This window comes from Chroicocephalus ridibundus, chromosome 4, assembly GCF_963924245.1.
Source record: "Chroicocephalus ridibundus chromosome 4, bChrRid1.1, whole genome shotgun sequence".
In the NCBI taxonomy this organism is placed as follows: domain Eukaryota; kingdom Metazoa; phylum Chordata; class Aves; order Charadriiformes; family Laridae; genus Chroicocephalus; species Chroicocephalus ridibundus.
Window position 1 is genome coordinate 44305298 of NC_086287.1, and position 124103 is coordinate 44429400.

Consider the following 124103-nt stretch of genomic DNA (forward strand, 5'->3'; position numbering starts at 1 on the left):
TAACTAATTATTTTTTTTACCTTTTTTTCCAGTCTATATCAAGTCAAAATGAAAGGGATCTGAATGAGTCCGTGACTCTAGCTCTGAACTCGCTTCCTATAGAGGAGAAAATAACAATAGCAGAGGTGAGAACAAGTCTTTCTTAATAAAAACCAGCCCAACACACATTCAGTTTGGGGGGTGATGATTCAGTTCCTGTTAGACAGGACATGTGCTACACTGTAAGGTGTGAATGAGAGTCACTCTGCAACTATGCAATATGTAATGTTTCTTTTAATTCTGCATGTGGTTCCAGGCATGTCATTCAATCCTGTTCTGAGCTTAAACTAATTTCCTCAGGACATATCTAATATGTTCATCAACATAGTATGCGAGCTAACAGTAATGGATATCACAATTAAGACTTATATTTGTAAAGACTATATATTTGCCTGAAGCAGAAGATAAAGCAGAGAACATCCATATGCCTGTGTTTCAGATGCCCAGCTTTCAATGACCTTCCCAGAAAATGAAGGTCAAACTAGGTGTTCAGCTATGAAAAGCTGAGGGGCCCTAAGCCCCTAGGGACCACCTAAGCTTGGGTGAACGGCCCACTTCTATTTAACCCAGGCTGTACTGGAGCTCGTTATACCTCTCACAACCCAGACCATTGCTGGCCAGATTCTGCAGCTGCGTTGCTGACTGCAAAGATAGTGGAACTCAGCCCGTAGATGGAGTGGGGGAGGAAGGCGCAGCATTAATGACCTGAGCATGCTTACACTGTTTGTATTGCGATTTTCAGGACAGGACAATTGACTTGTACACAAGGGCAAATGAATGGTAAGTGAGTCTCCAGCAAGACCTGATCCTGTAACTGGGAGACATTTGCACCTACACAAAGCTCATTTGAAATCAGCAGGGGTCCATGCAGGCCCAGTTGTAAGCAGAGGTGTGGTCATCTTTGGGTTGCAGGCTTTAGTTTGCCAGGTTTTCCTTTTTCAGCGATGGAGAATTAAATGATGGGACCCTTTTCCTCCAAGTTTCCAAGCTGTTAGTGCTGCTCGGTAAGGAGATCTCGATTTGTGGGCACTGTTATGCCCACAGATGGAGAGAGCAGCTTCACAAAGAAATCATATTCCTGTATTACACAAACAAAATAACACCAAGGCATGGTAGCTGTTTCCCTAATCAACTGCAGTGCGTGCTGACAGCGGTTATCTAGTTACAGGCACATATGGCAGGCACTACTGAAACATGAAAAATAAATTATATAAGCAAATAAAACACAAAGTGTATTGGAGGAACCTTGTTACCATACCAGGACAGTATGTCATGTTCTGCTCTGAATTCCCATTTACATTCTTGTTAGCAGCTACAGCAATTAGCAGAGGCCTGTCTGTGGTGTTGCTCTTTCTCATGTATTACATTATACTGTCCACAAACTGGTCTGTAAACACACACAAGCATAGCTGGAGTTGACCACGGTGAATGATATTATAATAACTTTTGTGCCCTGGTCTCAGGACTCAGGGTCTGTGTTTCAGGCCAAGAAACCTAGACGCCCGCCTGGGGTTCGACCTGTGCACCGATGAACAGAATTTCCTGCAAAACCGGAGGAAGGTGGTTGCTGCTGCACTGAAGGATGTTCTTCATCTGGAGGAAGATCTGCAAGATCATGAGGTAACCAGGAAAGGCGTTGCTGGGGAATTTTTCTCTCTCTTTTCCCTCAAGCCTGGAGATGAGGAGTGATTTCTCACCTCCATCCAGGTGAGGAGTGAGGACCTCTGTCGGCAGATCCTTCTCCAGGGCACTGTTTGCAGCCAGGTTCATCTCAGATGGAGAGCTCAAAAGTCTGTCTGGATGAGCAATGTCTCTATTTCCGCTTGTCTTTCAAGTGAATCGTTTGAAGGTGCTTTAAACCAATGAGTTTGGTCCGTGCTTCTTAAAAATCCTTCCTGAAGTGCCAAGATCTTCTAGTATACCCCACAGTGATGTCCAGCAAATTGTACTATTTATAACTCAGAGCAATGTTGCTTTATCTCTTATCTACATATTTTACTAGTGTTTGGATGTGGCTTTTACATGTTTGTCATCTTTTGACACAAATGTGCCTTAATGTCATTTCTCCACCTATGTTTTCTGCCCTTTTTTGTGTTGAACAGGTGCCTATAGTGGCTGTGACCACAGCGGGATGTGGGATAAGAGCACTCACTGCCATGTATGGCAGTATTCTGGGTCTTCAAAAGTTGCGTGTTCTGGATTGCATTTCATATATCAGTGGCTCTTCTGGCACAACATGGTGAGAAGGCATTTTGATACTGTTGTTTGGATCTTGTTGTGTTAAGCAAAACCCACGCTCTGTCTAGGGTTTTAGATCTTGGCGAGTGTAAAAGGGGTCTATTGAGTTATTACTTCCATCTTTGGTCTATGAATGCCAGGGTCACCCATGAAAGGCCTATTGTGCATCATACATTTGGTGTTACTGAAGTAACTTGCCCCTAACCAAAAGGGGAGACTTTATTGGAAGCGCAAACATCCTTAATCCTATGCAAAATGATCCTTTATGGTTATTTACTGTTGGACAGAAGCAGCATAGACAACTGGTATAGCTGCTTGTGTTGGATCCCAGATTTTGGAGTGATTGCCTTTAGACTTGCATTTCTGCTCCAACTAACCTCAAAGAGGAGAGTGACCTAAAGATAAAACAATAAGCGTGCAAAGCTCTGCAAAGTATATCCTCTGAGTTTCAAAAGCATCTTGAAAAGCAAAAGCATCTTCTTCGTGATCATCCACGAAGACGATCAGAGGGCTGGAGCACCTCTGCTATGAGGACAGGCTGAGAGAGTTGGGGTTGTTCAGCCTGGAGAAGAGAAGGCTCCGCGGAGACCTTATAGCAGCCTTCCAGTACCTAAAGGGGGCCTACAGGAAAGATGGCTCCACTCTTTATCAGGGAGTGGAGCAATAGGACGAGGGGTAATGGTTTTAAACTGAAAGAGGGGAGATTTTGATTAGATATTAGGAAGAAATTCTTTACTGTGAGGGTGGTGAGGCACTGGCACAGGTTGCCCAGAGAAGCTGTGGATGCCCCATCCCTGGAGGTGTTCAGTGCCAGGCTGGATGGGGCTTTGAGCAGCCTGTTCTAGTGGGAGGTGTCCCTGCCCATGGCAGGGGGATGGAACTAGTGGATCTTTAAGTTCCCTTCTAACCCGAACCATTCTATGATTCTGTGATTTCTTTCCACTTGCCATCATGCTTCCTGCCTGCAGGACCATGACAAAACTGTATGAAGATGCTGATTGGTCACGTAAGGATCTTGGAGAAATAATTATCGAAGCTCGGAAGCAAGCAGCCAAGTGCAAGATGGGGGCTTTTTGCATGAGAAGCCTGAGGAATTATTACAGAGAGCTGAGCCAAAGGACCCAAGCAGGACATAAAACATCTTTTATTGATCTGTGGGGGCTCATGATTGAATCCATGTTAAATGATGGGGTAACATCTATGTATCTTTCTACTCATAAAGTTGGTGACTTGGTCCTTATGACAATTATGAGAAAGTAAAACCCTAGGAAGAGACACCTGGCCAATAACATTGTACTTGGTATGTAGGCAGAACACCACTTATTTACATTAATAACTTGGAGACATAGCATATGTCTACACTGGAGCCTAAAGTGTGATTGAATGTAACACAGAAATGCTCAGACTAGCTCTAAAGTAACCAGTGTGCTGATTAACTTTGTAGCTGTCCAAGAAATTTTTGAGGTTCTTAGGTGTTTTTTTATGCTTCTGTGCTCTTATGTCTCCACTGCTGCAATATTTATGCAAGCTGCAGTCATACCTTGATTGTACTGCAGATGTACCTCGTGTGTACTTACTGCACTTCGTGATTTACTGATGAGACAGTATATAGATCCTGAGACATCTTAGCTACAGAAACTGTGATTTTGGAGGTGCTTTTTGGCTACTTTGGATTTGATGTCTCAGAACCTCCCATTCCTAATTTTGTTGTAATGACACAAGCAAAACCTTCTATGTAAACTAGCGGACTGATGATCGTCGATGGGAAAAATAGCTGGGAAAAACTTATTTTATTTTAAAATCCTGTAAACATGGTTTATATTTTGCCTAGGTGAATCAGATAAAATGAAATACTCTCATTCCATATCATATTTCACGTTGTACTTCTGCCTCAGTGCTACTTTGCAAAATTTGCTAGAATTTAATGTGGCTGAAGTACACTCAAAATCGCTATTTCATGTGTAAGATAAGTTGTTAGTATTGGACAGCTCAAGGATTTTTCCTCTGTGGATGTTAACTTTCAATACGGTTTTTAAAAAAAATCTTGACTGGAAGGGCCATTAACATGCTGCCTTGAAGAACTCATATGTTTAATAGGCGAAGTATGTGGTAATAGCTGAATTACCCAGATCTGCCCTACTTTTTCGCTTATATTTAGCAATGCAAAGTTAGAATACCACGTGAAGCAATTAATTACTGTCATTGTATATTGAATGTAGAACATGGCTGGTTATCTTAACAACAATTATTCCTGTTCCCATGGTTTTCTTGACCTCTTTTATTCAAGTGCATGGAAGTAAATTTAGGAGGAAGTTCAGGAAAATTATATCCTATATTCAGATGTTATAAGCTGATGTCTTTAGCGAACTGATTATCAGCTAACTGTTGGGCTGTTTTTTTTCCAAATCCAGAAATGCCACCACAGACTTTCTGATCAACGACGGGCAGTGAATCAGGGTCAGAACCCGCTGCCCATCTACCTTGCCCTCAATGTCAAGGATAAAGTTGCCACAAAAGATTTTAGAGGTAATATTTCAAGTCTGGAAAAGAGCTATGTTTTAACCTGGGGAGATACAGCATGGGGATACTGTAAATAATGATGATTTGTTTTAAATTCTCACTCCAAGAGAAGTCCTGTTCAGACAGATAAAAAGTGTATACCCACAGGATAGACAGCAATAGTTCAGTATCTTGTCAGATCTCCTGGAATGTAAGTGTGCATATTCAGTCATTATCTTCAGAGTAACAACACAACATAGATCTGTGACACTATCTCAGAAACACTATGAATTCTTAAAGAAAGAAGCTTCAAGTTTGATTAATGTATGTTTTTCACAGGTGGCTAAAAGGCAATAGAAGTCAACCCATGTTCTAGTCCACTTTCCATGAGAAAACTTCCCACTTGCCAGATGAAAGAAGAATTTAAATTTTCCCTTAACCCTGACATTGTTCTTTCACAAACCTTTAGACAGTGTGATAGCTGGTTCAGTGGTGGCTGTCAGCAGGGTTTGCTCAGGGCACATGCTAAGCCACCTTGCCTGCAAGGGCTGGTGCCTGAAAGGTTTATTCCACGTCTGGTGACTTGACTGTTGTTAGTAGTGGGGCTAACATTGTTGGGGTGTGTGTTGGCAGAGTGGGTGGAGTTCACGCCCTACGAGGTGGGCTTCCTGAAGTATGGTGCCTTCATTCGTGCGGAGGATTTTGGCAGCGAGTTCTTCATGGGTCGCCTGATGAAGAAGCTCCCCGAGTCCCGGATCTGCTTCATGCAAGGTGACTCACCAGCCTGCAGGAGTGACAAGATTTTAATACAAACACTAATGATTCTGGAAATTAGCCCCCAGAAACCTGTTGTTCTGCATGTGGCAGCAGAGGTACTGTGTCAGTCAGCTGAAATTCAGCATGTCTCCGGAGGCTCTCTCAACTTCCCTTGCTAGAAAAGGTGGTTTTATCATTTGGACTAAGTTAAAATGAAAGTAAAAGGACAAATAAGTTGTTATGTACCTTCATGAGTTCTTTTGAAGCATCACCATTTCCCATAGCTTGCAAACACTTTGAAATTTGGAAATCTATGAGACTTTGTGGAAGCTGAAGGAAATGTTAAGAAGAAATAAACAGGGCAAGAAAGAGGGGAATTGAGGAATGAGCTGTCTGAAAATATTTCTTTGTCAAGGAAAAAGGAAATGGAAGTAGGAAAATGACAATGTAAAATTTCTCAAAACAAAAAAAATCCAGGTAAAATATGACGGAAGAGAAAGTACTTTGAAATTTCTTCTGAAATAAGTTTGCCTTCTGAGTCAGCTCTACCACTGAAATAGATGTCTGGACTTATGCAAAAATTGGATAGAAATATGAAAAAGTTAGAGAAGAGTTGTGGAAGGAGCCAGAAGGCAGTTTTTAAAATAACTTCCTCATGTTTACCTCAGCACTACTTATTATACCTCTCCCACTTCCTAGGAATGTGGAGTAGTATCTTTTCCAAAAACCTTTTGGATGCCTGGCATGCAGCTGACAATTCAGAGGACTTCTGGCACAGGTGGACCCAAGACAAAGTGACCGAAATAGGTAAATCTCAAGTACCCTTTGACTGATGGCCTCTTTCCTCCAGGCCCCGTCTGACAGGGTAACTGTGCTCAAGTTTCTCATTTTTTGAGTTTTTCTGTCATTCTGATGCTCTCAGCCCTGGGGTATGGGAGGCACCAGGAAAATCAAGTGAATTGATTTGACTGACTAGCCAGTGCTTTGCTTAAATAGTGAGATGATTATTAGAAGGAAAGGCACCATAAGACAGATATTGATGGAAAGAAGATCGGGATGGATACATAAGATAAATGTCAACTATATGTTAGCCAGAGAGAAGCTTGAGTGTTTCCTTTCCAATATCTATTCAGGCTGCACAGAGCATTCCTCCCTCAAAAACTGACTGAACTTCAAGATTTAGTAGAGGTCAAAGGAAGTCAATGTAGTGGAGCTCTGGTACACCAGCTGAGAGAGGCAGCTCCGTACTAAAAGACCGTTCCTTGAAAATACTCATGGGCACCTTCCTGTTAAAACTCAAGCAAAGCCGGTGATTTTGTAGTGAACAGACTTGGATTATGTTTTTGAAAAAAAAAATAATCAAACTCTTATGTCTGTGTTTATATAAATAATTTGCAAGTTTGTGTTGAATTCAGCTGGCCACACCCAAACAAAACTGAACAAATTGTTTTTTTAAAAGTAAAAATATTTGCTTTAAAAAGAAAATGTTCAGATTTTTCTGGTCTTTTCAAAATAAGCTTTGAATTTCATATTTAACCTACAAGGAATATAAAAGCAGTAATCACCTCAAATATATAGGTAAAATAATTTTCCCCAGTTTTTGTTTGCTTGGAAAAATGAATTACTTTAATTTGTACCAAAATCATGTTGTTTTATGAGAAAAATGCTTCTTTAGTCAAACATAGCCAACTGGGGTTTAGAAAACAAAAGTAATTTTATATTTTTGTCAATAAATTAACCGGAACTCAAATCAGATCACAGGGAAAAATAACGCAATGCTGAGAGTTGTGAACACATGATTACTATTTGTACAGAAGAGTCGCTGACCCTTTCTCCTCTTTATGCCTAGCTTCTTCTTAACTGTGGTTATAATTCAATTGCACGTCATTTATGCCATGTGTCTCTAGAGGAACAACCAGACTTGCCTGAGAAACCATATGAGATGGCTACATGCATGTTCACTCCTACAAGTGGCCTCTCCACGACTCTCCGGGACATCCTGACGGACCGCCCTGCTGTCTCCAAGTACCACAACTTCCTGAGGGGCTTCCAGATGCACAACGAGTACATCCAGCAGGAGCATTTCACAAAATGGAAAGGTGTGGACAGCACTCCAGCCTACATGCCTCAGTGGTCATCGGGGAGGACGCAGGGGCTGGGATTTAGCGAGGGGTGTTTGCATGTCCTGAAGAGAAGTGAGTGGGCTTTGTGGTTAGCTGTTAGTACTTGCTAAAAGGAGAGGATGGAGAACAAAGTAACCCCTCACGTCTTTCACTTTCAGTAATACAACTGTTCAGTTTTTGGTAATGAAAGTCCTCACTGGGATGAAAATCACTGGGGTAGGGCTCTGCACATATGGAACACCTGCCTAGGTTTTGGTGCAGTTCATGGGTTTGGAAACACCAACAAAACATGAGTGGAGAGGCTGAGAGGAGCTTTAGGGTTGCTGCATGCTATTCTAAAGCAAAGGGAAAATCCTGGATGGGAGGAAAGCTCGCTTTCCTTTTGCTTTCTAACTTGACAGATATCTTTCTGCAGTTTTCTAATAGCTCTGTATCTTTTACTCTTTAGACACTTTGCTAGACACCTCTCCTAATGACCTGCGAGGCAACTCAGAGCACCTGGAATTGGTGGATGCAGCTTTCTTCTTTGAAACCAGCTGCCCACCCCTTATGAGACCAGAGCGGAAAGTGGACGTCATCATACACTTAAATTACACTGGTGGATCACAGACCTCGGTGAGAAGTCTCAAAACTGTCTTTGTTTAGTAATGGCTTTTCCTTTGTGTTCCACAATTTACAGACAGCTGTCTCTAAAATGTAGAACTTAGTGGAATTTAGTAACGTGGTGTTTCCAAACCTTATAAGAAGAATGGAAATTCCCAGAGGGGAAAATATCTAAGTGCTTCATCAATGAACTACAGAGTGGCACAGTGAAGTTATGATGGTTGAGCTGCAACTTCAATTACAATAATATGTAAGATTTATTAGCCCATATTTTAATACGTGGCTTTCTAGCTGTCCAAGAACAATCTAAGGTGAAGGATTTCTTCATCTTTATTTTTATCTCTTTTAATAAATACAAAGTTCTCCTTAAATAGTGGCCTTGAAGCAAGATAACAAATGCATTTACAATGTTTGCAGAAATCTGGTTTGGTTAAAATGGTTATATAGGTTTTGAAAGTGGTATTCACCATGTAAAAAGACAGACTTAGACTTCCAAATATAGACGTGTAATTGTAGACCTGTCCCTGAAGGGCACTACAGAAAACACAAAGTTCACTGGTTAAGGTTCTGTCATTTTTCAAATGAAAGATACTTTAATGCCGCTCTTACACTGTGATGCCACATGAAAAATATTTGTCTCCACTGCAGCTGAAACAAGGCATATGTAATAACTTGCACTACATTTCTTTCTTGTACTCTGAAGTGTTTTGGAAATATTTAATTCAAACAAACTGAGGTGGTTCTCCAGAGTTTTGTAGATAATTAAACAAATTTTGTCATCACAAATGAGCTTTCTGATAAATGCTTTTAGTGCTATATTTTGAGGTCTAAAATATCTTAGCTTGAAATCTCATATTATTTCTAGAATTCCAAGTTATAGAAATGTGTAATTTGGTCTCAAAACCCTGCTAAAGTCTACTAAGGTCAACTCACAAGTTATACTGCTATATAAACAATGTGACTGTGAATCTTACTGTCTTGGACCACAAATTTAGTTTTGTTTAGATCTCTTTTTCTGACTTAGTTCTCCTTTAATTAATGATGCTCTATAACATGCTTTGAATTAATCCGCTCTGTTCCTAAATCATATTCCCATTTCAGAGAAGTGCATTGATACATATTTAGACTCTCTTTGCCGTCTTGACATTAGGTGTTTTCCTGTAAGACTGTTTCCAAATAGCTTCTTGGGCAAGAGAAAAACAGTCCCGGGGGCTGCAGGTGCTCACATTATTGCCGGCTGTCCAGTGCTGTCAGTCTATTTTGTGCAACTTGGCATGAATTACTGGGCTTTGGCAGCAGCCTGATCTTGGGTATCTTTTCCATTCCTTACACTGCTGCTGTTGGGCCATGTCCAGCCCCTGGAGCAGGCTTGCAGATACTTCTCGGAGCAAGGAATTCCGTTTCCCAGCATTGGGCTGAAGGACGATGAGAAGAACCTGAAGGAGTGCTACATGTTCGATGGTGCAGACACCCCGGGAGCTCCTCTGCTGCTTTATTTTCCATTAGTGAATGACACCTTCCAAAGATATGTAGCACCTGGTAAGTTAACAGTACCCAGCTTATTTTATTGACCCAATGAACTTTCTCACTCCCTGGGTGTTTTTTCCTCATCCCAAGACAAAAATTGTTTGTTTGCCTGCTCCTACTAGTGAATACATTGCAAAATGGAATGACACAAACTCTTTGCAAAACCAGGTGAAATCTTGTGCATAATTTTAGTTTTGAGTCTTGGCGCAATTCGGTGAAAGAAGAAACTTGTTCCTCAAGTAAAGGAACGGGAACTAGTTTCTTCTTGTGATCTTTAGCATGTAGAACAAAGCATATTTTTCAGATTATGTATTTTTATGACAGTCAGATCTAGGGGAGAAATACCTATGCAGTGTAGAATGGTTCTGTGGAGGGCCACTATGCCTTCTGTTTGGCCTGTTTAGTATGTTGGTTGTATATGCTGGAAAATCAAAGCAATAGTACATAAACTAGTACAGTCACTTTGTCCTTTTGTGCTAGTATTTGAGATGCAGGCTTCGTTTTTGTGATGATTTCCAAGGCTACTAATATTCTGCTTCCTTCTGTTCTTTATATCTCATTATTCCTTTTACCTCTATTACGCATTCTACTCAAGAACCTGCAGGGTAAGTAAGACTTGAGCATCTGTGACCACATAAAATGACGTGCCATGAGTTGGCCAGTAGAAGGTGCTGGTTGCAATGGAATGATGTTTAGTGACACTATTTTTTTTTAAGTCCAATAGACTTTGTTCAGAAGTAGATTTTTCAGAGATCATAGCACTGCACTTGCCTTCATAGCAATTGCCTCTGTGATGTGTCTAAATTATTCTTGACATAGTCTATCAGAGTACTGTAATTCCCTGGGACTATAAAAACACCCTCCTTTTTTCCCTTGACAGGCATGTCACGTAGTGCTGCTGAAATGGAACAGGGCAAGGTTGATATCTCCAGTTTCTGCTCCCCGTACTCAACAAGGGAGGTCTCGCTGAAAGCAGAAGATTTCAACAAGCTCTTGAAGCTGACTAATTACAACATCATGAACAATGAGAACATGATTCTTCAGGCCTTGCGCATGGCTGTGGCACGGAAGAAACAAGCTGTGAGCCAGCCAGTACCACAAGCACAGTCCTCCTCTTGAACAGCATTTTCCTCTCCCTTACTAAATATTTTCCGTTACAGCACATACGCGATAGCTACTTCACTGTTCTTGGCAAGTGCCATCTCTAAGTAACATTCTCAAAAAAGAAAACCTGAATTATTTGTTTCACACCACATGGTTCAGTTTACTAAGCAGTAGTTGCTTTTTGATCCGGAGTTGTGATATCACACACAGCCGTCTATGTTGTTAACACCATGTCACAGTGATGCTCAAGAGGCGAAGATTTAGCTGTGTGTGATGGGGAAATAGTTTTAGCGCTCTGTCTCTGCAGTTTCTTATTGTCTTCATGGCTGGTTGCTAGTATTTTTTTCATCTGCAAAATATTCCGGCATTTCTTTGGGACCATTGGTAGCAAATCCGTAAAACCCTCTTCAGACACAGAAGGTGGTATCTATGCAGTATCAATTTAAGCCATTTTACTTAGTTTTAATAACTTGAATAAAATGGTGTTCTACCTTTTAAAAGTTTTGTTTCCCAAGTGCTTTTTTGTCATGATCTGTCATGAAATATATATATCTTACGAAGGATATTTGATTTTTCAAACTTGTGGTGGATAACAGATGTATAGATGGGTGGCCTTTTAGTTCTTTGATGACATCTATTCTTACCAATTAAATCAAGCTTATGAATTTGTTTTTTGAAGGACCATTCCACATCTCCTCTCACAATCAACTGTGTACTGTCTCAGATCACGTGTGTGTGCTGCAGTTGTCTCCCTGAAATGCAATTTTGCTTCAATGTTTTCTGGAGCTTGTTCAATGCAGTGAATCGAAATATTACTGAAACAGATAGCATGTGGGGGGGATTGTAGGATGTATGGTAATTGAACACATAGAATCACACCGGAGAAATGGAGTAAGATACCAATATTCTGTTCACTGCGTCACAGTTGTTAAGCAACCATAAAATGTAAAATACAGCTGCTAGGTATGCTAGTAGTAATTAAGATTATATGATTGCCACAGTCTAACTAGTTATTTGACAAGCACATAGAAGTGCAATCGCTGTGGGGAAAAAGCTGATTTATCCACGCACAGCTCAAAAGCATGACAGCTCTCAAACACCAGTGCAGTTGCGAAAGAACAGAAGAAATACCCTTCCTGGCAATGCACTAAATGATGCGTGCACACGTCTGATAAAGGACCTGATAAGCAATCTATTAACTAAAAGCAGCACTCCTCTTCAAGCTCTACTGGAGAATGGTATATAATGCAGGAAAAAATTGTATGTCATTTCCAAGGAGCAAGAGTCTTGTCCACCAAAGCATGGATGTTGATCAACCATCATTGAATACCTGAATCTAGATATATAGGAGAATAAATATTTTGCATTTCTTCCTCTTCAGCTAATGAGATATTTCGTAATCCTCTGCCCCTTTGGACAGGTTTTCAGATGCTATGAAAAAATACGAACTGTTTGGATTAAAAAAAAAAGAAAAAGAAAAAGCCTAGGTGTTTTGAGGAGGAGGAAATCTGTTCAAACACCCTACAGGCCAAGAAATGTCCAACAGAGAGAGACATGTAGCTTCTGTTTCTAGTGTGAATTCCTCCTCAGAGGCAAGCTACTTAAGAAAGATGTGGTCTTTTCTAGAGCCTGAGCTGGTTAAGAAGTTGTTTTTTGCTGTCTTTTTGGTCACAGTTCCACAGAAGCATTGTGAATGAAAGGCAGGTGCTGGCAGCTGGGAGTTTGTAAAAGGCCAGCCAGGATGAGACTTAGAGGAGTCCCTCACCTCCTTCAGTAGCCTGGCCTAAAAGAAGTAGGCAAGAGTTATAGAAGAGACTTTTCTCTCCACAAATTTCCCAATAAGTTACATAGAAAATTTCAAACTTACCTTCTAAAATCCTGTCCACAGTTTTATCTGAGAACCCACTGATATACTCAAAATAAGGTACTCAAACTGTCAAAACGGGCATCATGACTGAATCCTTAATGCCCACCAGGGAGGGTGTCATCAACATCAACATATTTGTCACAGTCCTCCTGTTATTGCAAAGAGATCTGGGTATTGCCTCAGCTTCACAAAGTCTGTGGGCTCCCTGAGGTACTCTGTTTCAGTTTCACTTTTCAGCTGTTGGCCTTCATTGGGGATTTTTTTTTTGTCGGGATTAGACACTCTGCTTGACTTTGCCTGTGGACTTTTTGATAGCAAATGGTGAGCACCTCCTCCTTCCTGATTTTAGCAGCTTCAGACTGGTCAGAAAACACATATTCTTGAGAAAAAACACATTCTTGAGAAAAGGGAAGCAGTTCTCTGAGGACTACAGCCTGCTCCATCTTCTGTATGCCCCTTGTCAGAATTTGCGATGCACCCTAAAATCTCAGATAACCTGAACAAAACCAGAAATAGTAGTTCCTCGGACACTGGCACGGTGTTTTGGTTTACTGCGTTCTCCATTTACTACACGTTCACATTAGATGCTTGTCCCACATGCCCGTGCTGGGACTACTACTAGGTCCTCTTCTAGCAGAGGCACTTGACAGCCAGTGTCTGGGATGGACTCCCTCTAGCTCAATGCTTGGGTAGGAGAGGTCATAGACGGGTAGAGATTGGTCCTCCGTTTTTCTTTCCTTGAGTTATTCAAGAAGTAGTTATTTCTCAGCTGTTTTGGGGTGAGATAGTCACTCCCTACATCCTTCTCTACCCCAGCTGGACATTCCACAGTGTTGGTTAGAGTTGTTGTGTTTTTTGAGGGTTGGGGGTTTTTTGTGTGTGTGGTTTTTGGGTTTTTTTGTTTGTTTGTTTGTTTTGTTTTGTTTTGTTTTGTTTTTTTTAATCAGTGGGAAGACATCAACTTCCATAGTCTTCATCCCCGGGTCAGAATTTCTCAGGGGAATGGCTCAGGCAACATCAGTTCAGACACTGCAGGAGCTAACAAAACAGTTCAGGTTTAGCCAATTTCAGATCAATTTTCTCAGTTTTGGGATAAATAGCTAAGGCTGCTTGTCTGATTGAAGGTCTTTTTTTGCCAGATGTAATGTTAATGGAATGTTATCTTATGTAATTTCACGTCTTTTTAATTGGAAAGGTATGAAGGGTAGATTTCTAATCCTAAAGTCGTTGATGACTGAAGTAATTTTCATGCAGTGAAAAGCTGTAAGGCCTGAACTGGCTCTCTTTATTGTGTGTTTTCATGATGTGTGTGTAGAAGGGGACAGGTTGTGAGTACTGTGAGAGTATAGTATTACTTCCTGTAGTTTTCAAGTTGTCATTTTATATCAGGCATCTGGGCATATTAGCTGGACCTGGGCAAGGGCTATTCACCTGTGTATCTGCTGCTGCACAATTTTCTGCCAAAAAATGGATAAGTTTGCTCTCATTTTTTTTATCATAATTTGAAGACACTGTCTTGGTTTATTCAGAAGTTTTGCGTTTGTTCTGAAAAGCAGGAAAACGCATATCCACCTGACAAATATATAAATGAAACTGGGGAAACATATACTAGCAAGCAATTCCACACCCTCTACTTCCAAGAAAAGGAAAACAAATAACGTTTTGTTGAAATAGAAGATCTTTTAAAGTTATTTCATCCACAATACTTTTGGTTGTGGATTGGGGTGCTGTAGAGCTCTGTTTTCCTCCAGCCTACATGTAGCTGCTATTATCTTCTCTGATTTGTGCATTGCTTAGGCTGCCAGGTCATACGGATCCATGAATAAGTGCTGTGCGTTATCACTCCCTTATCTTGAATTGCTAATAACTCGTAGCACCTTGGTGTGTACAGCCTTCCCAGAAACACACCTCTGGTGTTTAACTAACAAATAAGCTCAGCAAATTCCCTCCCCTTCTCCCTTCATACTTTCCCTTTCAGGCATTGAGGAAGGTGGGGCATGGATTAACCACTTGCTCCTCAGCAGGTGCCTCCTTAAAGTTTGCAGAGGTACTTTGTGAGCCACTGCCAGCTGTTGCCTATAACAGTGAAGTGACATTCCTATCTGACTTGTATGCAGCTGGGAGCACGATGGGATCATACTGGAGTGCTCGTGAGGTAAGAGTGTGAAAATTCAGGCCTTAATTCATTAGAAGCTGAGACCGGTTGATGAACCTGAGGCGGGTTTGTGATTGGGATCGTGGTGCCTAGAAGAGGACTTGGGAGCTGTTAGTCCAAATTCATTTATGTGTGTGTTTATGTCAGAGTGACTGATAGTTTTGCTGATACTGTCTGCCCTGTGGAGGCACTTCTGGTAGTGGAGGGAAGTTCAGCCACTCCATGAGGGTGTGAGTTATTCACATGGAGGCTGAGAAGCAGTCTGAGGTGCTTCACGGGAGCTTGCTGTGGATTTGGGCTGAATCTGTGATTTGATGCAAACATTATGCAAGTTGGGCTCTTCCACAGTGCAGCATCTGCCAGCTACGAGTATAGACACACGCTGTGCACAGGGAGCTGTGCTAGCAGCCACCTGGTAGTGGTGTACACAGGAAGGTCACTGACTAAAACGAGTGGTAAATCATGGACACAAAGAAAATGGTCCTAGTTTGATATTTGTGCATGACTGACACACAAAAATTCTTGATCTGCCTTTGTCCACAATCGCTACGAATATTTTTTTTATTATTACTTCTTTTTGTGGAATATAACCAGGAAGGAAAGCCCTAAAACTGCCTGTTTTAGGGAAGTCAACAGGGAGTTGACTGCAGGGAGTCAACATACTCTGTCCTCAGCTCTGAAATTGACCTGCTATTTGACTGTAAGCAAGTTATTTAATCAATCTGTGCCCTGCTTCCCTGGTTGTAAAACAGAGGTTACAGAGCTTCTCTCTGTAACGTGGATGTGTGTTAACATAAGTGTGCATTGATGCTTGGAGACCTCAAATGTGGGGTCCTCATGGCTTAACAAATAAAAAGCATGAATGTCTAACCAAACTAGTTAAAGAAACACTAAGGATTTACAGGTTCATCCTTTTGAAAGGTGAGGAGAAAAATGAACAGAGTCTGGCAATGGTCTTTGTGTGGAAAATATGTGTACAAAACAAGGATCAGGACTGTCATCTCTGCTCTTCTTGCCCTTAATCACTGAAACAGCCTCATGAGAAAGAGTAAAAGTAGAGGCTTCTTGGTGACGGGGTCGGGGTGGGGGGCAGGAGAATTATTCCATCCAGAACGTGAATCCAGACAGAAGACAATAAAACATGCCCTTCTGTTTCAGAGCGAGACATAAAATACAGACCAAGATTGGTTTACCATAATTCAAGAGTGATAGGGGGGTCTGTATCCAACTCCTCAGCAGGGTCAACACCTAACTGGAAAAGAAGTGACATAATCTCCCTAAAGGAATTGAATGGAGTAATTTTGCTAGCAGATAGTGGGAAAGGGATTAGGTAACGATTTACAGCGAAGCAATATCCAGAGTTTCAGATACTAAAATCTGCAAGAATTAATAATTTGTTTGGGCTGTGTCTAGTTATTTGTCTTTCCTTCTGTGCTTGACATTTCGGCTAATGACCCTTTTTTCAGATGTCTATCATCTGGTTTGAGTTGGGAAGTTTCGTTAACATCTCTTCCTAAACTGTTTTCTTTCATGTAGGTTCTGCTGCCTCAGAACCTGAGTGGTGCCTCACTTACTGAACATTTTCATTTTTCTCTGGGGTCACGATGCTTTTGAACATAGCTAAGATGTTGAAGTCTACAGTATCATGATTACACGTTTTATCATGGATTGTTTCTGTTTCCTAGCAGTTCTTTGTACTTCATTCATTCTCCTCTTCCTGACCACAATAGCTGAACACCTCACAACCTTTCGTGTCTTCGCACTTCGCTGATTCTGGGAAAAGTTCCTGATAAAAATTTTAAATGGAAAGTTGGAATTTTTACCGAATAAAATTATCTGAAGAAAATATCTGCTTTCCATGTGAAATTTCAGCTATTCAAGAGAGTTAAACTTATTATATATTTGTCCACAAATGTTTGATGGAGGTGCTTCTCATGCACACTCACTCTTTGCTAGCTTATATTTCCAGCTTAATTGTTGATAAAGATTTCTTTTAAATTAAAATGTCCTGTCATGTAATGCAAGCATTAATTTTATTTAAAACCATTTTACTATGTTATCCATTTTACTGTTATTTCTTCCATAAATGATGTATATACACAGAGGAATATTTCCTCTTTTTCTGACTCTTTTTCTAACTCTACATAAACATGGTTTTAACTTCCAAAGCAGTGCAAGTAAATAATCTTCCAGTTTTGCTGCACCGCTCTGAAAATTGCAACACACGCTTATGGGAGGGCATGTTTTATGAAGCATAAACAACTTGATATTCATGCAGGTAATAACTGACATTTTTCTGCAGAGTGAAGAATGCCCGTGCTACTCACTTTCTGTGAAAATTGTAAGAATGAGAAATCTGAGAAAGGCAGATCTGTGTGAGTATCACAGTCTTTCCTTGCAGTTCCCAGTAGTTTGGTTCTGAAAGCAGAGAATATAAGCAAGTGCTGTAACTTGTATCTGTGTATGAAGTGTCACCATGGTTTCAAATATTGATGCATATTTGAATTTGGGCTATTCTTAGAATACAGTTTTATATAAACAATATCTTTCCGTTTATAGGATGTTACTATTAACGGAAATACCAAAGGTCTGCTGTGATGTACTGTAAAGCATCTTAACAGCTAACCAGCTTCAGAGCCAGTTTTGCTGAACAAATTCGGCTGTTAATTCTCAGCTGCAGTTTTTGATGCACTGAGATGCAGGCTGCCCCTCTGCTTCCTGACAAAAATGCCAGCACTGATGTTGAGTGGCTGCCAGAGCCTGTGGGGTAACATGGGAGCTTTGGTATCATTGTGCGTACCTGTCTGATTTTGCAGGCAGCAGAAATACATACAGGCACCTCTGAATTTCTTTTTGCTTAAAAAAAAAAATAAAAAAAAAAATAGAGGAGCATTATGTATTTTATTGCCAAACAACTTTTTTTTTTTTTTTCTCTTAAATGTTTACTGAAATGTATTTGAAATACCAGATTTTCAAGGCAAAACCAGTATCATTGAAAAGTTTCTGGGGACTTGGTGGAATGGGTGGAAGTGAAGAGAGAAAAATCTCATCAGATACTCAAGTAGGAGAAAGCACGCTGAAGGTGGACTCAAATATCTGCCTCAGAGAGGAAGAAAAAGGCAGGAATGCAATGGAAAGGAAGTAAATAAGAACCTTTGCATATTAAGTAGGACCAAGTAAACTCAGCAAAAGTATTTGCCTCCATCTGTAGAGATTACTATTCAGTTCATGCTTTTCTGCTGTTAAGCCTAGCACAGAAATGTTGCCTTTTCTTGACAACAGCACATCTTCAGGGAAGAATGAAAGGATGGTTGAGTTCCCTCTCTGTCTTTTTAATCTCGGCTGAGCTGTTTTCTGGCATGAATGATACTACTCCAAGGGAATGCCTAAGTTGCCCTGACAGCCAATAGCATCAAGATAACCACCTACAGAGTTGGTAACCAAATATCTGTCTCTGGCCTTAAAATCAGAGATGTTTATTTCTTTTTCAGCATTTTAGAATGATTTTACATTTTCAAGGACCAAGAACTTCCAGAAATCCATAGCTACCTGTCTTAGCTCTTTATCTTTTATTAGTCTTTAGCCTGTATCTTCATTTTGAGCAGATGTTTGACTGCCTGATTGCAGGTACGAAGCTATATCACTGGAGATTTACTTCCAAAGCCAGATGTGGAGGAAGGTCTTTGCTGGTGAGAGCCAGAAGAAACAATCCTAGGTGCCAGGGTCTGAGAAGAGCATCCTTGTTCATTTCCCACCCCAGTTGCCTTTCTCTATAATGCAACAGAGCACCAAATATAATTTTCTGTTTGAGAATCGGGAGCAAGTCACCCATGGCACAGCAGAGAGCCGGTTAGATTTTATCTGAACCATACCTGTATGCTCTCTCAGAACACTTAATTTTGTTAGTGGAGTCATGCCAAGTGGTGCAGTACACATCACAAGAAATGAGTCTGTTAAAAAGCATTAAACTGAGTTAGAAAATGAGTGTGTGAGTGTAGTAGGAACCTTTATGGGGCAGCCCTTCCACTCTTGACAAAAATGTTGTGCAAAGAGGTTTTAACACCTAAACAATGAGAGAAGTCCTCAGAGGAAGAGATCCAAAGGCACTTGTTCAAAAACTGTCATGGAAGAGAGGGGTATTGGCATGTACAGCAAAGTTGACTTTGTAGTCTATACCAAGTTCAGAGTGGTTTAGGCTGAAGTGCATTTATGGGCAGTGAGAGAAGTGGAGACTTTGAAAGGAAATCAGGGAATCCTAAACTATGCATTTAATTATGCATGAATAGAGTGACTTGAATGGAGCAACAATGAGTTAAGTACAAAGTAAAGATAACTAGTTAGGCCTGCTTATCTGTATTTCTGTAGGTATTTACTTTCCCAGAATTAGTCTTTGCTCAAAAGGAATTTTAATATTTTTTTCAACATTTTTTGTGGGAATATATTTGTCACGTAATTCCTCTGTTTATTCAAATATTTTTAAAATACTTGAAATATGTTTGGCTCAAAATATATTTTAGGAAAAGATTATATTTCCCACCCGCATTTATTTGTTTTAATCACTATTTCCGTACCATTTAAAGATGTCATGAGAGGCAGAGATGAGGACAGGGAGTTGAAAGATGTCACAGAAATAGTTCAAACTGCAAGAGCCGTCGGCGCTTTGTTGGAGTCAAGAGTCTGATTAGACCAAGCTGTGGTTTTTGGAAGACTGCCTTTCAAAGATGCTCTTCTTCAGCTGTGGCACTGCACAGCTAAAGTGTCCTCTGCGCAGAGGGACTGCTACACGCAGCCCACAGTACCCATGCATCTTTAGATCTTGCACATGCCATATAATATAGGACTTGGTTTTTTATTATGGGATAGCTGTGGCAATCATCTATAATCATGATCTCCTGACCTTTTCCCTTTGTGTCAGACAGAAGATTGTATTTGTATATGGTGTGAGCATAATAACAAGAATTAGGCTAGTAATGTGTGTTGAAATCTGATAGGAATAAGGCTTACTCATGAATCAGAAAGATTGCTACTACATTATGTATGTTATTAGGCAACTGCGATCTGAGCAGTACATATCATTCCCAAGACACAGCTGTTGCAATTTCTGGGCACATTAGACTTTGGCTAAATTTTCCCTGTCAAAAGTTATAAGAATAGTGACACCAGACCACTCCAAAATCTCATCTGGATTGACAGTATGTCCCCAGAACTGGCCTATAATAAATGCTTTTGGGCAGGACAAGCACCAAAGCATGCTTTTCCCTGCCCCACTCTCCCAATAAATCTGTGGTTCATGAGGTCCATGACTCAAAGATCTGCCTGCGAGTCAAAAGTAGCGTTTGCATTTAATTGCCATACCTAAAATGCTTGGCACTTGGAGGGCACAAAAGCTTTTTACTTTGATATCTTTCAGCTCACTTTGCACTGGACAGGAACCCAAATGCTTTTTCTCAGTGCCATAGGAAAACACAAGGCCTCGTTTCAGGATGTTATCCTCTGGGGTGGTCCGTATACTTATATTGCTAATTAAATAGTTATGGACATTTCTTTTTTTCTCCTCTTTGCCTTGCATGGGCAGCAGAAATGCCTACTTGAAAAAAACTGGTTCTCTTCTGGCTGGCCTGAAGAGGCCTTTTCTGCATATTAGTTAGGATTAGCTCTTACACAGAGACAACTGCCCCCTTGTATTTATTCCAAAAATGGCAGAAAACTTATCATTAACAGCTGCATGACTGAAGCTGTCCCTTGCTTTAAAACTGCAAAAACTTTGTAGCTGTCACAAAGCTTTATAAATGCATCCACAATTTCTGCAAAATCTGGATTCACTGACTGGATGGTGCTGTTTCTCTGTAACTGTATAGGAAAGCATGTGGCGATTTTGGAGAGGAGTGTTTAATAGCCCATAGTCTAAACATTGATCATCCAACTGTGCCAGCTTGAGGGACCGGCAAAATATGGAGCCATTGGCACCATTGGGAGCAAGAGTCACAAGCTGAGGTGCCTGGGCTCTCCACATTCCTGCACCCCCATTGCGGTGCTCAGGGACACACGAATGGCTGCGCTGGATCAGATCACAGTTCTCTCCTGCCTCGTGTTTGAGAGTGGCCAAAGGCCAAGGTGCCTGGGGAGGAGTGTGAGAGTAGAGTGAAAGTATATAGTGCGTTGTCGTCTCCCAGCCTTTGATCACTTCAGAGTTGGTAACTTCCCAGACCAAACACAGTTTTTCTATGAATGCCGCGACACCTTCAGTCTACTCTTGCACCTACATAAACTCTATACATCAACAACAGTCTTTGTCCAGCCTCTGGTTTTTGTGTCACAAAAACCTTTGCTGTAATCTGAATGTCTCATCCTTGCAGTAGCAAAAATCATTTTTGCCTTCTCTGCTGAAAGGCCTTCATTTTTTTTCTGCCATCCCAGTGACTTCCCATGATCTTCCCTTACTTTCCCTGTCAGCTGAAGTAGTGGAGACTGATTTTTCAGAAGGCTTCCCACATGTGGGAAAGGATTGGTTGTTGCAAAACTCTTGCTTTTCAAGGGCTGGTCCACCAGTCAAGGTCACTGGAAGAGGACATAGCTTTCATCTTCAAGTGCCCTCACCTATTTCTTCATATAAGCCTTCGAAGGCCCCTTGAAGCCACCTTTATGCAGGGCTCTGCATTTCCACTCTTTAACCATGGGAGAGTTTCTTTCTCGAGAGCCTTTTCTGCTGGCCAAGTACCACTGCATTTCACCCTCCGTGTGCCAATTATAACAAGAACTAGATCCACGCTGTGTAAATTCCCCGAAGTGGATCTTCTTTTCAGTGTGGCTGCCCAGGGCTGCCTTGCTGTGCGCAGTCCCGCCGGAGCGCATCCGGCACTGGCTGTTCCCAGAGGCTGCCACTGCAGTCACAGCGGGGCACGGGCTGCCTCGCACAGCTGGCAAATCTGGTCTAGCGCAGCCCTTTTCTCAGTGGCAGGGTTCACGGGTTTTCCAGGAGGGGAAATAAATGCCTTCTACACTGCAAATTGACACCTAATGGGAGAGAAACCTGTTTGTTTCACGGGCTACGAGCGAGATATAAAGTAACATTTTCTACATACTGGTGTTTCACAGAAATATTTGATTCAGGAGACAAAAAATGTGTTTAAAAATATTGGCTTCCCATACTTTGTATTTAGTGAAGTCCCAAACTCCAGAAAACTTTTTTTTGGAATGGCCTACAGCTACTTTTTTTTTTTTTTTCTTTGATACGACAAGGCTCATTAAATAAAGCCTTAAGCTTGTCTTTAACTATACTATTAAATCTGGGTCTTGTTAAATCTGTTGCTACATAATTTCATAGCGAACTCCCAATACTACACTACCCATTGATTTAAAATTTGGAAGGCAGTATTACTAGTGTTTTTCCTTATATCACCTAAATCCTGTGTAACACCACCGTTTCCCTTTTGTTGCCATGTTCTCCAAAGGAAACTATTGTGTGTGGAAAGGACTGATTGAAGACACACACACAACAAGCTGCGTGTGCTTGTTCTTGCCTGTCCCACTGACTGTAGCACCAATGTGAGGGGGCGGCAGCAGTAAGTGCAGGCAGGTGGCATCGGCAGTGCCAGCAGGCAGCTGCCTGGGCTGGCTGGCCAGCCCTAACGGCATGTTTGCTTTTACAGAATCATAGAATTGTTCGGGTTGGAAGGGACCTTAAAGGTCATCTAGTTCCAACCCCCCTGCCATGGACAGGGACACCTCCCACTAGACCAGGCTGCTCAAAGCCCCATCCAGCCTGGCCTTGAACACTTCCAGGGACGGGGCATCTACAACTTCTCTGGGCAACCTGTTCCAGTGCCTCACCATCCTCACAGTAAAGAATTGCTTCCTAATATCCAATCTAAATCTACCCTCTTTCAGCTTGAAACCGTTACCCCTCCTCCTATCACTCCATTCCCTGATAAAGAGTCCCTCCCCAGCTTTCCTGTAGGTCCCCTTCAGGTACTGTAAGGGTGCTATAAGGTCTCCCCGGAGCCTTCTCTTCTCCAGGCTGAACAACCCAACTCAGCCTGTCCTCATAGCATAGGTAATCCAGCCCTCTGGATTTCACCTTTCAGGGTGAAATCGCTTCACTGTCAACATGGATGTGGTCACTGAGTTTTGCCATGGTTGAGAGAAATCCTGGGACATGGTCCTTTGGAAAAAGTGCACTGGTGTCTTTGCAAGGCATCTCATCTAAGTTCCTGGTGCCACTGGCTGCTCAGACAGGCTGTGTTTGCATTAACAGAGAGAAAAACCTGAAAGAGGCCCAGGACAAATGCTCGGCAATAGGAATCTGCACAAGGACAGAGAATTAGTTACGTGGGTAGCTGCCAAGTTGCAACAAGACCTGTAAACAAGGATTTCCTCACTGGTTAAGAAACTGAAACAAACAGTTATAAAACAATTGTTAATCACCAGAAGCTCCTCCCTGTGATGTCATATCCTGAAGCAGGGCTTTTCTTACTGTAATTGTAAGTGGGTTAGATCAAGATGAAGAGCTAATTGCATACCTAGTAAGGTACTTGTCAAAATGGAGCCTTGGTCCTGACTGATGTTTATAATAACAAAGTCATAACCACAGTTAATAATACGAATAACAAATTAATGGAATATCTCAATTAATATAATGTAAATCAGCTTCACAGTTGCACTTCTTAACAACCTCTGCTCTTTTCCATTCAATCTTCTGTTTGGTTTTATCCACTCGTGTTACCCATCTCTGCTCCCACCCTTCCTCAGTTCATTGCTATCATCTAAACACATGCCACACCCTAGTTTCCTTCAGATCACCCATTTTGTGTTCTCTAGTCTAAGAGATTATTTCAAGGTTTTTCCCTTTCTCAAGTCTTTAACTTATTGTTGGCAGAAAAGCCACGATGGCGTGTATTGTATATAGTGTAGTGTATATTGTACTGTATGCAATTGTATTATATACATAGTAAGAAGCGTGGAGGCGAAAAGCCTGTGCTGTGCCTTCATAGTATCATAAGATGCCACTAAAAAGGACAATGCTACCTATAATCAAGGAGTTCATTAATATGTTATTTGTTTAGGGATCTTGGTCAGGGCACCTCCTTACAGTTATTGAAATGATTGCATCTCTACTGCTAGGTATCAATGGTTTGCATGTAGGTACACATGCATCTTCTGTCAGCCATTCTGGCTTCTCTGCACTTCTGTGTGCAAGAACAGAAAGCTGCTCTGGTGGTTAAAGGTATTTTGTGCAACGTTCCCCCAGGATTTCCTCGAGACTCTTGGAGAAGATGAGTTTCCTCAAAACCTTAGTTCCTCATATCTAAAGCAAGGAATGCAGCAAGGGCATTAGGGGCTCCATAGGGGCATTAGGAGAATGAACTGATTACTGGCTGAAGGATTCGTAAAAGGAGTAAACAACCTTAGATAACTGTTAGGATTTTCTCTGTCTCAAAGGCAAATGTGAGACCAGCTACTGTGCTCTAATACCATAGCAGCACAGGTGGTACTGTGGCTGTTGTCCTTCGCTGAACAGGCGCGATCCTTAAAGCCTTCTGTGATGGTACTACATGTTCCTAGTAGAATTCATTATCCTCTTGTTTAGAGGGGGCTTCTACTTAACAAGTGGTTGAAACAGGTTTTAAAACATTTTATAATTTTATAAAATGTCAAAACCTGTTTTAAAACAGGCTTGAAAAGGGTGGAGGCAATGGAAATGAACAAGGGAGAAGCGTGGGTGGAGAAAAGAGGCTGGAATAGAGTAGGTGATGGTGGCAGCAATGTAGAACCACACGGTGCTGTGAGAGGACACAGGCCCATGCAGTGATTCATGACTCTTCACTCCTCCTCTGCCATTTGGCTTACAGGGTTAAAAGGCAGTGGCAGACTCTGCTCAGGACATGACGTTCTAGTTTGCACTTGGAAAATTCCAGCCGACCGATGGATGTTTCTGCAAGAGCTGAGACATGTTTCATGAACTGCTGTGCTAATAAATAGCACAGGTAGCACAAGACTAGCATGCAGTTTCTTTTGAACATATGTAAGCAGCTTCAGCAGTTGTCAAAAGATAATGACAATGAAGTACGTGCTTTGATTTCTGAATAGCTTTCTATATTTGCCAATTTCTTTGGACTGAGCTGTGTAACACTTTCTTACCACTTATGAAACTAAATTGAACACTGCCTTTTCCCATGCTTGCAGTCTCCTGCATCTTCTTAAAAGTTATTGTACCTTGGTGGTTTTGATCATCCTTGATAAGGACCATCTTTTACTGTATATAGAATCATAGAATCATATCTTGCTGACTATTGCATATTGATGTATTGAGTTTAAAACCAAAGTATACTTTGCTTGACACTGAACAGCAACCACAATTTGAATATCAGCAGATCTGTGTTTACAGGGATATTAGTGGTTATGTGGGACCTTCAAAGAAGTTCATAAAGAATATGAAAACTGATACAGACCTTTACTTATTGCAGGACTTGCTTCAGGATTTTTGAGGTATTCCTTTGATGAGAAGAAGGACAACTTCTCATCTTTGGTATTCTATTGCGGAAAATACCTTTAAATGCATTTTTGTTCATTGATTCCCAATAGATTTTCTTATACACCATTAAAGAACCTGCAGAATCTGTTCTAGTTCTGTCCTGGTTGTTCTGATTTCATCTGCAGTTCATCCAAGTATGCATTACGCGGAGTGACTGATATCTGTAATCAACGATTCTTTCTTTCCAATACCCTCTGAGAAGGGACCTGTTTTGTTTTATGCATCTGTGCTCTCTTAGTGATTTCAGACATGTCTAGATAGTGCTGCTGAGGTGAGCTGCACACTAAAAGCACCATGTAATAAGGCCTGTGGTATGTCTTGGTCCCTGTGGAGGTTTATTCTGAAGACTCAGAGCAGTGCCAGGGAAAGCCTTGCCCACAGGTGAGATTCACAGGGCTTGAGAGCGTTTATCAGCGATGGTCTCCAGAGAGGAGCTTCAGGCAAACTTTTTGCTGAACCAAGGACATTGTTTACCTTGTAGATGAGGACCAAGAACCCATATGTGATTTGCTATTATGTGGGAGGCCAATGTAAAGTAGGGAGGCAGTATTTAGCATGGCTGTGATAGTCTGCATCGTTGAAAAGACACGTGAGAGTGTCTGTGTGAGACTATGGCTTCTCCCCAGGTACTTTTATGACTGTGTTCTCAACCAGAGCCAATAAAATAGTGCTGCAGTAGTAGGCATTGAAAGTTAAAAGTAAGATTCACACACAAATATTGGTTCTGGTGCTTGCATTGCATTCTGCTATTAAATTGGCAATCTTTTTGAATGTCTGTCTGGCAAAGGTTTTCGTCTTTTCCTATTTGTTCAGGACCAATCTTGTCTATCCTTTTTTAAAGAGTTCCCTTTCAGTTCAAGAATGAAAACTAAACAAAAGGGGTCTTGGATAGAAATGTTCCTTGTGAATCAGATATATCTATTCTTAACGCTTTCATTCATTCTTACTCGCAGGAAAGTTGCTGTAGACTGTTACATCAGCTGGGAGTCCTGGAGGACTCCAGCCAGAATATGAGCTCATTTAATTTCACCGTGAAAATAGGATTAGTTGTAGCCTCTGGAGACTGTGTGTTTATCTCTGGTTTGCTTTGATGTTAAAGAAACCGATGGTGACATCTTTGTAGAAAAGGCGTATAAAATGTGAAGACTCAGCTGCCAAAAGCAAAGCACGTGTTGGCAACGCATCTAAGTCATAGTATTTATGTCAGGATGAGCAATTGCTGCAACGTAAGCTGTTAATCCAGGCTGAACGAACTCTTTCCTTAACAAATAAACCAAAACAATCAAACTGTAATCTTCACCTGTGTGTTATGCCCTGTAGGTCCAAAATTCAGTTCACAAAATGGTGACTGACATTTACAGACTTTGGGTTTAATTCTCAGGGACACGAAGACCCATTTGTGTTGTGGTATAAAGACTCTTGCTTCTAGCGAGTTGTGCCAGTATGTTACAGAATCTTTCTCACCAAACTAAATAATCGACATTTTTACCTTTATATTGGCTGCTGCAAACCAACCTGCGAGGGAATGAAGTGACTTATTGCACCCTACTTTTCTTACTTAGTTATAATGATGTGCCTTATTAGTTCCATGCTGTTTCCTTAGGCATAACTCTTCCACCCTCACCATAAAAAACAAAGTACTTCTACAGGTATCTATTTTTAGTTCTGCGTGCAGAATCTACAATAAACTCCTACAGATTATCAGTACTAGCTGCTTCCTGCAAGTGAGACTTTGGGATATTTTTAACCTCATTCATCATAATTGCAAATATTTTCTGGTTTTCAGACACCTTAAATGCAGTAAAATGAGAACCCCTCATGCCAGTCAGCTGACCTTGTCCTCACTGTTATATTGAGCTACAACTTTTTGGTAGCTTCCCATTTGGTACCAAATCTTACTTGAAAGAAAAGATATCTAGGAGAAGTGTCCCTGCTGTAAAGTTTATTTATTCAGTAGCAAAGTTTTGTTTCAAAACTCTAAGTCTTGACTGAAAAGTTCAAATCAGAACTACTGCTGCGGTGCACTGTCGGTGCTGCAGCTTAGTCTCAGTTCCTGCACAAATTACATCTCCTATGATGTCTCGTTCCTGCTTTTTCAGAAAAATCCTGGAGAAGAGTACTAGAAAAAGTACCATAACTACATGTTTTTATAAAGCATGACAGAGGCATTTCTGAGTCAAAATAATGATGTTTAAGGAAAAAGAAATAGTTTTAGCTAAACATTAAAACCATTTTTGTTTCTATTCCTTTACTGAGTGAATAACATTCTTGGGAACACTTTCTGAAGAAAGAAAATTTGTGATTGCTGATTTGTTGGTTCGGCTGCTTCAGGTGTTGATTTTGTTCCCACTCCCATTTCCTTTGAAATCCCAGGTACTCCTGTGTACTGCTTGCAGCTTGTTTCCAAGACTGTTTCCATGATGTTTCCCTCTAGTAATGGTTTCTTCAGATGCACAGCAGTTCTGACTGCCCCTGTGTCTGCATTAACAGTGTTGATGTCTGGCCAAGATGTAATTTTCAGCTAGTTTATTTTTAAATGGAAATGAAAGAACCTTCAAAAAATATATTCCAGTGATAGATTTGAGATTGTACCACATATCACTGCAAGAGGGTCTGAGGTGGAACAAAGGAAGTCTAACCTCTTAATAATGCCTCTTGGCCAAAAATATACCGCTTTTTGGTTCCTACTGGCTGACACTCAAAGTAGGAACAGTGAAATAGTGGCAATGTTTACGAAAGGTCTAAAAATGGATGTACCTGTGGAAATACATGATTTCTAGTCCCACTTTGCCAAAAGAGAGCATATGTAAGGGTGATCTAGTGACATCTGTGCCTCTGTTAGCATGTACAAATCTTGCAAGAACAGCTACACGTACACAAAATGCCACGTAGGGAATATAATTTGTCCCCTGTTGCTTCATGGAGAAGTTGGGGCGGATGCAAGAAGTTGTAGCACAGCTGTCTGTGGGCTTCTCTGCATTACATTGTGTTGCTTTTGTATTGTTTCCTTTTGACGATTACAGTGGGATGGTACACAGAGGCTCTAGGTACGGATTTAGGCCTTGTTACTTTGACACATACATGTTTGGAAAGAAGAGGTGGCAACTTTTCCAATGAACTTACAGTCTTCCTTTATACGCGTCAAAGAAGGTCTGGAGTTGTTTTGGAGACAGCACACACATATCTGGGAATTGATCTCTTGGGCTGGTGTACAGTATAGGGATGTCCTATCGCTTCCTTCCCTGACAGTCAAGGCTGGCAGGGAGACTGGTTAATTGGTTTCCACGCAATATAATTGACGTGACATGATTATCCTGTTTACTGTCTTCCAGCATAAACATGGGCATCACATGGCAGCAATTCCATATGACACCTTGTAGGTTCACCTCTTCTCCTGAAGCAGGATCAAGTTTACCTTGTCTGCCACTCTTTGATACATGTCTGGGTACTAATACCATCTGAAATGAGTTACCTGGAAAATTTATGAAATCTCTCTTGCTAGAGCTAACTCTCTCAGAGCTGGAACAGTTTTTCTAATATTTATCTTTGTTTATTACCTTCTGGTCGCACAGAGCAACAGATCGTTGTCCTCTTTGTGTCAATCGTTTGGACATTACAGAAATAACTATTACTATGTTATTTGACACTCTCTGATGGTTCTTGTTATTGAGTTAGCAAACTCAATTCTTTCTGCTCTTTCTCATATGCCAAACTGTCTAAGGCAATCCTCTACAATCAGGACATGTTTAATTTTAGTAGCTGGTAACAGTTAAAGCCTTTTATGGTGGAGGGAGGAAAAGAGTGGAAGAGAACTGCAACATGGAAGACGCTGAGCATCCACTTGTTTCTGTCTAGGGCTGGGAGTGTACGCAAAGAGATCTCAGTGCTAAATCTCATCACCTGCACTTACATTGAACATTGTGTGTTTGGGATCTGGTCCAAAATTTATCTAAATCTGTTTTGTATATATAAATTATCAGATAAGTCCTGCAACATTATAGTTCTGGGGCATATATCGTTAATCTTCATGCACTGGCCTGGCTGTAATCGCCTGTTTTCAGATTCAAATATCTTTGTCTCTACCTGCATTCTTGTCTTGGGTTATGCTGAGACTGAGGTCTTGCTGGTTTCTAACTGAGTTGATGTTACATGTGGATCATCAGGTTGTGGGACTTTGGTTTTGCTCTTATTAAGAGTGAACAGCCTTGCTAAAGACTGAACTAACTTCTCAAGTTGGCTGTAGGTCCATTGTGTTCAGAGAGGATGAAGGACTTAACAGAGATCCCGACAGAGCTCTATGTAGATACAAGACTATAAGTCAAAAGTTTAGCGCTTCTTTGATACTCTGAAAATATGGAATGCCTGTCTTCTAAATCAGGATTCATAGCTAGTATGTACAACAAAGAGATATTCTATACCATAAATGAAAAAATTCTCTAAAACACATATGTCAGTAGTCCATAACTGACAGATGCGGTTGCTGAAGAAACAGTTATTCTCACTCTCACCTCCTTCTCTGGCACCATCCAAGGGAGTAACTATGCTAAGTTAATGTTATCTTTTTTCAAATATTAAAAATCAGTGGAAGAATTGTAGAAAATATTGTCAGGGAGAGAGCTAAAGAAATTATTTTTTCACCTCCTTTACCAATAAATTGTTATCTACAGGTACATTGCACATATTCTGCATTTTAAAATTGGAGTAATAAGTCTAAAAATATCCTAATACTACTTACAAGAGTTATAGACATCTGTACTTGTGATGTTAAAGTCATTTCTTCCCAGCTACGGACAGTAATGGGGAAACTATCAAATGTATGCTGAAAAACTGGAAGATGTTTCATGTTCAGACAGTATCAGAAGACTTGAAATATAAATCATACATAATCTGATTGCACAAATTACTTTAAGCAACACCTATTCATTGCCACATGGGTTACACCACAAGTTTAAAGAAAGTATGGAATGAGAACCAAGAGGCTGGTAGAGAAAGAATAACTTCATTACTGATAAGGGACTCTCTTCTTGTGGGTCATGTGGAAATATTAATAACAGAAGCTATTTTTTTGTATAATGCTTTTAATCATGGGATGTCAAAGCAAATTACAAAAGAGGAAAGGATCGTTATCACTGTTTATTGATGGGGAAATGTAGATAGAGAAGTAAGATAAATTTAAATGGGAGCAATTGCCCAGAGTGACTTAGCAGCCTGGAGCAGAGCTGGGACTGGAGCCAACATGTCATGAGATCTTGTCCAGCAGGTTATCCACCTGGTCATGCTGCCTCTCAGCATGTATCCCACAGTACCAAACTGGCTGTTATTGCACCCAAATCTGACCTGTTACTGTGATTACAAAACAAGTTCTTAGAGCTGGAGACACTAGAGATATCTGTAGTTGCACAGTAGGCAAAAAAAAAAATCCATTGTCTAAAAATAAGTGCAAAGAGTTTACAGGACTGAAGAACAGCAGATTTGCTCCAAATGGGAGGGCTCGAAAGGGTGAACAACAGTGTAGAGAGACCGAGTCCCACCCCTCTTCACTGTCTTTTCAGGGTCTCAGTTGGTCACTACAAGTTCATGAGACATCAGCTCTTTTACGCACTTAGGAGCAGATGCCCAGCCCTGCTCCCTCCTAAAAAACCCATTATCTTTTTAGCAGTATCAAAGAGAATGCTAACCACCAAATACTCTACATCGATCAGGTTAGCATGCAAAAGGAAAGTTAGCTGCACAGACATACAAGTAAGCAACCTGCATCTCATCAGAAACCTCTGGCAATCCCCAAGAGACAACTTGTCAACACCCTGCAGAGGTGCCTGGCATAGCTCTGCTCACCCAGTTGGCAGGCACTTTGCCCCAGCCTGGAGCTGGGGGAGGTTCCTGAGAGCCCACCCCAAAGCAGCCTCTGTGTATTGTGTATGTTTAATGCCTTATTTGTACGTTTAATGCCATACTTGCACATAACCGTGCAACCATGTATTCAAACCTACATTAAAGTAACACCTTTCTAAGAAACCAGAGGTTTCTTTGCTATCAAGGCTCAGAGTTTAAATCAGTAAGATAGAAGTGCATTGCTATTTTTGCATATTTGTTGGTGGTGGAGGAATGTGATCAGATGTTGGGTGACAGAGTTGGCTCCTTACGTGGGCTGGGGTACAGCTATGTGGGGGCGGCAGACCAGAGGGGAAGATCCTTCATACCCAGACCCTCTTTAGCTCTTCTGTTCCCCTCTCAAGAGCAAAGGACAAAGTTAGACCCCTGTCTAAATGCTCAAAGAGTTAAATAAGTATTTTACCCTTTTAAAAAGTTCTCTTGAAAATGTAAAACTTTTTCTTTTCCATTGCAGAAATATGTTGATTTGCAACAAACAGGGGACATGGCAATAATGGGTTTTGTTAAGTAAAACTAGCTCTGCGTACTTTTTTCTTACCAGCTGCCTTTATTGCAGTAGCTTCTTTGAATCTCTGTTAATGACCAGAGCTCCCACCTGCAGGAGGGAATAAATAGTAGTGAGGGCTATTGAATAAGGACCTCTAAGAAAAGTAATAGAAACGATATCTCCTTTTTGCAGGTTGCTGTCTATACAGTGCTATAAGGCTATGTTCTATTATATTTATAGTAATTTGTTAGTTACAATATGTCTTTTCAAATACAGTTAGTCAAACTGATTGCTATGTGAGCCTTTCCTTGCCTACTGCTTCCCCTGAGACTGTCCGGACCAAAACTGTCAAGAACTGCAAAGATCCAGTGTGGAATGAAACATTTTGCTTCAGGATCCAGAGCCAAGTAAAAGTAAGATGCAGAGTGCATTTATTTTTCTTTTGGGGCAGAGATCTCATTGTGTGATTGGTATGAAGGGTACCATAAAAATAAATATGCATGAGAGGCTGCAAGGATATGGGTAAGGGGATGTGGAGTAGCATGCAGCAGCAAAATTAAATTTTATTTTCTAATATATAGAGGATAGCCAAGATATTTCACAGCTATTCATATAATGTTCTATCACTTTTCACTTTTTTTTTTTTTTTTTTTTAAATCACTGATTTTCAAGAGTAAAGGTGGGAATTTCAGAGTAAATTGAACAGCATAAAAGACATGTATGAGCTAAGTAGTGGAAGCATCACAGTGCTGTACTTTTTTACTGTTCCTTTAGAATGATTTGCAATAAAAAATAAATCACAAAACAACAGTTAAATTTTGCAAAAGATGACCAGGTGAGCTTTTACCATAATGATAAATGTTAGAGTTTAAGAAGATTTGCAAGTTATCCACTCCCTCCAAAAAACCAGCATCAACATCAGAGTCTAGTAGTCCACAAAGATTAGTGATAGACCAAGTACGCCAAGCTTACTTCACATGGGGCAATCAAACTCTGCTTTACAACTTGCACCCTTCTTGTCCCAGTGCTGGTGGTAGAGCAGGACAAGAGCACTTTTGCCAAGTGCCAAATCATCAGGCCAGTCCCCTGGCTCTCTTCAGCATCAATAAACTCCTACAAAAGAGCATTCAGAACAGCTCAAAGTGTTGCTACACCACAGGGTCTCCAGTGAACAATCCCTCTTCCCTTTGCACAAGTTGCCCATGATATAAGTTCTCAGGCTTCCTTCCACAGAGGCAAGGGACAGACATTGCAGCATGGGAACAAACACCCACAGATCTGCAACTCTTGCACCAGAACACCTGCTCCTTGCAATGGTTTGTGGCTGACAGGTCTTTCAAAACTGCAATACCACACGTAACAGCTGAAAAAAATATCTTGGCCACAGGAAGCTACTTGAACTAGTCCTTCATGGAGTAGTAGTTAGGAACACCTTATGTTCACTTTGCAGTAAGTTTGCTGCAGGAGACAAGACATGTGGCATTATCTCCAATCATTTTCTGTGTGTGGCAACGGCAGCACTGTGGTAGTCACTGTGGTTTCAGTGTGGGCTGCTCAAAATCTATCCTGGGGATCTGGGACAACAAAAGTGCTGTGGTATGTCTGTCACTGCTGCCTCGTTGCTGTCTGGGCTCAACAGACTAAGTTTAGGCTCTCACAGGTTTCCCTGCATACACTGCAATCGCTCTGCTCATTACACTCTGAGCAGAGCCAGAGTCTGCTGGCCTGATTATTTTCTTCTCACCCATCTCGTGCATCATTGAGGTATTCATCTTCCTAAATCACGGGAGTCAGAGCTCGGTAAAAGTCATGTAATACACTATCACTGTGGAAGAGAAAAACATCTTTGAGTATGTTGGGCTGGTCCCCATCAGGAACGGGAGCGTTTACCGAAGGACATCTGTTTTGATGAATGTCTGACAGAGCACAGTCGTCAAAGAAGGTCTTCCCGGCTGGTGCTGAGGGTGGTGCTCCCCTGGCTGCAGGAGGGCCACCCCAGCAATGCTGCTCTCATATCCTCTGTCAGGAGCAGATAGAGATGGTGAACTGCCCAGAGAGCACCGGCTGCTTCCCACACAGCATCCCAGAGTGCAGCTGGGGATCTCCCTTAACCAGCCAGCACCTTGTGCATGCCCCTTCTGGCTAGCTGCGAGTAACTGAGGGACTTCAAATCAGTCGGTCACTAAGAGAATAAGTCAGCCATTTTTGTCAAATAGGGACAGTCTGTTGTAGTATCACAGCTAGGAAAACTGATCTGCTCTTCAGTGAAGCCTGCCTTCTACAACCTGCAAGCTATTGCTTTTAAGCATGTCCCCTCCGTCATCTTCCATAATCCTTCACAGGCTATTTACAGCTGGCCTGTAAGCCAAGCTGCTGTGGCTGCTTCTCTCTGTCTCTTGTTGGCATGTTTCTTTTAGCAAGTGTTGGCGGGCAGGAACCCACTGCTGACCCTGTCAGCCCCACACAGAATTGATTTTATGTCTGAAGCACAGTGTGACGCATTTACATATATGGCCTTAAAGGGCAGCAGCCTTTGTGTCTTCTGACAGCAAACCGCAAACTCAAGTTCACACACTACAGAATGCTATCTCTCACTTGCTGATTTCTTACAGAAATGGTAGATGTCAAAATTGAATATTTGAATTCTGGATCATCTTCCTTTCGATATATTTGTATATTCAGTCACTTATCAGATTTAGTTATGGACCTTCCTGTGATTCATTATGAACTTTTAAGGCATCAAATATCATGTGCTCACTCTTTTTTGTGCACGTGTTTGTGTGTAAGACCACGTGCCTCTTTGTGTGTCTTTAATAAGCATCAGACTTCTTAGCAAGTTTCTCTGTTAACAGTTAACTCTCATGGATAAGTGAGAATCTCTGAGATAGGAGGTCCCTGTAATTTACATGAAAATGATCTGCTCAATATATGGAGAGAGGCCTGAATTATTTCCCCACTGAGAAAACAGCCATTAATGTTAATTTGCTTGGCATTCTGGGAGGCACCTCTGAGCCAGCCCACGTGCAGCTACCAACCAGGCAGAGCAGGGGCTGTTACCCCTCCTGTCCATCCAAGCAGGCAGGTGACAGAGGAGGGAGAGGAGGAGATCTGTGCAGTGGGAGGAAGGAAGAGGAGACTGAGAGGTGTAGGATATAATTCAATCAAAATAGGCCTTCGTTCTGCTGCTTTCTGTGCATTTTGTCACCAGTTTAACAAAAACATAGTTTCTGTAGATTCCATGGCAATTATTTCCATGTGGTATGTTTAATAATTTACAGGATATAATTATGCAAACATACAGTAGTTAGATAGTGCTTCCTTAACGTATTTTAATCACTGATTATATCCAAAGATTTAATTTTTTTTCACCAATAGCAATAAAGTTCTAACCACTAGATGATTTTCTACAATTCATGAAAAAGCGGTAACCTCAAACCAAATCAGAGGTCAGACGTGTTTTTCAATATGGGAGCTACGTATTCAATGATTCTACTAGCCTTTGTCATTTAAATTACTCCACAGGGGAAAATCAGCAATAAACCCAACTATGTTAGGTTCAGAATATCTTTCTTTAGCTCTGTGTGGATGAAAAGGTTGTGCATGCTCCCTCACTTCTCCCCTTCCTTTCTCCGTCTTCCTTAACATGCTGAGCACATCATCTTGTGCCTCCGTAAGGTCTCAGGACAAAGATCTTACTAAGCCTCTGTTCACAGAATATTCTTGAGTTGAAAATCTACGATGAAAATGCAATCACTAAAGATGACCTCCTCTTCAGTGTCCTCTTTGATGTTGCTAAAATCCAGCTTGGAGAAACTGTTCGCTTGACTTTTCAGCTAAATCCAAAGGTGAGGAATAAAACTGCCTTGGCCACAGGAAGGAAATACATTTTTGGTATTACCTCCTAAATAACTTCCTGCTAAGCAACTGTAGGTGGGAGGGTTTATTTCCTATTGGTTTGCACTTCGTGTATGCTTTGAAACACCTTCCATCAAAGTGGGAAATGTTTACCTCCCTACCTTGGACATAATTCTGAAGGTTTTTACTAGCTCCTCAAATCTCTTAGCAGGGTTTTTCTGATGCCAGAGTTCTCTTTATTTTTTCCTTTCTTCTCCCTGCCCCCTCCCCCCCCGCCTTCTCTTTCTTTATTCTGTTGCTCAAATACGTTTTGTTGGAGGTAAATGACTTCATTGCCATTACACGAAGTTTCTCCGTTAGAATTTCTTTTCCTGGGACCAGCACTTGTGAGTTTGGGCAAATTCAGGCACAGACGTTGGAGTATTCACTTAAGAACTGATGCTCTGCCCTGTAATTCTTTTGTGTATAACTGAAAATAACACAAAGATCCATGCTGAGGTGCTAAAACCCGTTGATGGCAAATTGCTGTAACTATCTCATTACTTCAGTGTGCCTGAATGTATACATGATGACTTTAGCATGGGATACGGGTGTCCAATTTAGATACTTTTATAGATATGCTCTTTTTCACTGACTTTTCTTATAGGATACGTATCAGTGTTCAGGTCTATGGTGATACCAGCAAGCAGTCTATATTAACTTGTCTGGTGACTGGTCATTGTATTGTCCGTGATATAGCAGTCCTTTTGATCAGAAGAATGGAGAATTCCTTCTGCTAGACAACAGTATCAGTCTTACAATAATTACCCATAAAAAATCAGACTTTAAACCCATATTACCCATAAAAAATCAGGCTTTAAACAGTTTTAAGCCAACAGTTCTTGCAGGCATAGAACTGGGGATTGCCTGTGTGACCATTTTACTCTGCCTCACCACCAAATGCACGAGTGCAGTGAGCCTGGGGACTGATGGTTAACGAAGGAGGGAGAATACTTTCCAAAATCCCTCTAACTTGGTTGCTTTCACTCAGCTGAGCATACCCTAGAGCAGGAGGGAAATTTGGTTTTAAGAGCCATTTCAGGAGCCAGAATAATCATAGACAGCCATAGCCAGTGAGAAAGAAAATTAATTCAAGTGCTTATAATGAATTAATCTTTTACAGACACAAGAGTCACTGGAGGTTGAGTTTGCATCAGAGAGCATGTGAGTAAAACCCATACAGGACCCAAGAACTGTACTTTGCAAAAATAAGCAGTTAAACACATACTATCATTGAGTATAATAAAGCTTAAAATGCTCAACATCACAGCAACAGCTGGTATTTATCAAGTTAGTTGCATATTGGCTAAAATCTACCAAGAATCATCCTGGATACTAATTTATCCCATTATTTGCTGGAAGAGAGAGAAGGATAGTAAGAACTGCAGCCACTGTGCTTATTACTACTATTGTTTACCATTATCATTAAAAAAATAAGGAAGACACGTTTCAGATGTCTCCCAAAACTGAAAATCAGTGACATATTTGAGACTATGCTCAACAAGGCAACCTTTAAGGAAAGTGTTATTCCTTGACATTAATTTAAGGACATATTTAGGTCATATTCATTCTGATTGCTTTTTTTTCCCCTCTCTTTCAGTCCAGTCCCTCCTGAAAAGCTTGTCACTAATGGTGTACTAGTGGTAATTTTAAATTATTTCTCTTCTATGTTAATTCTCATGCTAGCGATGGGAGTGGTGAATCTGCCAGGTGCCCCCACACCTCGCTGCAGGCAGGGCTGAAGGGGAGGGAGACGGGGGGCCAAACACTGGCAGCCATGCTGTTATGCTGCTCCCTGTGGGAGGATGTATTAGGGAAGAGTGAACACAGTCATTGAGGATACCCAGAGACCTGTCCACCACCAGCAGCTGATAGCAAGCCTCTTGAAAAAGCCTGAAGTGCTCTTTCATTGACTTACTGCCTCTGTGTCCTTCCCTCTGGGAACTTCTCTTGGGCGCCCCTCATGGCCATCCTGTTTTTCCCACCTCCATAGGATGACACGGAAGTTGCTTTCTTGACTGCCCCTAACTCACTATTTAGAGGAGGTGTCCAACTTCACCAAAGCAGGGCTGTGAGGACAGCCCTGTGATTTGGCTGACCCCTCAGTCTACCCTCTGGAGGTCTCAACACAATTCCATTTCCTCCCTTGCTATTCCCCCTCCCTCCCAAGCCTCATCTCCATGGGTGGACCACAGCACCACAGCCATTTTTTCTTTCAGCTGAAATCTGGAACATCTTCAGTGTGCCAAGATCTTTCTCTTATTACCCTAACAAGCACAGGGTGGGCAGTTTTCCAGACCCCAGGGACCCAGGTGTCCAGAGATAGGTAGCAGTGAAGTGGTTCAGATATGGCATGTTTTGGACACTTAATTCTCTCATTGTTCATCCCTGCTACAGTCTCGTGAAATTTCCTGCTTGGAAGTCCTGGTGGACAATAGATGGACAAAGAAAGAACCTTCAGGTTAGACTTTAAACTGGAAACAAAAAAATCTTATTTTATGGTAAACAGAAAATTTCTAATTTTTTGGTCATTTTCTCACCTCGTAATTCTCTTACTTTGTTCTTACAATCAGAGCACGTGAATTGGATGCTTAGGAGTACATACAGGATCATAGATCCAATAATTCTAGTGTGCCTATGCTAACTAACTATAAAAACTAAACTTTGAAACTGGAGCGAATGGTTAGAGTGATAACAAATCTTATTAGTGCTGTAAAATATATATTTCTATCTCAATAATTCACATTTTGCCCCATTTGCCTGTATGTCTGGGTTTTTAAAACAGCTACTGCGGTTTTTTAAGCTCTTTGGTTTGGTTTTTTTTTCCTTTTTTTTCATTCTTCCTGTAATGATCCCTGGTTGGATAAATGGAGTATGGGAGCTTTTAAGCATTGTTGAAGGTTTTGTATATTAAAATGACAACTTCTGAGTGATCATTTTATGTTCTATTTCCGAGATCATACTAATTAACTTCTCTTATGCTTTTCATCTTTTTTTTTTATTATTTTTAGAAAAGGACTTCTTATTTTCAGTGAAAGGATCTTACGAGGAGAGCCAGACCCTGTCGCTGGGCTCCTCCTGGCGACCCATGGAACCCCTGGACTTCCATTACATCAAGTACAGCCTGTCAGACCTGTGTGTGGCTCTAGCGGAGAAGAAGCCTCATTTCTGCTCGGTACGTGATCATTAGTTTGAGTAAGTAAAGTAAATTTATTGTTTTCCATACTTGATTGTGGCAAATTGAAAGAATTTGTATTTTTAATTAAAAGCTATCCTTTGTGATCTTCTGCTCTTGAAGAGCACGCTTCCCCCTAAGATGCCTAAATATTAGATGCCAACTTGGAAACTGCTGGATGGTGACCCCATTTGAAAAAATGAGTTGGTGCCAGTAGGTGCTGTTTTGTGGTGTATACATTAAATACTTTTCTACATTATAATTTATTTTTCAGTGTACCTCAGGTGAAGGTAAAAAAGACTGCCATGCATCCCTCGTTATTCCTCTGGATTCATTTCCCTTCAAGGAGACAGTAACAGTAGCAAAGGTGACTGATACCAACTTTTTAGAATAAGTGTGGAGCTATGGACCAAAGATCAACAAGCCTGAGTTAATTAGATCAGTGTGAAGTAGGGATTTAGATATATAACTGCTAACGCCCTTACATTCCTGACACAGAGGGTTATGGACCTGTACATTTTCATATGAACTGAGTAGAACAAAAGCCACAGCCAAACGTTTGAGAGGGGGATTCCTGTGACCAGCTGGTGGACTAATGTAGGTCAGAGAAAATCAAATGATGAGGCAATACAGGGCACACTGGCAGAGCTCGTGCTGGTTTTTGCTGTGGACTGGTCTGTGTATCTTTAGTATAAAACAATTTAAAGAAAATAAAACGGACTTGGAGAGGTTTTTAAAATCAGATGGATTTTCTGATTGATATGGCTTTGTGGCTCCAACACAGCTCTTAGAAAAAGTGAAGGGCTTCAAAGCTGACTGAAAGGAAAGCACATAAAATTATCTCCAGTGCTTATATTGTGTTTTTTTTCTAGGATGAAACCATCAATTTACATGTGAAGTCAAATGACTGGTAAGAAATCCTGTCTTTGGGTTTGTTGTTGTGAAAAAAAGATGCTACCCAGCTTTTTTGCCTCCTTACCTTTTTCTGTAACTAAGGGAGAAAGTATTTAGTATTTAGTCAATGACTATATTTACACTGTGTTAGTTACCCATGTCCAGAAGATGAATGTTGTTAACCATGCTGGGTGAAATTTCCTGTCATGTTACTATGCAGGAGTTCAGTTTGGATGCGAGAATAATCTTTTCTGGCTGAAAAATCCATGGATCTATGACTTTAGAAAAACATGTGTTTATACCTCACTTTCCTTACTTGTAAAGAATCCAGAATATTTTTATTTATAAAACCTGGAGGTTTTCAGGCAACAGATCCTAAATATTCCACTGTTTATAGTATCTGTATATGGGTTGCAGTATTCTTGTTAGACACTTCTTGAAAATCAGTGTAGCAATAAGCAATATTTCTGGGTTTTTTGGTTTTTTTTTTTTTTCTGTAAGATTTTACAACTTTTAACTTTTTCAGCCTTTTCCCTACCTTGTCTATACTGTCTGTGATTGATGTCCCTTTGTGGGGCTGCAATAGCAGCTTTTCTAAGCCTAATAGTAGAGTTTGTAACTTGTAAGCATGGGTCCAGACATTAATTAGTGATCATGTACATCCTATTTAATCCTGGACTTTGTTTGAGGTCAAGAAACTTAGATGTTCGCTTGGAGTTTGATCTGTGTATGGAGGAGAAAAATTTCCTACAGAAACGGAGGAAGTTTGTGGCTTCTGTTCTGAAAAAAGCACTTCATTTAGAGCAAGACCTACAAGACCATGAGGTATGGGGAGCGCCATAGGGACTGGACTGTGCTGTGTAACAGGAATGTGTTTTGCTTGTAGCCATTCACATATTCTTCTTTAACCAGCCCTGATGTATACAGTGCCACATGTAAAGCATGGAGAAATGTTTAGATGAAACAGTGTGAAAGCATGGGGAGTATCAAACCCACTTGCTACACATGGTTGTTCAGAAAACAAACGGAATGCCCTATATCAGTATTTTTTCCCTGCCTTATTTCTTTTTCATCTGTGAGTTATAGACCTGGATAGTCCTACTCTCTTAGGTGAGCATTCAGTCACCAACGCTCCATAAGGACTTTTTGTTATTGGATTTTGGAGGGGGAAAATCTAATAGTTAAAGTGACACATAACACTGACTGATGAGGATGTTTCTTATCACAGACTGTCTCCTCTGGTGCTCGTCATCTCAGCTGTATTGTCACTCTAACAACACAAAGACATTCAACATCTTTCTCTCATCTGCCTGAGCGAGTTAGGGTTTGTATTTGTTGATGCCCATGCTGGCATGGGGATGGTTGGTGCTTTAGGGAGGGAACATGGTCTGTGATCAGACACTTCAGAAATGAAGAAGTTTTCATTTTGAGAGGCTTTTTTTTTCACCGGTGCTTTTCCCCTTGTCCAGGACAGCTGGACCAAAAGCATATTAAACATTGTATGACAGAATGGCTTTGGGTGCTATAAATGATGTTCCTGCTCACAAACTGATCGCCTTAGTCTATTATTTCTCATTACCATACTAGTTGCAGTGGGAAAAAAAGCAATTTCTTAAGTATAAGAATTCTGGGGGGCAAGTACTTCTAACTACTAATTTCAAATTTTCCAACAAGAGAATGTTTTAGCATAGTCAGGTAAACCCAAATCCGAATACTTTGCTTTGACCTGAAATGCTTGATTTGAATCAGGTCACTGCCGAGTGTTTCCTTGATGCAATTACCTGGAAATGTGTGTGGGAAATGTCATTTGGCTCCTCTTCTCTCAGTGGGCTTCTTGGAGGAATTTGTCTCCCTGTAGCACAATTTATATTTCCATGCCATTAGGCTTCGTGGTTCATCACTGCAATTATATACTCCAGGTATTTTATAGGAAATGTAATCTAGTCATTATAGTTGACTTATAAGAGAGGATGAGTTCTGCCTGTTCTCAAAATAGAGCTCTCATGAGATAAGGTACTGCTAAGGAAAATGCAGTCTAATGTTGAAATGCCTTGAAACAACAAGTTTTGGGCTGTTTTGGTAAGCCAGCATGTAACAATTTAGAATCAAAATTGACTGATTTCCATTAAAAAAGTCAAAATTAGCTAATTACCAAATTTTTTTTTATTTATTTTTTTTTATGTACAAATTATCACGTTTTCTTTTCTCCCCTGCTTGGGGAAACGGTGACATATTGGAATTTCTTGTGGGACAGAAATGCTGCAATTCACTCAACTCTGATCACATGTGCTGGTAAACTAAGTTGTTGCTCACCAGTGCTGTGTTGATGTCTAAACAGGTACCAGTTGTAGCAGTGATGACAACAGGAGGTGGCACCCGGGCACTGACATCTCTGTTAGGCAACCTCTTGGGTCTTCAGAAGCTGGGCCTCTTAGATGCTATTTCATACATTACTGGGTCATCTGGTTCAACATGGTAAGGAGATCCTGAACAAAGACATCATTTGTCAGCTCTATAGTCTGCTCTGTGAGAGATTTATCCTTCGTTTTGGTAAAGGAAGGTGTACTACTTCAGTCTCGAGCCAGAATATGGCCTAAGCACTGCTTACGTGGTACAACATTTTCCTCGACCCTTTATTTCATCTCTAGGATCTTTCCCAGTGAGTAACCCTGGCGCGAATCACAGCCTTGTGCATAAACCTACATAGCACGGAGGGGCTTTTTGCAAGTCCTCAGGTTTCACTAGTGATCTGGTGGGGGAGCGTCCTCTAAATCAAAAATCTTTTCTCTTCAATAATAAACTGAGCCCCCAAGATGTTTTTAAAGAACCTCAGCTAGTTCATTTGATGGGGTCCTCAAATCCAAGTCTAAAAAGTGAAAGAGCTTGGAGCATATGACAACGTTCTTTCTTTCTTTTCCCCAGGGCCTTGTCGCATTTGTACCAGAATGCTGAGTGGTCACACAACGATCTGTCCAGACTGATTCGTGAAGTCCGCAGACATATGACCAAATGCAAGCTAAGCTGTTTTTCCCTGGAGAGCTTGAAGTACTATGACAAGGAGCTAAAACTGCGGAAGCAAGAGGGATACCAGATCTCTAGCATTGATTTTTGGAGTCTTCTGCTGGAAAAAGCATTAAGCGATGGGGTAGCATGTCTGTATTTTCTCTAACAGCTATTGAATACTGTTATATGGAGAGATGCTAGCCTGAGAGTATGCCAGCATTATCTAGCAGATGATTTCTGCTGACTAATAAAGGGGATTTGTCCCCACATATCTCTCAACACATAATTAGCAGCCAAGGGTGTATTCTGTAGAGCAGAAAACCTATGTCTCCTGCTACCAGTATGAGTACCTGAGCACCTAACAACAGAGTCCTGCTTTTGGTTTCTTTTCCTCTGTTCCTCCCTGTGAGAACTTAAATAATCCATGTAAAGTTTACTGGGAAGAATTTACTGGGAAGCATGAGAGACCATTTGTACCACAAAATGTCCTACGGCTCACCTGTAATTAAACAAGCTTATGTGGATATGTAGAAGTTTAGATCACGCCTTGGTTAAAAAAATGTCTGGACATAAAATGAGTGGAGAGAATAGGAAAATTAAGATGGCAATGGGTATTTATGTTGCTGTAATCTTGCAGACCCATACGCCATGTCAAACCTTGGTTTTGCTCTTTCTGTTTCTGGTCAATTCACAGAAAAATAACCACAAACTCTCAGATGAGCGACAAGCATTGAATCAGGGTCAGAATCCCCTACCTATCTACATGGTCCTTAACATCAAAGAAGACTACAGCCTTTCAGAGTTCAAAGGTGATGGCAAAACTGAACGATATCTGGACTTGGTTCATTTTCAAATGATCTGTATTATCAATTACTGCTTGTCCTGCAAGCCCTTGCACTGCTGAACTGTAGCATTCATAAACCAGTTCCTTTTCCTCCTTAACTTCCTCTTGCTTTTCCATTTCTAGACTTTGTGCCTAAGCTTTGGGAGGAACTCATCTCCTCTGGGTCAGGAGAAAACTGGGGAAGGTGCTTAAGGACCAGGGTACTCTCAAGTCAAAGCCTTCGCTCCCCATGTGGGGTAACTTAGGCTGACCCCTTTGGGTATAAACTTCACTTATGTCCTGTCTGGAGAGACTCGTTGGAAAGTTTTGAATGAACAAGTTTGGGAAATGTTACTGAGTGAGGGGCTGAAACCAGCTGAATGACAACTCCTTACCCTGAGGAAGGTTTGTCGGTGATCATCCTGCTGATAGAGTTTGTCCTGCAGCTGCTTCCTTGTCATTTCAGAGCCCTTCTTGCAGGGAGATAGTGGTAGGAAGAAGATCTAAAAGTTCTTTTTGTGCCTCTGCAGAATGGGTGGAGTTCACCCCTTATGAGGTCGGGTTCTTAAAATACGGCGCCTTCATTCGTGCGGAGGATTTTGGCAGCGAGTTCTTCATGGGTCGCCTGATGAAGAAGCTTCCTGAATCCCGCATCTGTTTCATGAAAGGTGATGTGCTCCATTATGAAAATTTGAATTGCTTCAAAATCTACTTTATTTTTAATATAATGCAGACCCTGCATATTGCAACCAGTGCCCTGCACAACATGCAGGACTGAAGCAAAGTATACGACATGTTGTTCTCACCTCTAGCTCAGTTCCTATTTGCTGTTTACTGCTGCTTTTGTCTTGAATGGTGACTCTCATGCCTGAAGTTTCAGGGCTGTTTAAAGAGGTTTTGAACTGATCAGCAGCAGAATTCCACATGGAAAATATTTGTACTGTGAAACCAGAATCTTAAAACCAAATTTGTCTATGAATGGCATGATTTTATAACAAAAAGCAATGCTGTTACAGAGTTTGTTATTAAATATGCAATTTTGAGTGTTTTTTGAACTGTTACTGATATTTTTGCAATTTTAGTATTCTAAATCCTTTGTAATTTTGCTAGCATGATTATATCAGTGAGTTTTGTCATCCTTATTTCAGTAAAGTTGGTAGCTTCCAGTAATGCACGACAGAGAGTTTTGCAGATTTTATGCAACTGTTTTAATTTTGCACAAAGCTAGAACTCTCCCACACCCCTTTGTACACTGGTTCTCTGTATGAAGTTGTCTGCAGAAGAGTCCATCTATTCTTAAACCCTGAACAACAGATGTGTTACATGTAAATAAGCACAACATACAACAGGGCACCAAGGATACTAGTAAGAAAGGGTTTATTTATGAAGTGAAAAATCCATACACTCAGCAACACCATGTGGTATTTCTTATTTGGTGTGCGGTGAAGTTGTGCACCTCAATGTATGATGCAGGAGGAATCCAGAGTCATATTGGTAGAATAATGAGAAAATAGCTGGGCATGAGGAACAGAAGATTGTGCTTAGCCACGCAGCCACTAAATCTCAGAGCTTTAATGGCTATGCTTAGAGCTTTTAGTGATGTCATGAACTTGAGAAAAGAGGTGGCTGAGGGAGAAGACTCAGAAGATAACACAGGATCCAAGAGTATAAATAGGTCTGAAAAGGGGAGGACAAATTCATGGAAGGTAGTCCGACATGGTAGTTCAGATGCAGACACTAGCACTAGAAGTACTAAATCCAGAACCTTGAGCTGCTGGAGAGTACACTGGAGAAGAGATCCCATCATACTTTCCATTTTCTTGTATTCTTCCATGAAGCACTCTGTGCTGATCGCCAGAGGTAGGAGGCAGATTGTAGAGCTAGGTGGGACTCAGAGCCACCTTCTGAGAACGTTGTGCCTCTGTTGCAGCTTCGCAACGACAGTGGTGTGGTCAGACATGAGGTGGCCAGGTAGCAAGCACACCCAGCACATCCAGTCTGGGCTGAGCTCTTGTGTTCTCACCCTCAGCACCTGAATTAGGCTGGTGACCCCACAGACAAAATAGGTGTATCTTGAGGAATAATAGAGTGGAGAGTTAAAGCAATGTTGCCATCTAGTGATACAACAGCTAATGCCCTCTTGGGTTGCAATTGTAATGTACTGTTAGTTCCAGCGTGATAGTTTAAGGATAAAAGCAAGGTGTCATTTGCAGGAAGATGTAAGGCCTTTTATAAGAGCAATGGCTAAAGCTGGAAAAATTGGATGAGCTTATGAGGATATAAGACACTCAGGTTTCCAAAAGAAAGGCTGGGATGTATGAAAGCTTGTCTGCTATTTTAAACTCTGTCAGCCTAGTAAAAGATACAGTCTCTTCTCATAGTTCTTACTTCAGCAAATATAGTTACTGTGAAAATTCAGTGCAAGAGGTCAGGGAAACATTGCTATGCCATTACAACCAGGTTCTGGGGGGACAACAGTGTTTGGAAGATACTAAAATGCACAAGTAGTGTGTAAGTCCTGGGGCCTGGGGAGCCGGGAATGTTATGGAGTGAGAAGGCACCACGTAAAGACAGGAGAAAAGAGAGGAGCTGCCTTCTCACAGCAGGCCTGGACAGAAGCTTCTCAACCTGCAGGAAGATGAGATTGTGTTGATGGAAGGTTGCGAGTTAAGCGTAGAGCCAGAGAGCCCCTATTTGATTTCACGTATTTCTAATGTTTCTCAAGCGAGTCCCATTCTTATGGGGATTTCTAGTGAAGCAGAATACCCTTGGGTTCTTGTCCCACTCCACAAACATGCCATGTTCAAAAGGGAATTGTATTTCTGTTACTAATTTATGGAATGCCTAATATTGTATTGTGCGGTTCAAATAGTTGCATCCTTTGTGATGTAAGACTTTTGCAAAGCTTTCACTCATAGAGATTTTCAAGGCAAAGCTCAGCACTGCCTTCTCTGGCAGAGTTCCTCTCAGGGCCTGCAGCAAAGCTGTGGAAGATGAAATGCTTTTCAAGATCCAAGGATCTTCTGGAGATTTCTGCACCAGGGAGACATTTTTAGACATCCTTTTAAGTGGGAGCGCAAAAGTGGAAGAAAGGCTGTGGGGATGAGAATAACAAGGAGAGGGAGATAAGTCTCACTCAAAAGAACTTGTGTCAAGAGAACTCTTACAGGGGACAGTGAAGATGTTTTTGTTTTACTCTGCAGACTATCCCAAATTGTGCTCTAACCACTTGAATCTTGCCTGTTCAAGAGCAGCCTCCAAACCTTCAACTGAGTATACGGTTGCATATGACATAGTTTGTAGAACAAACTCTTATTTCATGGGAAATAGTGTGGTTTTACTCTCTGATGACAGTTGCTTATAGGACAGGGTAAGTTTATTTGCAGTGTATTGGTAATAGCTGGATGTAACAATGAATTCCAGTGGCTGAAGACCTGGCACAACGTTTAAAACTATTTAGGTTCCTCTTTGAGGACAGAATGTGGGTTGCTGCAAAAGAACTTCATACAGGTTTTGGTGGGAGTTTTGAAACCTTGATGTTTCTGGATACACCTTGCAAAGCTAGAAGTTTATTTTTTTAGAAGGGATATTTTCCATTAAGATATTTCCAAAGCAGTTTTCCTGTTCTCTCCCGTTGCACAGGTCTGTGGAGCAATGTCTTTTCCTACAACCTCTTGGATGCCTGGCATTCGTCAGATCCTACACAAAGGTGCTCACTGAGGTGTACCCAACACAGGACTGTTGATGTTGGTTGGTTACATTTCTGTTTCTACTTTACCTGTTGTCTTACGAATCTTTAAATCAATATTACATTTAGATTCATATAGCATGAAATCTTTGTGAAGGCTTTTTGAATCTTAAAGCTGAGGCCAGTGCTGCACTGCAGGTGTTTTTTTTTTCCCCTACGGTGTCATGTTGCCAGCAACATCTAACTAGGTTTCCTCTCTGAATTCATTCATAGCAACATTATTTTCATTAATCTCCCTTGGACTGAATTTATGCAAGTGATGATTTGTCACCAAATATAAAACTACTGAAGTTTTTTTAACAGATCACCTTTGTCAGGGGCCTTTCAGTGAACCTACATGTTGTAAAACATCTCAGTGCTGTGTACTCTGTCTGCCTTGGCAGATGGTACTTACCATACATTGTCGTTGAAGACTTGGATATATCAATTACATGGAATGCCATTTCAATGTTTGATCTTGTTATAAACCTGTGTGCTCCTTAGAGGTGTTGGCTGTCCTTCCTGTTTTCAAAGTGGTGAGTGAGTTTGGTTTATGGGCTTTTCATCACTTTCTTCATGGAAGTGTTGCAGGACACGGACCTCAATAAATGCCTGTGATAGAAAGCCATTGGCCCTCTTTCCCAATCTCATGAGGTGCCATTTGGCACAATGCTTTTTCTCTGCTTTTTTCTGGGTGTCTAAGTCTCCTGACAGCATATTATTTTTTTTCAAAGCCAGTTTGGTCTAATTTTGAAAGAAACTGGTCCAGATTCTCAGCCTACCCTGACCCTCACACAGGAAATCCACTTATGACTTCTATCAAGAAATAGATCGCTTTTTCCAGCTTTAGGAAGTTTGTTGCCACTCTGACTTTGTTTTTCATGGAATATGCTTTATTGAAGATTGATGTTCTTCTTGCTTCTACTTTGGCATTGCTTTGACTGTATGTTTCTATGTCTTATTAGGTCTTCTTTCCTGTAGCTAATATTAGATGCCTTTTGTATTTTAAGTATTGCAAAGAACTGTACCAAAACAACTTGTTCCTCTCCTCTACCTTTCAGAAGGACATGAGCCTTCCCCACCAGCCAGGAGCCATGAGTTGGAGACTTACTTAGTTACCCCTGAATGTGGCATCATGGGCATCATTCGGCAGGTCCTGACTGAGAGGGTGATGGTTTCAAAGTTCTACAACTTCCTGAAGGGGTTCCAGATGCACAATGAATACCTACAGAGCAAAAACTTCTGTATATGGAAAGGTAAACATCCCTGGATATTAATTTTTATCTGCTTAGATGGTTGGTGTTTTCATCAGTGAAGAGAAGACAGAGGATGAACAGGATTTATTCTTCACTTTGGAAATAAAAATTTCAAGATAACTAGTGAAATTTCATCCAGGCAAACCAGTTCCAAGAACTCCCTTGATTCCAGGGAAGGGCAACTACTGCTCATTGGCGATGGAAGAAGAGCAGCATAAGAAGTGAAGGAGCTCTGCCTTTTTGCCTTGTACAGGTTTTTCTTTTCTTTGTCAAGGCTGAGCTTCCATAGCGTGGCAGGGTCTTGGAAAGCAAAAGTAATGGGAAGACAAGAGGCATTTTTTCCTCCCTTATTAGCCAAACAACAGATATATTACTTTTTCAATGAATCACTCATCATAACAAATATTTCCTTTTAGATACTGTGCTAGAGAATTTCCCCAGCCAGCTGACAGAAACAGCAGAGTTCATGCGCCTGGCAGACACGGCAGGATACATCGATATCAGCTACCCACCGCTCATGAGGCCGGAGAGGAAAGTGGATGTTGTCCTACACTTAAACTATTCTTCTGGATCACAGACATCGGTGCAATAACCACTCTATTTTCTTCGATAATAACTGCTGTTTTGTAGCGCTTTTAGCCCTCTTTAAGGAGTTGGAATAATTTATGTAGAAGAAACTGATTCTGGGAAAAAGGATTCTTGGTGTAGAGCTCCCATTTTGTAGATGCCTACGTCTCTCAGTGATGCTGGTATACCATGGCAAATACCCTAAGGAGAACAGATGTAGTAGCAGTTTTCTAAATCTTTTATTTTAATTAACCCTCTAATAGGCAAATGCTATCTTCTTCTAGGATCTCAATATGTCTATCAAGGCTACACTCCATATGGAGTGTTTCTCTGGAACTAATGCCACCACTGATGAACTCGTTTTGTCTTGTGATATCTATCTAAAGATATCAACATGCAGTTGAATTAGAAGTAATTTGTCCGGTTGTCTCTAGAACAGTAACTGGATTTTTATTTTGTTCTAAATTATGGAGAAGAATTGTCCTTTGATGCCATGTCTGCCATTTCAATTACCAGCTAATAACCTGGTCTATAATTTGTGTTAGTAAGTACGGACAAGACAGAAGTTCTTGAAAGCTAAAATTTTCATACGTACCAGACAGATTCAGGAACAAAAATCCTATTTTCAAAAACAGCTTACACACCTGCAAGATTAAATTAACATTTCCATCAGGATGATGTTTCCTCCCAGATGCCTACATCAATTTTCACAACAATCTTAGGGCATCTTAAGACAGTTAGAGGCTTTAAAATATTTATGCCAAGTCAACAAACTTTTTGCACCTTTGTGAATCCATATTTAAAAACCATACCGTTTCAGATTCCTGTCCGTTGTGCTCATATCAGGATTTTCTCCAGTACGGGGCATGTTTCTTTGTCTTAAGCGGCTAGGCCGCCCTTGCCTGCAGCCATGAACATCTTATTTATCTTGCAGATAAAGGCTGATGAGGAGGAGGAGGTAGGACAACAATCAGGAGTGCAAGCTGGAGGCTGGGTCTTGAACTGTTGTTCTGTTAATAACTGGTACTAAATATCTCATGCAGAGACAAAGGCCAGAAGAAATACTGACAGCGAACGCTGCTCCCAGATCTTTGTGAAGAGCCTTTGATAGATGTGATGTGCATTCAGGAAAAGTTGGGGGAGTTGCAGAATTTCTGATCTTTTCTTTTTTTCTGTCTGAACGCAGCCTTTGGAAGAAGCCTCCAAGTACTTTCTAAAGCAGGGAATACCATTTCCCAAAATCCAACTGAGTGAAGAAGAAAAGAAGAATCTAAAGGAGTGCTACATCTTTGAAGACACAGAGACCCCAGAGGCTCCGACAGTGGTGTTTTTCCCGCTGGTGAATGACACCTTCAGAAAATACAAAGAGCCTGGTAAGCTATGGGACAGAGATGATCCTCCCACCACCTGGCCACCCTTTGGCTGTGTCAGGATGAGAGACATGGTCTAGCGTGGTCTCCTCCCTCCCCTGTTGTGGTTCCTATGGGAGAGAAATGCGCGTGTCCAGGTAGCAAGTAGCAACGTTGTGCCCCATATGGAAAGAGGGATGTGGGACCACATCTATACGCCATTGACAATCTTTCTTTATTTGTCAGGTGTGGAGCGGAGCCCTGCTGAGATGGCAGGGGGCAACGTGGATGTTTCCAGCATTTTTTCCCCGTACTGCTTAAACAGCTTTACTTACACAGAGGAGGAGTTTGACAAGCTGGTAGAATTGACCAGCTACAACATTCAGAACAACAAACATCTGATCCTTCAGGCTTTGAATTCAGCCATAGAGCAGAAACGACAGCATAAAAAATAAACGCCGTCCTGAGTTTCAGAAAGATATCCAAATATTATTTTTTTTCCTGCAGAAGAATCAAGACCTTTTTGTGAATGAACATGACAGACTTGGGGAAGTACGAAGACTTGTCTCAGCCTGTGGCTCCTCTGAACCACGTGATGATCCTAGATAAACTGATCAAACAAAATAATGATTAGTCTTGTGCTTTATTTATGTTGGATTTCACTGCTGGTGAACGTTTTTTTTCGTGTACATGCATGTATATGCAGTAAATCAGAAGTTAGGAATAGTGGTTCTTATTGACAAGTTTTTTAAATGCATGGACGTGGGACAGCAATACCAATTCTTTCAAAAATTACTAGACTACTAGAAGTTATATGTGAAGTGAAGACAAATGAGCTACAGATATTTAATTTATTCCAAATCTAGTGCAACAGAAAAATGCATAATAACTGTGGATAACTTAAAAGAAAAAGAGAAAACCATAGTTTGCTATAGTGTCAGCAAGAAATTTTGTTGGAAATAACGCGCAAATCTAAACATAAAAGAACTAGAAAATTTGAAATTTCACATGGAAAATGCAAATTTTCTATACTTCTGAATTTGCAAGTTTTATTACACCAGCAATATTTAGGTTTGGAATATTCCTTGGAAGTGACCTTTCCAAACCCTGTTGTGGGTCAGGATCAGCTCTTCTGGTGCACGTGTAAGTACCTAACCCGGGGTTGTGTTTTTCACTGAACACTCACGGTATTTAAAGGATCCAGCTCAGCATCCACGTCCCATTAATTTCAACAGTTTCAATAGTATTTCTTGTTATTATAGGATGGGATGTTGTGAGAATAAAAACATCAAAAACTGAGAGACATTCAGATTTTGTGGTAAGAAGGCAAGCTAACTGCTTTACACTGATATCCATGGGTAATTGCATGACTTTGTCGGTCCCTGACTGTATACAATTAACACACGGTATATGCAGCTACTATAAATAGCACAGGGCAATTTGTTGAAACTGCTTATTTTTGAGATGAAGACCAAAATAATTATTTGCTTTATGAAGGATTTTAATAATGCAAATACTCTGTAAACCTGTTTCATTACAGCAAAGATTCTAATCTTAAAAAAAGATACAATGGTTCAGTCAGTATCAGCTGCCCTTAATTACCTAAAATTTAAATGAAACGCAGTAACTTGTCTGTGCTGAAGTAACATGTATTGGCACACAGAGAGCTATGAATAACCCAATCACAGCTAAAATAGAAAAGAAATCCTTAATGCAAAATGAGATGTGAACCTCTAAAAGGCTAAAAATTTCTCTTCGCCCTTGCTGTCACTGCCTGTCTGTCTCTCTTCCTCCAAGCATTCCTTTACAGCTTTAAGCCTTTGTCGTCTTTAGTCTCCCACATGCACCTCCAATGACCTCAGCCCCCTTAGGGACGGCGTGTCCTTGCCCCAGCTGCTTTTCCAGGCCCTCACTACTCCATCCAATTTGCAGCCCTGGTTCAAACCTCCTGTGTGCTGAAATGGCTGTTTACTTGTCTGTGCTCATCAAAGGCTCCTCTTTGTGATCTCTGCTGCTGAGTCACGCACTCCCTTTTGGCATTGCCTCTCCTCTGCTCCAGCTGGAACTCCCCCTAGGGCTTCCCTGTTTATCATTATGGCAAACCCATTTGGGGTGACACATGTGTTTGCTACTTCTCGTACCTGCTCATCTTCCAGCTGGTGTTTCGGGCATCTTCGAGAGCTGCCATCCAAGGCTGTCAATGACACTAAGTTTCAAGAACTTGCCTCTCTCTTCCCATCCCTGCCCTTAACTATACCCCTTTGCTTCCTTGGTGTGTTTTTGTTTGTTGATCTCTTTTTAACAGAGAGAAGCCCCATTTATTCCAGGTATGCCACTAAGGCATCCCTTACTCTGCCCTACCCTCTAGGGGCTGAGCCCATCCCACCTGCCAGCAGTCTGGGCAGGCCCATACAATAGCTCCTAGTGGCGTTTTCAACATGGGTAAAATCTTGGCAAGAACTGGATCTTCTTTTCAGTTCTCCCCTTGCAATCCTCCAACTTTCATGACTTTCTTCTTTCAGATACACCCACAGCCACCTGAGTCCCACAGCAAGGTCCTTGCTGTAAAACTGAAAATACCTATATGTCCTGTGTTACTGTAAACCCTGAAAAAGGTCCGGCTTTGTCCTCCATCCAGCTGTCCTTCTCCTAGGGCACTGGTGTCCTTCACCTATAAGTAATATAGCAACCCCACAGGTAATGTTCTTGAGTTGAAGGGAAGAACACCAGCCCTGTCATGCCATCTGCAGTTGGTTTCTTCCCCTCTGAGGTATTGTAGAGGTGTCTCCAGGTGACTGCTCCTCAGCAATGGCCTGTTCTCCTGACTCCCATCTAGTCAGCACTCCTGTTCTGTGTTTAGTAGAGGTGCTTTGTTTGTGACTTAGAGGGTTGGTTAATTTGTTGGTTTCGGCTTGCTTTTTATCATTAAATTTATTAATTAATTGCACAGAACACTTGCAAAAGATTCTAGTTGTCAATTCTTGCATGCCAGTGTGGAGGCTTTGTGTGGCTTTGTCTTCTGGCATTTTTTGTTCTGGTTCAGCTGCTAATGGGGTATGTTTCCCATGCTCAGCCTCTGGGCTGTACTGAGGCATTGAAAGAATGTTAACAGCTGCAGATGTGGGCTCTTTTGGTTTTGCAGGTTGGGAGTGTCCCTTTTTACAGGAAATAGGAGTAATTTCATGGAATTAGCCCTTCAAGGGAGGAAACTGCAAAAATCCAGGCCCATGCTGTATCACAACGTTAGCAATGTTAGCACCAACAGGAGTTAGTGTGACTTTTCCTAAGTGTTTTAAAAGACAGAACTCTTGGTAGCTGTGGTAATAGGAACTACAAACACTAACATGGTGACCTCCTTAATTGTAATGAGTATGTTCTGCATCTTTTCTGTCTCTGGCTTTTCCTTATAACCTATTCATTATCTGTAGGTAAGTGAAGGGATTAGCATGCAATTGCACCTTTGCCCCAGCCCTTCCGATTATCACAAAGGTGCATCGAGAACTGGGCAGCTCAGTGAGGTGAGTCAGCCCATAGGAACCTAAGGAAAGGAGCAGTGGGGTTTTTGATCCCCTTGCAAGGCCCGTGGGTACTCGGACAGCCCTGTTGGGTGAGTGCCACGGAGGAAGCAGAAGCTAATGGGATGGTTGGCAGTGCCATTTTATGTGTTTCTGTAGCTAAAAGAGTGATCAAATACAAGATTATTGCAAACAGTCTGAGTGAAGTGAGCTATTAATTTGCAAGACTACAAGTTGCACCATGTGGAAATGTGCCTGCCACGGTGGGTACAGGAGAACATGGGTGGTAGAGCAGGACGCCCTTCTGAAAAACCCTGTGCTAAAACCAGTTCCCATGTAAAGCTCTGCTCTGTGTGTGCAATATCCCACTCTCTCTACAATGATAACGCTTCAGAAGAGGCCACCAGGGCCTCATTACCAGCAGGGCTGGTTTCCTCATGCCCTGATTATTATATGCTGGTCAACAGGTAGCAATGGGGGAGAGCTGTGTGTCTTTCATGCCATTGAACTTTTGCAGCTTTGAGCTCCTCTTGAAAGTCTGCCCCTTGTAGGGTTCCCACTGAAGCTCAGCACACCTGCAGCATTCATAAAGCCCTTCGCCAGCACCCTGTCCACCCCTCCAGTTCTTCATATCAAAACTCTGGCATGTCTTGTCACGTCTCCAGTTTCTTTCTCCTTGAGTCCTGACATTTCCTTTGCACTCTCTTCAACCCACTATTGCTTATCCCCTTTTCTCCATCCAGTTGGGTGTCTCACCCAGATGTCATGGCCTGATCCCAGCTGTTCTAGTGCTTGTAGCATTCATGCTTGTTCCAAATATGACCAAACCTCCATTGTTCAGACTTGAAGCTTCTGAGGGTACCATTGCAAGATGGAGAAGACATGCAAGAAAAAGGGGAAAGATTAAGAAAACAGATGGTATATAAAGCAAGGGAGGGAAGAAGAGGAGAGGGGGAAAAAAATAGTATAATACCCGAATATAAGTGAAAAAGGGAATTATAGCTGTGCGGTATTGAGATGGACAAGGGAAGGAAATAGGTTTTTTTGAGAGCCAAGAAGTTAATGAGAAAGAAAAGATGTCAGGGAATGGAAGGAAGAAAAGAAATAAGACATCAGGAACAAAAAGGTGGTGGAGACAAACATGTAAAATGGAGATAAAGGTGTATCCCTCCTCTAGTTTCTTCAAAGCAGGCTTGATAGGCTGTTCCATTAAAAAGAATAGCAACTAAAAAAAACCCCCTAATCCAGAAAACGTGATGGCATTAAATCTTTCTGCTGAGATTCTGACTGCTCGGGGCTTACAGACGCCTGATGTGCATACTGTGAGTCCTTTCTAGCTCCCAGCTTTCTGTTCTTTTCTCTGCCCTTTAACACTGGGAAAAGGCAGTCCCTCAGCCCCTAGCAGTACAGCTTTTCCTGCCAGTTGCTGCTTATCGTACCCTTCTCTCTCTCAACTAGTAATCTGTAAATTAGTTGTAAAGATATGAAATGTTTGCTCCCCTCCTACTTCCTTTCTTCTGCTGAGGTAATGGAGCATCCTTAGAGGCTGATGCAAGGAGGTGCAAGTTTCTACATATATTAATACACACTTTTAAATCTTGAGCAATTAGTGGCTGTTTCTTTAATTTTGCAATTTCTGCTACTCAGCTGGCTGACATCCAAAATTGTTTCAACCAGTCTTGTAAGCAAGCCATGCTCCACATTCCTCCTGGAGCTGCAGTTGTTTTGGTTTGGTATCTACTTTGCAAACATACAATGAAGTTTATTTTTGAGATTTAACAGATGATATGATTCAGAAAATCCTTCATAAATTCTTAACAAATACCTTTTCTGGTCACTCTTAAGCTCTGGTCTATGATTGCTGAGGGTGCAGGAGCTCTGATGGCTTGTAACCCGCAGCTGGCTTGGGGCACGGCAGAAAGCACCATACTAGTCATACTGCCCTTGTGCTGATTTCCAGCTCGTAAGGAGATGATAAACTTGCATGTAGCCTGCAGAAATGTGGAGAGTGAACAGTGATTCAGAAAACTTTGGGAACTGCTCCTTTAGTTTACTGTACTCCTGGGAAACATACTCCAAGTACAGAAAACATCTCACAGCGAGACAAGTCCAGGCACAGAGGACTTTCTCACTGTACAGGTAACATTGAGGACTCTATATTTGCAACATGCATAAAATCTTAAGAGACATAGAATGGAGTATAAATCTCCACTTCAATTAGGCTACTCTGAGATTGGTATGGCAAGTGCTGGGCTTTATCCAGTGTATCCCTAACTGTAACATGAAGGAAACATAGAAAAGCCTTTAACTGTGAGTGCAGACACGTAAAAAGTCATTAGTGACGTCAGTTTCTCTACTGGGAAGGTAATAACTTTCAGTATCAGAGCTGTGTACTAGTTATATGCTAGATGCATACAAATGCTGATGCATGTATGTGATGGATATAAAGTACCGTACTTTTGTCTGTATGATCATCATGTCCTAACAGGAATATAATCTACTGCTTTTAAAGTCTTTGATTAAAGACTTGCTTTAAAATTAATTTCCCAGAAGATTCTTTCTTGCCTGTGACAGGGGTAAAATGACAGGCAGCAGTAGTGCCCCTGCCTCCTGTGAGTTTCCCCTCCTGCTCCACATCTCCTTCCTTCACTAACCGCAGAAGTGATGGTCTAAGACACCATTCCTCCTGCAGGAAGAGGACAATAGCTGAGACAGAATGCCCATCCGACTCTGCTCTCCAGTGCTCTTTTTTGTATAGAGGTATCTATGTGCCTGAGAGCAGTGAGGTGGTCACAGCCAGCCCTGGTTGCGTTTCCAGCTTGCTGGAACAGCCCCAGGCTCATTTTGCCTGTTTGAAGGCCAGGCAAGCATCTATTGTTGCAAGGCATTTAGGAGGACGCTGGCTATCAGCAGTTTCAGTCCAGTCCGAGACTGTGATAAAAGAAATCACAAAGCTATATTTGAACATGTTGAAAAATGTTAAGTTTGTCGTGGAGCTCTGTTTCTCCACAGCTTGTCTTTGCAGTCAGGTGCAATAAAGGTACCTTTGCCAGGTGATTGATGCTTCTACAAACTGGGTTGTAGTGTGAATAGGAAACCTAAGTAGTAGAGGGAGAATGAGGTCTAGCAAGCACTAAAGGATGAGAGTAGCATGTTTTTTTGCTGCCAGGGCAACTATGGTTAGATCTTTTAAGCAGATAGGTTATTTTGCTTCATCTATCCTTAAATTACTGAAATATGAAATGTAAAGAAATAATATAATTCCACTTGAAGCCTCTGCTTTTCATTCTACAAATTGAGACCATCCAGCTTTGTACATTCAGATTTTAAATTAGATAACACTAGTTCAGTTGTTAATGAGAGCCTCAGAGTTTTCTTTATTTATGGCATTCCCTCAGGTGAGAGCAGAATACCTCGATTTAGCTAAAGACCATACAGATCATTCCAGAAGGCTGAGTGTGCATATAATACAGAATTAACTCCACAGACATGGAAGTCTGTACTCAGAATCCACCTGTTCTTCTCCACGGGTTTCCTTGAGGACAGGGGATCTCAACTTTCTTAAGGTTCATGATCTTTAGAGGGGTTTCTAGGTGAATATCATCATTTATGCTAACTAGTCCTCTGAACTAAGCAGCCTAGGGAAAGCTGGCCTGTTCTAATAACAAGTATACCAGTATTTTTAATGTCCCATAGCAGGTCTTCCAAGGTCAGGCAGGTCTTCTTTTCTGGTGAGTCTCAAAAAAAAAATAAAAATGAATGATTGTTCTCTGAATTAAGCTGCAAGAGGAGCTCTCCAGGACGCAGCTCAGAGTGTCCATAACCTGAGGCCAAAAGATGCTCTTGTACTTCAAGTGTAGGCACAGCTACTTTTCATGCTGGAAATGCAGATGCTATGACACAGCCTGCTGTTATTGGAGCTGCTAGTTTGTTATTCATTTGTTTTTCTGTGTTTGAAGGTGATAATTTCCACTGGGTATGCCTGGAGATGTTCATGTGCTCTTTTGTTCATGTTTTTTAGTAGAACAAAATCTCTGTAAAATAAAACTAATAAAATTAAACCGCTAGATACTATATTCTATTCAACTTGACATGAGTTTCCTGCAGTTGTTGTGTAAAGTTCGGTTGTCTTTCTCTGAAAAATGTATGAAAGCATAACTCTTATCTGCCTTGCACAGCTATTATATATTTCCTTGCTTTTTTTTTGTTGAATTTAAGGTATTGCCAGGTGCAGGAGTGACCTTGGATGATGCTTGCAGCCATAGGCATTGACTACAAGATCTCTGCTAACCCCTGGAAAAGTCAACCTCCTTTTCCCCTGCCATCCTGTTATTCCACACAATCTGGTACTGCTGCTCCCTGGTCCTCACTCGCCTCCCCTACCTACAGCTCACCTCTGCAAACCGAAGACCCAGCCCTGTGCCCATACCTTGGCCTTGCTTCCCCTGGAACAGAAAATGGGAGCAGCCCAGGAGGAGCTGGGAGCTGCTGGTCCATGCAGAAACCTGTCGGGTGGTGGGGGTGGCCCTTTCCAGGGGGGTCACTGCATGGCTCAGGGCAGCGCCTCTTTACAGACAGCGAGCTGAGGTCCTCCCGCCTATACAGAGGCTTTGACCAAAGTGGACAGGTGTGTGTCTGCACCCGGACAGGTCATTGGTAGTTATTGACACACAGAGGCTTTTCCCAGCAATCGGTTTCCCCCACACAGGAGCTGCCATCGGTGTCTGCTCAGGGCAGTCCCTGTGCCACAGGTGGGGAAGAGATGGGTTTGAAGGAGGCTCCAGCGGTGGTGCCCTTCATACTTCCTCTCTGCTTGGCAGGACAGCCCAGGACTCTCCTCACCCCAAAAAAAGTGCGGCAGCAGCGCAGGACTCAAGGGGCAAGCGCAGGCTGGGAGAGGTTCCCAGCCAGAGGAAGGTACCGCATCACTTTTGGCTGTTGTGGTTGCCCCATGAGATCCTTCCCTGGAGCAGTCACCCTTGGTGCTCCACCGACTTCGGCAATGGGAGGGAAGTCCTTTACTTATAGAGATGAGATGGGTGGGGCCTCAGGTCATTTTATAAAATAACTTGTCATTGACTCCTACGGGAGTGAATCCTGCAAACATGTCTCAGGAAGTGCTGCCCGTGGAGGTGCCAGAAACACTCTGTTACATGAATCCAGGGAAGACCATGATGCCAGGGAAGACCATGATGCCAGGGAAGACCATGTTGCCAGGGGAAGGCATGTTGCCAGGGAAAGGCATGTTGCCAGGGAAAGGCATGATGACAGGGAAAGGCATGATGCCACTAAATGCAAAGGCACTACAGGTAAGAAAATGGCTTTAAATGTTTGCTTAAGGTCCACTGCATTTGACAGAAAACAAAATCCTGTTTTGTGAATGTGTTTATGTAAAAGCTACTGTACAAACTTACTGTCTGATGGGACTAGGCAGCAACGTCTCTGCCTGAAGGAGTTTAGGGTGAAATGCTGTCTTTGTGGCTATCAGTGGCAAAAGTCCTCCTGAATCTGTGGGAGCCAAAGATCTCTGCTTTGTAGGCAAAATGAGAGAAGCGAGAGTAGCAAGGGGACAGAAAAATAAGAGAAAGTGGAAAAAATGAACAGGGAAGGAAACAATTTTTGGGGGACTGAATTATCAACCTGAATCCAGAACCAGATATAAAAAATCTTTTTTCTTCCATATTTAAATGCTACTTTTATTAAAAAGTTATTATTTCTGTATCAATAGCAAAATTTTGACATGCGTATTAATGTGACAACCTCATTTTTTTGTTACTGGAAAATGGATAAGGACAGGGGATTGACTTTTATTTCCACATTCTCATTTTTGTTCTGAATTTTCCATTTTGCTTTGTATTCTCTGGGTCATTTCAAGATTTACATTTAAGTTCAACAGTAGTATGTTATACGTTGTTCTGTGTGGTTTTTGACTGGATGAAGGCACATTGCTTCAGGAAGTACTCTGGAAACAGGAACAGAATACTTTTGACATTTTTTTATAGGAACTGTCATTTAATGGTGTTTTCCTACACTCTGCATTGTAGTAGTATTTTGGAACTTCTGTTTCCTAAAAAAATTGAAACGTTAGATTTAAAATTTTGTAATTGCAATGTGTTTCACGCTCTGGGTTCAAACCCAGAGAAAAGATTCTGGCATTTTTAAAATGGAGATGTAATACTCCTGAGATCAGGAGGAGACTGACAAAAGGTCACATTCGAAACAGAAAGCAAACCTTTATTCACAGAATAAATGCAGAGGCACCTTTTGGGCATCTCACAGCTGAAATGGCTCTTCCTTCATTGACTCGTTGAAAGGGTACCCCTGGCATGGATTTTGTACCAGCATGTGCTGAACCACATGGTGGTTCGTTCGTTATGCTGAGCGCTGTAACACAGCTGGGTGTAACCAACTCCTGTTCTAATTGGGGTTTCAGCATAAATTATTGCAAGTAGGAATTAATTATCTACCCTGATAAAGCTGCTGTTGTTGTTTTAATGTTATCATTTATAATTTCTTTTTTTCTTCAGGATGAAGACTCAGACGCAGACATCGATTCTTCAGAAGATGGTGAGCCACAAGAAGATGAAGAAAGTGCTGTACCAGACAAAGGTGATTTCAAGGTATTATGAACAAAAGAATTTTGGACAAATGAGGGCTGAGGGTTTTGTTTTGCTCAAAAGGGGAGAAGGCTCACATAGATAAATAATGATGGCAGCAGTTTGAGTGTTACGAGGGAAACGCCCTTAAGTTTATTGTTTAGATCATTTTATTCCACTTGTGTTTATGATTTTCAGAATTCCTTGTTGTATTTCTCTGATACGTTCTATTGAGAGCATGCAGAATATCTACTGTGTTAATCCCTCACTTCTAAAAGACATCCATTGGTGAGCTTTCTGTTCCACAATGCTTTCTGTAACCGAAAGGGCAAAAAGTACCAGTGATGTATGTTCTGATGTAATGGCTTCTGCCGTGCAATGTCTATCCTAGGAAGTTATGGGGGAATACTAGATTATTGAACCCTGATTTTTCACCACTTCCGTGCTTGTCAGAAAAAAACTGTAACGGGGGATTCTGTGAAAGGAGTGATGCTCGAAAGTTTTAGAGCTATTTCTTGTGTTTGAAGGTCAGTCATAGGTTAATTTTCATTACAAATTACTGATTTTGATAGGGTTTCTCATTCTGCTACTTTGCTATCTGTGCAGTAAGTACAGGTGTTGTTTCCTGTCTGTGAGGATTAGAGAAGTTTAAATGTGACTTGTGTAACAGTGTTGTCCCAAGAAGTATCTGCTTCTGAGCCATTTGTATCTTAATCCATGCAGACAGGCTATACTGAGACAAAATGAAGCTGAAAAGGAGCTTTATCTGGAAGTTGAGGTACTACTGTAAACAGGCAGACAGGTGAGCTTTGTGATAAGCTAGTTACCAAGTAGTCCTGGTACAATTTAGGTATTGAGAAATTAAAACCAATTCTTATTCACGTTTGCAGTATTTTTACTTTCTCACATACACTTTTCACATTTTAACTTTTGTGTTTGTCCAGTATTAGGATTTTTATTTAAAAAAACACCCCAAAACAAAAAACCCAAACAAAAAGAACCCCCAAACAGTGGCATTAATAGATTATACTCTATTTTCTCTGATATTATATCAGTCTTGGTTCTCTGTGGCGTTCCATCTTGCAAATATTTAGTTTACAATGTCTGGTATCTCCAGCCTGTGGACATACTGAAATTCTGGATCATGGATAAGATGAAGAATTTTGTAGATAGTAAAACAGGCTGGAAAACAATGAATTGATCAGTCTTTCGTATAAACTCTGCTCCTTACAAGGGGTAAGGAACCTAAAGTCGTGATGAGAGAAAGCAAAAAGATTTGAGCTCCTGGATTATAATAACCTATGGTAATTATACTTATGACAGGTAAATTCTTGTCTCCACTTCTTAATCCCACACAGTGATGTGTTTGTTTTTCCATTATCTGCTCAGGAGATAGGCTTAGATCAAAGAAATTTAAGAGTCATGACATTTCGAGGGGGCAGGTTTGACAGTAACGGACCAAACGAATCATCTTATGCGTATGGGAACGTAACCTTCTTCTAAACCACTATATTGCCCCTGTCTCTCACCAAAAGATTATTTTTCACATTTCAAAATTACAAAAATTCATTACAATCCCTTGGTGATGGACTGAGTTTTTGTTCTTGCATCTGGTTACGCAGTCACTGTTTTTTCTTCTATGATCAGAACAGAGGACTCTATCCTATGCACTTGCATGATCACAAGTTGATTACTGCAGCCTGTCATGTGTTTATGTGAAGGATGCGTACATCCTTCTGCTCGCTTTTTCTCAAATGTAAGTTTTCCATCATTGAAACTCAGAAGACTAAAATATGAGGGTCTCTGCCTGCTAAGAGGAATCAGCTGTTAGAAACATACCACAGCATATGCCAGCAACTGCATGTGCCTTTATGCCAACAGGCTGATTTTTATCTGCATTAAGAAATCTGTATTATTCAGGCCTTGGCTGGTACTTTGCCCCATGCTAAAGCAGCAGGCAGAGCCAGCTCTGGTATTTCAGACATCAGTGCTTATATTAAAATATTTAAGGATTGCAGCAGGTCTCATATCATTAATGTGAGGGAAGGGAAGGGGAAATATTGGATGCATAGTTCTGAATTCAGCATGAGCCATGTCTTAAAAAGGGTAAGATATGTCATACCCAGGTCAAGTGGTACCTTATTTCCCTGACAGGCAAGGGCTCCTTGCTCTTGCAAGGTTTGTGCAGCTGGGAGAACAGCTGCCCTTTGACAGAAGAGGGGCAGGTAAAACTCTTACACTTCTGCAAAGCAGGAGCTCTGGCTTCTGATGGGTTTCGGAAGCTGGAAGCAGCTCCTGAGATCATGGGAAGAGTAGGGAGCTGCGACTCTTCATGGCGAGGTTAAGAGGAGGTTGCAGCTGCTGCCTCTGATACAGGTGGGACTCCATCACGTGAACCAGGAGCTGAGGCCAGCAGGAGGGCTGGGTCCCTGCTGGTGCCAGGCACGGTGTCCCTGTTCCCTACAAGGGCAAGAACCTACTGTTGGGAGCAGGTCCAGCCCTGGGCTCAGCAGCAACTGTAAAAGTAGGAGGCAACAACTCCTGAGCCACCCCAGCCCTGTGGTTCTTGCAGGAGCATGGCACCAGCAATGGCTCTGCTCCGCTGCAGAAGCTGTTTTGAGCCCAGGTGCCTCCACTGCCACCCTGAGTGGAGTGGAAATGACAGACTGCTGAAATTACATGCTCCAGCATTCAAAAATGAATCTCACAAAGTCAAAGGAGGCCACTTCCCATCAGCTCATAGCTTTGAAATATGCTTTTTCTTATCCACATTTGTCATAAAATATCTGTGTCTGAGATAGACCTCTAGATTCCCCTGAGAATCCATAGTCAGAAATAGAGATTTTTCAGGGTGTGATGCATGTCCTGTGGTAATGTCTACCTTGGGATGAGACTCCAGAAATGTCTAACAGCTGTCAGATATAAACAGCTATTTTACAGCTATCTGGAGTTAGGTGTGATGAGTCTCAATCCTCAGATGGTTAATGCTCAGGCTAGTTTCTTTCTCTCATATTTGTTCTGGTTGGGAAGGGCAAAGTAGTATAAGAGGGCTCTGTCTTTTCATGATTGGACTATCCTATTTCCTTGGCTACAGTTCTACATATGGAAATAATTTTGAACATGCAGTTGAATGTTCTGTGTTTTCAAGTGGACCTATTTTTCAAAACCAGAAAAAAAATGGTTTTTAAACATCTGGAAACACTAAAAGATGGAGGGCAATGTTAACATTGTTAGCACTGAAAGGGTTATGCAACTAGCCTGAGTCATCAGTCAAATAATGAATCTCTGCAGAAGTCAGGATCATTGTGCACTGAGAGTATCCCTGTTGTGTTGATCAATATTTGAAGTTCTGACTTTTGGAAATGTGTTTCAAGCACAGTCTCATGTGCACAGTCACATTCCTCAGAAGTGCTCAAGTCCCATAATGGATATACGTATGAGGAAGCAATGACGGGAAGGACACAGTTCTTGTGGTCTTGCATATACCTGTCATGCTCCTGTAGGCACAGGTAAATTTTCCTTTGCTGAAACCAGGATTACTGTGGCCGTATGCATGAAAGGGGTGTTTCCATCAGGCTGTGGGAGTTTTTAATTCACTGATATCCAGCCAAGACTTCTGCTAATTCTGGTGAAAACACGGTCTGATTAGACGTAGTTATGTTGCTAATGAAAAACATGAAACACAGGGCCTGTCAAAACCAGCCGGTGGCAGCAGTGGTCCTCGGCACCCCCTTGGCCCCCGTGGAGCTCCGAAGCTGTCGATGGAGGTGCCACAGTGCCTGGAGGAGGCGAAGGAAGGAAGCAATTATAACAGACGCTTTTCCGGCGTGGAGCTTGGGTTTGTCGAGAATGAGGAAGAGCTTCAGAGATGTGGCCACACGCAGCAGCCGACTGACCGCGCTCAGCCCAGGCAGTGTGCCACAGTGGGCTCCCCTGGCCCATCCCACAGCAGTGAGAGATAGGCTCCGGCAGGCTGGGGCAGGGCTTGGCTGAGTGATGTTCACAGCCTGAAGCATCTTGATTACAAATGTAAAAAACTTGAGGATGCACATTCTCTAAGGAGACCTGACTCTCGGACAGCTCAAGATAGGCACTTCTTCACACGCCACCAGCACCAGATACACCATCAGCAGCAAAGTATTTTAGTTCTTTTGATTTGGTCCCTGGCTACAGTCTAGTTAAATTAGCACCTGAAGATGAAGAAAGGAGTGCCCCGGTGACATCCTGTGAGTGATTTCATCTCAGCAGAATGCTTCTCCGGGCCAGGAATGCAGGGGGACCTTAGTCAAGACAAGGAAGCTGTCTTTGCCAGGAAAGGCTGCTGTGCCTGTAGATGACATAGAAACGGATAGAGGCATTATTATTGGGTGACTGCAGGAAAAAGGTGTGGGTGGAGAGGAAGCTCTTTTCATGATTTTCATAGATAACAAAAAATTTTTCAGGTTGGTCTGTAGAAATGGCCTTTTTTAACCGTTGAAAAAGTAAACTGATTGTCCTCAAGGTTGCACTGAAACAGGTAATGGTACCAGCACACTGTGGCACATAATTTTCCCTGCTTACTCATTGCAGTTTTTCATCCAGCATGACAAATGCCACCTCCTCACAAGATCAGATGGAAGGCATTCCGCATTTCATGTAGAAAAGCAATAGCTGAGCACCTGCTTGGAGGACACCTGCTTTTCGGTGATATAATTTTCACCGCACACACTGAAAATTAATTTCAGGAACTTTGCATTATTTTTTGTTAGTTTATGATTGCTTTGGAATAAATACCAATCTAAAAAGGGCAACAATCAAGACCGAGAACGTGTTGGCTGCTCCTGGGGGTTCAAGAGTAAATTCTCCTTTTTTGGCTCAGTGTTGTTGGATGACTGCTCTCTGTTTTGGGGAAGCAGCTAGTGTATTCTGGTAACTGATCAAACACCTATGGTAAAACAAGGAGCACTGATCAAACACCTATGGTAAAACAAGGAGCTAACGCTGAAAACCAAAATATGCATTGACCCAGCATACATTTGACTGTACTGTTGTGGAATTGTGAGACTGGGGTAGTCTACAGTAGGCATGGTGGAGTGGTCCATACCATTGATATCGCAAGCTGGGAAAATGCTCCTAGGAATAGCCCATGCTTGAAGAAGATGAAGAAGCCTAGAGGCTGAAGAAAGGTACTGAGAGAAAAACAAGTAAAAAACGGTAAAGAATAATAGTCATCCTCTGGTTTCAGGGACTCTTCTCTCATTAAGGAGTGCTGTCATTTTGGAGCTCCAGATCCACTTGTGATGTGACAGGATGTATTATACAGCTAAACTAGTGGAGTAATTTACAGCAGTGCTTCTCAAGATGGATGCATGCCACACATACCTACATCTGAATATAAGTGTGACTTTAAAGAGGGCTGGGATAGACCTATGGAGGCACAAATCTGCCAGGAATGCAGCCAGCCTGCATCCCCAGAGTGCTCATGACAGAGAAATTTCTGTTTTCAAATTCTTACTCACCCAGGTGAGAGAAAGTCGGAATCATTCACACGACAAAGGAATCTTTTACTTCCACCGGTATAGTAACTTGGTGCCAATTATCATACGATGTTATTCTTTTCTATGGGAAGTGGCAGAAAATTGGAAGAAGAGACTATGACTTCTGCACCATGTTTGATGGAGCTGTTTGGAAAATCCCGGTAAAACTTTCTTTCCCTGGAAGTACAGAGCAAGTAGCAGTGTACGCCCGGCTTGTGCGCTGGCATTGCAGCGTGCTGTATTGCATGCAGCCGTGCTATAGACACGTGCGCATGAAGCACACGAGCGCAAGTTGGGAAGCATGGAACTGAAGACAAGCCAACAGATTGACTATGGGTGAAACAGTCACAGAGTGACTACATCAGTCTTGATTTTATCAAAAGCAAAGCTACAAATGTGACAGCGCTAAATGGGTGCTGTAGTAAATCCTTGTTAGCCCCAGGGCAGGACGCTGTGTGGGGTCTTCACCACTCAAGGCTGTGGTGGTGGAAATCTCTCTACAGGTGGAACATAATGACATAGCAGCAACCTTTTTTTTTTTTTTTTGGTTAAAGAGATTGTAATAGGTTTTAAGTAAACAGAATAACAGGACTTCTATCCTTTGCTTTATGCATGCATAGCTGCTACTTTCTTTGCTTCTCTAACTAGACCCTAGTACATTATGTTATGGTTGTCACAGTTGCTATTTAAATACACTTCTTTTGTTTAAGATGTCCTGGAATTAATTAAAATAGCAAATCCTCCTGGGAGCAGTAGAACTAGTGAGGCCTGATCACTGAGTGATTTCTGCTCTCCCTGTTGTCTTCGCTGCCCCCACCGGCAGGCTGGCAAACCCCCTGGGGCTGCCAGGACAGCTAATGCCTGGCTGCTGCCTCTTCCTCGGGGAACTGGCTGGTGGCATCTGCCTCTACCCCAGTGCAAGCACAGGTTCTGCTTTCTGCAGCATCTGTGAAGCCACTGATTTTTGTTGTGAAACTTCAGTAAGTCTTTTTTTTTGTGAAACGTGCATCTCTGAGAGCTGATTTCCCCACGCCAGGTGGGAAAATTTGGCTAACACATTAGAAAGTCATTACATGGGAACCAGGAGACAGGTGATCAGGTGGCAGAAACTGTGTACTAACCATTAAAAAAAACCCAACCCACCACGCTTCCTTAATGTCTCCTATCTAAGAATCTCAAACTGCTTTGCAAATATTGAATCCATCGGTTATCACTCAAGCAATGCCATTTGCCCGAGGAAGCGTAGCTGGAGTTGATCCAGGAGCTGGCGGCACCTTGCGCAATCTCCAGAGATAAATGGCTGCAAGACTTGCCCCATGCTTATGCAGATCCTACCGAACAATGAGTTTCTGCCTTCTAGGGCATATGCTGAGGTGCCCAAGCTCATTCCTAACATGTGAGTGTGGTGATCCACCTTTGCTAATTACCCAGCTGAGAAGGGTTAATTAACTGGGTGGAGAACTGTATTTATATGGCTATACTGTTTCTGAAACGTGAACCAGTGTCCTTGCATGGGGTAGCTCTGAGGCTGTACCCCTCCATCATTTGTTTGCAAATTTTGCAGCTTCTGCTAGGCTTTTTCTCCTTTGAGAATACTTGAAAAAAAAGATGGATGTATTACTGAGGGTGAATTTCATGAAAAAGTACTAAAAGAGCATGAAAACAAAGAAATATTGAGGCACATACAGGAGGGAAACCCTTTTTAAGATCTCAGCAAAAACAATTTAACATAACAGGAGGTGTTAGGAGAGAGAAGAGAGGATTTTAAACACATGTTGAAAAAATAATTTGTTGTGACAAAGGAGGCCTAATTGTCTTTCCATCTGAAAATATGGTCCTTTTTGCTCTGTTCTCTTTAAAAAATAATTGGCAACAGTACACATATTGTTTTAAGTGAGATTCTTCCAGCTTCTCTTTATCTGCCTTAACATCTATTTTGTCTCTGTTTATAGTCGTTCTAGGAAGTCTCTGAAGTGCTATAGAAATAGAAGGATGCTCCTAAATGAGAGGAAATCAGTTGATAAAAATAGCAGTTTTCAAAAAGAATGATTTGGAGGGCTCTGCTGTAACCACTTATGCAGGTGGAAATGTTTCTAGGAGTGTGAGGAAATGACTGTGTGTCACAGCCACAGGAAATGCTGATTTATTTATTGGCTTTGTCAGAGCAGCCTTTTGCAGATAGGGCTGAGCCAGAGACAGCTTTATGGAATGAGCCAGCAGGAAATCGCCTTCCTTAGAAGAAGGAAACCAGATTATCCTCTAATAATAAATAGGAAGAGGTCCCTGCAGTCACAAAATCTGGAGAGCCTTGTTTTATAGAAGCTTATGGCTGAGACGTTCAAAGGGACCAAAGGAAGTTAAGCACTTTCAATCTTAAGGGTTTTTTGGAGGGGGGTATTGTGCTTTATTTTTCCCCAAAGGAAACTCATACCTAAATCTTTGCCCCCTAAATCCTCTGGAAACAATTCTCAGAACATTGGTTTATCTCACAGTTGTGATTTACAAAAGCTCAGATTATTGTAACTGTTTTTCCCATACAATTGCAAAGGGAAAAAAGAGAAATCTATTTTGTCAAAGCAGAGGGTAAAAACATCTCTCTGATAGTGGTGCTTTGGATTTATCCTGTGAGAGTCATCAGCAACAGATATTCTCCACAGCACGCTTTTCACTGTGTTGGGACCTCATGGCTGGTTACTAAGGGGATTGATTGTAACTTTGAGTACGACTGCTGGTATATTGACCACTCCACCACGACGTTTACCGGTGCATTTATTCTGTTCAAGAGACTTATTGTAGCTATGTTGTAGAGCTAAACTGCCATTTCAGAGCAAGGCGGGTTGCAAACATCTCAGAGACAGTGCCGTTTGACAGGGATTTATGCCTTTCTTTTCTGCTATCATGAACCATACAGACTCAGAGTAACACAACAAAAAGACAGTGAAATGTATGAAGTGTTGAAACGAGACTTCTTTAATAGCAGAAGCTTATGTTGCAGATTTTCATCTACAGAATAGTGAGATGTTTAACACAATTTTTACCAACTGTATTATTGCTTCGTAGCACTCAGTTAGTCTGCACATTTGATACTTTTTCCCCACTGAAGGTTCATTCATACTCTGTTTTGTACCGTTCTCCAGATAGAATCCTCTCCTTGCTATCTACTGACCGTAAGGATCATCCGGATGAGAAATCTCCAGCGAGTGGACGCCTGTAAGTATCTCCATTCTTAGTGGTATCCCAGGGTATAGGCAACAAGTTTTCTTTTATAATTTATAGCAACTTTTCCAAGTGTTTCTGAAATAACCCGATGTTTATGTAAACTAATTGTGATAAACCAGGTCAGTCCTTGCTGCTTGCTGCTGTTTCATTGAATGTTCCTGTGCTTTCTGGTTGGTTTTAAGACCTGACTGTGGTTTTGAGGATTGGTACTTTCTCCCAAAGAAAGGAGAGTTTCTGACACAGGTAGATGAAAAATACTGTATCCTGTGTTGCCAAAAGCAAGGGGTAATTTTGCTGTTGGGTTGTAGCACCTTGGGAACTGTGACTGGGAGGAGCAAACTTTTTTATCCCCCCTAATCTCAGTTCTGACACAGATGAAATGAACAAGAAAAAACTTTCTAAAATCATTACCACCAGGCTGATGCCATTATTAATTACCCTGAAATGACTGTCAGTGCTGACTGAGAGCTGGATGCCTTGTCCCTTCCAGCGCTCATGCAGCCGTCTTGCAGTTGTGCAAGAGCGTGAGTCACACGGCAGGAAAGTGGTGGGAAGTAAGTGAGCGGGAAAGGAAAATACCAGTTTAGTTAAAGGATATGGACTACCCACATGTGCAGTGAGAAGAAGCATTTCACACAATCAGTACAGCTATGTAACCACCTGTGGAAGGATGCTGGAACTAGCTCTAGGGTGTCCACGGAAGGGAAGTGGTGTAACCCTGCTGTCTCTCTTGATTCTCCTGTTTCACTGTGAGCGGCAGCAGTCGGCACTATAGTCTCTTGCACAGGAAGAGCCAGTGAAGATGTTCTGAAAGATGAAGAACTGGATTTAACACGCAGTACCATTCCCATCTTACCCTGTGGTTGTCACATGTTTTTCTGGAAGGTAGATTGGAGGACTTCCCTGTGTCACAGCTCTGAGTGAGGGATATACTGACCATATCTTAAGTTGTATCGTTGGGTCGCACTCTGCAGCTGCACCTCCCTCCTGGTCCACGGCTGTGGCACAAGTGTGGTGATGCAATAACACAGAAAGGTTTCATCAAGGGCTCCTCTCAGATCTTCTGCGTGTCAGGCGGCAAGACAAAATCACAAATAACTAGGTTGTAGAAAGAGATTGTGCAAGCAGAACTGAAGCAATATTTTGCATTAAATACACAGCTGACTAGTTTGCCTGCATCTACGCATATAATTAAGGATTGTTTGATATGCCTTGTATCTCAAAGTACAGTTAAGTTATAAGAATGACAGATCACATCAATAGAACAGAGTACTTTGCCAGCCAAACTGCCAACAGTCATTGATCTCCAATGATAAACCTGAAGTCATGCAGTAGTCATACAGAATTACTTTAAAAACATTTCAAAATTGGTATTGTTACTTCTAGGATCTCCAAATGTATTCAAATACCTATTTTTGCAGCTTCAAAATTCTTCAAAGCATTATTATCTGCATAGAATTTCGCAGATTAAAAAAAAGATAAGAAGAGGAAAAGAAACTAACAAACAGTCATACAGAATCAAATTGATGCTCATACAGTTTTCTTAGGGGGATATATTAAGTAGGTCCACTGCAAAAGCCTCTGACACTTGAGGAAAAGAAGTAACAAAAGAAGCTGTAGAAAGGCACCAACTATGATTACAGATCTGAAACAACTTTTACAGGGACTAAATATGCTACAGACTTTAAGAGTGGAAGGGGAGTTATTGAGGAGGACATGGAAGCTGTCTCTATAAAAGGGCGTAAGAATGTTAATAAGGAGTCATTTTGCCACTATTTTTCACAATCTGAGAATAAAGGAGAACCCAATAAAAATATCAAACAGAAAGTTTAAAACAAGTAAAGGGCATATATAAGTAAACTGTGGAACTCTGTCACAGGAATGTATGGATGTTAAAATTTATCTGTTCAAAAAGAAATTATTCATGGAGCATAAGTCTAACAAGGGTTATTAAACATGCTATTTCCAACACAAACTCTGGTTTGGGAGATCCTTACTCTGGCATTGCCCAAATGATGGAGGATGGATCAGGTGCAGTACTGCTCTAGAATTAGCTTGTTTCTTCTACTCCGGAGCAAGACGTAGGAGGGCTATTACCTGACAGCAGAATGATTAAGAATTTCTATTTTAACATGAAAAAGTCTGATGTTTCTTCTTCTGTCTCATCCTTGGGATAAATCTAAACTCTTCCAGATGAGACTTTCCCAAAAATCCTAGTTCAAGACACGCTTCCTGGAAATGCAAGAGACTGAATGCTGGAATTTGACAAGTAGTAGGTAGTTAAAAGCAGTGTCTTAAGACAGAAGGAGGGCAGCCTTAAATCTAGTTCTTAAATGAACTCTCTCGATAAATGAAATCAAGACAAACAACTTGCTTTGCAAGGAAAAGGTGCAGATGAGACATTTTGTTCCTCTTTCAGAGAGATATTTATGTGCCTCAGCGAGGCAAAATTTGTACGGCAGCCAGAAAGGCCAGGCTGACTAGACCTACCCTTACTGGGGAGAGACATTTGGTATGAGCAGCCAATGCTTCCAATGTTAGCAGTCAGTGTCCTGGCAGCCTGCTGCAACGTGCATCATCTGTGCACTGATTTTTTTCCGCATAGTTGTTTATGAATAGAATAGAATAAAATAGACTATTTCAGTTGGAATGGATCTACAATGATCATCTAGTCCAACTGGCTGACCAAGTTAAAGCATATTATTAAGGGCATTATCCAAATGCCTCTTAAACATTGGCAGGCTTGGGGCATCGACCACTCCTCTAGGAAGCCTGTTCCAGTGTTTGACCACTCACTCAGTAAAGAAATGCTTCCTAATGTCCATTCTAAACCTCTTCTGGTGCAGCTTTGAACCATTCCCACACGTCCTGTAAATGGATAACAGGGAGAAGAGCTCAGCACCTCCCTCTCCACTTCCCCTCCTCAGGGAGCTGTAGAGAGCAGCGAGGTCGCGCCTCAGCTTCCTTTTCTCCAAACTAGACAAACCAAAAGTCCTCAGCCACTCCTCATAGGACATTCCTTCCAGCCCTTTCACCAGCTTTGTTGCCCTCCTCTGGACACATTCAAGGACCTTAACATATGTCTTAAATTGTGGGGCTTTTGATGCTGCTTATTGTTTATCTGTACCCACAGGAATGGTAAAGATCCTTGTATGCTTCCCAGACCTTAATACAAAGTGGGCATGGGCGTAACGACAGCAGGAGGCAGAGAGATACAGTATGCAACGAAAATGTCTGAAGTGAAGAGATGTCCCTGGGAATCACAATTCTCAGAGTAATTAGTTTGCAAAGCCCATCGTGGCATCTGTGTGAAGAAAACAGATGCTACTGGGGTAATTTCTGTTGTTTCCACCTGTTGGCTTGAACACAGATCAGAAAGGCAGCCCATAGCAGCCCTTTTCCTTCCCTTTGGGATTTTTATCCTTAAGGAAAGGAAAGGAAAGAAAAGAAGGAAACATGAATGCTGGAGGTGAAATGTCCTCTTAGCTAAGACAGTCAGGAAGAAAGTACAGGGAAGGAAGCCAAGAGATAAGAGTGGTGGGAAGGTAGGAGCAAATTAAAGCAGAAGATATGACTCCAGACAAGGACAGTTAAACTGCTGTCAGAAACTAAATTATTTTTTTTTAAATCCAAAATAAGATATGGAAGGTGGAGAAAAGCAGGAGAGAGAGAGGGCTAGGGCCTGCTGAATATTTTCCAAACAATTTTTTCCATTAGGGGAATACTGTTTTTTCGACTGTGTAGGAATGTGTTGATTTCTCCACAGTTTTTTTAGGAAAAATTTGACGGAATTAAAAATGTTTTTCCTTTTCTCCATTTTAATATTAAAAAGCAGAAAACCAATAATTAAGGTGTCAGTTGACGTGTCACAATGCATTATGTAAAATCTCACGCAGTTCTGAATTGCAGTCTTCATTCTGACTTGGACAGAAAAGCAGCAAGCTGTTTTTTTTTTTTTGTTTGTTTTGTTTTTTTGAACAAATCCACTTTCAACAACATAAAATACAGCCTCCACCCAGTTTGAGATATAGCAGTGGCTGTAGGGTGACACCTAGCAGAACCTGGTGGAGAAGAAAAGAAAAAGAGACGACAAGAAAAGGCTCCTGTTGCAGCTTGTTGTGCAAGCTCTTGTTCCTCTGATCACCTGAGTCCTTTGCTGCTTCCGGGTCCTCTCCATTTACTGCTGCCATCACTCGTCTCTCTGTCAAAGGACATCCATTTTCAAAGTTAGCTTCCTTTTGCATTATATGATATCTAATCATTTTATTGTTAAGAACTCTGTAAATGAGAATTTCAAGGCGCTGAAGTATTTTGTGTAACCTTCATGAAGAAGTGTTGCATTCACCCAGCACGCTGTATGTTGCATTTTGGGCTGTAGCTATTTGTGATATACTTTAACTGGGGTGCCTTTGAGAAATAGGATGGAATATCCTTCACTAACCTTCTACTGGTGCATTTCTGGAGACACACTTGGTCCCTCTCAGAGGTGGCAATTCTTTAAGATCCAATGTCTAATTCGATTAGCTCCTTCTGGAGCAAGCCTCCGCTGTTTCCTACAACAGGGGTAGTCCTGCAGCTGCTTTCACAAGCCTTCACCAAGAAAATCAGTGAAGGCAAGGCAGAGACGGAGACCTTTGCAGTTGTTGTCAAAAAGTAGAGGAGGCTCCCCGGCCCCTCTCATCAGATGGCAGCTGAGGGTTAGTTAGTGTATGTGTGCATGCACACGTGAGCACAGGGAAGCTTGCTGGTTGAGAAACTGAAGAAAGGGGCTGACTAGAAGAGGAAATTCTCACCCTCTTCTTTTATACACAACATCGCTCTTGTATGTAACTCACGCAAGGAAGAATAGAAACCACCTCCCTGTTCTAGGTCATCTTATGGTCTGTGCTTTTTCCCTCAGAAGGATATCTTGAACAGAGTTACATTCAATCAGGCATTTCTGCCTTTAAATAACTCATACTTGCTGTTGGCACCATGCAGTAACCTTTCCAGTGTCACGCAGCACCACCAACTTTGCCACATTAACAATTGTTTTGCCTCTTTCCCTACCCAGTAAGCGAGGCTGATTGCTACGTGTCATTGTGGCTGCCGACTGCGACATGTGAAAGGTCCCGCACTAAAACTGTGAGAAACTCCAACAATCCGGTGTGGAACGAAACCTTCTACTTCAGGATCCAGAGTCAGGTCAAGGTAAGGAGACAAAGCTGTCTGCTTGAAGCAGCCTGAAGACTTTGTGTATGGTGGGTCCTACCTATCTCCTGAACTGCACCCAGGAATAGTTTAAGATGGCACATGATAAGAGACTATTCAAATTGTTTAACAGCAGAGATGACTGAGTTCCCATGCATGTTCGATGGTGTTTTTTAGGAAGGCTGGAAACTGAGCTTGGTACTAAAATTTTAGGGAAACTAGGGACTCTTATGAATCAGTGCAAGATGGATGCAGAGTTTGGGAGTTAACTAAGCTGTCCTGTAGGTATAGCCAATGTATTAATCAAGTTACAGCAATTAAACTGAACTGGGGAAGAATGAATACTGAATTTATATCATGTTTTTCCAAAGGTGGATGATACTTAATTTCTACACTTTTCTTCTCAAGCACATCCCCAGCACTCCTTCTTCCCTAGAGCTAGGGATTTCCAGAACATAGAAACAACAAAAAACATTTCTCCCTTTCTCCAGAACGTGCTGGAGCTGACAGTGTATGATGAGGATTTTGCTACTCCAGATGACCATCTCCTCTGTGCCATCTTTGATACTGCTAAACTTCCGATTGACAGAACAGTGCTCCTGTACTTTAAGCCCAGCCCAAAGGTGAGACCCGTGAGATCAGTTACTGCAAGATCTGGCAGGAGGGGGTGTAGAGGGCACACTTAACTGAGTTTTCAAGCCTGAACTATAAATTTTAATGTACTTCTGTTTCCTGGACTATGCATTACATTGCTGTACCGTACTCCCATGTCTCTGGCAATGCATATTGCAGCTCTTCTCTGTGGTATCTTCTGTGAAGCAGCCTCTTTTGGCTATAGCTGCTTGAGCACTGGAAGTCAGTTTTAGTTGATAGTCTTGGCAAAGTATCTTTGGTTCATTTGCTGGGGATTAAACTTATGGATTGTTGTTCCAGTTTGTCACTGATCCAGCAGCTATGTGACTCCATCACGTAGATAAGGTAGGTGGTTAAAATAAAGCAACTAAGAAACCAGTGGAGAGTTATACAACACTTTCAAAATCTTGGGGTGAGCTTTCTGAATCCGTCATGGATGACTTATCCCAATAATGGCTACACGAATTGCCATTCAAAATATAAACACAGAAAAATGTGGCAAAAAAATCTGGATTTGAGAGCCTGAGCTCCTCCTCACAGTATTTTTATAAATTTTTAAAGACCGTGTGGCTGAAACAGTGTGGTAGGTAGGGGAGGGATCTGACTGATAGTTATCCCTGAGTGACACCAAGGATGCACAACTGTTGCAGGGTGAATATTTTTTTTCCCCATGTAATTCATAGCCACTGTCCCCTGCCCCTTTGATTGTATCTACTTTCACTCCAAAGGAAAAGCTGAAGTTGTCCCTGTGTGTATCCCAGTACTGTCCTCTGCACAGCACTGCAGTGATACCTCTAGGGCTGAGCCTGCTGCTTGTCTGTTGGAATTAGTGTGGTTCTGGAGCTCTGACTGACTGATTTACTCGGTTTCTCAGTTTCTCATCTATAAAATGGGAAAAAAAGTGTCTTGATTCCCTTTGAGATTTATGGATGAGATCAGTGAAATATGATATGAAGTATGCAACTTCTTGCTACCGTGGGCAGATTGCTTCTGGTACCCAAACTAGGTCGCTCACAACTAGCTCATACACATCAACACTGCCTTACAGGGGGTTGCATAACTGTAACTCTGAATCACTCAATAATACCAGTCTCTGTTTATTATGTTAAAGTGATGCGTGGAGAGTATCTTTAACTTCCAAGCTAACAGCAAGGACAGTAAATCATAGCAGAACAGTGCCAGGAATAGATATGAGAAAAAGGTAGAATTCAGAAGACAAAGCAAGTTGCAAACTGTCTTTCTGGAGCACCTTCATAGTAAAAGATAACACTATACGTCATTTTGATGGTACCTTGTAGAAGGAAGGAGGTGAGGAAGGAATCATTAAACAGTTTTGAAATGTTTTCTCAGACTTTCCAGTCTGAAATATTTATCACAGTCTGTACGTTCCAACCAACTACTTCAATATTGCATACCAGGGACCTGGGTTTAGACAAGGGAGAAAGCGTTATGTAGCTACTTCATTTAATTTATTGTTCTCGTTTTCAGGCCAAGGAGGAGCTAGAGGTTGAATTCAAATTGGAAGCTGCGTAAGTGATATAGAGATTCTTTAAAAAATGCAAAAATCATTAAATGCTCAAATACAAAAACAGCATTAGAAGTCATGCTTTGTGGGATTTCTGCAAAAAAGTGCCAGATGTGTTTACATACGTCTTTACCGCAGTGTCTGCTGGAGTGAGACACTCATCGTGTTCTGCGGTTTAGTTGCTTTCAAAGACTCAACTCCCAGCATTGTCTCTGCTATCCACAATGTTGGATTTGTCTACCTGGGGACATTTCAGAAGACTTTCTGAGTGTGTGTACGTGAGCTTGTGTGTGCACGTATGTTTATCAACAAGGTGTTGCAACACCCTGTTCAAGGATACGTGGCCATTTGTTTGATCTAAAAAATCTCTGATTTTCATTTTGTTTCCTAGTTCTGGTCCTCATGAAGTTATTGCTACCAACGGAGTCCTGGTGGTATGTGTCTTTTTCCCAAGAAATTTTATACAAGTATTTTCTTAATATAAGGGGGAAGGGAGGGTCGGGGTTACAGAAACCATGAGCTATAAGATAGCCAATAGGCCAGTTCTTTCTCTTTCTTCCTCCTTTCCTGTTTAAGGTACTTTGAGAATGGGATATTTTATTATCCTATTTGTTGGTGTCATCCCACTATTTCCCATTTGTCCTATATTTTCACACATAAACACACACACACAGAGCTTTCCTCTGGTACCAGTACTCCTCCAAAAATGTACTGTTGTCTATCAAAGCAGAGTGGTAAAAAGACTGTGAAGCCATTTGCTGATAACCTACCCAGCCTTTTCCTCCCTGGGAGATGAGCCATTGACCTATTGTAATTACATTATATGAATGAAGGGTAAGTGCCATTAAAAAAACCCCAAAACATTAATAACAACGCTTCTTCAGAAAACTGTCTCTATTACTGACTCTTGGTCATTCAGCAACATATCTTTCATTTATGTTTTTCCCAGTTTAACCCTCTGTATCTATGTTAGTATCCTGAAAATGCGCCTGATTTTCTTCCTTTCTGTCTTCCCCTTACTGCACCCAGTTGTATGTCACTGTCACTGGAGGATGCTCTACAGCTCCCTCCAAAGCCTTTCATTTTTCTTAGCCAGCAGCTACTAGGCAAAACCCAGAAATGCCAGGGAATTGGGCACTTTGGGGAACTAGACATGTCTAAAGCTGAGGGATTCACAACTCCCGTAACCGTGCTGGGATGTGATGATCTTTCTCACAAATTCTTGTTCTCTGCCTTTCATAGTGTCGTGAACTTTGCTGCTTGGAAGTTGAAGTGGCGGAGAAGAAGCAGCAAAAATCAAGTAAGGTTATTGCTTTGTTATCTGTTTACCAATAACTGCATGCTTATTGATGAGAAGATGACCTTTTCATATAATATATTAATGGAATAAGTAGTATTTACAGTATTTAGTGCAGTTACTACTAGGTAAACACATCAGGTTGTTATAGATTTCAACGACTGCATTTTGTGCTCCCTTAGGTATATGTCAGTAAGGTCTATTAGACCTACATTTAAGTTGAGATCCCTGTTGTATATAACAGTGAGAGCTTTCAGAGTCCCCATGAAAATAGCCTCCACATTTCTCCTCTCCCTTTGCTGCTAGTGCTCCCTTCAGAGTGCTTTCCACTAGACAAAGCTGTGGGCCAAACTCTGCAGCTGTGCTACCTGCGCCCCACTTTTAATCAAGCCAGCACAAATTCCTGGTTAAATTATAGTGACATTTCTCACAACCTTTTTTTTTGCTCTTTTAGAGAAAGAGCTTTCCCTCACTGTGAAGGGCTCCTTCGAGGGGACACAGGATATCACACTGGGCCCTGACGGAGTGGCCAGCCCATCAGGTCCCACAAAGTTCCACTATATCAAGTACGCGGAGCCAACGCTGGACGTCATGTTGCCAAAGAAGAGGCGCTACCACCCTGTATGTTCGATGTGGCCTTAATGATGAACTGACCATGAGTGCCTCTCTAGACAGTGGGAGGAGGGGGAGAGGGTAAATCCATTACTGTTTTTGTCCTAAAGCTTCTTGTTTTCCCAGTGGACCTGTAAGTACAGTACAGAGACAGGCTCCCCAGTGGTGATGCTGAATTCGCTGACCATGGGAAGGAAAACGACCATTGCAGAGGTGAGCATTACTTCCACCTTTAGGAATAAAAGGTCACTCAGGCTGAAATAATTCCTCCTGTAAGCCCCCATAATATTGTCCCAGATGGTTGCTAAGAGGATCAGAAATGTTCTGATTTTTTTCTCAGACCTTGAACAAAGAGGAGCTTTGTTTCTCCAACTGTTTTCTCCACAGAAGGTTGTCCCTCCATTAGTCTCCATTGTGTGCCAGTAGCGGATACAGAGACCAAGAAGGATGTCAGAAAAAATTATTCCTTCAGTATGTCTCTCCCTGTTTACCCACTGACTCCTCCTTTGCTTAAGGTCCAAACTGAAAGTTGCTCCTTGGGCACAAGCTAGGAAAAAGTCAATAAACCTGCCCTTAGTAAACCAGGTGCTTCAAAAGACAGTATATTAAAATATACTGAAAATATTAGATGTAGTGTATGGATTTTAAAAAATGTAATGAGAATATTGCTTGAAATAGATGCATGTGCTGTATAATTTTGAATGAAGTTAATAGAAGAAAAGGATCCTTACTATAAAAAATATGTTTCTCTTAAGAAACATCCATAGATGTCCAGATTATTAGGGACAATCTTGTCCAAACATTAATTGTTATGCTGCGAAGAAGTAGGACAACCTCCTATTTCAGGGTCATTAAAGCAGAGCACTTTTTGTCAGTTAATATGAAGGCTGCAATAACTATTTGAAGACAGGATGAAGTCTTGGCAGCAGCAAATGCAGACTTGTAGTCTCTTCACTGTGAGGTGGTGGCCAGGATGTCAAAGATCTGCATAAAGGACTGCATAAAAAACGGGAAACATACAAAAAATGGTATTTCAAAATGCTGCAGAGGGCTTGTGAATACCACGGGAAATAGGACCTACTGCATGAGTCTCAGGAAGCCCCTATGCCAAGATGGTTAATCGTTTCTGCAGTCTGGAAGCATTTGGGATCTGTGGGTAGGGAGGTTACACCAAGGATAAGTGAGTGCTTTTGGAAATATATGCTGAGATCTCAGACATTTAACTTTGCAACTGCCAGACCTTGCTGGGGTCCAAATAAAGCTCTAACCTCAAGACAGAAAGGGAAAAAAGAAATTTTAAAATGAAAATTAAAAAATTACAGTGCACATTCTTGTTTTCCAGGAGAAAAGATTTGACTTGAATGTGACAGCACAAAACTGGTAAGAGATCTTCTTCTATTCCTGAAGACTTGGGTTATTGATTTTGATATTGTTTTAGCCACATGGAAATGCCACAAGCATGCAGCCTCAGTCAAAAACCTAGAATGTGCTTTTAATAAAACATGAAATACCTACACAGTATATAACACATAATGGGTCTTAGGTAGATTTGGCTTTAAATCAATAAATGTTGATAAACGTGTATTTATTTTAGCCTTATCTGACCACAGAATATTATTTTTGATCAACGTCAGTCTCTGAAATTCACAAAAAGAACAAAGCTGATTAAAAAAGCAGAATGGATGGGAATAAATATTAAACAATCAGAAATCATGAACATTTATTTTTTTCTTAAGTTTCAATACTCTATAGCAATAAATCTTTTATTCTGTGAAGTCCAGTTATACTGTATATTGAGTAGAAACTCAGTTAGACAATGTGGCTAGTGATTTGGCATCTATAGACATGCTTATTAATACCCACCAGTAAACATTAAGATGTTTCATGTTATCCATAACCATATGTAACATACAGAACAGGGTAAACTGATCTTTTTGTGTGTGTGTGTGCACCTGACTAGGAAATAAAATGGAAAAATAACTTAATTTTGAATTCAAACAGATTTTTCTATCATTAATTTCAGACAGGCAAGTGATCAATGACAACAGGAAAACCAGTGTTATTCCAGAACAGGAAAAGTGCTTCCCATTTATTTATTTTACATCCAGAGAACTTCAAAAGTAGTTTGTTTATATCTTGATTTACAATGGAAACTGGCATTTGCAGCTCCACCTAACTCCCTTGCGTGTCTTAATTTACAAATACATTTGTAATCATTTGGCCGATTTTTTCCAAATCTGATGGTGGAGAAATCTCGTCAATAAATTTCATTACTGTTTTCATTGAAATTATGGACTCAGAAGAAGAGAGAAATTCTGTCACTGAAAGAAAAAGCAAAACCCTGCCATTTTACAATGCCTGGCCAGGTCTACCTGGCCAGCCAGGGAGTCCACCGGTAGCTCTGGCCTGAAGACACCACACCAGATCTCTTGCCCATCGATGTCTTGTAGGCACAAGGCAGGAAGAGACAGGAAGGAGGTCGGTGAGATGAAAAGCAAAAATGCCCCAGGACATAAGCTGCAACAGTAGAATTTTAAGCAATGACTTATTAAATTTCAAAACTGATGCAAATGAAATCCTCCTCTGAGGAATATTATGCTTTACAATTTTTGAGTCAAGGTTGATGTGAAATATAACTGCCAGCATTGACCTGTGAGACAGTTTGTACAAGTGCCGACGGATTGGAGCTGCAGGCGTGAAATCCTGCCCCACTAAATTCAGTGACCCATCTCCACCCACCCAGGGCCTGGATGGCACCAGGGTCATCCCTCCAGTGAGTAGGGTTACACGGACACGGTGCCTGGCAGGCAGGTGGATGGCTTTCCTCCCCAGCGATGCTCACCGCTAGAGGGGGATACGTTCCAACTTGAGTTGCTCAAATCAAGAATTTCCCTTCACGTTGGAAATGCCAACATCTGAACACTGAGTTTTAATTTAGATTTAGAAGGAGAAAATAGCCCATGAAATGGGAATTAATACACTCACTTTTGACCATTTGCACAGATCTTCTAAACTTGTAATTCTTTTCGTTTTAGAATATTCATTTAAATATTTTGTTTCATTTGTAAATATTATACATCGTTTCGTTATCAATTAGTAATAACTGGGTATAATGCCACTGGTTAAGCTTACTAATTGAAATAATTTTCTTACATTTAAAAATAGTTAGAATATTCTCTCTTGCTCCTGTCACATTGCATCACCCTGTTTGAAGGGAAGCGTGGATTATCTTTGATCAAAGTCATAAGATTGATATGGGTGTGTTAATATGTAAAATATGTGCCTGTTTTTATTTTAGTAATTGTTCATGCCACCAAGACCTGGACATGCGCTTTGGGTTTGACTTATGTTCAGAGGAGATGACGTTCCTGGGGAAAAGAAAGAGATATGTAGCAAGTGCCCTGAAAAATGTTTTTCACCTGCAACAGGATCTGCAGGATCATGAAGTACGTGTGTGTTGGGGGGCGTAGATCTTGAATTTCTAGTGCCTTCACATACTCTTCAAGATGAGTGGTCAGCAAAATGGGCCACATGTATCTGTTGTGCAGGTACCAGCTTGTCTAGGTGTCTTAAGTACATTTGCTTCTCCTGGCAAGGTTTGTTATTGCAAGATACACTAGTTGCAGTAATTGCATCCTTCATGACTGTCAATTTGGAATTTGTCAGATTCAAGGTGTGTTCATGCCTGCCATCCCATGCTGTAACTGGCTTGCTTCAGAAATGCTGTGTGCATATTAAATACATTACACAGCAAAGATTTCTTCCCTTGTTCAAATTTCATCTTTTGTGAAAGTTTAGGATAAATATCTTTGAGTGCTTCTTATAATATGTTCCCTTTCTTGTAGTTTTGAAATTCTTTAAAATAAATATAAGTTATTTGAAAGTAACTTCATGATACTGAAGAATAACAGGATTGATGCAAGTAGCTTAACAACACTGGCTGTGAATTGAGTGTATTTCTTGATGGGGTTCGCATGTGGATTTTCATACAGTAGTAGTAGATGTGTGAAATAAGAAAAAAGTGTCAAAGGAGTGGGAAATGTAGAGAAAGAGTGGAAAAATGTAGAGAAAAATGTAGAGAACATTGTTGCCTCCACAGAAGGGTTTCTTCTTGTTCATTTGTGCCCCTATTTGCCCCAGAGATGGACAAGAACTCCAGTTTGGGTTAATCTCTGAACCCACAGTTATCCAAAGGAAAGCAGCAGTAGCCATCACTGCTTGGTTTTGGAGCCTTTCCTTCCAAAATGGAACCTGGGCTCTGAGATCAGAAACTGGTCTGGATGTGGTGGCCAGACCCCATGGCAGTCCAGGATGCCATGTTGAACGCTGTTGGTGTGAACGTCCTGTCCTCCTCTGCCCAACAGGTCCCCGTGGTGGCTATCATCACAACAGGTGGAGGACTGAAGTCAATGACAGGACTATACGGCAGCCTCATGGGACTCAAGAAATTAAATCTCCTGGACTGTGTAACATACATCAGTGGGTTGTCCGGCACCACATGGTAAGCCAGCTTGGCCAGGAGGCTTGACCAGGCCTTTTGAGGGTGATGCTGCTGTAGAGAGGAGCTTCTAAAAGCAGACAAGATCAGGAGATTTTCTTCAAACATCATAGAAACAAGCTGCTTCTCAGTAACAGGACATTAAATATTAGCTTGACCTGATGCACTGATTTTTTATTAGCAATTCTTTACTGTGCTTTTCAATTCCACATTAGCAGCAGTTTAATATGTATATGACAATTACATATTGTCAAAATGGTTTCTAAGTAAGTAGTTTGGATGTAAGACTGCCTATAGCATCACACCTCTTCCTCTCTCTATTGATGTCCCAGTCGTCGTTGTTCCCAGTAACTTCTGAGACTGTCTCTGCTTTCCAACTGGTCATGCAGAGGAAACTGCAGGACAGTGCACACTAACCCTTGCAACCTGTCAGTTGGGAAAAAGACTGAGTGCCCCGGGAGCAGCTTTATTCCCTGCTCACAAGACCTACAACTGCCCAACATCTGATGGTCACACGTAGGGAAGTCTGGTAAAATACAGGATGGTGTTAAAATAAAGCACGGTGATACTATAAGATTAACACTAAGTGAAACAAGAGAAGAGAGAGCAGCTAGTGTGAACTGATTTATGGTTCTAGAAAACAAGCAAAGAAAATTTATTATAATTTTTTGCATAATTTGTGCTTCAGAAGTGTATGTATGTTTACACCTGGCAATTTTATCCTTTAAGCTGTTGCCAGTTCTGTATTAAAAAAAAATGTCAAGAACATAAAAAAAAGATTATCCTTCAGGGCCATCTTTAAAACAGTCATAGAAACTCTGGAGTGTTCACTCTGCTGGCTGGAGCAGCAAAACCAGAGTATGTATGAACAGAAGTGAATCCCTAAATGTAAAACTCTGACCCGAAAGGCACAAAATTTCAAGTCTTTTTTTGCTCCTTTTGACTTTTGCTGTCTGTTTTATCTTTCTCCAGGACCATGGCCAATTTATACAGAGATGCCTACTGGTCGCAGAAGGACCTAGACTCGCATATTGGCGAAGCCCAGAAACAAGCAACCAAATGCAAGATGGGCTGTTTCTCTATGGATCGCATGAAGTACTACAATAAGCAGCTTTGTCAGCGGAAAGAAGAGGGATACAGGACATCATTTATAGATCTCTGGGGGCTCATGATTGAGTACTTACTTAATGATGGGGTATGATGTATATTCCATTTCTTAGAGAACCATGGCTTTTTCTCTTAGTGAATGGAGAGGCAACTAGCCCATCATTTTGGTGAACGTACCTCAAAACAGAGTGGAGTTCTCCATGTCAACAAAACTCTCAGGTTTTTTGATTTCCTTTAATAGACTGCCTAGGTAGAAACACATCCTATATGTTAATAAACTAGGTTGGGGATGCAGCCATTTGAACTCTGGCTGGTATTTAAATAGAAGTGGAAGCAATCTCGGGCAGTCTGCCTAAGATGCAGATTGCGCATGGAAAAAGAGTTCAAGATGCAAAGCAGAGTAATCTCAACTGTGTGAAAACTATCCGAAGTAAGCATGAAATGCCTAGAGTGCTTGGTGATTTGAATCCACTGGCAGGTAACTTGATTTGCAGGTACACTGGAGGCAAATGCATATTTTACTTTTGCTGAGAAGGACTGCTCAGACAGTAGCTGGTTTAAGTGATATTAATTTTTACAAGCAATAACTAATTTCTTTTCTATTATTTGAAGTTGTTTCTATCCCTACAATACAGCAATCCACTCCCTCTTCTCTCCAACTGGACCACAGTTCAAGGATGTGTGCTTTGGCACTTGGGAAGTGGGAAGGGCTGAGTGGTTGAGGATTGAACAGAAGTGTGCTCCAGAGGGGGCAGAAATGCTGCAGCCATTCAGCCATTCATCTGGTTTTATTTATTTATTTTTATATATGTACGTACATAGTATTATGTATATGTAAATGGAAAATAAATACATACAGAGAGGAATACTATCTATTAAACAAAAGTATAAGATGAATAGCTGCCTCTGTTTTAACTCAGCTAGATGAGGTCCCCCTTACAATCTAGCTAAGCATCTTTCCCTTTGATCAGTGCTGACTATTGGTATGTAACTGCTAACCTCTCCCTAATCTGCCAGAACTAGCTGTCCTGTAATTTGTCAGCAGTTCATGAGGTTTTATGTTTTTTACAAACCTCTTCAATGAGAATATTCTTTTCCAGAATAGAAGCTGGGTGGGAAGCAAATAATTTGCTGCCAAATTCCAGTCCCCTTGCAAGGCTGGGGCTGCGATAGCTGTTGCGTACTTAGAAAGAAAACATAACACTGACTTGCTCAAGGGCTTCCTTCAGCCCCAGGAGAGCAAGGACTGCTCACTGCACTCCTCATCCTAAAGGGCAGCCCGCCCCTTCTCCTACTTACTAGGGCAGTACTTTCTAGTACATACAGAAATCTACGCAGAAATAGTTTTCCCTCTCCTCATCTTTTGTGAACCTGTGCACAAAGTCAGGCGGATCCTGGGAGGCTGGTCCGCCACTGGCAGGTGGGTGGCCTGAAGTGCTCTGTGCAATGGACCTGCCATGGCATGTCCTGCATGCCGGGGGCAGAGCCACCCAGTTCCTCCAGTGCTGGGGCCACCGAATTTACCATGCTTTGCTTCCATCTCTTCTCACATAACTGTTTTTCTTCAAAACCAGAAAGACTCCCACAAACTTTCGGACCAGCAAGAAGCACTGTGTGATGGCCAGAACCCACTGCCCATCTATGTGTCGGTTTGTGTCCGGGACAACTACAGCACCAATGATTTCAAAGGTAAGGATGATGTTTCAGATCCTGTGGGGCTAAAACTGGCAGCTGAATTCCTGTAATTCACTCTTCTCTGCTTGGTAGCACTTGGAGAAAACAGTCCTGGTGTGTTAGTTGCTTTTTGGAGAAATAATTATCGCCTCCATGCCTTACGATTTTAATGCAAGAGCTTTTTGAGATCAGCGTTTCACTGTCTAGACATACACAGTCAAAATTCTGCCAGAAAGGCCATTTTTGAAATATTATCTGATCCATCTAGAATAAGAAGTATTGGAATTGTCTGAGAATTAAATACTGCTTTTTGTCTATGCCCAGTTATAGTTTCAATATGAAGAAAAACCACATAGTTATTGTAAAGTTTGGGAAATCATCCAACATACGCCCAACTGAATCTTTTGCTTTGCTCATTGTTTTGGTTATTTTTTTCCATGAGAGGCAGCTGGAGGAGGAGAAGGGGTGGAGAAGAAATTCAGATAAATTTTTTTATGGTTGAGGTGAAAAAACGAACCACTTCTGAACGAAAAGGAAATTATGGTCCATGACCTTTCTGTTCCAGTCTTTGCTCACACTGCAGTTATACCAGACAACTGCACTTCACTTGGAAAGGACATCTGAGACAGTCAAGGACTAGTTCTCTTTTCCTTAATACCACACATAAAGAGTACAATTTGCCTCTTACAGAATCACAGAATGGTAGGGGTTGGAAGGGACCTCCGGAGATCATCTAGTCCAACCCCCCTGCCAGAGCAGGGTCACCTAGAGCAGGTTGCACAGGAACGCATCCAGGCGGGTTTTGAACGTCTCCAGAGACTCCACCACCTCGTTGGGCAGCCTGTTCCAGTGCTCTGCCACCCTCAAAGTAAAGAAGTTCCTCCTCATGGTTATGTGGAACTTCCTATGCTCAAGTTTGTGCCTGTTACCTCTTGTCCTGTCCCTGGGCACCACTGAAAAGAGCCTGGCCCCATCCTCCTGACACCCACCCTTTAAGTGTTTATAAGCATTGATAAGATCCCCCGCCCCAGTTGTCTTTTTTGCAGGCCCAAATCCTTCAAAAAGACCCAAATCCCTCAGCCTTTCTCCATAAGAAACATGTCCCCTAATCATCTTGGTAGCCCTTTGCTGCACCCTCTCCAGCAGTTCCTTGTCCTTCTTGAACCGGGGAGCCCAGAACTGGACACAGTACTCCAAGTGCGGCCTCACCAGGGCAGAGTAGAGGGGGAGGATGACCTCCCTCGACCTGCTGGCCACTCTCTTCTTGATGCACCCCAGGATGCCATTGGCCTTTTTGGCCACAAGGGCACATTGTTGGCTCTTGGTCATCCTGTTGTCCACCAGGACTCCCAGGTCTCTTTCCACCAAGCTGCTCTCCAGCAGGTCAGCCCCCAACCTGTACTGGTGCATGGGGTTATTCCTCCCCAGGTACAGCACCCTACACTTGCCCTTGTTGAATTTCATAAGGTTTCTCTCAGCCCAACTCTCCAGCCTGTCTAGGTCCCTCTGTATGGTGACACAGCCTTCTGGTGTGTCAGCCACCCCTCCCAGTTTTGTATCATCAGCAAACTTTCTCAAGAGATGTGTACCTGTCCTTGTACATAAATTATTCAAGGGCAGTTAACTGTATTGGTAACAGTGGAAGTACTTTGACCTAGATGTGGTATATAGAAGGGCAGAGCGAAACCTCCTGCACACTAGAGAACCCTGGGCTCGTGCGTGCACACAGGCTGTGTAAGAGCTTGCTGTGCTCCTGGCTCGTGCCTTGTGCCACCGGCAGCACCACCATGAGCCACGTACCTGCCCCTGGCTCCCCATTGCCACAGTGCCATTGCTTAGATGCCTGGCCCCGCAGGTGGGCGTTTACAAGCAAGGTTTTGCAAAGACAGCGTAGCAAACAGAGGTCAGGCCAGTTTACGCCCTCGCTGCCCCCATCTCCACACCCGGCTGAGAGCCTGGGAGCCCTCTAAGTGTCCGGTTGTGGCTGTATTGCAGAGTGGGTGGAGTTCACTCCCTACGAGGTGGGACTGCTGAAGTACGGCACGTTCGTTCGCACAGAGCATTTCGGAAGCGAGTTCTTCATGGGACGCTTGCTAAAAAAGCTCCCCGAATCCCGGATCTGCTACCTTCAAGGTGACGTATTGTGTTGTCCTGGGACAAAGGCACTTTGGAGGGGTGCAACGCTGTTAAGCAGAGGGTGGATATTTCCCGTCTAACATACTGAACGCTCCTGTGATACCACCTGCCAGGAAATGGGGGTGTGTGGTAGTCTGTCCAAAAGAATACAGTAAAAAATCCCACATCTTTTCTCTGTTTCTTGTCACTGTCTTGGTATGCACAAACTTTTTAACATTGTGTCTTATAGATGGAATAGATAAAGCTACTTAATTCTTTCATTGTAAGGAATAGTTCTCACTTCCTTGGTGATTCTTCCGATTCCTCTCTGAATGCACTCCAACTTATGAAAATTTTGAGACATCAGGAAACCTGCAGCTGTGCTTCCATTGCGAGGTTTAACTTCAAACCCGTGTAGAGAATCACATCTACTAAAGATGCAGGCTGCCCAAGTGGAAAAATGAGACCAGAAGCAAAGGGTCTCTGAATCTCTCTGGTCAGTCCCTGACTTGTACTGATGGGTTGTCTGTAAAACTAATAGTATCCCTGGAGCCAGAATCACTGGCAAGTGAACAAAGAGCAGTGCAAGTTCCGTTTCAGTCATCTCTTCTTACACTTGTGCTGCTTAGAAGCTCCTTGGTTTCAGTAAAAATGTTGTGATATTAAATAGTCTGTAATCCCAAGGAGTATCTTTAAAAGACTACCTCTTGGGCTGGCCCTTTTTACCTGGTCCACTGCTGGGAAATCTATTTTCTACATGCTGCATATTCTGTACTGGTTTCTGTGCCCCACTGAAAATTAAGGCATTCAATTGTGATAGACGAATTACAACAAATATTTAAATTTACAAAGGCAGATGAGATGGTGGCGTTGTGTTTTGTCAGTAAAGCCACCAGTGGCCCTGAGGGGAGGCAGAGAGGGGCAATCCTGGATGGAAAAGAGAGTGTACTGTGGAGCAGGAGCCCACTGTGTCTGTGAGCCTTTACATGCCGTGGTGTGACATGTTTTACAAACTGAATGGCTGAAGAGCCAGTTCATCCCACTGTGAAACAATTCAGGATGTGTGAAAGCTGATGAGAGTGCATGCAGAAAAAGAGAAGCTGGAGTAAGGAAGACAGGGGTGGAAAGGAAGTTTTTGTGAAGTCTGCATTATCTGAGCTCTCATTTCGCTTCTCAAGTGAGTGGGTTTTTCTCCTTTACTTCTCTCCCATTCTTCTCTCTCTTTACTGTGTGGCAAAGCCGTGTGGTAGGTTAGATGCAGAACTGGTGGCTGCGTGACTTGACCCATTGCCATAGAAAGTAAAAAGGAACTTAAGAGCCCAAGAGTTTAGAAATATTTGAATTAAGCCCATTCAATAATTAATCCAGGAGGTCAAAATGGAAGGAAAAGGGCAGTTTCTTGTTAGAATGTGTTCTTGTGTTCACTATTTCCCTTTACAGGTATGTGGAGCAGTATATTTTCTGTGAACCTCTTACAAATATGGGGACTGTCCCACAGTTCAGAGGACTTCTGGAAGAGATGGACACAAGACAGAATAGAAGAAGTTGGTGAGAGATCATTAAGCCTTTCATTTATGGTCACTTAGTCTTCTGGATGCCTTTTGGCATCATCCCATCAACTATGCTGAAGCCAGCATCACAGGATCCTCCTCAGAGATAGTGACTTCCCCTTCCATTGTAAAGACTAAGAGGAATAGGGTAATCAGGGACATGTTGCTGTAATTACTAGACTTACTAAAATCTTACTGAATAAAAGGCTCTGTCCTTAAGAGGAAGCTTTAGAGGGGTCACACATTTCTCAGGAACTGTTTTGGCATTGCCCATTCTCACTCATTCATATGGAATCAAGAACCAGTGGCAGAGACTAAAGTTATTTTTACTGCCCGTGCAAAGAATAAACCTGAATATCAATTGGCTAATCAATATTTCCTGGGTTTTATTTTATTACTCAGTACAGTAATTACTGCAGTGGATTCACCCTGGCACAAAGATAAATGAGGCCCAGAGGTTATTTTCTGAAGCAATACAGAAACCATGGTTTTATTGCTAAATTATTTAGTATGATAGTAACTGTAATTACAGACATCCCGAAAATAAAAAATACATCTGTGCAATCACGGAAACCACCAGGTCTCTCCTGCTGCACTGTCAGCCACTTGGTCCGGCAAAGCAGGTTGTGATTTCAAGAAACCACACCTTGTACCATTTCTACTTTTCACCCACGTATGCTGCCATGTAGTCACCCTGAAAACTACCTGTAGTTTCTAAATATGAATGTATGCCCCAGGTTTTCCTGGGTTGCTCTGATTCTACTGATTAAGCATATGCTCATGTAGCCATGGGTGATTATCAGGCAGAAGCTGTCACTGTTGCAATAGGCCCCGTGGTGCCCTGTTGTTGCCCATCTGACTGAATGTGAGCATATGCTTCAGCCCCATTTTCTCCATGCTTGACTGTTTCATGATATCTTCCTATGAGGATATGTAACTTTCTCATGGGACATTCTCTGAAGTGCTTAGTTCCTTTAAGGTGTCCCTTTTCCAGGACTAAAGACTGCTTCTGCTGAATTGTCTTCAGGACAAAGCTTAAGATCATCAACAGAGCTTTATCTAGCAGTCAGTCCTCTCCTTCAGAATAGTTTTCATGTGTTTACTGAATCATCCCAGAACAAACCCCGAGATCTCCTACACACCAGGACAACAAGAAATGAACATCAACTAACAGACAGTTCACCAGTTTTTCTTCCCTCCTCTAGATGAAGACCCGGTATTGCCTACAAGACCCCACGAGCTGAGAACTCGCATGTACACTCCTCCTGGCCCTCTGTCCAGTGCCCTTCGGGGAGCGTTGACTGACCGCTTCTCTGTTGCCCAGCACCACAATTTCCTGAAGGGCTACCAGCTGCACAACAACTACCTGGAGAATGAGCACTTCTGTCGATGGAAAGGTAATGGGAACTAATATTTAACAGGCATCATTTTCGGGTGGTTTTGGGGTGGGGAATTTAGGAAAGAATCTTGCCAGGTTTGACAGGGGAAAAAAAAAATCCTGAAAGAACATTTCTTTTCTGAACAGAGAAGAGACTAAAACCTCAGTGTTGCCAGGTATTTCATCCTGTTTTCAAATATAAGCATGTATTTATGTGCTTTAGCTGCAGTCTCTGTTGTCTAGACCAAGAGGGTAGGCTTGCAGCTGACAGAACTGAATTTAGAATCATAGAATCATAGAATCGTTATGACCTTTAGGATCATCAAGTCCAACCATTAACCTTGCACTGCCAAGTTACTACTAAACCATCTCCCTCAGCACTACATCTAAATGTCTTTTAAATATCTCCAGGGATGGCGACTCAACCACTTCCCTGGGCAGCCTGTTCCAATGCTTGACAACCTTTTCTGTGAAGAATTTTTTCCTAATATCCATCCTAAACCTCCCCTGGCACAACTTGAGGACATTTCCTCTTGTCCTATCGCTTGTTACTTGGGAAAAGAGAACATTCCCCACCTCACTACAGCCTCCTTTCAGGTAGTTGTAGGGTGATAAGTTCTTCTCCCAGCCTCCCATTCTCCAGACTAAACAACCCAGTTCCCTCAGATGCTCCTCATAAGTCTTGTGCTCTGGACCCCTCACCAGCTTCATTGCCCTTCTCGGAACACGCTCCAGCACCCCAATGTCTTTCCTGTAGTGACGGGCCCAAAACTGAACACAGTACTCAAGGTGTCGCCTCACCAGTGCTGAGTACAGGGGGTCATCACTTCCCTAGTTCTGCTGGCCACACTATTTCTGATACACGCCAGGATGCTATTGGCCTTCTAGGTCACCTGGAAACACTGCCGGCTCATATTCACCTGGCTGTCATCCAACAGCCGCAGGTGCTCTTCCACCAGGCAGCTTTCCAGCCACCCTTCCCCAAGACTGTGGCGCTGAATGGGGTTGTTGTGACCCAAGTGCGGGATCGGGCACTTGGCCTGGTTGAACCTCATACCATTGGCTTTGGCCCATCGATCCAGCCTGTCCAGATCCCTCTGTAGAGCCTTCCTACCCTTAAGCAGGTTAACACTCCTGCCCAACTTGGTGATGTCTGCGAACTTACTGAGGGTGCACTCGATCCTGTCAACCAGGTCATATATAAAGATATTAAAGAGAACAGGCCCCAGTATTGAGCCCTGTGGAACACCGCCTGTGACTGACCACCAACTGGATTTAACTCCATTCACCACAACTCTTTGGGCCTGGCCATACAGACAGTTTTTTTAACCTGTGAAGCGTATGCCCATCCAAGCCATGAGCAGCCATGGATGTTTCTCCAGAATACTGTGGGAAACGGCGTCAAAGGCTTTACTGAAGACTAGGTAGACAACACCCACAGCCTTTCCCTCATCCACTACGTGGGTCTTCTTGTCATAGAAGGAGATCAGGTTAGTCAAGCAGGACTTGCCTTTCATAAACCCATGCTGACTGGGCCTGATCACCTGGTTGCCCTGTATGTGCTCCATGATGGCACTCAAGGTGATCTGCTCCATAACTTTCACCAGCACCGAGGTCAGACTGAGAGGCCTGTAGTTCCCTGGATCCTCCTTCTGGCCCTTCTTGTAGATGGGCATCACACTTACTATCTTCCAACCAACTCAAACCTCCCCGGTTATCCAGGACTGTTGATAAATGATGGAAAGTGGCTTGCTTCCTCAGTATCCTTGGGTGGATCCCGTCCAGCCCCACAGACTTGTGTGCATCTAAGTGATGTCGCAGGTCACTAACCATTTCCCCTTGGATTATGGAGGGTTCATTCTGCTCCCCATCCCTGTCATCCAGCTCAGAATTTAAAGTAGTAGAGAGCAGGGTGAACAAGAGAGAAAGCTGAATTTGGCAGGACTGTGCATCTAACTTCAGATGCAACTGGAATACCCCAGGAAATATGACCTACGAGGGAAAGCTGGAAAGGAATGGGGCTTTGTAGTCCATAGAAGACTGGACTGACGGGAGGCATAAATCCAAAAGTAAAAAAGGATGGGAACATTTCATTCTCTGAATCAATGATGGATAAAAGATGAAACAATTATTGAAATGAAGCAAGGGGATTAGGTTAAATATTAGAAATAGCTTGCTGGCACTAATGAGTATGACAAGTTCCTGGAATAGATTGCTTGGAATCTCAACATAGAAGATTTTTCAGAACAGGAACTTAGGTGGCATTTTGCAGTCCCTCCCACACCTGTTCAACAATCCAGTAGTGTGGCAATTAATTAAACCAGGCCTCTGGGACCGTCATTTCCAGCTTGCATTTCTTTTTCCAGTCAAAATACCTACAGATCATTTCTTATTCCAAGAAATATTTTCCTTTCAGACACTGTGTTAGACTCACGTCCCAACCAGCTGATACAAAATCCCGATCAACTGGGCATGATAGACGCTGGATTTTTCATCAATACCAGCAGTGCACCACTTTTAAGGCCACAGAGGGAAGTGGATGTCATCATATATTTAAGTTATACTACTGGGTCACATACATCGGTGAGGAGGATCTTGTTTCCATGTGTTGTCTCTCCTTTTGCTTGTAAAGGTCTAGCCTGTAGCTCCTAGAACTGCTGGCTATTTCATCTGTTCAGTTTTTAACTATTGCATTCCCCTGTGTTTTTCACTGTAATGATTAACATTGTTCCTATTTCTTCCTGACACTCCTGGAATCTCTCTTGCTGGTTTATGAACATGTTGAATTATTCAAGAGGACATCAGCACACTCTCTTCCAGAACTATGGGAAGAGCCTCTTCTGCTTTATGCTGAATCAAGCAGGTTTCCAGACCCTGCACAGGAATATACGTAAAGATGAGGAAGTGATTTCTCCTGACTTAAGTCAGAACATACAAGGGGTTAAGTGGATAGTCATGGGCAGATCATTTCTGAGCTGACAAATAAGATGCTACTAGGAAAATTCAATGCAGAAACTACAGTTTCATGGAGATAAAGTTAACTAGCTCTCTGTAAGGCCTTGCAGAGAAGAAGTTTGGTTCTTTATATCTCAGAGGCTGAGGTTTGTTAGAAAATCGCTATTAATAATCTTGGCCCGCTTAAGTGGAATTATTTTTTGTGAATGAGAACAGCCGTGCTACAGTTAATAAGCCATATGATGCATAAGACTTATATGTAATGAAGTTTCATTTCAACCTCATACATTTTCTAGGTTAATTTTATGAAGAAAGGCTGCCGCAGTTTTAAGCACTTTAGTAGAAACTGTTTCCTATTTGATAGTGTCCGCTATTGGATAGTGCAGAGTAAATAACACAGTACATAGTAGGACATGATATTGTATTACACATTTCAGGGAAAAGGTACAGTATAGCCTAGTACTTCGGACTTCCTCAGTAAAATATCAATCTCAGTTAACAGTGTGCCATAATGCTTGCACAGGCAGAGACATAATTGCCCATTCAAACTTAACTTTCTTATCTCCTGGCTTCCAAGCACATAATAAGATGCCTTAAATGTTTTCTTGCTGTGGTTTTCTTTTCTAATTAATTCTATATAATATATTAAACACAGGCTTTTTCAATTACTAAAACTATATGCTTTACCCAAAACTGCAAATTGCTTCCATTTTTTAAAAAGCAGTGTCCTGCATGAATTCTCTAACTCTGAAATTGTGTTTACAGCTTGTGATTAGTATTCTGGTTACTATGTATGGTAATTCTGTGTAGAGTTATGGATCTCAGTCACTAAACCTTAATACTAGATAACAGTTTGGGGGCTTTAAGAGAACCAAATTGAATTCCAATGCTGACCATTTCTGTGATACTCCAGTCTCTAGATAAAGCGTGCAAATACTACTCAGAGCAGAAAATCCCATTCCCCAAAATTTCTTTGACTGATGAAGATAAGAAAAATCTGAAAGAGTGCTACGTCTTCCAAGATTCAGATTTGCCAGGATGTCCAATCGTGATTTTTCTTCCCCTTGTGAATGATACCTTCCGGGAGTACAAAGCACCTGGTAAGTTATAAGTAGCAGCAAAGCATTAATCAAAAGACACCATTACCTGCTTCCCTGACTCAGGTGGTGCCACTTTCTCTGCTGCTGGCTATCTTTGCTGGATGGGTTCATGGGGGAGCACTTTAGCTAATTAAACCTGTTTTCCCCATCCCTGCCAAAGCTAGTGTGTTCATTCATGCCATCTTTGTGGCCCTAAGAGGGCAGACACAACCTTTGTCTTATGGATGGTGTTTATCTTCATCTCTCTCACATTTGTAACAGAAAGTGTTGCTAGCTAACCATAAAAGATTTGTTTTTTTCTGGGAAATTATAGCTCACAGAGATTATTTTTCCCCACCTATATTGTCTGTTGTCCAGAAATTTCATTCTGCACTTGAGGAGGCATAGTGTCATGTATGAATGATGGGGGAGGAAGAACCTGGCTTTCAGGCTGAAATCCTGCAATATCAAGAGCAGTATGTCTCCTTTTGGTACAGCATCAGCCCAGGGGTCATTTTGCTCTCTGTGCTTTGCTCAGGGCCTGTCATTCCTTTTCTGCCAGGCCACCTGCTTTGTATTCCTCTCCTTTACTTCCAGTTACTAGGATGTATTTGCTTTGTTCCTCGGTAGCAGGGAGGTAAAGTCTAAAACTCTGCTTTTGTGGGCTTTGGGAGACACAAGAAATGGAAAGGCAGAGATGGATCCTGGTGGCAGGTGCCCTGAGACTGTATTCCTGGTTGCAGGAATTTTAAGTATCCATATGTTTTATTACTCCTTTCTTGATTAAATTCTATTCTGTTACTAGCAACTCCCCTCCCTCAGCCAGGGTTTGTAGAGGTCCCAACTGCTCAGGATAAGACCTGCATTGCACCAGCAGTGGCTATCGGCGTGCCCTTTCAGGCTGATCTCCTTGACTAATCCATGGCTTTAATGAGACAGCTGTTTACGAGTAAGCTGTAGGTGACCATTACAATGCCAACCCTCATTTCTCCCTTCTGCCCTCATCACTTCAGGCAGTGATGGGGAGTGGGGATACCTGACCTGCCTTATTCATGCATTTAAACCCTATGAATTTTCTTCTGGAGAAAAGTCCCCCTCTTTGGGCTGCTGTGGACAGCTTGTCACTGACTGGGATAAACGCCATGTCACAGCAGCAACTTCTCTTTCTCTCCAGGTGTCAAGCGCTGCTGCTCAGAGATGGAGGGAGGACAACTTGATTTGACCAGTCGCTTTTCCCCCTACTGCATGTTCTCAGTCAGGTATACTGATGAGAATTACCGGCGGCTGCTGAACCTCAGTGAATACAACATCCTGAACAACTCGCAGATGATTATGCAGGCCTTGCAGATAGCGATGCAAAGGAGAAGGCAAAACATGTGCTAATCGCCCATCCAACTGCCCGTACCTTCTCAGAGGAGTTTTTCATGCTCTAGGACACAGAGCATGAAGGGACATAGCTTTTTGAACACTGGCCGTTCTGCACTATAGAAAGAAACTACCCCAGGTGGATCAGTGTTTTGTTGGGCTTTTTTCCATTCCCAAGAAGTGGCCTCTATAGGCAAAGACATTGCCTGGGAAGTGTTTTACATATGCTTTGTTCCCTAAATTAAGGTTGTCTGTAGAACAGTCTTTACCTAAAATCCTTGTTAGATTTTAAAAATAGTGTCATTTTAAGCCTAACTTATTATAATGTGTGACATATAGGAAAATAATTTTTTACCACCACAGCGCTACAGTAATACAACCCAGCCAACACACCTACAGGCCATAGGAAAGGGCTATAAACTTCTGCTCCCTACAGTTCTTCTTCGTGGAACACAACGTGCATCAACCCTGGAAAATGAAGAAAACCTGAGACATGACTGGAAGCTGCCATTGGATCCCTGGGTCAACTCTATTTTGCAAGTGTCTTGAAGAGCAGCTGAAGAGGTTGTAAATGTAACAGGGACAAGTGTGTGCACACAGCCAGCCCCGTGAATCGTGTCCACCTACGGGGCTATCTTGGGCTGTGAATGAATCATACATAGATGGGACAGACCAACTTAGGAGGAAGTGGTGTAAGATTTTTCATGCAAGAATTTTTTTGCAGCGAAAAGTGTAATTTGGGCACATCAAAATTTTCTCTGAATTTATGTCAGTTTGGAATGTTCTGTGTTGAGACAGTATGCAAAAAGTCAATGTTTTGTTTTGAAGCTTTCAAAATTAAACACCCTGGGATTTTTTTTCCCAGTTGAGTTACTTCTCATATTAAACTCCCTTTTTTAAATTAAAAAGAACAAGTGCTTGAAATGAAAATATTTTACTTCCACTAGACAATGAAATCTTTGGGTTTTTATTCAATGTAATTTGTTTAAACAATTTAGGACATATGCTCATCAACAAAAATGCTTATTTGTTTAGTTCTGCCTGTTCAGACTGTGCAGATAAGCAGGTGTGATTTAGTAGTCTGCAACAACTAAGGCCATTTTAAAACAATCTGAACAGACCCTCCATGGGATCTAGCACAAAACAACCAACAACGTTTGTTGTGGGTTTGCATTTTTACTTTCTTCATTTTCTCTTTTATGGAAATTTTCCTTTCTGAACTGTTGGAATTGCTGAGAGTGAGCTGTAAAAATTATAAATCCATAACAACCTGTGCATTCCAGGAGCAAGTCAAATTGAAAATACACTTTTTTATTAAAAAGTTTAGTTTCCTAATGACAACTGGGAACATTTTGAACAGAGTCTACTCAGTGAAAAAAGATCTATCAACTGGATGTCATAATCTGGGGCTAAAATAAACCAGGGAAAATGCTTGGGTAAGTTGAAACATTTCATGTTAATATTTTACAAAACATCTTTGTTTTGAAACATAGCTTCTTTTTAATCGACCGCCTACCTCAGCCCAGGGAACCCAAACTGAAAATAACAGGTTTCATTTACAGTCAAGTAACGTGTTTGTCTTGGTTCAAAATGACACTCTGTGGATTTTCATTTTGGCAAGGAACAATTACAAATTATCTTTACAAATTGGTTCACAACTACTTTTACCAACGCTTTTGTTATTTATGATGTCAAACCAAACCTTGCCTTTTTGTGCAACTGTAGCCTAATGTTGCAAGCCTAAAGATCAGAGCATAAATATTGCCATTTAGAACTCTAGGTTTCGAATGAATATGAACTTCTGCTGTTTTTTTTTTATTCTATGGTAGTTTCACTAGTCTTAATCAGAAATACGGTGCTATGTGGTCTGCATATCATCCTGGGAATTGCCTCCATTTGAACCTGAAATCCCTGGTATGAAAAAATAAAGACAGTTTTGGGCCATAAATTCATGCCACCTCCAGCTCTGGAGAAATGTTATTTCCATGCAAATATTTCATGTATACAGTACCGGACAATAAAGGCTTGTTTGCAAAATGAAAATTTTCTGCCTTGCTCCACATATTCAGATATTTCAGTAATATGCTCCAGACTCACAGTATATTCCTTGTTCCAGGAAAACAAAACTGCTGTTATCTCTGCAAAGAGCATAAGAGCATACCAAATATTTGCTGTGAGCATCATGGATAAAGGAATGTCTCAGGGATGGATTGCAGGGTACAAACCGAGCCATGATCCCTCCTGCGAGGGCTGTCTCTGATGTGGATGCCAAATGTTATTCGTGAAAACAAGAGCTTTTTGGCCACAGGCACTGTGGGAGTGACAGTCCCAGAGCCCCAGTCCTGGTGGACAGTCTGGTTTGTAGCTTAGCCCTCCAAGGAGATGTCGTAATAAAGCACTGCCTTCAACTATGGCTGAAAGATGCTGATGTTGCCAAGGGTTTTTTGTGACCTAATGAAAAATGCATTTCATCAAGCTACATAATTGCAGCTGGCACATGGAGGAAACATGCCACGTATGCAGACACAACCCTTCACAGGGTTGTGAACTAACATAGCCTATAGCAAAAATTTATTCCACCAAGTTGACCGTGATGACTGTTGATATTATTTTGCGTGGGAATGCGCAAAGGGGAGCTGTGTTGACTGGTAACAATAATTAACCAATAAGTTCAAGGAATGTTCAGGGAATGGGTAACTTCCTGCTTGTAGACAATATATCGTGAGAGCAGGGAAGCTAAAGGATTCCCTTCCCTCAGCAGTTTTGATCTGTTGTGACCTACTGAAGATACAACAGTCTTTGATGTCCCTTTTTAATCCTGTTCCAGCGAGCTGGGAGCTGTGTTGGTTTTGATGGTATAGGGGTCAGCTGGGTGCTCACAGCGGCAGGCATAGGTGTCCTGCCACGATGGTGGCTTTGCAGGTGTGCCAGGGATGGTGCAGAGGGCAGCGTATGCGGCTGGTGCCGAGTTTTGCCTCTAGCTGGCAGGGTTCATTGGGTCAGACACGGGCGCTTAAATGCAGCTAGATTACAGCCAGTCTGAGCCGTAAAGTGGTGCAGAAGTTATTCACAGGGGGTGGAGCTAAGCTAAGGAAAGTCACTGCTTCAGGACTCTTCCTCTAAACAAAAATAATTATAACAAGCCATAGGAAAGAAGGGGAGAAGAATACAATGACTTGAGGAGAGACTTAGCCCGGGTGGACCAAAGCTGAGTAGATATAAACCACTGTATGAGTGTGTCTGCTCTGCACGCCTAGACCTGGGGTTGCACGGGCATGTGGTAAAGAAACCCTTAAACTGCCTTTTGCAAGAACCAGTTTAGTCTGAGAGCAAGTGTTCTCCATCGTTTTTTTCCATTAGCTATTGTAGCTTATCTGCTTACTGTCACAGATAACCTAAATCCAATCCATGTAGCTTTGCTGCATCTTATTACAGAGTATGTATTTCTGTAGGCTTTGAGGTCTTGCTAAGTGGAAAGGTCAGTGTTCAGATAAAAGGGCATCCTTCTCTTACCATTAGTCATAAACCTGCCATTGGCCATTATTGGGCAGTGACTCAAACAGCATACTTCTACTTACTGTGCAGGCAAATGTATTTTTTTCCTACTTATTCGACCACAGGGTACAGTTTCCTAGTATAAGAAAATGGGAGGGGAATAACTGGGTTTAAGAAATCAGGCAGAGGTGGGGCTCTGAGTCAGTTTATAAAACAGTTGCTCACCTGCATATGAGACATTTAAACTGTTGGCGTCTGTGGTAGCTGGGAGATGTGAAATTGCATTGCCGCAGATAACATTGGACATATACGTGACAGCGACCACAATGGAGCAAGATGGCATTTTGTCTCAGGTAAGAAGGGTGCAGAGCAAAGCAAGGCATCTGGGATCTCAGCTGGTTATGCTGCACGTAGCGCAAAGATGGTACTACTTTCTTGACCTACCATTGACTATAATTGACTGTGCACAGGATGAAGAGAACTTATTATAGAAAACTTCAAAAAAAATTATTGTCGAAAACTTCAAAAAACTTATTATTGAATTTTAAAAAAATGGTAACGAGCCGTAGGAAGGAAGTGAAAACTACCTGGGGAGTAAGAGTGTATTTACAAAGGGATCACTTTGTATATCTGGTGGTTTTCTTCATTTTAGATACGTGATATGTGCAACCTTAGATTAAGTATTAAAGAGCATGGAGGTGTGCTTCAAGGTGAAAGATTAATGACAGGGTGTGTTTATGGGAGACAGGTTTGCTGTGCCTTTAACAGCCAGGGCCAGGAGCTGCCTTCCCTCCCCGTATGTCATGCAAAGGGTGGACCTTACCTGGCTGCTACGCCTCTTCTCAGGCTTGCTGGGGCAAGCATGGCGCAGGCAGGGGCACCGGACACAGCAGGACACAGGACACCCTGTCTTCCAAGGCTCTACGGCCAGCGCTGACCATGGGCTCCCCTTTGCTGCTGTTCTGCAGTTCTCCCTTCCTGATGAGGATTGCTTTTAAGAGACAGGATGATTTCTCCAGGAGTAACCTTGGCCGTTCTTTTTGCAGGAGCTGATCACTCAAACCGATCGGCTAGGAGAAGCAATTATGTGGCTGAATCCTGATGGGGAACAGCAGACTCCTGTTACAAAGGTACTGCAAAAGAGGATTTCAAAAGAAAACTCTAAAAGACCTTCCTGATGGGTGGAGCCTGGGTGAGAACAGATAGGGTTCAGCATCTGCCAAACAGTCTAATTAGCTACCATAAGCCATCCAGCTCCCGCCATGAAACACTGTCCCACTTATCATTTTGATCGCTTCACTTATGCAGTCTTGCTTCATGTTAAAGTCCTAGGGCTGTTTTCTATCCTTGGCACAAGGGAAATGAACCCTGTTTTAATAAGACTCATAGCTTTGAAAGGATGCGTTTGAATTGGCTTTCTGCTACATACATCTTGCTAAAGCACAAGGGCAAATTTACTGCCAGTGTAGTGATAGTTGTGAAGTTGTGCCACTTACTCCCACAAAGAGTATGGAACAATCTTGAAGTGTATTTTCAACACCTGATTTCCTGAATTAATCCTTCTTCTGGCCTTTAAAAAACCTAATAATTTTCCAAGAGACTTCAGACATGTTATATAAAATCTCCTCTAGGAAATGAGAGGACCAGATGTGCTGAAAAAAGATTTTTTGACCTTGTTCTCTCTAGTTTGAGGCCATTTAGTAATAATTAGGAACTGTCCCTTATTCTGTTTCAAGCTAAGCTGCTGAGCAACAGATGTTGTGCTTATGATTTAAGGACTAGTCAACCCTTTCTGTTGATTAGTTGAATGGAAAACCCAAAGATGAGAAAATGCACCCTAAAACACAACTCTCTACACTGTGAGGATCACAGCAGATTCAGAAGAACAAAACAAACCTACCAAGCTTCTTTAGGCAAAACTCACTCCACTGACAGAATTTTGTCCATTTGTTATTTATACCAATGTGATGTCTAAGCCAAGACTCCCTGGTTATGACTGGGCATACTTACAAACCTGAGTACTTTGTCCTGTCTGCACTCCCTCCTTGATGCTTTGGGATCACCACAGGCCATGACGCTGGCACCAGGGGACCCGATCCATGAAACCAAGTTGAGTTCTCCCAGGAAAGTGCCTTCTCCAAAGCCAGCCGTTGTCAGCCCCAGCCACTGGCTCTGTAATTACTGAACATTTTCCACCTGTACCTGCCTCATTTCTGTGCCTTAGGAGCTAGATTTTAGACACGAATACAAGTGCCTTTGACGGTCTTATCCACAGCTACTCTTTGGACTCTTAGTAGTGGTTTGACATCCTTGATTTATGCACTCAGTCACCTGCTGTGCAGCCAAACAGCACAAGTTCCTTTGGTGCCTTTTCCTAGGCTGAGGTGCTTTGGTTACCTCAAGGCTACTTTTACCTGGTTCTTCATTAGCCTACTTGCAAACTGCCCCCGACCTGGACAACATATATTTATTAGCCCTGGTCACATGCATTAATACACTCAGGTTTAACATTATGAGAGACACCACATGGATTTATATTCCATCGAGCCTGTAAGCACTAATGTACCTCACTTTTTACAGACGGCAAACACGGCACATTATTAGCATAGTACATACCAAATTGCTTTGCTCAGGGCCAACTAGAGCAAAAGTCCTGCTCTCCTTTCCCGAAGTGCCTGTGTCATGTCTCCTTCTCAATGGGACTAATGAGGTCAGTGTCATGAGAATGCCACTTCAGGATGGGCAATGGTCCTTTTATAGTCATTTTGCAGTATAGGTGGAGTAAGGAGGTGGTGTCATTACTTGTCTGTGTCCCTGTAGTTGCACTAAATGCCTTTTGTATTTTAGAACTTTTGGAGCAAAACTTTCTTGCTGATATCTGTTCCAACATATTGTGTCATTTCTCCCTTTCCATGACTCTAGAAATAAAAGGTTAGTTGGAAATGGAGATTAATGGTATTAATTTGTTTATTTTATGGTAAAAGAAGGAATATGTAAGGATGACAATAGCATTTGGGCTCCAACATGAGACCAGAACAGCAATATGAGAGGCCATGAAGTAAAGCATGAGGTGTTAATGTGGGAGACATGAGCTAATACGAAAGAGTGAAGCCCAAGAAAAAGTCAGAGTTGAGCTTAGCTGAAGAGGGACAGTTATGTCACCACAAATGAAAAACACATGTATAGTGAGTAGCATGGTGGAAGCGCAAAGCAGAGATCTCTCCTCTGACATTAGAAGTAGCGTGGGCATCAGAGGTCAGCATTTAACTCTGGGGAGCACTGCACATTTAAAAGAGTAGGAACATGAGAAAATCATATCCCATAGCTCAGGAGACTGAACACGTGTAATAACAGGATGGGAGGTGATTCCCACAATGATAATTTTATCATCTGCAAAAAGCCTAAGGCAGCTTTTCATTTTCTACCTTGGAAACGTAGCAAGTAAATCCCCTCCCAAGCTGAGTGTGACCCTTACCGCTTTATGCAGCTAGATTTTCATTAGAAAACAAATACGTTCTCTATAATAAAACAAATCCACATATCCAAATCCAATTATCATGCTATAAAAGTAGAGAAGCCTTTCAGTCTAGAACTTGATTTAGATATTAGTAGGAAAATAAATGTATTGTCCATTTCATAGTCACATAGAAAAATTCAACTAAGTTGTTCATGATTTGGGTATTTCTCTCTCTTGATCATTTCTGTCTTCTAAATATGCTATCCACCTTTAGCATTTGTTCCTGTCTTTTGTATGTTTGTTGGTTTGTTGTTTTTTTTTCCCTGCAGATAGAATCATCTCTGTGTTACTTACTGACTATAAGAGTCATAAGAGCAAGAAATATCCACCAAGCAGATGTCTGTAAGTATCTGCAGTGCTCTGTATGGCTTCCTTAACCTTCATGGGGTACTAGCTAGTCCTGCTCCAAGAAGAAGTGTTTTCTACATTTCTTCCATGATGGAGAACGTCCCCTCACTGTCATACTGGTCTCAACAGTGAACATAGTGTGCTGCTCTTCTTTGCATCAGCCCTGTTCTGCACAGAGGTGACTCTATAAGGTCACAGTTGTACCTATTGCACATATTTCTCTGCAGCCCCAAAGGGAGCAAGGAAAGCTCTGCAGTCTGTTGAAAGCAAGAAGTTTGGAAAGATGCCCTGTGTTTTCCTCTGGAGTATATCCATGTAACAAAGAACACAAACTGGTTGAGATAACGGAGCAAATATTGAAAAATGGAGTAGCCTTATCTCAAACTTAGCTTGTGCTTAAAGCTTTCTCAAGGCTAAGTAATCCAAATTACTGTACCCCGATTCCCTGTGTAAAAGCTAACCAACCTGTTAGGTATTGTTACATTTTGTAGCTTCACTTCTGGTGGCCTGCAACTGAAATATAATAGAAGATTATAGCTTTAGTTATGCAGAAATCAAGAAGCACTTTTTTCTATGTTTTGGGTTGGTTTTTTTTTAGTGCTTAGTCTGGCTAAAATAGAAGCTATCACTTTGTTTCCTTAACCCTTGCAGATATAGGGTGCTGTGTTTGTCCCGAATTATTTTATTCCAGGCTAAACTGATTGCTTGATGAGATAGAAGGAGGAGAAACCTCTTTGTTTTTAATGCATAGGTTATATCTCTAGTCATATTTATTCAGAGAATAATCATGGCCCTCTTTTTTCTCCATTCCTGTTACCTAAATTGTAGTGTTTATTTTGGACAAATACGTCATCATGTATCAGTGTCTCTCTCTCTTTGAAAGAAGAGCTTCCTGTTGTTCAATTCATTCTTTCTTCTAGAGCAAATCTTCATGTTAGATGTGTTTGTGTTTTTTAACATACAGTAAGCCAGACTGATTGCTATGTGAGCCTGTGGCTGCCTACTGCTTCAACTGACAAATTTCAGACTAAAACCATCAAGAACTGCAAAGATCCAGTTTGGAACGAAACCTTCTACTTCAGGATCCAGAGTCAGGTCAAGGTACTGAGCTGTGACTTCCCTGTTAACTGTGACCTAGGGAGCAACTGCCAGGTTTTATCCTTTTGCAAAGGGGACATAAGTAATTTTCTCAAGAGGCAAAGAAAGATGCAGAACAATATGGGAGTAACACATATCCTTACGATGTTTTCAATGCCATGAAAGACAAGTATCTATCTCAGCGATGGGTAGGATATGACCTTTGAGACACCTGTGAAATCCTCTCGTTCCTCCTCATAGGCAGATGCCTACATGGAGTTCATTTCCCCTCCACCTTCTTCCCTTCCTGCTCTCTTTCTTTACTTTCTGAGGACAGTAAACTTTATTTATTGGGACAGCTTTTTTAGTCAGCTTTTGTGAGGAGTGGCCACCCCACAAAAGCTGACTAAAAAAGCTGTCCCCAGGATCTCCTGCTTTGAAAGAAACCTGACACATTTCTAAAGTCCTTCCCTTCCCTTCACAGAACGTGCTGGAGCTGGCGCTCTATGATAAGGACGTGGTTACTCAAGATGACCACCTCTTCACGGTGTACTTCGATATAGCCAAACTTTCCCTGGGAGAGCAAGTCTTCATGCACTTCAAGTGCGATTCACAGGTGAGGTCTGAAATAAGAAATGGAGTAGGTTTGCAAGAACATGTTTGCCTGCTTTTCTGTTTAAAATATTATTTGCAAAATCTTCCTTCTTTTCCTTCTTGTGCATGGACTGCCCAGCCACATAAAAGGGAGCTGTTTTTCACTCTGACGTGGGAAAGCCTCTTCGCACCCGGATCTGTAGGCACACTGAAGGGTTTAGTGTTGGCCACAGAGGCTCACAAACTTCATGTGTCTTTGCAGAATTGTCACTTTGCTGAGCCTGTCCCCATTGAGGACCAAGGAGCGTGTCCTGGCCAGTACATGATGCTTTTTGTCATAACTTGTTACTTAACCTAGTAATTAGGAAGTAATAACTCTATGATCAAACCAAGTGTCGAACCAGACTAGTTACTAATTATGGACTGTGGCATGGGTGTTTAAATAAGGTGTCTAAGTCATGCCACTCAGCTTGGCAATGAGAAGTATTCCTATTTTGAATGTCCAGGGAGGCTCTGATAGTCACACATCCCACCTCCTGGTATGTTCTGTCCCTCCTTCTCCTTTTCCAGTTCCCTCCCAGTCTCTTGTGCATCTGTCATGCAACGTTCAGTTGATTAATTACCTTATGTACACACACCCAAACTCCACTCCACAGTTCATTATCTTTAAATGCCTTATTTGACCATTTCTTTCTCTGCAAAATAGCAGTGGAGTGGTGTGTGGACTTCCACTAGCCCTTGGTAAAATAGAAACATTTGGCTAGCTGTAACCCAGCTCATTACTGTCTGAGTGGTTAGAGGTGCCACATCCAATTCATTACTGCATTTGCACAGCTACAGTACTTAGAGCTTATACTCTTCAGGCCTTTGTGGTTTTTTTGTGTCCTATATTAATAACTTTTTGGTGTGTTTAATGCAATAGGTAATTTGAGCAACTAAGTAACCTACAGCATGATCTCATTTCTCTGTTCATCATCCCTTCTGTCCCCACCTTTGTTTTCACCTCACCTGCGCTTTCTTCCACCTAGGGATTATACTCTTCTCCACCACCCCACAGACCAGGCCTTAATGTCAGATGTACCTCTGCCCTAATGCCCTCAGTACATTGCCAAGAAAAGCAGTTGCCCTCTTCCACGGCTGCTTTGTCTGTCACCATTTCCCCTCCTTACACCAGAAGGGTTTGGTTGATCCCCTCAGCAGACCCTCTTTCTCTTTGCTGGCAGACTCGGTATGAGACAGCATCTCCACCTGGGTCTGTCCCTTGTGCCCCAACAGAAACAAGCAAGCCATCTACTTTCTTTGTTAAAAACTACAACCACAGGCATCCAGAATCTTCCTATCGATGAAGAAACCTGAGGCTCAAGACACACAGATGTGAGGGGGTGGGTGCCTCTATTTTAAATGCTCTGCCAGTCACAAATAGTGCATGCACACCTATATTGCCAGAATGAGAACTTGCATTATGAGAACTTGCATTATGAGAACTGTCAGCAGACCAGTGCCAAAAACATTTTCCTTTCTTTATTTTCCAGAGACAAGAGGAGCTTGAGGTGGGATTTGCATTGGATAATATGTGAGTAAACATGAAGTGCAACATAAATTGCAGCAAAAAGAAACAGCAATTCAGAGGCATGAAATAATCTAGTATAATTGCCCAGAGTGCATCATTTCTTGACAATGCTGCTGATGAACATGGTTTCCGGAGTAACCTGTGCTATGAGCTGTGGGATGAATTGGTCTGTGCCAGAATGACCTTCCATGAACTTTAGGCAGACCCTAAAACCTTTTCTTTGCCTAGCGTAATGAATGCTATTGAAGACCAGGATACTAGGACTGCTGTTCTGTTACAAGTTTGTCTTTAAGGTCAGCGGGGGGGTTCGCCTCCCTTCAAAGCACAACGTGGAATAACACACTGGATTGCTGATCTAGAGCCCTTTCTGTCCCATCCTCCAACAAACGGCAATTTTAAAAAAAAATTGATTCCTTGAAACCATCTGCAACCTCAGCTTGGGGCTCAGGATAAAATCACTATGCAGTTTGCCCCCTCAGTACCTTTTTTTTTTTTTTACTGAGCTCCAGGTCTGGATGAGCCGGTAGGATGACAATTGTGCCTTGACAGAGTAGAGTAGGAGAGGAAACTTGTACCACAAGTCTCCTGGGACTTTTTGTTCAAATCCAATACGCAGCTAAAAATAAGCAAGAGGAAAATCAGGAGAAGGGTGTGGCTCATTAATTATACCATAATTATACTGAGTTATTAAGAACGTATTTTTCTTTCTGTTTCCTAGTTCAGGCCCTCCTGAAACCATCATTACTAATGGAGTACTAGTGGTGAGTGTCATGCTTTGTCATCTTTCTTGTCCTGTTGCCACACTTGTTTCACTTGATTCACAGTCATCAGGCCAACATACCCTTTGACTGAAACACTGTGATTTCCCACTTCATCATCTGCCTCACGACACATCCTCATGGATGGCACCTGTGGAGAGGCTGGGGCTGGAACAGCAGGGAGAGTCCCTGTGCTAGCAACCCTCTGGTGTTGCAAAGGCAACACATGGAAGTGGTTTAGGTCCGAGACATCGGTGCAGCAGTGAACTCTCCCTTGGACATCACTCCTCACAAATTCCCGTATTGTCAGAGCAACGGGGTTTGTCCCATCCCAGACACACACCATTTCCTGCAGACTTTCCGACTATGCCATTTGCTCATTAGCTTTGTTTCCTCATTATGTTTGTTTAAATCAGTCCTCTGCATCTCTGTCGGGATTCTGGGGGTGCTGTTCTTCACTTTGCCCTTACCTTCTCCCTTCTGCAAGCCCTGTTCATCCATGCTGCACCCCCAGCCTTGCCCTGGCTGCGTCCAGTGTCTCAGAGAATACTCCTGTTCTAGCCAGCATCTGAAACCAAGGTCGTGGTTGAGAAAAAATGTTTTCCTTGGGACAAAGTGCACTGCCTGTATAGCATTTGTATCATCATCAGTAGGAGCGTAGACTAGCTAACAGAATCTGAGACTGGAAATTCCCTGCCATGAAGTGTTTTATTATTCATGTCTCTTACAGTCTCGCAAAATCTGTTGCTTGGAAGTCCAGGTGGTTGGAAAGAAGACGAAGAAGAAAAAGAAGAAATCTTTACCAAGTGAGGTTATTTCTCCATCAGCTATTTTTAAGTCATGATGTGTTAATATTATGAAGGCAGTTGGCTTAATGTAAGAATGAAAAAAAAAACCCAACTAACAAATCTGAAACATGAGAACAGCCCTGTGATAGTCTCTGTAAGAAGCTTTGTTTCCAATTTTGATGAGAAAGCTACTCTGTGTCTGCTTTTGTGTCACTTCCTTAGAGAAAGAATTCTCCTTTAAAGTGCAAGGCTCTTATGAGGGCACCCAAGACATTATGCTGGGATCTGACCTGGCCTTCAGCTCCTCCTCTCCTGCCAAATTCCACTATGCCAGATACAAGCAGCCAACGCTGGATGTTACGCTACCAGGGAAGAAACGACCTCCCTCCTTTGTAGGTTATAACCGGACTTTATAAAACATAATAATGGCATGTAAACTAACATGCACCACAAATATTACCATTAATTTGCATTGTGAGAGTGACATTCCTTACAACATAAACTTGGATATATTTGTATTTTTTCAGCGCTCCCATGTGTTTGATACAGGCTCTCCAAACATGGAACTTCATTCCTTTCCAAGTGGAAAAAACACAGTCTTAGCAGAGGTGAGTGGGAATACAGGGGATCCTTGTTACACCATCCTGATCTTACTTCATAATAAATTTTGAGGCTCTGCTTTTCTTCTAACGTACCAGTGGGGCACCTGAACTAACTGATGTAGTGCCAGTCTCTTGCTGATGCTGACCATGCTTTTCAAAGCACTTTTAGATCCACGGTTACAAAAAATCTATATAGAATGGAAAGATCACAGCTGTTGTGGGGTAGAAGCCATGGAAAGGGAGGAGCAAATGCTGCTGTGTAGAGTAATAGCGGCCGCAGCCTGGCCGGCTGCCCAAGCAAGGTAATGTTAGTAGGGATGGGTAAAGTATACATTATCATTACTTTCCTCTATAAACAACACCTGTCCTCAGACGTTACATTCACTAGGAAACACTGGGAATTACTGAACAACTTCCCTGACAATAAACCACTGTGGTCAATTCGCATATGCTGCTGTAATATTCAGAGCTCCTGATTTATACCTGCATTGCTAGGACGGCTGCAGGGGAGGAGTGCTAAAGCAGTTGTCACACTTACACTGTTTGTGTTCTTGCTTTCCAGGATAAACGATTTGATTTATATGTGAAGGCAGAAGACTGGTAAGAGACTTGGCCACTCTTGGAGGCTAACTTGTCCTTAGCTGAACTCATCTTGCGCTTTGCTCTTTACTGGGGAGGAGGCACTCACAAGAGGACAGTAGGTTGTGTGACCAAGTGATGTGGAATTCACGTGAGCTGGAAGCATACCATACGTGTAAAATTAAAAACACCTGTGTATAATCCATACTGAGACATGAATAATGAAAAAGATGCATAAAATAGAAGAAATAATATTACAAACCAATTACGCTAGACGGTGTTATGCTCAGCACCGTCTTTAACACTGTGTAAGACTGCAAGCTGATCACCTGGTACTGTTGATCATGAAGTAGGCAGACTTCGCTGTCTACTTCAAGACAAATGCGAGAAGTTTTTCCTACAGGTGTCAGTGCAGAGTAAAGTATGAGAGAATCCGGACAACAGATGTCTCAGAAATTATCTGCAGGAATGTCTTCCCTTAAGTTTTCTTTTGATAGCTGCTTAGAAATTTAGCGGTCCCTCTTTCCATCATTCCTTCATGCAACGCTATATCTGCTTGGGAGTGTAGGAAAGGCTCCTCCTGTAAATGTGGTACTTTGTGAATCAAGTTGATTTTCTTGTATTGGAAACTCTGAGCTTGTCTATTAATAATAAAACAAAATATCCTTTTTTCCTGATCTCCTCCAGCCCAGACCATCTTGATGTGCGTTTAGGGTTTGACCTCTGTGTGCAGGAGCAAGACTTTCTATGCAAAAGGCAGAAGTATGTCGCTCCTGCCTTGAAGAAGGTCCTGCAGCTGGAACAGGATCTGCTGGACCACGAGGTCTGTAGGGCAAATATTCAAAACATCTAATGAATTCTTAGCAGTGGGGATAACTGCATAATATGACCTCTTTTTCTTCCCATTTAATTCTGGTCTTTCCTCATCTTTAAACTTATTTTCGCATCTAATACTGCCCCATACCTCTAATATCACCCTGCCATTTGCGTCCTTTATAGTTGCTGTCCTGCATTTAACTCTTTTCCGCTACACTTTCATTGCAAGCCAGGCTGGATATTCCTTATATAGAAATGGCTTCTTCCACAGTATTTACCCGACCATTGTTATCCTTGTTGATAATCCTTCCTCCTCTCTTTGACCTGGGAGATTTCTTTTTAATTCCTGCCTTTACAACTGATTTTTTCTCTTTTACTGTCTATTTTGGTTTGAGTTAATGCACTTTTCATTTGTTTTTTACCAAACATCTGTATTGAGCACATTGGAGGCAAGTATCAGTTACCTGAGCAAAAATCATCATTACTTTTATTCCTGTTCTCCTTTATGAAATAAACGGTAGCTTATGTTTCAGTAGAAATCATTCGGAAAGAAGTGGGTGTCCAGGCATGTGTGGTGGTGTCAGGCTTTGTGTAGTAGGAGGTCTCTACTGAGAGCCGCTGTCAGCTGCAGTTCTCTGTCTGACACCAGCCCTTTCTGCTCGTGTGTTGCACAGACCCCAGTGGTGGCCATCATGACTACGGGAGGAGGGATGAGATCTTTGACCGCGCTGTATGGCAGTCTGCGGGGGCTCAAGAAACTCAATGTCTTGGACTGTGCCACATACCTGACTGGCTTGTCTGGTACCACATGGTAAGTAGGTAGGACTGGGCAGCTCTTGGATGGAGTCTTCCTGTTGACACCAATGCACTGAAGTAGGCTGGGGCTGACATGCAGTAGTCTACCTATAATACCTTCTCAGTACCCCTAATTTTTTTATGTTCAGCCAAAATTGAACACATTCAAGTATTTTCATGGGGGAAGATCACACAATTTGCAACAGCAACCAACAAATTGCTTAAGCCATTTTGACAGGGATAATGACTGTGACTTCAGTGGGAACATGATAGTTTCTTAGGGAACTGAAAACATGAACCGTTTACTTAATTTCAAATCCAGAACTTAAAATAGAAACATAAAATGTAGCCATTGTCTACTTCAAACCTTGGTGCGTTTTTTTCCCTCTTCAGTATATATTTCCTCTTCCTAGGACTATGTCAAACTTGTACAGGGATGCTGACTGGTCACAAAAGGATCTCGACGAGCAAATCAGTGAGGCTCGAAAACACATGACAAAATGCAAAATAAATTCCCTTTCCTTGGAATATCTGAAGTACTACAAAAAGCAGCTATGTCAACGGAAAAGAGAGGGCCGCAAAACATCTTTTATAGATCTCTGGGGACTTGTCCTGGAATCTTTGTTACATGATGGGGTACAGTATGTCATAAAGCAGCGTTTACAGGGGCTTACAATTTTCTGAAAATTAATTTCTGGAGAAGATAGTTTTCTGTTTGTTCTGAGAAAAGCAGTTTGTTACAAGACTGTGTGTATGCCAATGCACAGCCATTTCCAAAACATTTGGTGGCAGCCTTATAGATATCCAAACATGGTGGAAATCAGCATTCTTGCTTGTGAGATTTTTGGATGTGTTTTTCGGAGAAAACTTCAAGATTAACATTGTGAAAAAATATTATGTTTTGAGATTTTTTTGGCATATTCTACAAGTATTTTATTTAGAAATAGCAAAATCACAGATATTATCTTAATGTCCATGAGAGATATTATCAAATGGACCTGCAGACTTTTGAAATTTGTGAGAGGTTTTACGTAAACTTGCAGCTTAACACGTTAAGCTGGTTTATACCAAAAGTATTGCTCTCTGCTCGTCATCATTTCCTTCTATTTTCATCCTAATGGGTCATAAAAAAATCTGTCATCAGATTGGATGCCTGCAGATATTTCAGTAACAAAATGTTTACAGGAATTTTGAAAAATATGGAACATTTCAGAATTTAAGTCCAGCACACATTATACATTAGAGGCATTAGAGGGCATTTTTCTGCCCTACAAGCTCAGATGCAGAGAAAAAGTTCCCGTGCCAGTTTTCGTCTCAGTGTAACCATATTTCTGGAATCACAGAAAGACAACCATAGACTCTCTGATCAGCAACGGGCCATTGATCGTGGTCAGAACCCATTGCCTATCTATACTGCAGTCAACGTCAAGAACAACTATAGCACTCTGGATTTCAAAGGTAATTTTGAGACTTCTGAGAGCCATTTGTCCTTATCTTTAAGCTGGTAAATCCTGGGACAATAATTTTAGATAGCCTAAGAAAAGCCCTTTCGTTTAAAGAAGAGAACCTCGCTGATGTGTATTTGTGTAATGGCCTTCCGATCAGGTGAAAGTTTGACTATCTATGCAACAGACTCAAAAATATTCCAAAGACTTTTCATGTTCAAACTTATAACTCATTGCTATTGGTCCGAAATATTAGACTTAACTGCAGAAATTATTTTCATTTTGAATTCCTTTCATTACGTGTAATGATGCTGTAATAAAACATCGTCCTCTTCTTTGTGTTCCTTTTCACAGAATGGGTGGAGTTCACCCCCTATGAGGTGGGATTGCAAAAATATGGAGCTTTTGTTCGTGCTGAGGATTTTGGCAGCGAGTTCTTCATGGGTCGGTTGATGAAGAAGGTCCCTGAATCCAGGATCTGCTTCTTAGAAGGTAAGCTATTGTCTTAAAAACATCTGAATGATTTTTTTTTTTATTTTTTTAATTGTGAGATATATAAACCAAGCACTAATAAAGCACTGGTGCATGACTAACAGGGCAGTTTCACCAGAAAGGTGAATTAATACTTATTATAATGGATGCAGTTTACTGTAAAAAAGAAAATTCAGTGACAGACAAATACTTATTTTAATTTTTAAAGCTAGTTTTGAATAAAAATATATAGTACCACTTCCGGTCCAACCATAAAATTCAGGTCCCTGGGAATCCACGGTTCTGCTGATGCTACTCCAGAAGGGTGAACTCCAGAGCCTCTTGCCTGTCTCACAGGTAGTCAGTAATTTGTGTGCTTCCTATAGGCAGTTTACGTGGGCCTCCATGGTGATTCTCTGCTGCATCGGGGTGTGCTTGAGCATGCCAGGTCTCCCCTGCTCCAAAGCGTCTGCTTTGGCCACACACAACTGGCTCCAGTTTCCACCTTGCCTGGGCAAGCCTGGGGGGAAAACAGCATAGTCATATCCAGAAGTATTTTTGCTATTGACTGAAGTGGAGCACGGGTACGTGTTTTCCAGACAAAGAGACAAGCTGGAAACTTGTGACTGGTTCGAGATGCAAACTTGTCTTCAACTGGCCACTTCACTCAGAGTGAGGGACACACTGAACTATTTTAGCCTAAGCCTATGCTGGACATGCATACATTTGCACTTCCTGAAACAAAAACCAGTGAGAACTTGTGCTCTAAGGGATAACCAGAGAAATTGTTTCTCAAGCTCTAAAATGCCTGGTCAAAACTGATCCCTCGGTGTGTTAACAGGCTTATTCCCATGGCAGGGGGGTTGGAACTGGGTGATCTTTAAAGTCCCTTCCAACCCAAACCATTCCATGATTCTATGAAATGCAGAAGCTGTGAGATCACATTGTCGTTAGACCCTTATCAATACAGTTCCCCATCAAATCTCTCAGATTGCAAACTTTCATTCTTTCCTTTTATACAAGCCTCGTTCTACTTGTTTTTTTTCCTGAAAACCTAGGCTTCTTAAATCATATTAATTCACAAAAATCTCACCATTCGTTAAAATATATATCCATCCCTAAGTACCATAAACCAAAAACTGGATATCAAAATAAGGTTTAAAAAACAGTAGCCAAATAAGAATGACATATCATCCATTTAAAACAAACTAAAGAAAAGCATAAACCTCACAAATTTAATCTCATGATAACAGTTTTGAAATTCATGATGTGTGAATGTTTGAGTTAGAAAGCTCTTTCCTTTTACAGGCATGTGGAGTAGTTTATTTTCACTGAATGTGTTATATATCTGGAATTTGTCCCATTCATCAGAAGATTTCTGGCACAGGTGGACCCGTGATAAAATTGACAATATAGGTAAATGATCATACTTCTTCCTTACTGTGTATTTATCCTTAGATAGAGTTAACGTTAGACAAACCATCACACGCCATCTGCTATGTGAGATGTGCGCCGTGTATTTGGCATTTTTTGGAGTGTTTCTTCAAACGCCACATTTCCTTTCCAGAATGAATTGGATTCAAAGTCTCATACTGCAAAGCATAATTGGATAATGTAAAAATCTCCAGTCCTGTGGTCTATGTGCTCACTGAGGGTTCAACACCGATGTTGGCAGATGAGTAAAATGTTCAGAAATAATAAGATTGATCTGTAAATGATTAATAAAGCAAAACCATCTTGACTATGTTAAGTAGGAGCTACTGTTATCCAAATAAGCACAACAGTTACCCTTTTCCAAAGCCTGCGTTCAGCCTGTTCCACAAGTGTTCCACAACGTCTGGTGCAGATTTTTATTGGTGCCTGATACTGGGTTTTGTTTTTTATCCACATCTTGACTATGTAAGAAAATGGTATTTGGCTGGTAAGAGTAGCATTTTATTTTCTTTTTCATTTGGTCACTTGTGCTCATGGAGTCTTTTCATCCCAGACCTTTTAAATAAAGAAAACACTGATTTTTACTACTTAATCTTGACATATTGGGGATGACCTTGCTCTAGGCAGGTAGAATTTAACACCTTTTCGCTGTGCAGACGAGGAACCCCTCCTATCGCTGAAGCCGCACGAGCTCAGGACTCGCCTGTTCACCCCTCCTGGCCCCCTGGGCAGTGCTCTTCGCGGTGCTCTCACCGACCGCCTCAGTGTCGCCCAGGAGCACAACTTCCTAAAGGGTTTCCAGATGCATAATGACTACCTGGAGAACAAACACTTCTGCAGATGGAAAGGTAACAGAAGACCTGTGTGCCTGGGGAGAAGATAAACAAGCAGAACAAAGCGAAACCCAGAGTTGATATTAAACCCGTTCTCCAAGGTTAGAGGCCGTGGTTGGGCAGAATCACTATTAGATCAATCAGTTGTGGCACACTGGGATGTAGCATGGCGTGGTGTTAAGCTCCATGCCAATGGTTTGCTGGTGGCACACACCTCCCAAGGCAGGGGCACCAGGTCCTGATGGTGGTCCTCCCTTTTTCTCTTTGAAGACACACGTACTGGGGAGGCACAAGAAACCCCCTTCATGAATATTGGCATTGCAGGTCCAAAACTGCATGGGGCTGGAGGTAAGGAGGGCAGAAGAGAAGGGATACAGTGAATCCCCCTTCCCCGAAAACAGGAACCAGTTAGGGCTCTGTGGTCATGGTGTAAGAGTTGAAAACAGGCTAACCAGTTTTGCACTATTTCACTTACAGCAAGAAATATCTTTCCTTTTAGATACTGTGTTAGACACATTTCCCAACCAGCTGACACAATCAGAGGAATTCCTGTCTCTGGTAGATACGGGATTTTTCATCAATACAAGCATCATGCCACTTTTAAAACCAGAGAGAAAGGTGGATGTCATCCTGCATTTAAATTACAGTGCAGGATCCCAGATACAGGTGAGAGGAACTGAAGTAGTCTCCATTTCTTCAACAGCTGCATACCTGGAAGTTTTTAACACTTAGGTGCTTTCTATATTGCTCCTGCTAAAAGTCTTAACCACTAGCATTTTTAGCTTAATGCTGCAGTGTGATACTTCATTTATAGGCTCTATATTTGTTTTTCTTGTATGATACAACTGTTTTGTGCTAAGAACTCAGGGAAAGCAAAAACCTCTCGACTGATGCAGCGCTTTCCAATAGGGGTTTCAGAGCTTTCACACAGCTTGGAAAATGCCCCCTTTGTCACTGGACTCTAAGAAATCCTGAGCCCTGAGATCCTCTTTCGGTCTTCATGCTGTTCTGTTCATTGATCCAGGCTCTGGACCAGACCTGCAAGTACTGCTCAGAGCAGGGAATCCTTTTTCCCAGAGTGGACTTGAGTGAAGAAGACAGGAAAAACCTGAAGGAATGTTACCTCTTTGATGGAGCTGAGACTCCAGGAGCACCAGTACTGCTATTTTTCCCACTAATTAATGATACCTTCCAAAAATACAAAGCACCAGGCAAGTAATCAAGCATGTCAGAAAAAGGTTGACATCATGGCCAGCCTATTAAAGCATAGAATCATAGAATGGTTCTTGTTGGAAGGGACCTACCTCCAAACCCCTGCCATGGGCAGGGACACCTTCCCCTAGACCAGGTTACTCAAAGATCCATCCAACCTGGCCTTGAACACTTCCAGGGATGGGGCATCCACAACTACAACTCCCAATTAAAGGGAGTATATTTAATACTCCAACACTTAAACTTCACTGCTGGCTCGTTCCAATACATCAAACCTCCCTGTTGCTTAAAGCTAGTTTTTTTCCCAAGTCAGATTTGCTGTCATGGGGCTCCTGTTTCAATCCCCAAGATAGTTAGTTTGCAGGTAACTTTGATGTACTTACATAAGCCACAGGCACAGTTTAGAACTGCAGTGTAGACCCACGTAAGAGAAAAAAATCACCATTTTTCTCCCCTCATTATGTGAAGAAGCTGATATCCACCTGAGCCAGGGACTGAGTTGTCAGTTTGAAAAAAAATCATTTGTTTAAAAAACAATTTTAAAAACCCACAAGAGTAATTTAGATTACGAACTCTCTCCATGGAGAGACATCTCCTTTCCCTGCTCTGTTAAAAGTTTGCTTGCTTATGACCAGAGTAATTCCCAACTTTCAAAAGTGATTTGTCTCCCCTTCCTCCTAGGTCAGAAGCGCTCAGAGTCAGAGATGGAAGATGGCAAAGTTGATCTTTACGGCTCCTGTTCCCCTTATTCAACATATTCAGTCCAATACACTGAGAAGGCATATGACCGTCTGGTTCAGCTGGGAGAATACAACATCCTGAATAATGAGGACCTTATTATGCAGGCCTTGCACACAGCAGTGGCACGGAAAACACAGAAAAGGAAATAATGTCAGACAAGGGAGGATGCTTTTGTTCCCTTAATCCACCAAGAGACTGAAGCTCCCTTATGAATGGCCAGCAGCCTTCAAAGGATTCCTGATCAACCCCACTTGATGGCAGTCTCAGATGAACAAAGAAGACACTGAAGAGAAACCTTTTATCCAAAGAATTTCACTGCAGCAATACATTGCAATTCAACTATTACAGTGGAGTACAGTTCGTTGTATGCTGCAGAAGATGGGCAGTCATGAGGAAGAAAGTCCTAAGATGATAATGAGCATGGTGCTAGTTGCCTTGAGAAAGAGTTTGAAATGTTTAAGTGTAACATGTCCAGGGCAGACCACATTAAAAGCATATTTTATTAACATGACTTGTGCTTTGTGTTTGTGAGGTGGTGGTGAGGCAAGGAGCAGCCTGTGGGCCAGGTCTGTTACTGGGACTGTGGCACATTGTAGGCAAGTGTTTAGAGAAAGACAGGCACGTGTCATATGGCATCCTGTGGGCACAGATCACGTCTAAGGGTGACTTTGGGCAGAGGCAGAGGAGGCACAGACCATGGGTACCAGATCAACCAAGAAAGCAAAAGAGTATTGCTGTTGCTTGGCCACCAAGCTTCTCTGTGCGCTTCCTCACTGCTTCTTGGCTACCCATCCCTCTTCCCACTCCTGGTGTGAGCAGTAGTAGCATAGTGACTAGAAATACAAGCTAAACAGAACAACACTCTGCTGGCTTTAATCCCCCTCAAAACAGAAGCAAGGATGTGCAAGTCCTTGAACTCATCAGCTCTGCCTGCCCTCGCTGTTGCCTGGGTGTCGCACGAGCTCAGCACCTGCAGAACTAGGAGGCACCCACATGGGAGGAAAAGGGCTTTACATGGTCTTGGTGCAAGAAGGAATATTTTCTGTTTTGCAGTAGGGCACCTAAAGAGGATATCCTGCTCCAGGAATGTTATTTTTTTTCCTCTTGAGATAGCAAAGATTTATGTTACCTATACTGTTGCTGTGGGCCTTGTGCCATCTGTGAAAAAGACAAGAAATGTGTAGACCGATGGAGAACCCTGGAAGCTCTGGGAAGGTTTGATATAAAAAGTACATCCTTCTGCATGGCAAGCTGCTGCAGGACGATCCGTGCCTGCTGAGCAGTAGTTTTCCTTGGACTGGCTCTGCACCAAACCCAGCACCGACATGCACATAACACGGCATAATTTGCCCATTGGGCCAAAGGTGCCGTGATGAGAGGTTGCCTAACCTAGACTTCTGTCACTGTTCCCAGTGGGGAAGAGATGGAGGAGCACTGTGCTTGCACCCATAGCAAAGATCCTCCATCTCCTCTTGTGTGCATCACTGTCCGATTTGTTCCCTGGGGTTAAGATGCTTTACTTGTTCATTTGCAAAAAATCCAGTTGAGAAATAGCCTCATGAGACCAAAACCCGTGCAAACCTGCATCACACAGTCATAGCAATATAAGTACGTGAGAGTATTTCTTTCCAAACACACAAATAAGCTCATTTTTATTAAGTTCCTTGCAGGTAACCCATGCTCTAGGTTGAATTAATAGCACAAAACACACTAATACTTTACGGACCAAATGAGTTATTCTGTGTTTCTCCTGGAGCATTCACTTCTCGCTTACTAATAGATGGTAGAAATTCCCTAATTCTTCATAGGTATCTGTTTTATTAGACAAAGTAATATTGAAAACATTAATAAAAATAGGAACAACAGGTGATGTTTACATGTGACAAATCTCTCAAAATAAGTAAAGCGTACTCAAGATATGCATGTATCTCTTTTTTCTTGTTCTGTAGGAATTTGAAAAGATTAGGTTGGAAAGTGAGAATACAAATTCTTAATACAAGATTTTGATTCTCCCAGGTTACCTATTGTGAGTGATTATTTCTAAGCATACCAATTTTGAATACATAAACATACTAGTGAAAAAAGTCAGTTATATTTTTAATTGTTTTCCACTCATAATTTAACTGTTCATAATCCATGTTTTCTATTTTGCCCCTTCTCTGACTAATATCTAATGTGCTTAATAATGTACAAGTGTGTTGAATTTCTCAGTGTATGTAAGAGTACAGCATTTACAATTAGTAGCCTACTAAAGCCACCTATGGTTACATTTCAATGTTAAAATTCTTTGGATTGCAGAAGGGCTCTGTACTGGGTTTACATGGCAAGGTTTTGGTAGCAGGGTGGGGTGCTGCTGGGTGGCCTCTATGGCTTCCAGTCACATTTCAAGGTGAATGAGCAGGATTTTATCTCTACTTTCCAAATGAGTAGGTAAAAGTATTCGCAGTGTGCTTGGCTGAGTCGTGTCACTCTGAAGCTTTAAATAGCATCATCAGAGCCTGGTAGAGTGAGCAGGATACAGTGTTTCTGTAATGACTTGCCAGCCAAGGACAAAAGTGCTCTGTGCAGCTCCCTCTTTTGAAATATAGGGGAGAAGGAGCATCAGTGGCTGGGAGGGGTGTCTGTGAAATGCTTGCCTTGTTCCTGTAAGGGAGCTCTCTGGATGTAGTCACGCTTTTGTTTCTGTACTGCTGAAAAGTTGTAGCTTTAACAGTGTGGTTTGTCGGGGATGGATTCTCAGAAGATCCTTTTTGTGGATGATGGACAGGTTCTGGCTCTCAGCTCTTCTTCACTTTGCATTTACCCTTCCAGAATGAAACTGTGAGAGTTGGCTGTCTTGTAGTCAGCCTAGACTGACTTTCTCATGACCAGTTCACTTTCTCTGCACAGTCAGTGTGAACCTCTCACGGGATGATCCTTATGGCTACATACAGGTCAGAAGAAATTTCCTTTTAAAACTACCACCAGTGTCCCCAGCTTCAGCCATTCACATGTCAGTGGGGAGCTGGGGTATCTCCCACGTATTTTTGTGCTTGACCTTTCTTCTGGGATACCCCCCAAATTGACAGGCTCTTTTAAATGACTACGGTCATTTATAACATGTCTCATTTTAGACATTTTCTGGGGCATTGTTTTGATCAGTTAGGCCTAACTCAAGATTCAACAAGCCTCAAGGAGGCTTTTTACACCTTACATGTGTGAAACCAAAGCAGGAGGTTAAGCAAGGAGAGACAGTAGGCTGCAGCAAATAGGACTGGGAGGCCTCAGGAGAGGTGAGGTAGGACTGTGAAGCTCTAGAGGCTAAAGCTAAGCCTGCAGGGATAGTCAGGTGGTTTGGATCCTTTGCAATCCTTGTTTGCAAGTACACAATGATAAGCTTTTAGCCAATGTTGAGGGACAGTTTTCTGGGGCATGTTTTTCCCACTGTTGCCTGCTAAATGGGCCTATCTGCTTGCACTTCTTTAATCCATCCATTTTATAGTAGTGTACAGAGGTCTTGAATTGTTGAGCTCTGATTAGCTCCTATTAGGCGGTGGAAGAACAAAGTAAAACAGTGAATACAGTTTTGTATTTGTACTACATTATTCATCTTATTTCCTCGTATAGACTTATAAAAGCCAGAAGTACCATCAGATCACCTTGTTTCACTTGTTAGATGTCAGACCTGTTACCTGCCATGCAGTTACTTAAACGTTAATCCTGATTACCTGCGGCTGACCAAAGTCTATCTTGAAGGAAAATGACCCCTCTTCTTTTAAAGATATCAGGAATGGTGAATTCACATTTCATAGAAGTATGTTCTACAGGGTGATCATCTTCCAGCTATAATTATGCACTTTGTTTCCAGTTTCATTAGTTTGGCCAGAGCCCAGACATTAGTTCTTCTTAAATGGTTTTCTATTAATTTAAAAGCCATTGCATCACCATTGTTTCTTCACTAGGTTTGATTTTATGAAATATGCGAAGGTTACATCACCAGTAGATTCAGCCCTTCGAGTTCTCATTATAAAAAAATCTTTATTAGCTAGATCCAGCTGTAGTTCTGTTCTTGCACTCCCTCCAACTCTTTGTCATCCCTTTATAAAATGCAGACTCCAGTACATTTCCCAATATTGCTATATACAGAGATGAACATTGCCTTGTTATTCTTACAGATAAATGACTTTCCACTTTCTAGATGCAGAATCCAGTTGTCCTCATTTGCCATTAGAGACTTCTGCTGAGTTGCTCGTCTTGTATAAGCCTGGTGAGTTGCTGTTTTCCACACTACATTCTTCCCTTTCATAAGGGGGAGTAAATTCTAACTTACATTTGTCACTCCTTTAATCATAACTTCATACTTCAGTGTGTTAGAATTAACTGTGGTTAATCAGGCCAGTTTATCAAGCAGGTCAGACTGTTCTGTATGATTGCCCTATCCTCAGTATTACTCAGCACTCCATCAATCTTTATTCTACTGCAAATTTGGCCAGTCAGGATGTCGCACTTGTTTCCAAATCACTCATCAAAAAGTTGAATAGAGTTTGAGACCATTAAACTCTTAAAAATTCCTCAGAAGAAAACTTTTTCAGTGATGTTTCTCACTGAGGACTAATTATGAAATCAGTTAGATAACAAATTCTTAACCTTAGAAATACGCACCTTTTTCAGTCTTTGCATAACAAAATCTTACTATCTTTGCACAATACAAGTAAAAAAACTGCAGTTGCAGGATAGAACAAAATCGGTCTCTTGTTATTAAAACACCCACTATTTTATACTGACTGGCTTCCAGACGGTAGCTCAGGGCTTCTCAAAACTGCTTATCACCTTACAGGGAACCTCTGGCTGATGCTAACCCCAAAGAGATTTCTTTTCCATGCCGTCCCATGCTCATTATTGGTGGAACAGTAATTGTTTTAACATCCTTTACGTCTTTATTACACTCTGGTCACTGAAAGACATCTCCAGTACCCTGGCTTGCAAGATCAATGCATCCATAGGAACAGCACACTTCAGTTTTGGCAGTATATTGGCATCACCTCTAGTACATACCTAAGATAAGGAAATTAAAGAAGAATTTCTGTGCACATTCCAAATATAACTAAGACTTTCACAAAGATTAATAGAAAAAGATTTTGAAGAGAAGAGAAGAGAAGAGAAGAGAAGAGAAGAGAAGAGAAGAGAAGAGAAGAGAAGAGAGGAGAGGAGAGGAGAGGAGAGGAGAGGAGAGGAGAGGAGAAAATGAAATGCACAATTATATCTGCCTTTATTAAGATCAGCTTTCCTGTCCTTTTATTTCTCAGCTATATAGTTCTTAAGCTCTTTCCCGAGCCATATGGCTAGGCATTCCACTCTTACACAAGCCAGGAGGTAGGTCTTTTATTTCTGCTTTCATGGAAAGGGTTTCAGACATTATTTTTACTCCAAATCTCCCCAGGTGTTTTTACACATACATATATATACACATAGACACATACATATGGAATTTGACTGGGTGGAACCATCTGCTGTCCAGACAGTAAATTGTACTAGTTAATGACTGTCCTAAGGCTCACTAATTACACTTCATCGATCTTTTTTTGGGGGGAAAACACTCCCTTGTGTGGTGGAGTGCAGTTTTCTGTGTATAATTGCTTTGTATGCTGAAACTTGTACTTCATATAAACCTGCATACATTAACATATGCTGTACAAAACATATGAAACACAAATGAGAAGAACGTATGCGACTTGAAAGTAACTCTTGGCTCAAAATAGGCATTCCTATTAACTGCTTCAGGGATGATGGAGCATTTGCTGTGTATGATTGCCAGTCCACATTTTGAGGAATAACAAGGGAACCAAGACTGGTAATATATAGTAATGGATTTTAAGATAATCAGATATTGTGCCCACTATTGCAATGACAACCAGCGGAACCAATCTACACAATATTCACTTTCTTTCAATTTTCTGTAGTTCTGCAGAATGCCATGAATTAAAATAGCTGAACCACAGACAGCCGAGAATCTTCCCAGACTACACTTTTGGAACTAATTGGTAAGAATTACCTCTGTTCTGTCTTAATATATTTTGTATGGCTATATGTTGCAAAGTAGTTTATAATATTCATTGATTAAACATGCAAAGTTTCTTCTTTCCCAGCACAGAACACAAGTGTTTTATTAGCATTCCTGCTTTAGCTGCATCACTAGTAATTATTTTGCTATCTCTTTGAAGTAATGAGTATAGATCTTTGATAGGATTTTGCTTTCTCCTCACATACATTTCCTTTATATTTGCATATATACATATGTCTATATAAGCTTCCTGTTGTCACCCGTGAAAATAATGTTTTTTCTATATTCCATTAGTTATGATTTACTTTGAAAGTTTCGTATTTCACTGTTTTCCAATGTACCGTGCATTTCTTTTTCACACGAGGCTGCTGCCTTCCTATCACCTCTGAAAGACATTGGGCTTTCAGCCAAAATTGTGATTGGGATAGTTCATATCATACCACTAAGATTTCCTCAACTGCAGCAGGAGCAGCTATTTATGCTGCCAGAGACATCTTTTAGCCCATCCTGGCCTTTCCTACTGGTTTTTAGCATGAAGCTGCAACGTTGAGCCTCTTTGTCAATCACATAAGTTTTTTTGCCAACATCTAGTCTGACCTTATCATTGTCTTGGACTTGTGGAAATATAAGGAATAATTAATTCTGCTTTCACGTC

General features: G+C 41.7%; 3 protein-coding genes across 3 annotated transcripts in view; all 3 read left to right on the top strand.

Moving 5' to 3' along the window:
- Positions 1 to 10904, top strand: part of LOC134514539 (cytosolic phospholipase A2 epsilon-like) — a 25955-nt gene extending 15051 nt beyond the window's left edge. The window contains exons 9-20 of the mRNA XM_063332471.1: positions 33 to 125; positions 782 to 819; positions 1503 to 1659; positions 2142 to 2278; positions 3246 to 3468; positions 4689 to 4803; positions 5410 to 5547; positions 6232 to 6339; positions 7440 to 7631; positions 8104 to 8270; positions 9614 to 9797; positions 10666 to 10904. Coding sequence (XP_063188541.1) covers positions 33 to 125; positions 782 to 819; positions 1503 to 1659; positions 2142 to 2278; positions 3246 to 3468; positions 4689 to 4803; positions 5410 to 5547; positions 6232 to 6339; positions 7440 to 7631; positions 8104 to 8270; positions 9614 to 9797; positions 10666 to 10904 — 1791 coding nt within the window. The remainder of the gene's footprint in view (positions 1 to 32; positions 126 to 781; positions 820 to 1502; positions 1660 to 2141; positions 2279 to 3245; positions 3469 to 4688; positions 4804 to 5409; positions 5548 to 6231; positions 6340 to 7439; positions 7632 to 8103; positions 8271 to 9613; positions 9798 to 10665) is intronic.
- A 3980-nt stretch (positions 10905 to 14884) lies between these two features.
- On the top strand, positions 14885 to 50964 carry LOC134514320 (cytosolic phospholipase A2 epsilon-like). Its single transcript, XM_063332001.1, has 20 exons — positions 14885 to 14911; positions 17214 to 17286; positions 32098 to 32234; positions 35535 to 35666; positions 36839 to 36879; positions 37316 to 37358; positions 38113 to 38176; positions 38727 to 38890; positions 39165 to 39257; positions 39763 to 39800; positions 40474 to 40609; positions 42123 to 42259; positions 42707 to 42929; positions 43482 to 43596; positions 44141 to 44278; positions 47253 to 47360; positions 48399 to 48593; positions 49010 to 49176; positions 50347 to 50533; positions 50756 to 50964. Exons 1-20 carry the CDS (start codon positions 14885 to 14887, stop codon positions 50962 to 50964), a joined length of 2427 nt encoding a protein of 808 aa, XP_063188071.1.
- Positions 50965 to 59206: 8242 nt separating this feature from the next.
- On the top strand, positions 59207 to 117557 carry LOC134514826 (uncharacterized). Its single transcript, XM_063333143.1, has 43 exons — positions 59207 to 59333; positions 60552 to 60644; positions 69274 to 69346; positions 74409 to 74545; positions 75037 to 75168; positions 76667 to 76707; positions 77095 to 77137; positions 77946 to 78003; positions 78455 to 78621; positions 78739 to 78825; positions 79955 to 79992; positions 81911 to 82058; positions 82977 to 83113; positions 84083 to 84305; positions 85792 to 85906; positions 87887 to 88024; positions 89447 to 89554; positions 90762 to 90953; positions 93351 to 93517; positions 94803 to 94989; positions 96143 to 96344; positions 98163 to 98247; positions 100122 to 100181; positions 100875 to 100958; positions 103615 to 103687; positions 104658 to 104794; positions 105255 to 105386; positions 106897 to 106937; positions 107653 to 107695; positions 108423 to 108498; positions 108703 to 108872; positions 109008 to 109088; positions 109645 to 109682; positions 110349 to 110484; positions 111152 to 111288; positions 111686 to 111908; positions 112616 to 112730; positions 113072 to 113209; positions 114497 to 114604; positions 115279 to 115470; positions 115955 to 116121; positions 116480 to 116666; positions 117349 to 117557. Exons 1-43 carry the CDS (start codon positions 59214 to 59216, stop codon positions 117555 to 117557), a joined length of 5238 nt encoding a protein of 1745 aa, XP_063189213.1. The 5' UTR covers positions 59207 to 59213.
- Positions 117558 to 124103: the final 6546 nt, after the last annotated feature.

Coding starts and splice junctions, on each gene's coding strand:
- LOC134514826 (XM_063333143.1), top strand. CDS start 59,214: ATGATGCCAGGGAAGACCATGTTGCCAGGGGAAGGCATGTTGCCAGGG. Junction 105,387..106,896: donor ACTTCAAGTGCGATTCACAG/GTGAGGTCTGAA, acceptor TTTATTTTCCAG/AGACAAGAGGAGCTTGAGGT. Junction 115,471..115,954: donor ACACTTCTGCAGATGGAAAG/GTAACAGAAGAC, acceptor CTTTCCTTTTAG/ATACTGTGTTAGACACATTT.
- LOC134514320 (XM_063332001.1), top strand. CDS start 14,885: ATGGGATCATACTGGAGTGCTCGTGAG. Junction 17,287..32,097: donor TCTGAGAAAGGCAGATCTGT/GTGAGTATCACA, acceptor TTTCAAATACAG/TTAGTCAAACTGATTGCTAT. Junction 43,597..44,140: donor CAGCCTTTCAGAGTTCAAAG/GTGATGGCAAAA, acceptor GTGCCTCTGCAG/AATGGGTGGAGTTCACCCCT.